The following is a 143,649-nucleotide window of genomic DNA, read 5'->3' as shown; positions in this document are numbered from 1 at the left end:
TGCATTTCTATGATGATTAGTAATATTGAGCATTTTTTCATATACTTGATGGCCTTTGTACGTCTTCTTTTGAGAAATGTCTGTTCAGATCCTTTGCCCACTTTTAAAAATGGAATTGTTTTCGCTGTTGAGTTGTTTGAGTTCCATGTATATTCTAGATATTAATCCCTTGTTAGATGAATGGTTTGCAAATATTTTATACCATTCAACAGGTTGTCTCTTCATTCTGTTGTTTCCTTTGCTGTGCAGAAACTTTTTAGTTTAGTATAGTCCCATTTGTCTATTTTGTTTTTGTTGCCTGTGCTTTTGAGGTCTTAGTCATAAAGTCTTTGCCTAAACCAATATCCTAGAGTGTTTCCCCATGTTTTCTTCTAGTAGTTCTATAGTTTGGGGTACATTTAATTTTTAATGCATTTTTGAAGGGAGCCTGCCCCTCCACACCTGTGGGTATTTCTCGCAAGGTGGAGATGAGAGACTGAGAAAAAAATAAGACACGGAGACAAAGTATAGAGGAAGAAAAGTGGGCCCAGGGGACCGGCACTCAGCAAGTGAGGACCTGCACTGGCACTGGTCTCTGGTTCCCTCCATATTTATTGATCACTATCTTTACTATCTTGGCGAGGGGAGTGTGGTGGGGCTATAGGGTGAAGGTGGGGAGAGGGTCAGCAGAAGAACATGTGAGCAAAGACTCTGTGTCATAAATAAGTTTAAGAAAAGGTGCTGTGCTTGGATGTGCACAATCACTAGATTTATGTTTAAGCTTACATAAGCACCTCAGTGCAGTATAAAGAGTAACAGAGCAGTATTGCCACCATGATGTCTCACCTCCAGCCATAAGGTGGTTTTCTCCTATCTCAGAATAGAATGTATGGTCGGTTTTACACTGAGACATCCAATCCCAGGGACGTGCAGGAGACAGATGCCATCCTCTTATCTCAACTGCATAGAGGCCTTCCTCTTTCACTAACCCTCCTTAGCACAGACCCTTTACGGGTGTCGGGCTGGGGGGATGTAAGGTCTTTCCCTTCCCACGAGGCCATATCTCAGGCTGTCTCAGTGTGGGGAAACCTGGACAATACCCAGGCTTTCTTGGGAAGGGGTCCCTGCGGCCTTCCACAGTGCATTGTGTCCCTGGTTAATAGAGAATGGAGAATGGCGATGACTTTCACAAAGCATATTGCCTGCAAAAACATTTTTAACAAAGCACATCCTGCACAGCCCTCCCTTAAACCTTGAGTCAATACAGCACATGTTTTTGTGAGCACAGGGTTGGGACAAGAGTTACAGACTAACAGCATCTCAAAGCAGAACAATTTTTCTTAGTACAGATCAAAATAGAGTTTCTTTTGTCTTCCTTTTTCTAGATAGACACAGTAACAACCTGATCTCTTTTTCTTTTCTTCACACTTCCCCCTTTTCTTTTGACAAAACCGCCATCATCATGGCCTGTTCTTGATGGTCACTGTCTCTTCAGAGCTGCTGGGTACACCTGTAGACTAACAACAGACAGAATAGGCACACAAGGATTAATACAAAATTTTCAACAGTGGAACTTCTGAGGGTTTTAACCCAAGTGACAGGGTTAAGATTTGTGAAGCCATCAGCAGCTCCTGCGATTGCCTAAGTTCCTGGTAAGAAATGTAAATTGGCTTTTGATACTTTGAAAATTTGCTCTTTTAATTTTGAAATGTCTAAAGTAAGATTATCGTCCCTTCCCTGTAGATGGCATCTAACCATGTCCCAGTGATGCTCAGACTCATTATAGGCTCGGGGTGTAATACAAAAATCTGATGTATTCCAGTCACAGTGTAACTGAAAATGATTTCCAAGCTCATGAGCTTATCTCCCATCCAAATGACAGTTTGTCTAAGATCATTAATTGGGTTTGCCAATTTTTGATCAATACCAGATTGTGAATTCCACAATCTTGTAGAATTTTTTTGCCAATTGTTAACAAAGCATACTGTCTGAACAGAAGAGTGCAACGCAACTCCTGCCACAGCAGCCATAGCTGTGACTGCAATTAATCCCATAATCACTGCAATCAAAGTAAAAATGAATCTTTTGGATCTATTTAGAACTCCTTTTAATACTTCAGTCAAAATATGGACGGATGGCAAAGCCTCCCACGGTCGGTCCATGGACACAGGGATCCACATGCCCTCTCTTGCTCTCACTAGTAGAATACGGTGCTGCCAATTAAAAGTAGAATCAATGCAAGTAAACAATCTACAATTTTCACAGGTTATAGTTTGGGAATCTGGTTTAATACCTATGTTTCCTACAATTAGCTTATAAGGGGGTTTTACACAACTTTGCAAAGGAATTGTCAGACTGGAATTTAGGTCAACAGTATAAGATGGCTTATGGTCTTTTGTTCCTATAACTTGATTTCCAGACCAAATTCCAATGTGGTGAGAGGCCACAGTAAGCCTCCGTAATTCTAGATGTTCAGGACCAATGACAGGACTTATTATCTTTGGTCTTGGAGCAGAGATTCCTTTTTCTCTCCATTCCCAAGGGTAGGGAGATTCTAACCTTTTGTACTTATTTTTATCTAAACCTTCTCTGAAGTCACTGTTCACAGCCGGACTCACATGTGCACTGGAACAAGATTGAGTTTGTCCTGTGCCACTGCGGTAGAACTGACCTCGAGATGCCCAATCTATAATAGTTCCGAATTCATTGTTTTGTAGTATCACTGCACTATCAGCCATACATTCTTCCCAAACTAAAACTTCTGGGCTTTTTGATCCTTTGGGAATTTCCTTGGGGCAAGGCTTCCCCTTAGACCTAGATTATAATGATCTTTGATGAGAAGGGTCCTGTAAATAATTTACCTGTGGCCTGAGTGACATTGCACTTACCACGTGATAAGTAAATCTACTGGTGGTACTGACAGTAGGTACTTCTACCAACCAATTTTGGGTTTCAGGCATTAAGCATCCTTGTGCCCTCCCTAGGCAAATAGGAGGATAATGATACCCAGTTGAAACATTCATCATCATTCCTTCTTCCTCGAGTTGGGCAGGGCAACGATCCTCTATGGGGCCAGGTACCCATGCACTATTATTAACATCTACTTCAATAGGATTATCCATCCATGTGACTGCCCGAATTAAGGGTGGGAAAGGCACATAGGCCCAGTAGGTACAATTAGCTGCAGCTGCTCCTGCAGACATGGGGAGACTTACCACCATTGATACAATCATCAAAGCTGCAAGCAGCATACTCTCTGGAGTTTGTGTCACCCTTGTGTTCTCTAGGCTTTCTTCAGAGAACTGTGTCAGCTTTTTCAGTTGTGCCCAAGTTGGTGGCTCCGCTTTCTTGGTGGATGGCAACTTCATCTGTTCTTCCGATATCACCATTTTGTTCATCTGGCGAGTCGATGGTGCTCGACTGTGGTGTCTCCGTCTCTGCAGAGGTGATTTTCTTTGCATCTCTGATGGGTTCATTGTAGAATTTCAAATGTCTAGTTGGTATCTAAACAGGAAGCTGATTTACCCCTGGTGAAACACAAACAAAACCTCTCCCCCATGTTACCACCTTCCCTATTTCCCATGTTTTATTTTTGTTGTCTTTCCACCAAATTAGTTTTCCTTCATGTGGGCTGTTCTTTTTACCAGTAAGATGTTGTTTTGCAGAGGTAGTAGTCTAATTTCCATAAATGTTAAAAAAATTTAAAGTACAGAGTGCTACATTAAGTTGCATCTGAGGAGTGGTACACTCCTTACTGTCTCCCCCTTCTTTTTTGTTTAACCAATTGGGTTTTGAGTGTTCTATTAGTTCTTTCAACTATGGCCTATCCTTGGGAATTATAGGGAATTCCTGTTGTATGTGTAATTTTCCACTGATTTAAGAATTTTTGGAATGTTTTACTACAGTATCCTGGCCCATTGTCAGTTTTCATTTTTTCCGGAACTTCCATGAGAGCAAAAGAATATAATAAATGTTTTTTAACATGGGAAGTACTTTCTCCTGTCTCGCAAGTTGCCCATATGAAATGTGAATAAGTATCAACTGTCACATGGACAAATGATAATTTTCCAAATGAAGATACATGTGTGACATCCATTTGCCATAACGCATTAGGACATAGACCTCTGGGATTAACTGCTGCCTCTTGAGTGGGCAGGTGTAGGACTTGACTCTGGATGCAATGTTATACAATATTTTTTGCCTGTTTCCATGAGATATCAAATTTATTTTTTAATCCTGCTGCATTTACATGAGTCAAAGCATGAAGTTCTTCTGCTTTTATGAATGCAGATGATACCAGTAAGTCAGCTTGTTCATTTGCTTTAGTTAAAGACCCTGGTAAATTAGTGTGTGCTCGAATGTGAGTAATATAAAATGGGAAATTACTTTTTCTTACAGTTTGTTGTAATAAATTGAACAGCTGGTTTAACTGATCATCCATACTATATTTGATTAGGGCTGTCTCAACATCCCTTGTAGCCTGTATTACATATGCAGAATCTGATACAATATTAATAGGCTGATTAAAATCTTGTAACACTGTAATGACTGTAACCAACTCTGCTCTTTGAGCCCAGTGATATTGAGTTTCGATGACTTGTTCTTTTGGCCCAATGTAAGTCACTTTTTCATTGCTGGAACCATCAGTAAACACCGTCAGAGCATTTTCTAAAGGTTTATGTCTGGTAATTTTAGGTAAAATCCAAGTAGTCAATTTTAAAAACTGGAAGGTTTTTGTTTTTGTGTAATGATTGTCAATAATTCCCACAAAATCAGCAAGACCAGTCTGCCATGTACAAGAATTGATAAAGGCTTGTCTAGCCTGTTCCTTGTTTAAAGGAACAATGATTTTGTCTGGGTCACTGCCACACAATTTTATTATTCATAACCTTGCCTGACCAATTAATGTAGCTATTTGATGCAATGTAAAAGTCTTAATTGTACTGTGAGGAAGGAATGACCACTCCACAAGATCAGTATTTTGAACAACGATGCCTGTCAGAGAATGTGCAATAGCAAAAATCAAAAGTTGGAGTGGGGCCAAGGGATCTATTCTATTTACTTGTGCTGGCCAAATTTTTTCTTCAACTAATTCAATTTCTTTTGCTGCCTCTGGGGTTAATATTCTTTTACTATTTAAGTCCAGGTCCCCTCTTAAGATAGAGAACAAATTTGACATGGCATAAGTAGGAATGCCTAAAATTGGCCGAATCCAATTAATATCTCCTAGCAATTTTTGAAAGTCATTTAATGTTTTTAATGTGTCTTCTTATTTCTATTTTTTGTGGTTTAATTTTTCTATTTTTTACCTGCATCTATGTTAACTGGGATTGGTGGCCCTATTTTTTGGATCTGTTGTTGTACCCCATCAATCCACCAGGTCTTAAATTGTAAAAATTGAGAAGGTGAGAGTGATGATTTGGCCAAAATTTCCCAGTCATGAGGAATAAGTCTATTTCCATGAGCAATGGAATCTAATAATGTTCTCATATAAGGAGAATTGGGTCCATACTGTTTTACTCCCTCTTTCATGTCTTTTAGCATTTTTATAGAAAAGGCCTCATATCTGGCATCAGCTTGGGGAGGCCCCTTCTCCAGGTAGTATGGGCTTTAATATTTCTTGAAATTGAAACCCCTCAGTATCTCTCCTTGTTTTCTTGCCTTCTCAATAATTTCATGTAATGCACCATCCTGTCCACTATGTGGTGGTGTAGGATTAAGTCTCATAATGAGCAGCTGAGGCTATAGCGCCCTGCATGCCCTGTGGTGCTGGAAACATTCCTGGCTGTCCATACAGATTTTCTGGGGGCGGCTGATACTGAAGTTTGGCTGGCGGCCAGTATTGATAGGGTACCAGCCGTTGGGTCTTACTTTCTACCAGCTGATATTGTGAATACTGTATCTGGATTGGCATTGCTGTGATAGAGACTCTATCCTCTTCTATCTGATATTCTCTTGGGGTTTGTACTTGACTAACCTGCATTTTAGGTTGTAATGTTACGGGCATCTGAACTGTGGGAGGAGGAGTTGGCCATCGTGGTTTAGACTCTGATGGCCCCAATAGTTCTAGACCTTTCCCCCCAATTTTGATGGTTCATAATATATTACCTCCTGTAATTGGTTGTAGTCACCATTTTCCATTGACTGAGCCATTACAGACTCTTCTACCCTTTTTTTTTTTTTTTTTTTGAGACAGAGTCTCGCTCTGTTGCCAAGGCTGGAGTGCAGTGGCGCCATCTTGGTTCACTGCAAGCTCTGCCTCCCGGGTTCACACCATTCTCCTGCCTCAGCCTCCCGAGTAGCTGGGATTACAGACACCTGCCATGACGCCTGGCTAATTTTTTGTATTTTTTTAAGTAGAGACAGGGTTTCACTGTGTTAGCCAGGACGGTCTCGATCTCCTGACCTTGTGATCCATCCGCCTCAGCCTCCCAAAGTGCTGGGATTACAGGTGTGAGCCACTGCACCCAGCCAGACTCTTCTACCTTTTTATACTGTGAACTTTCCGTTACTTTCTCGAATTTTGTCCCTGCCTCTTCTTCACAATCTATTACACAGCTTTCAGGGGCATCAGAAACTGAAACGCTATCTTCTTCTGTTTGAAACGATTCTAAAGCTATTTTAATAATGGCCCAATCATTCCATACTGTAAGTGAGATGATTTTATCCTCCCTATTTGCTTGTTTTAATTCTTTGCCATTTTTTTCCCAATCTTTTAGATCTAATGTTCCCTGTTCTGGAAACCATGGGCAGAATTGTTCTATTGTTTGAAATAGTGTGATTAGATTTCTGTAGAGGCTCTAACTCCCCCTCTTCTTAAAATAACTTTAATGAAGCTGAGATAAGAGGCATATTTGCTTTCAGTTTGACCCATTCTTACCCTGGGTTTCTCTGAGTGCACAAGCTTACCACAAGGCTGACCGTGGAAGTCTTCAGGAATCTCTCGTCGATTTGTCTTCAATGATCACGCTCTAGCGTATCTTCACCGTAGAGAAAGGAACCCACACTGGGCACCAGATGAAGAGTGCCTGCCCCTCCACACCTGTGGGTATTTCTCACAAGGCGGAGATGAGAGACTGAGAAAAGGAAATAAGACATAGAGACAAAGTATAGCGGAAGAAAAGTGGGCCCAGGGGACCGGCACTCAGCAAGTGAGGACCTGCACTGGCGCTGGTCTCTGAGTTCCCTCAGTATTTATTGATCACTACCTTTACTATCTCGGCAAGGGGAATGTGGTGGGGCTATAGGGTGAAGGTGGGGAGAGGGTCAGCGGAAGAACAAGTGAGCAAAGACTCTGTGTCATAAATAAGTTTAAGAAAAGGTGCTGTGCCTGGATGTGCACAATCATTAGATTTATGTTTAAGCGTACATAAACACCTCAGTGCAGTAAAGAGTAACACAGCAGTATTGCCACCAGCATGTCTCATCTCCAGCCATAAGGAGGTTTTCTCCTATCTCAGTAAGTAGAATGTACGGTCGGGTTTTACACTAAGACATTCCATTCCCAGGGACGTGCAGGAGACAGATGCCTTCCTCTTATTTCAACCACATAGAGGCCTTCCTCTTTCACTAACCCTCCTTAGCACAGACCCTTTACGGGTGTCAGGCTGGGGGGCTCTAAGGTCTTTCCCTTCCCACGAGGCCATATCTCAGGCTGTCTCAGTCGGGGGAAACCTGGACAATACCCAGGCTTTCTTGGGCAGGGGTCCCTGTGGCCTTCTACAGTGCATTGTGTCCCTGGTTAATAGAGAATGGAGAATGGCGATGACTTCCACAAAGCATACTGCCTGCAAACACTTTTTTTTTTTTTTTTTTTTTGAGAAGGAGTCTCGCTCTGTCGCCCAGGCTGGAGTGCAGTGCAGTGGCACGATCTCGGCTCACTGCAAGCTCTGCCTCCTGGGTTCATGCCATTCTCCTGCCTCAGCCTCCCGAGTAGCTGGGACTACAGGCGCCCACCACTACGCCCGGCTAATTTATTGTATTTTTAGTAGAGATGCGATTTCACCGTGTTGGCCAGGATGATCTCGATCTCCAGACCTCATGATCTGCCCACCTCAGCCTCCCAAAGTGCTGGGATTACAGGTGTGATTTTTTTTTTTTTTTTTTTTTTTGAGACAGAGTCTTGCTCTGTCACCCAGGCTGGAGTGCAGTGGCTCGATCTCGGCTAACTGCAAGCTCCGCCTCCCAGGTTCATGCCATTCTCCCGCGTCAGCCTCCCGAGTAGGTGGGACTACAGGCGCCCGCCACCACGCCTGGTTAATCTTTTGTATTTTTAGTACAGATGGGGTTTCACCATATTAGCCAAGATGATCTCGATCTCCTGGCCTCATGATCTGCCCGCCTCGGCCTCCTAAAGTGCTGGGATTACAGGCATGAGCCACTGCGCCTGGCTGCAAAAACATTTTTAACAAAGCACATCTTGCACAGCCCTAAATCCCTTAAACCTGGAGTCAATACAGCACATGTTTTTGTGAGCACAGGGTTGGGACAAGAGTTACAGATTAACAGCATCTCAAAGCAGAACAATTTTTCTTAGTACAGATCAAAATGGAGTTTCTTTTGTCTTCCTTTTTCTAGATAGACACAGAAACAATCCGATCTCTCTTTCTTTTCCCTATACATTTTGAGTTGATTTTTTGCAACTCAAAATGTATAGAGACATTTTGAGTCTCTATACATTTTGATATGTATAGAGACTCAAAATGGTGAGAGACAGGAGTTTAGTTTCATTCTTCTGGATATGGATAGCCAGTTTTCCCAACAACATTTTTCCCCAAGGTATGTGCTTGGTACCTTTGTCAAAAATCAATTGGCTGTACGTGGATTTATTTCTGGGTTCTCTTTTTGTTCTCTTGGTCTGTGTTTTTATATCAATACCATGCTGTTTTGGTTATTAGAGCCTTGCAGTATATTTTAAATTCAGGCAGTGTGATGCCTCTAGCTTTGTTCTTTTTGCTTAGGATTGCTTTGACTATTTGGACTTTTTGTTCCATACAAATTTTAGGATTTTTTTTTTCTGTCTTTCTTGTTTTACTAGAGCATATCCTCCAGTGGTTTCCTAAGAAAAGTTATGTGGGGATGAGGGGTAAATTTCTGATCCTTGCAGGCCTAAAAATATACTTATTTATTCCTCATACTTGACTGATAATATGGCTTAGTATAGGAGTTCTAGAATGAAAACGTATTTTGTCTCAGAATTTTGAAAGCCTCCCTATATCGTCTTCTAGCCACTAATGTTACTACTGACAAATATGCTATTCCTATTACCTGCTCTTTCATAAGTAACCTGTTGCCCTTTCCCTGCCCCCTCCTCACCTCCTATCACCAAGATTTTTGATTTTCTCTTTATCCTTTGTGTTAAAAAATTTCATGATGATGTGCCATAATGTTTTTCCTTTGTTTTGTCTTCTTTCATTATGCTGGGCACTCAGCAGGCTCTGCCACTCTGGAAACTCAGTTTCTTTGATAATTTTCTTCCATTTCTTCTGTATTTCCAGAACTCCTGTTAATCTAATGGTCAACCTTATGGATTCATCCTCTAATTATCTTTTCTTTTTTATTTTTCCATTTGTATTTCTGTTCTACTTTCTGAGAGATTTCCTCAACTTTATATATTAAGACTTATATAAATTATTTATTTTTCTATTATTATTATTTGAGAACAGGTCTTGCTCTATTGCCCAGGCTGGAGTGCAGTGGCATGATCATAGCTCACTGCAGCCTCCAGCTCCTGGGCTTGAGCAACCCTCCTGACTCAGCCTCCTAAGTAGCTGGGACCACATGCATGAGCCACCACAGCTGGCTAATTTTTTTCTTTTTTTATTATTTATTTATTTATTATTTTTTTGAGATGGAGCCTCACTCTGTTGCCCAGGCTGGAGTACAGTGGTGTGATCTCCGCTCACTGCAAGCTCTGCCTCCTGGGTTCATGTCATTCTCCCGCCTCAGCCTCCCTAGTAGCTGGGACTACACGTGTCCGCCATCATGCCCGGCTAATTTTTTGTATTTTTAGTAATGATGGGGTTTCACCATGTTAGCCAGGATGGTCTCGATCTCCTGACCTCGTGATCCGCCCGCCTCGGCCTCCCAAAGTCCTGGGATTAGAGGCGTGAGCCACTGCACCAAGCTTAATTTTTCTTTTTAAAAAAATGTTTAGCAGAGAAGAGGTCTATCTATATTGCCCAGGTTGGTCTTGAACTTCTGGCTTTAAACAATCCTTCTGCCGGGCACGGTGGCTCACGCCTGTAATCCCAGCACTTTGGGAGGCTGAGGAGGGTGGATCACAAGGTCAGGAGATTGAGACCATCCTGGCTAAGATGGTGAAACCCCGTCTCTACTAAAAATACAAAAAATTAGCCGGGCGTGGTGGCGGGCAACTGTAGTCCCAGCTACTCGGGAGGCTGAGGCAGGAGATTGACGTGAACCCACGAGGCAGAGCTTGCAGCGAGCCAAGATCGCGCCACTGCACTCCAGCCTGGGTGACAGAGCGAGACTCCGTCTCAAAAAAAAAAAAAAAAAAAAAAAAATCCTTCTACCTTGGCTTCTCAAAGTGCTGGGATTACAGGCATGAGCCATAATGCCCAGCCAATTTTTCTATTATATTTTTAATTCCCCAGAGCTGTTACTTATTCTGGTTTTTTTTTTTTTTTGAGCATTTCATCTTTGTTTTATGGATGCGGTATTTTCTACTATCTCTCACAGACTGCTTATTGTTTTTTAAAAATATTTTTCTGTTCTCTTCAGTTTCTGTTCCCTTTGAGTTTTTTTTTTTTTCTATTTGATGCTGTCTTTCCTGGTGAAGATTTATCTTAAATATCTGGTGACCCTTTGTTGTCTCTTCATATTTAAGAGTGAGTCACTAAGTATTTGGAAGCTCTGTGTTAACAGGAAGTTTATCTGTAGGATGATAAAGTGGGTACCTAGGTGTTTTGTTGGGGGACCTCAAATATCAGTATGTATAGATCTTTCCTCTGGGGTTAATTAATTAAAATTAATTCCCTGATATCTTGCCTGGAGAATACAAGCCTTGCTGTCAGCATTGCTGGACTAAATTTCAGCAGGAGGACTGAGTGCGCTTCACCATTCAGCATGTAGACAATTCATTTAATCTGTGTTTTCAGTCTGAAATCCTCCTACCTGCTAATAGCCTCCCTGCTATTATCTTTAACTGTGCCTGGTATCTCAGCATCTGGAACTTCTCTACCTCAGTTTTGTCCCAGGGGCTGCTAGGGAGATGAATGGAGAAAAAGCCCTGGCAGTTTCACTTCCTATAAAGGCTTTCAGCCAAACCCTCTCTTTTCTACCTCTCACATCACCTCTGATCTGCTCTGTCCCAGTCCTGACATTCTAGTGTTCTGCAGTACGAATCTGTTTGTCCCTTGTTAGTATAACCCTCAGCAAACATTTAGAATTGTTTTCTCAGCTCAACTATGGTTTTCCATCTTCCAAAAATGTGTTGATATCCTTAATCTGCTATTTCTTTCTTATTCTCTTTGTCTGTAGACTGGTAACCCTAAAAATATTAACTCACTGTCACTTCAGTGATTTGGGGAGTGAACAGGGATAAACATATGTGTTTAATCTGTCCAAACATAAACAGAAGTGCAAGACTGTCAAGATGCCCACTCTTTGCTCCTATTAAAAAAAGTTAGAACCAGAAAATTCATAGATATGGCTGGGCGAGGTGGCTCACGCCTGTAATCCAGCACTTTGGGAGGTCAAGGTGAGTGGATCATGAGGTCAGGAGTTCAAGATCAGCCTGACCAAGATGGTGTAACCCCATTTCTACTAAAAATACAAAAATTAGCCGGGCACAGTGGCAGGCGCTTGTAATCCCTCCCAGCTACCTGGGAGGCTGAGGCAGGAGAATCGAAGTTGGGGGACAAAGGTTGCAGTGAGTCGAGATTGCACCACTGCACTCCAGCCTGGGTGACAGAGTAAGACTCCGTCTCAAAAAAAAGAAAAGAAAATTCATAGGTAAAATATAGATAAAATTCTACTCTCATACGCCAGTGTGGAAAAAGCAGGAGTCTGAGAGTTGCGGTACATGTGTCCAAGCCCTGTTATTATCATTTACTGGTCTGAAGCTAGGTAAGTTAAATTTTCTGACCATCTGTTTCCTCACCTGTAAAGTGGTGATAATCATCCCTAGATAGTCTTACTTGTAATGATGAAGTAAAATAATTGATATAAATATATAAACATCAAATATATATCATTTATCATAAACTCTATTACAAGTAGGCATAGTTAAATATATTTTCAGAGGCACTGTAACATAGTAGAAAGAATATGGGCTTCAGATTCACACAGACTTGGGCTCGAATTCCATCTCTGTTACTCACTGTGTTATGTTGGGTAAGTGACTTACACTCTCTGAGCCTTCGTTAACCTGTTTATAAAATGGGTATAATATTTTTAACCTGACAAGGCTGTTCTTGAGTATTAAATGAGATAATGCATGTAACATCAATAGGGCCTGACACTTGGTAAGTACTCAACAGATATTAATTCTTCCATGTTGGCCCCTAATTTGAGACCAGCTTTTTTTTTTTTTTCCAGGCTTAATTCAGTTTGTTTTTCTTGTATAAAAACCCTATGTTGTAGCCACAGCTGGAGCCTGGGTCCTCTGCATGGAGACTCTGGTGTGGGTCTTGATGAGGTGGTCAGTGAATTCCTGATAGGGAGACTTGGTGAATATAGTCTCCTTCCAGAGGTCGAGGGTCAGGTAGCTGTAGGTCTTAGAGATGGTGTCAAAAGTGGCCTTGGCAAAGTTGCCAGGGTGGCAGTGCAGCCCCTGGCTGAGGTGTAGCAGTCATCAATATCAGCCATCATGAGGAGCTTCTTGGGCACAGGTGCGGAGACGATGCCAGTGCCCCTGGGTGCAGGGATGAGGCGCACCAGCACAGAGCCGCAGCAGCCTGTCACCTTGCAAGGAACGGTGTAGGCTTGCCCATCTTGTTCCCCCAGTAGCCTCTGCGCACGGGGACAATGGAGTGCTTGGTCAGGATGACGGCCCCGCGGATGGCAGTAGCCACCTCCTTGGAGCCCTTAACGCCCAGACTGACGTGGCCATTATAGTCCCCGATGGCAACAAACGCCTTGAACCTGGTGCGCTGGCCGGCGCGGGTCTGCTTCTGCACAGGCATAATCTTCAAACCCTCTTCCTTGAGAGAGGACCCCAGGAAAAAGTCAATGGTCTCAGATTCCTTGATGGGCAGGGAGAAGAGACATCCTCCAGGTACTTGATCTTCATGTCCTCGACCAGGTGGCCCAGCTTGGTGACGGGCATCTACTCCTTATCCTCGGCCCTGCCTCTGCGAGCTCCACGGCCTCGGCTCCGGCCCAGTCCACGGCCGTGACCCCGGCTCCGGATGCCACTGCCGAAACCTCCGCGGAAGCGACTGCGGTTCCCCATCCCTCCCAGGGCTGCGGGGGCGTCCGCCCCGCCTCCGCCCCGCCTCCGCCCCGCCTCCGCCCCGCCTCCGCCCCGCCTCCGCCCCGCCTCCGCCCCACCTCCGCACCCCCCGCCCTGCCGCCCCCTGCACCGGCGTCATCCGCCGTTTGGGGATTTGTTGAAGAAGAGCTTTTTTATACTAACATGAAAATCCTGAGCTTGTATTTCATTAGTTCATGCTAAACTACATTGATAATTAGCATCTTAGATCATCAATAGTCCTCATAAAAGTTTATTTATTTGCTGTTTTCCCAGGACCAAATTATAAGGTGAATAGCCCAAATTAAAAGGATTCCTCATACAAGACCTTTGAAGTCAACTGGCTATTGCTGAGGCATCTTTAGCATTTCATTATGAAATAAGATGTGAAACTTGTAACAAATATAAAGAGATCAGAGGCTCTGGAATACTGGGAATAACTACAACTCAAAAAATTATTTTAAACGTTTTTTTTTTTTTTGGTTTTTATTTGATTCTCATACAAATCTAGACTCCACAGTCTTTTTTATCCTGTTTAAAAATGAATTAACAGAAGCAATGAGTAAAGAAGCTTCCTTTACTCAACTTCCTTGGGTACTTCCTTGAGTTTCAAGGAAGTCTCAAATTCCTTGAGACTCATCTATCTGTGGAAAACAACCAAGAACTCCAACCTTGGTCTTTTGTCTCCCAGTTTAGTGCTCTCTTTTTAAAAAACATGGTAAAATACAAATACCATAAAATTTATCATTTCAACCATTTTTAAGTACATTCACATTGTTGTACAACCAATTTCCAGAACTCTTTCCATCTTGCAAAACTGGAACTCTGTACCCATTAGACAACAACTCTCTCTTCCCCCCTCTCTCCCTAGCCCCTAGCAACCGCCATTCTACTTTCTGTTTCTATGAATTTGACTATTCTAGGTACCTCAAATAAATGGGATAACACAGTATTTGTCTTTTTGTGGCTAGCTTATTTCACTAAGCATAATGTTCTTATGGTTCATCCATATTGTGGCATGTATCAGAATTTCCTTCCTTTTTAAGGCTGAATGATATTCTACTGCATGTACACACCATATTTTGATTACCCATTCATCCACTGATGGACACCCGGGGTGCTTCCCAGGTATGAATAATGCTGCTGTGAACATGGACATAAAAATATCTCTTTGAGACACTGCTTTCAGTTTTTGTTTTTGTTTTTGTTTTTCTGAGACGGAGCTTCGCTCTTGTTGCCCAGGCTGGAGTGTGATGGCACGATCTCGGCTCACTGCAACCTCTGCCTCCTGGGCTCAAGTGTTTCTCCTGCCTCAGCCTCCTGAGTAGCTGGGATTACAGGCGCCCGCCACCATGTCTGGCTAATTTTTTGTATTTTCAGTAGAGATGGGGTTTTACCATGTTGACCATGGCTGGTCTCGAACTCCTGACCTCAGGTGATCCACCCGCGTCAGCCTCCCAAAGTGCTGGGATTACAGGTGTAAGCTACCACGCCCAGCCCTTTCAGGTTTTTTTTTTTTTTGTTTTTTTTATTATTTTTTTAAATACATAGTAATTGAATTGTTAGATTATATGGTAATTCTGTTTAAAAATGTTTGAGGAACCACCATACTCTTTTCCATAGGGGCTGCATCATTTTACAGTCCTGCCAACGTACACAAGGGTTCCAGTTTTTCCACGTCTTGATAATATGTGTCATTTTCTGGAGGGTTTTTTTTTAAATTAATAGCAATTCTACTGGGTGTAAGGTAGTATCTCATTGTGGTTTTCTTAAGAGTTCTGAAGTCTTCTGTACAGATGGCAAGATACTAAGTAACCTTGGATAACATCATCAAAAAACATTCATATTCTTTTTTTTTTAATTGATTTTTTTTAAGAGACAGGGTCTTGCTCTGTCACCCAGGGTGGAGTGCAGTGGTGTGATCGTAACTCACTGCAGCCTCGAACTCCTGAGCTCAAGGGATCCTCTTGCCTCAGCCTCTTGATTAGCTGGGGCCACTGGCACATGCCTCCATGCCCGGCTAATTTTTTTAAAATTATTTTTTTGTAGAGACAGGGTCTCACTATGCCGTCCAGGCTGGTCTCAAACTCCTCGCCTCAAGCAATCCTCCTACTGTGGCCTCCCAAAGTCTTGGGATTACAGACATGAGCCACTGCACCCAGCCTCAACAAATGTTTGCTGAACTCCTAATAGGTGCTATGCACTGTGCTGGGTACTGGGGTTATAAGTCTCTTAAGAGCAAGGGAGAAAGATGGGCGATGAATAGTGACCAAGGTGCTGAGTGTATACAAGGTACACTTAATTACTCCTTACTGAAAGCCTGCTAATCTTTCAAGAAGACTACCAGGTGCTTTTATGGCTCACGCCTGTAATCCCAGCACACTGGGAGGCCGAGGTGGAAGAATCACTTGAGGTCAGGACTTTGAGACCAGCTGGGGCAACATAGTGAGACCCCATCTCTACAACTTTTTTTTTTTTAATTAGCTGGGTGTGGAGGTACTTGCCTGTAGTCCTACCTACTTGAGAGGATGAGGCAGGAGGACTGCCTGAGCCCAGAAGTTTGAGGCTGCAGTGAGCCATGATCATGCCACTGCACTCCAGCCTAGGTGACAAAGTGAGACCCTGTCTCAAAAAAGCAAAAACAAAAACTGATCACCTCCTTTTATAGTGAATCATAAAAGGAGTACGTAAAACATATTTATTTCCTATGCTCACATCCAATTATTCCAAACAGAATACAGCTGGGAGGTCTCCCATCCTCTCTTGGGAAGGAGGCGACATTCAAGAAGTGAAGACTGGTGCAAGTTAGTAATTAGCAGTTATACCTATCACCCCATATGGGTGCCTGCATTCACAAACATGTGCTAGGTTTTGGGAAAGCAAAGAAATATGAGTAAGGTACAGACCCTGCCCTCCAGGATCTCAAAGACAGCTACAACATAATATAAGGGCTGTAATAGAAAAAAGACAAGTAGAGAGAAAGGAATCATTTTTTTCCCTCATAGAGAAATCAAAGGCTTCTTTAAAAAAGTAAAGTCTAGATCTGGATCTTAAAGGATGACAGGAGTTCATCAGATTCCTGGAACAGGAGGGAAGGACATTCTAGAGAGGGAACAGCATGGAAAAAATGAAATGGCACAGCATGTTTATGAAATATTAAATAATTTAGTATGACTGAAACAGCATACACAATGGAGAATGGTAAGAAGGGTAGACAGGAGCATGGTGAGGGGGGTTTGGAGGCAGACTGTGGAAATCTATTCTTCTGAAGGTAACAGAGAATTAACTGATTTTTAGGCAAGGGAGCAGCTTGATTAGTTTTTTTCCCCCGCCCCAGGAAACTCGGTGGGCTAGATGGAGGATGAACTGGAGTTATAAGAGAACCAAGAAAAAGGTATGGGAGAAGGAGGTCAGGGACTAACCAAATAAGATCTCAAAGACCCTTGTTTTGTTCCACAGCAGTCATGAGGATGACTTGTTGTGAAAAATACCCAGAGCTTTTTATTTGTTAGAGACAGGGTCTCACTATACTGCCCAGGCTGCTCTCAAACTCCTGAGTTCAAGTGATTCTCCTGTCTCAGCCTCCCAAAGTGCTGGGATTACAGGCATGAGCCACCATGCGCAGCCATTCAAAGACTCTTGGAGTAGAGCACCAGAGCTCAGGAACTCACGTATTTGGCCTCCAAAACCAGAAATCTGATTTTCCTAAAGCATGTACCATGGAACAGATACTTAAGGATTGATTCACAATAACCAAATTCATAAGAGATTGTGGTATAAAGGATAATTCTAATTTACTAATGTACATTCATTCATTCATCAAATACTTGTAAAGAACCTACTTTGTGCGAAGCATTATTCTAAGGAACTAGGGACACAGCTGTCATTAACAATTTCCTATCCTCACAGTTACAGTCTCTGTGGAATATAACACAGAATGTATGTTTCCAGTGAGTAAAATATTTGTTTGCTGTCCAGAGCATTTCCTTCCCAGTGCAAAGGAACCAAGAATTTTAAGTCAGTAATGAAACTGTTATTTGGCAAATGATCTTCTGATCATTTGAAAAAAGAGATGGTATTAAGACCCATCTCATTCAGGCCACAGGTAAGGCCTGAGCTTATCTTCACTCTAGAATAAGTATACCTCTCTAATGACTAGCTTTTAACCATGTTCTTTGGATTCATAATTTCTCTATCCTGAACATTGCTGAATGGAATAAGCCATCCTGGCTTATTCTTCTCCTTCTGGGTTCCAAGTAAACCATTTCAATTCTAACATATTCTTTCAGACATATTATAATACAATTGAGCTTAATTATGTTAGCTTCGGTCATTTTTACTATATATGATGAAATAAAGGCTCCAACCTCAACTATTTCATTGTAAGCAATGTAATTTTGGGGACTAATGGGTTTTCAACCATTAATTCAACAAATATTTATCAAATATTTATTTATTATTTTTTTGAGATGGAGTCTCGCTCTGTTGCCCAGGCTGGAGTACAGTGGCTCGATCTCTGCTCACTGCAACCTCCACCTCCTGGATTTAAGCAATTCTCCTGCCTCAGCCTCCCGAGTAGCTGTGATTACAGGTGCCCACCACCATGCCCGGCTAATTTTTGTATTTTTAGTAGAGACAGGGTTTCACCATGTTGGCCAGGCTGGTCACGAACTCCTGAACTCAGGTGATCCGCGCACCTCGGCCTCCCAAAGTGCTGGGATTACAGGCATAAACCGCCGCACCCGGCCACCAAATATTAAGTGCCTATGATGAGCCAGGCACTCTGCTAGGTGCTGGGAATATCAGAGTTAACAAGACAGATTTTTGTACTATGTTCAATAAATTTGCATACACTCTAGTAGTGAAGTGAGATTAAGAAAACTACAAGTATACAACAGACAAATTAAACAAATTGTGGCGAGTGTTATGAAGGAACAAGAGAAAAGTTGCAGTATCCCAAAACTGATGACAATCACCTGGACCAGGCTAGTGGCAGTGGCGAGAGAAGAGATTGTATTTGAGATCTATTTTGGACATTGAATCAACAAGACAATAGTGAATTGAATGAAGAAGGTGAGGGAAAGGAAGAAATCAAGGCTAACTCCTGGGTTTTGACTTAAGCAACTGGGTAAAGAGCAGATCTCTTAACTGAGATGAGGATGACTTGCTGTGGAAAATACCCAGATTTTCTATGTGGAAAATCTTGCATTTCCACAGAAAATCTGGCTATAATCCACACAGAAAATACCAATTTCTACGTGGATTATAATTTTTATCTTAATCACGTTTTCTGTAAGTTAAATATTACCCATGAGGATGTGTGAGCTTGCTTACTAAATAAAAAGAGTATTGCACTAAGAATCTTGAGATCTGGGTTCTAGTTCAAGTACTGTCACTATTTAACTTTAAGTCACATTCTCTACAGGCCTGCTATTTTATGGGTCAAGTGGAGACTGTGGAATAGTTCAAAGCCAATGAAAACATATAATTAAGCATACAATTGAAGGACTATCATCATTAGCTTACTGTTGGGCAGTTGGAGATCTGGGGTGGTATTGAGCATGGCCCAGAGTGAAGAGTCCAATAGTCTGTTTCTGTATCTCTGCTTTGTTTGTGTGTGTATGTGTGTGTGTGTGTGAGTGTGTATTCCATAACTTGGCTTCTGTATTTATAAAACAAAATTACAGTGATTTCTCTCACAGGTATTGAGAAGAAAATCCATAAGTGTCTATATGCATTGCAGATTCCTGGAAGAAAGAAGTTATGAAAATATAAATTATTTGTGTTGTTAGTAGGATCAATCTCTTGGAAAGCCAGGAAAAGTTCAGCTATCGTTGCTTTGTGACTTTTGCCAGGGAATCTTGGCTTTTCCTAGAAAAGAAATTGTTACCTTGGAGGAAGCCTGAAATCTCTGAAGGAAGTCTTCTTGCACATAGCCAGTTCAGGGAGATTACATCTGGTACAAGGGAAAATAATTTTTTTCATAAAAGTGGTCAAGAGTATTTGCTAAACACAGCAGCATTTCCCAAACAGGGAGTGAAGGTACAATGAGGTCTCATTAAGACTTTCTTGGCTGGGTGTGGTGGCTCACACCTATAATCCCAGCACTTTGGGAGGCTGAGGCGGGCAGATCACGAGGTCAGGAGATCGAGACCATCCTGGCTAACACAGTGAAACCCCATCTCTACTAAAAATACAAAAACAATTAGCTGGGCGTGGTGGCGGGCGCCTGTAGTTCCAGCTACTCAGGAGCTGAGGCAGGAGAATGGCGTGAACCCAGGGGGTGGAGCTTGCAGTGAGCCGAGATCGAGCCACTGCACTCCAGCCTGGGCGACAGAGCAAGACTCTGTCTCAAAAAGAAAAAAAAAAAAAGACTTTCTTAGTTTTCTTAGTGTCTTCGTTAGTGTGAACTAACAAACTAACTTCCTTGGTGTGATCTGAGTAACTTAAGTTAGTGTGAACTAACTTCTTTAGTGTGATCTGAGTAATTTATTTTTTAATTAAAAAAATTTTTTTTTTGTGGAGATGGATCTATGTTGCCCAGGCTGGTCTCAAACTCCTGAGCTCGAGCGATCCTCCCACCTCAGCCTCCCAAAGTGCTGGGATTACAGGTGTGAGCTACCATGTCTGGCCCACAGATCATTTCATAAGCTCCTTTTCTTCACCTCTATCACTTGTCTTCTTTCATTTTTCCATTTCATTTATTTTTCATTTATCTGTCATTTTTGTAGTTGAACAGGCTTTTCCAAAACTTAGGCCACACTGTTTCCCTCTCTTCTCTTCAAGGCCTCCCACTTAAAATGATTTTATTTGGGGACTGTCATGTACCAAATGTTTCTCTCTCAAAGATCCAAAAAATGATGTACACCAGTGGTTCTCAAACAGGGGTGATTCTGTCTCTCCCAGGGGATATTTGGGAGTGTCTGGAGACATTTTTGGTTGTCACAACTAGGGGGAGGGTGCCACTGGCATTTATTATATAGAGGCTGCGATGCTGCTAAACATCTTACAATGCACAGAACAACATCCCACAACAAAGAATTATCTGGCCTGACAAACAATTGTCTGCCAATATGTCAATAATGCTGCCATTGAGTAACTCTGGTATGCACAAATATCAGTAGCTGAAAATGACTGAGGTTTGGTGGCACCAGTCCAGGCTCCTTAGGGATTCAGATTCTCAAGGTGGTAAAGTGGCAGCCACTGGCATCAGATTGTCTGGACTTGGATTCCCAGGTTACCTGCTTTGCTGGCTATATATGGCTTCTGACTAATTATTCAGTGCCACAAAAGCAGTTTCCTCATCTGGAAAAAGGGGCTAATAAACCATCCATCTCATTAAGATGTAAGCTCCTTGGAGGCAAGGAACTGCCATGCTTAGATTAGGGACTAATATCCAGTAGAGAGTACTAGGTGTCTGTAGATTATCTCACACAGTTGTGTTGAGACCTAAAGCAACAAATATGATTAAGTAATGTGGAACACAGTGAAAAGAGATGCAGCCCGTGACAGCAGGAAGGCGGCTGGCACTATTAACTAGGATGTGCTGCCCTGTTGAACACTAACAATTTCAGAACACCAACATCAGACAAGGCCGTTCTGTGACCACGGTGGGTCCAAACAAAAACAAAACCACTCCACAATGATGTCTGAATATAAACAAACAAAAATAAACATTGTATCAACCACGGTGGCTCACGCCTGTAATCCCAGCACTTTGGGAGGCCAAGGTGGGCGGATCACCTGAGGTCGGGAGTTTGAGACCAGCCTGATCAACATGGAGAAACCCCATCTCTACTAAAAACACAAAATTAGCTGGGCATGGTGGTGCATGCCTGTAATCCCAGCTACTTGGGAGACTGAGGCAGGAGAATCGCTTGAACCCAGGAGGTGAGGTTGTGGTGAGTCGAGATCATGCCATTGTACTCCAGCCTGGGCAACAAGAGCAAAATTCCGTCTCAAAAAACAAAACAAAACAAAACAAAACAAAAAAACCAGATATGCTCCTATCTCCGATCTCTATCCCTTTTTTTTTTTTTTTTTTTGAGACAGAGTCTCGCTCTGTCGCCCAGGCTGGAGTGCAGTGGTGCGATCTCGGCTCACTGCAATCTCTGCCTCCCGAGTTCACGTGATTCTCCTGTCTCAGCCACCTGAGTAGCTGGGATTACAGGAGCACGCCACCATGCCCCGCTAATTTTTGTATTTTTAGTACAGATGGGGTTTCACCATGTTGGTCAGGCTGGTCTTGAACTCCTGATCTCGTGATCTGCCCACCTCGCCTCCCAAAGTGCTGGGATTACAGGTGTGAGACACCGTGCCCAGCCTTTTCTTATTATTACCATTATTTTGAGATGGAGTCTAGCTCTGTCGCCAGGCTGGAGTGCAATGGCTTGATCTTGGCTCACTGCCACCTCCGCCTCCCGGGTTCAAGTGACTCTCCTGCCTCAGCCTCCTGAGTAGCTGGGACTACAGGCGCGCATCACCACGCCTAGCTAATTTTTGTATTTTTAGTAGAGATGAGCGTTCACCATGTTGGCGAGGATGGTCTCGATCTCTTGACCTCGCGATTCGCCCGCCTTGGCTTCTCAAAGTGCTGGAATTACAGGCGTGAGCCACCGCGCCCAGCCAGTTCTACTTTCCTATTAGGTAAGAATTATAGGCCGGGCACGGTGGCTCACGCCTGTAATTCCAGCTACTCGGGAGGCTGAGGCAGGAGAGTCGCTTGAATTCGGGAGGCAGAGCTTTTCTTTTCTTTTTTTTTTTTTAACCAATTGCAGCTTTAGCCTCGCTTGGTTCTACCTTCCCACCTTCCCTCCTTCCCTCCTTCCTTCCCTCCCTCCCTCCTGCTTTCTTTCTTTCTCTTCTTTTTGAGACGGAGTCTCACTCTGTCGCCCAGGCTGGAGTGCAGTGGCTCAAACTTGGTTCACTGCAACCTCTGCCTCCCGAATTCAAGAGACTCTCCTGCCTCAGTCTCCAGAGTAGCTGGGATTATGTGCGCCTACCGCCACACGCGGCAAATTTCTGTATTTTTAGTAGGGACAAGGTTTCGCCATATTGGCCAGGTTGGTCTTGAACTCCTGACCTCAGGTGGTCCGCCCATCTTGGCTTCCCAAAGTGCTGGGATTACAGGCGTGAGCCACCACGCCCAGCCAGTTCTACTTTCTTATTATGTAAGAACTATAGGCCAGGCGAGGTGGCTCACGCCTGTAATTCCGGCTACTCGGGAGGCTGAGGCAGGAGAATCGCTTGAATTCGGGAGGCAGAGCTTGCAGTGAACCGAGATCGCGCCACTGCACTCCAGCCTGGGCAACAGAGCGAGTCTCAAAAAAAAAAAAAAAAAAAAAAATTATTAAATTACCCAATCATAGAATTACCCCCACCTCCTGAGTGCATCTAATCCAGAGAGAAGCTCTGCTTCCTTAAACTCTGCCCAAACCCTGTAAATTCTTTCCAACACCCTCTTCCCAAGACGTCCCGGTGTTTCCCACGGCGTACTGCCCTACTTGCAAGACCATAAACCCCACTTTGTCCAACTACAGGAGTGTTCTCGATGGTCTTTGGCTGGAGGGCACTGCCGCAGTGAGAGCTCCTTAAAGGGTCGCTGCTGTTATTAGGTCTCAAGGGAAATTGCGTGGTGCACCCAGAGCGTTCAATCAGATTTCATAAACAAGTATTTTTGAGGCTTCCCGACAGCTGCCTCTTGCGTGGTTGTTTCTCCTCAGGAGACGTTATCTCTCCTGGGGGAAGACCGGGAAGATACTTTGGTTTCTGACCTCCCAAGCAGAAAACCAGCCGTCAAATTTCTTAACGAAGTAAAAACCTTTAGGGAGGTGGGCGCCTCTAGCTCCAACTCAGAACTTCTCAAACACCATGACGCCCGGGGGTCATGTGGGAAACTAAAGCTCCAGCGGGTTCATACGACTCAGTGTCTAACCCACTACCCTAACCTAGGAGGAAGGGACCCCAATTCACTCTACAAGCAGCGCAAAAGAATGCTCCAAAAGGCTGAGGCGGTGTCAACAGCCGAACCTTCTTCCGGCTGCAGCTCTCTCAGACGCCGCGCACAGGTCGCTAGGCGGCTACAGCGCAAGCGCAACCCTCTTATAAGTGGACTACAAATCCCGGCATGCCTGGCGACGCCGCGTCGCCTGGTAACTCGCGCCACACGAAGCGCGCTAGGTTGGCTCTTGTGCGCGCCTGCGCCTTGGCGAGCTCTGCGCAGGCGCATTTCCAACGCTTGGAGAAGAGGGCGGGGTGTCGTTCCCTTTCGCTGATGCAAGAGCCTAGTGCGGTGGTGGGAAGAGGTATCGGCAGGAGCAGCGCTGCCGCCGGGGCCTGGGGCTGACCCGTCTGACTTCCCGTCCGTGCCGAGCCCACTCGAGCCGCAGCCATGTCTGGGGACGAGGTGAGGATCTGAGCCCGGCGTAAGGGCTAAGGATTGAGGCGAGAAGCCGAACCCGCTCCAGTGTGGGAGAACGGGCCTGCGGCCTAGCAGCCGGCCGCCGCCATGTGGGGCAGCCGCGCCTAGGCGGCCCGGAGCGGCAGAGCCGGCGAGGACTCCGGAGCCGCAGGCTTGGCCGCAGCCCGCTTTCCTCAGGGCGGCAGCGCCGAGGCGGACCTCCTGCGGTGGTTGGCGTTTCCGGAATGGAGAGCACACGTTGAGTCGCCCTCCCGGAAGGGGCTCGAATGCCCAGTTAATAACCCCGAACGAGACTGGGGCTGGCGATCCCTGCATTCCTTTCTGCTGGGCACTGCCGCCCCAGCTCGCCTCACTGGGTGCCGGGGGTGCCAGGGGTGCCGCGAGGAGCCTCTCTTGGCTTGGTATAACGCCCTCGTTAAAACTTTCTAGGCTGTCTTGTCGGGGCCGGTATCCCGCCCTTGTTTGTCTTCCTAGCATTGTTTTTTAAAAAGACGAGGGGGTGATGGGGTTAGAACGAGAGAAAAAGATTCTGCAGCCTCAGGAAGTGACTGACCTTCCCGGAAAGTTTCCGGGCGAGCCCCTGAGCTTCCCTTAACAGAGGGCTACCAGCGACGCGAGCGGGAAGTCTGGCCTGTGAAACTGGCTGGATCTTTTTCTACCGTGGTACTTGGATCTCAGTGAATTTCCTCAAATCCCTTTCCCTCAAATTTATCCTAGTTGATATAACATCTAACGACTTAAAATGAAGTTGATGTTAAGTACTCCCAGTAGGTATTGCTTAACATTGGGGGAGGCCCTGTAAGGTGTTGAGAATTTCCTCAGGCAATAGGAAGCCTTGATCACAAGGGCAAAGAAATGGTCGAGAAAGGCCAGTAAATGTGCTCACAGGAAATAGAATAATCTCCAGTTTGGTTAGAGTTAAGGGGTGAACACTTGCCAAGCAGGTAATGACTAGTTCATGGAGGGCTGTGAAGACGAAGTTAAGGAATTTGGAATGTATTCTGGACGGGATTCCAGTGTCTTACTTGGTTCTCACAACAGTCCTGTAAAATAGGTCTATTGTTGTGCCCATTTTAGAGATGAAAAATTTTGAGTGTTACAGAGTTGTATAATGCCCATGATCAAATACTAAGTGGCTGAACCAGTAGAATTCCAGATTGACTAGGATCTTAATGGCTTAGAGAAACTGTAAGTTTGTATATGGTCCTTGGCGGTTATAGACATTGCTCTAGGCTGCTGTATTTCAAAAGTTCTGAGAGTGGCAGTGTTTCACACTTGTTTTGTTTCTACTCATTTTTCAAACTTCTCATAACCTTTGGCAAATACAGTACTTACATGTGCAAGATCCCATGGGGTGTTATTCTGTGTATGGGTCAACTAGTTGACACACAAGGTAGAAATAGGACCATCAACATAGTGACTTGGAGGGCTAGAGGGATCATTTTTAGCAGTGGGATTAGGTTTTGAAAGAAGTGGAATATGAATGCATTACTGCTGGATGAACAGAATTTTGTGAAGCAAAGATGGCAGAACCAGCATTTCGGCATAGGACTTTGGAAGCCAATAAAGTATTAGTTTGGCCACTTAGGGGTGCCGGTCCAACTGCATTTTACAGGAAACCAGGGCCAAGGGAGATTAACTTGTCCAAGATCATGCAGAAAGTTAGTAGGACTAGAACCCTGGTCTTTGGCTTCCATTCTGCCAGGTAGAAGTTAGGAGTAGCGAGGGGTATGAAGAATAGGGTATAGGGCCTGGTTCCTGTAGTGCTGTTGACTAGGTAAGTATTTTTAGGCCATTCCGTTAACATCTGGCTACTGTACAGACTTGTGAGGATCAGATAAAACTCTGTACTTGAAAATGATTTATAAACTGCCAAGGACTTTCCCAGAGTGGAAGTAATTCTGCCTGGTGGTCAGGCTAGACAATTAAAGAGGCTACTATTAAAAAGTAATTTTCTGTTTTATTCATATTTCTGTTTTTTTCTTTCTTTCTTTTTTTTTTTGTGATGGAATTTCGCACTGTCGCTGGGCTGGAGTGCAGTGGCGTGATCTCGGCTCACTGCAACCGCCTCCTGGGTTCAAGCAGTTCTCCTGCCTCAGCCTCCCGAGTAGCTGGGATTACAGGCGCCTGCCACCATGCCCAGCTAATTTTTCTTTTTGTTGTATTTTTAGTAGAGATGGGGTTTCACTATGTTGGTCTTGAACTCCTGACCTTCTGATTCGCCTACCTCAGCCTCCTGAAGTGCTGGGATTACAGGCGTGAACCACCATGCCCAGCCTTCTGTTTTTTTTGTTTTTTTTTTGTTTTTTTTTGATATATAATTGAAATAAATTTATTTCACAAATGTGTGAAATAAACTACACACATTTATTTTTAAACCTGGTAATTAAGCCAAAAACTCGCCAAAACATAACCATTTTCAACCTAGTAGAACTATGATTTGTTTTTGTTTTTTTGTTTTTGTTTTTTTAGAGACAGGGTCTCGCTCTTGTTTCCCAGGCTGGAGTGCGGTGGCACAATCATAGCTCACTGTGGCCTCTGTCACCTGGGCTCAGGGGATCCTCCTGCCTCAGCCTCGCAAGTAGCTGGGACTACATGCGCATGCTCTGGCACCCGCTAATTTTTTAATTTTTGTAGAAACGAGGTCTTGCTTTATTGGCCAAGCTTGTCTTGAACTCCTGGCCTCAAACAGTCTTCCTGCCTCAGCCTCCCAACATGGAACCATGATCTTTAAAAAGCAGAATCTTAGAAATATGGCTGCTACCTGGTAAGGGAAAAGAAAAATCCCCTACTCAATAGGCATTCAGTAATTTTCAGACTATTTGTTAAAAGCAGCATCAATATTTAATACTTGCCTGCTTGCTACTAGGTCCCATTCACAAGGAGTCAGAACATTGGGTTTTCATAAAATATGGTAAGGTGTTTTTGCAAAAAGCAGCTTTAAATTAAAAAAAAAAAGTTTTTGATTCAAAATGGGATGTGTGTTGTGTGAAGTTTATGAAACACAAAAGAATACAAAGAAAAACAGAATCTAAGCCAGGCATGGTGGCATTCACATCTGTCGTCTCAGCTACTCAGGACGCTGAGGCCAGGAGTTTGAGGCTGCAGTGCGCTATAATTACAATTGAGAGTAGTCACTACATTTCAGCCTGGGCAACATAGTGAGACTCCCGTCCCTAAAAAAAAAAAAAAAATCCCACAATCATATCACACAGAGATGGCAACAATTAGCATTTGTTCTGGTCACCTTTGGAAGGAACTTTTAGATCAATGTCTTGCTTCTCTGTGGGTTCTTTTGTGACTCACACCTGCTTCTGGGTATAGTATGGCTATAAAGTTGATTTCTTGGGTAAGGTATGATCTATGAGAGGAAGCTTCTGATTTGATGAGTATTTCAGGGTAATTTTAGCTGGTACACCTTTTCTTTGCCCTCTCCAATCAAACTTGAGAAGTTGAAAATAGAAAATTTATGCTTTTGAAGGCTGTGTTGTGAACCTAAAATATAACTCAAGTGATGTGTAGTTTTCCATAAGTGCACTGTCAACAGCTATTTGCTTTTCAAATCCAAACTAGTTTCATAAAAGAAAACCAGTTTGGAGTGTAGTCAGCTTATAATTTGGAAGCTAGAGATGAAATTCTTAAAAAGCCATGATTTTAGTCAAGACTAACATGGCCTCATTCTTTGGGGAGGTCTGCTTTGGGTGCTGCTTCGGGATCCCTGGTCCTTATTTGTAAACTGTACTTTGCAGGATGGTATGAATAAAATAAGGCAATGAGTATGTATGTTAAGTATCCAGACAGTAATTGAGAGAGATGTTAATTATTTCAGTTTATGATTCCTGCATGTTTATTATCCTTTACAAGGCTACAACCAAACTGTTTAGCTGTAGACCATCAGGTTTTTCAAGGGACAAGAAGGCACTTGTGAGGCTGTCTTCTGGTGATATCAGGATCCTTTCCATCTTTAGTCTGTCTTGATGAATAATGGTTAAAAGGCAATTACTATTCTAGGGAACTTGATGCTTGAAAAAATGCAATAAATGGATTGTAATCCCTTCCAGAACCAAATTTATAGTGTCTAGAGTTTTGTCTGTCCTTTTGCCAAGTCTCCCTATTTCTAGAATGAAGATGAAATGTAGCTACTTCCCTGTATTATTGCAGTACTCCTTGCAGTGGGGGACTCTTTCCTCTTTGCTCGTCTATCTTGGTAGGGACACTTCTTTAAGTTGGCCAGATAATGTTCTTCAGACTGACTGCATTTCAGATTTAATTATTTATACAGTTGGATCCTTGTTAAGGGAGAAAAGACTAACTTTGAAAATGCTTTGCAAATACCATACTTCTCTACTGGGCAAGGACAGTAACTGTATTACCTTATTACAGACTGTAGCTTGGTTTCAGTCTAGTTTCATTAATGATCTTGGGACATAAATAAGTTTATGTTAGAATCAATTTTGGGAAGCTTTTGAGAGTTTTATATGTTTGGGAAGTTAGAGCACCTGAGTTGATGAAATTTCAGTGATAGGAATCAAGAGAAAACCATGCTTTGTGAATGGTAAAGTATTATATAAATTACAATTGCTAATATTTATCGAGTACTTATGTGCCAGGCACTATGGCAAGTGTTTTACATTTACATACTTCTTTAACCCTCCCAGTAACCTTATGTGGTTTGTTGTCATTCTGCTACTTGTCTCCATTTTACAGATGAGCCGTGGAATAACACAGGTACAAGCCAGAGTCAGAATTTGAATCGAGTCAGATGGGCTCCAGACTTGTGCTTTTAAACACTTTACTATTACGCTGTCCACAGCAGATCACTGGGCAGAATGCTGAATTTAAGCATAATATTAATAGAATATGGAGAGAGATTGGTAAGGGGTTCAGGAAAAAAATACTTGGGATTTGAATCAGGTTCTATTTGACTTCAAAGACCCTGCACTTTCTTTTTTTTTTTTTTTTTTCCAAGACTGAGTCTTGCTCTTGTCACCCAGGCTGGAGGGCAGTGGCATGATCTCGGCTCACTGCAAGCTCCACTGCCTGGGTTCACACCATTCTCCTGCCTCAGCCTCCCGAGTAGCTAGGACTACAGGCACCCGCCACCTTCTGCTAATTTTTTGTATTTTTAGTAGAGACGGGGTTTTACCATGTTAGCCAGGATGGTCTTGATCTCCTGACCTCATGATCTGCCCGCCTTGGCCTCTCAAAGTACTGGGATTACAGGCGTGAACCACCGCGCCTGGCCTCCTGCACTTTCTACTCCATCAGGTGTCTGCCCTGTATGTTGTTTAAACTATTATGTCTAGATAACTTTTCTTTCTTCAAGTGATCAGTGCAAGCAGATAGTCTACAAATTATAAATTAGTTTTTCACCTATTCTATAGTGGACATTTAGATAAAAATAAGAGAATTTTGGGGCAAGGCATGGTCCTCACACCTGTAATCCTAACACTGGGAGGCTGAAGCTGGTGGATCATTTGAGCCCAGGAGTTCAAGACCAGCTTGGGGAGCATGGTGAAACCCCATCAATACTAAAAATACAAAAGATAGCTGGGTGTGGTGGTGCACGCCTGTAATTCCAGCTGCTCAGGAAATTGAGGTGGGAGGATGGTGTGAGTCTGGGAGGTCAAGGTTGGATTCAGCTGAGATCACGCCACTGCACTCCAACCTGGGCAGCAGAGCCAGACCCTGTTTCATTTAAAAAAAAAAAAAAGAACCTTTAGCGTTAAACAAAAAGCAGAGTGAAATGTTGTATAGAGGTTTCTCTTACTCAGAGATTTGCTATATGAAGAGTTGCTGATGGATTTCCTTGAAGATTTGTAGTTAAAAAAATTTTTGTTTTTTTAATCAGGTCAAAAGTCTTTCAAGTCTCTGTGTAGCAGCCCCAAGTTACCAACCTTGAATAAAACATTGATACCCCTGGCCAGGTGCAGTGGCTTACACCTGTAATTCCATTGCTTTGTGTGGCCGAGGTGGGAGGATTGTTTGTGCCTGGCAGTTTGTGACCACCTGGGACAACAGAGGGAGACCCCGTCTCTACAAAATAAAAAAATTAGCTGGGCATGGTAGCACATGCTTGTGGTCCCAGCTACTTGGGGAGCTAAGATGGTAGGATCACTTGAGTCCAGGAGGTTGAGGTTGCAGTGAGCTGTGATCATGCCACTGCACTCTATCCTGGGTGACAGTGAGACCCTGTCTCAAAGAAAAAACAATACAAAAAAATTTACACCCCGCTTAGGTATTGTTTTCCTATATCTATAAAGTGAGGGGCATAGCATAGGTTGTTGCCAAAGTCCCTTCCCTAAATTCCATGATTCATTCAAACGTCCAAATTTGCTCATGAAACTGAAAGTGAAGTATCTGTGATACTTTACAAATTGAAAGATGTGTACATGTTTCAATTCACCTGATGTTTAATAGTAACAAGAAGGTTGGGTGGACAATTTATTTTTTTTTTTGGTAAACTCCCCTTTGGTGTTTTAATGTCTCACATACTCTTTTTAAGAGTATGCCTTTTGAGGATAAAGCATATTTGGAATGTGAGCATCATTAAAAACAATCATTTGGTCCCTTTTTGTTTTTTGTCGTTTAAACAGATGATTTTTGATCCTACTATGAGCAAGAAGAAAAAGAAGAAGAAGAAGCCTTTTATGTTAGATGAGGAAGGGGATACCCAAACAGAGGAAACCCAGCCTTCAGAAACAAAAGAAGTGGAGCCAGAGCCAACTGAGGACAAAGATTTGGAAGCTGATGAAGAGGATACTAGGAAAAAAGGTGAGTGGTTGATGTGAGAGAGTTACTGTTGTCCTAGAAGCCCTGGTTCTATGAGTGTTTTGGCTTTTGTATATGCAGCGACCTCTCAGCCTGACAAGGCTGTTCCAGTGAAGTCAAGGCCATCAGTAGTCTGTATGCAGCGGACCTTTTTAGATTTCTGATAGGCTTGTTGCAGGGATGTTCCCATTTAATTCACAAGTTGCAAAGATGATGAAACCTTGCTGTTCCAGAGCTGGTTTTCCAGTTTAACCCATCAGGTTTCTTCTCTGACTTTTTAATGGTGGTTGTATTTGAGTGTGGGCAGAAAGAAATAGTACTAAGATAGGCAGTTTTGTGTCTTAGCAAGTCTGAAAATGTATGTGAGAGATTAAAATTATAGCCTAAAGTATTTGGGGTTAGACACCAGCTTTAGTTACTTACCCCTGTGCTGTAACATAGACATAATTTGACTATTAGAGAGAAATGATTCTATAAACATTATTTGTGTCTGTTGAATATAACACTGTGCCAGGATAGAGACAACTGACATTCAGTGAGCATCTGCCCTGTGCTAAGTGTCTTCTACATGTTTAAAACAAACTAGGAAAGTAACTCATTCCTGTTGTAATAAGATAAAATGGATTTGTAAATAGTTTCTTGAAAAACGTTCTAGCAGAGGGATCCTAAAATATTTCTAGTTTATAACATGGCAGGTCAAATGGAAAACTTGTTGAACAGAACCTATTATTACTCATTAATGGTAGGTGAAATTTCACTGATAACTTGTATTTACTGCACAGCCTTATTTTAATGAATGTGAAATAATTTGTTAGGCCTTTTGATGATTAGTTGATTCAATAAAATGTTGAGCTAGACAGTAGAATTTAGGTGAACAAGGCATAGACTCTTAGTATTGAGTAGGGAGATAGATAAGCAAGCTGGTAATAAGTACCTTAGTTGGGGTAAGCAGAAGATAACTATCCAAGCACTCTGGGGATACCTAACCCAGTTGTGGGGAAAGATGGATAAGCTTAGAGAAGGCTTTGGTGGAAGTAATTTAACCAAGATTCTGTGAGATGGAGGTAAGAGGGCCCACGGGAAGGTTTGGAGGTGAGAGACCTCACGTATATTAGACTAGGAACTGAAAGTAGTTCAGTAGGGTTAGAACCAGGGATTGAAGTGAGGAAGTGAGGAAGGCAAGAAGCAGAAGTGGAAGATAAAGTTGGAGAGTTGGAAATTGTGTTAGAGCTCTGACTTTGTCTTGGGAACAATGAAGAGTGATATGGTCAGATTACTAAATAAATATTCTCAACATGGTCCCCTAACCAGATTTTTCCTATAGATCTTTGAGATGACCTACCATTTTGTTTTTCATAACCATAACTTTTGTGGCTGGGCGCAGTGGCTCACGCTTGTAATCCCAGCACTTTGGGAGGCTGAGGCAGGCAGATCATGAAGTCAGGAGAGCGAGACAATCCTGGCTAACGTGGTGAAACCCTGTCTCTACTTAAAAAAATACAAAAAATTAGCTGGGCGTGGTGGCACATGCGTGTAGTCCTAGCTACTCAGGAGGCTGAGGCAGGAGAACCGCTTGAACCCAGGAGGCAGAGGTTGCAGTGAGCCGAGATTGCGCCACTGCACTCCAGCCTAGGTGACAGAGCAAGACTCCATCTCAAAAAAAAAAAAAAAACCATAACTTTTGTGATTGTGGAGGGACTAATTAATACTCAGTCAATCTTTTCTGGTGACTTGATTAATTGCTGAACTATGTTTGTGTAACTCATAATTTGATGCTTTGCCTTTTAGTTGTTAATAATTATGCTTGGTCTTTTTAGATGCTTCTGATGATCTAGATGACTTGAACTTCTTTAATCAAAAGAAAAAGAAGAAAAAAACTAAAAAGATATTTGATATTGATGAAGCTGAAGAAGGTGTAAAGGTAGTATTGCTTTCTTGTTGAAGGTAAAATTTGACCTCTTTCAAGGTTGCTAATGGCTGATGTTTCCCTCTCTTTGACTCATCTCTTACTAGCTTTGCTTTTGTTATTAGCACTTAATTGCCACTGGTAGCGTCATTTTCTTGGGAGTGTGTCTGACTAGGTATCTTAAAGGGATTGTGGTTCAAGGAATTTAAATTTAGGTCTTACATATTGTATTGTGTGCCATTAAGATGATCACAAAATGTCCCTTGTCCTTAACTATACTGAGATTTTTGGCTGTGGAGAACTATTTCTATGAGTGAGAAATCCTTTTGAGCAAATATTCCTTTGGTTTCTTAAACTTTTGGTAACATATTGAATATACACAAATTCATACGTGTACCTCTAAGCAGCAAAGAATGAACCACAGTGGTGGTTGGTAGCTGATGACAATGTGGCCTGTAGGCAAACCAGAGCACTCAGGCTAGTTTTATGGAGTTCTCTGATCTTGTGGATACTTGAGACCCTGTAAGTCTTATTACTGAATTGATTGCTAATACAAATATCTCAAAATTCTTTTGGACAGGGAGTAAGTAACAGGTGGGCAGGAAGGTGAATAGGAGGGAGGGGGTAGGTGGATGGATGAAAGGGGAAGGAGCTGAAGATCTGTTTTCCTCCCTAGAGTTACCATTTTAAAGACCCTGCCTAGGAATCACTTTAGCAGAATCCACACATCTATTTATAAAACCCAAGATAATAGCAGTATACACACTCACTCACATAGAGAGAGCGTGCATACACACAACAGCAAACATACACCAAATATCTCATGCCCTCTACTCAAAATTTTCTTTGATAAGTAGTTTATTTGTTCAAACTCAAGTGAATAAAGTATATCCCACATGTAGCAGGAAATGTATACAGTAATTCATTGGGTTTTAGAAATAATGTCATAATTTTATGACAGTTAATTCAGTAAATAAGTATGAGTGATTACAGCAAGTCAAGCATTTGAAGCATTGTGTGGTAATTGCTAGAGTACTGAAATGAGTAAGATATTTTTCCTGTTTGTAGAGATATTTTGGTTCAATGATAATTTAGAATCCTTGAGAACAAGCTGGTTTTATCTGGATTCATCTTGTTCTCTCCCTGTTTGGGGATTCTCTTTTCCTTCTACTATAGGGAAATTGAGAAAAATGCTCAGATTATAATGATAAATGGCATTTAAATATCCTGGGTAACAGGGTGACACATAGAGATGTGCTACAGAAAGTTTTGGTTAACAAGGCTTTGTTGGTTGATTCCTCCAGTAGCTTTTATTGGAAGATTAGCTCTAAATAAGTGGTTGAATACTGTTTTTGAAGTCATAACGTAAGAGGATGTTAGAGGTATCCTGGTCATCAGGCAAGGCACGGACATTCACTTGAAGGGTTTTTGAGATCTTGGGCTACTCTCCCACCTGAATTTTCAGACCATCCGAGGGCTTTTGAAAAGCCTTGAAAAATACTTTTTGCAGACTGGGCGTGCTGTCTCACGCCTGTAATCCCAGCACTTTGGGAGGCCGAGGTGGGCAGATACCTGAGGTCAGGAGTTGAAGACCAATCTGGCCAACGTGGTGAAACCCCATCTCTACTAAAAATACAAAAATTAGCTGGGTGTGGTGGTGCACACCTGTAGTCCCAGCTACTTAGGAGGCTGAGGCAGGAGAATTGCTTGAACCCAGCAGCAGGTAGAGGTTGCAGTAAGCTGAGATAGCGCCACTGCACTCCAGCCTGGGCGACAGAGCGAGACTCTGTCTCCAAAAAAAAAAAAAGAAAAAAAAAAAAAGAAAAATACTTTTTGCCATTTTCCACCTTCTGTTGTGTCTTGGTGTCAGTATGGAAGTAGATCTTACTGGGATAAAATAATAATAGTATAGCACTGGAAGTTGGCTAGTATATGCTAACTTATATTCAGCATTTCTAAGTTCTTATTTATTGACTTAGAGACTAGGTGAGTATCTGGTGTCCTGTTTGTATGGTATGTAGCTAATACCATGGGCAGATTTATTTATTTATTTGAGACAAAGTCTCACTCTGTCACCCAAGCTGGAGTGCAGTGGCGCGATCTCGGTTCACTGCAACCTCCGTCTCCTGGGCTCAAGCGTCCCTCAGCCTCCCGAATAGCTGGGTTTACAGGCACCAGCCACCACGCCGGGCTATTTTTGTATTTTTAGTAGAGAGGGGGTTTCACCATGTTGGCCAGGCTGGTCTCAAACTCCTGACCTCAGGTGATCTGCCTGCCTTGGCCTCCCAAAGTGCTGGGATGACAGGTGTGAGCCACTGCGCCCAGCTGGCAGATTGGTCTTGATAGCCACATGTGGCACTAAGACTACACAGCTGGATTTGGGATCCCAAATCTGAGCTTTATTTACTCCCAGCTATTCCAACTTCTCTGCTGGTAAGATTTCTGAAATGATGGTAGCCATTGTCCCAGTTCAGGATGTAGGCACACACAAAATAGATATTAATTAATGAGTAAGGTTGACGGCACAGTTCAGGATAGGGAGCTGGATAAGCTGGTAGAAGGAAGGAGAAATCAGAAAGCTGGAAACTGAGACTGGCCTTTTCTGGCCTTCTGGGATGTTTATGACTCATTTCTAGGTTTTAATATGCCCTGTTTACATCCATGCCTCTGGCAACTAATCTTGGGCTTAAGCTTTACTTTGTTTCCATTCCATTCCATCACTTGATCCTAATTCCCCATGGCTTCTGCCTTTCCCTCTTTGATAATGTCATCTATTGGAGTGATGCCCAAAGACCACGCCACGGACTGGTGCCAGGCTGACTGTGGTATAATAAAAAATAAATATTTGTTCTTTACGTTCTTGGCTTACAACTGCTAAAATCCTTGGAATCTCCAAAGTGATAACAGGGTCTTTGGTATGCTAATGAGATTTCTGAAATGACTATAGCCATTGTCCCAGTTCAGGATGTAGGCACACACAAAACAGATACTAATTAATGAGTAAGGGATCCCTAGATAGCTTTAGGATGGGGGCTGGTCACCAGAAGGACAAAGCTATGATTTTAGAGGGTTGGAACTTTCAATGGTCCCCCTGCCACCTCCAGAGAGGGAAGGTCTGGAGATTGAGCTCAGTCACCAGTGGTTAATAATGTAATCAGTTGGCCAGGCGCAGTGGCTCACACCTATAATCCCAACACTTTGGGAGGCCTGGGCAGGTGGATCACTTGAGGTCAGGAGTTTGAGACCAGCCTGGCCAATATGGTAAAACCCCGTTTCTACTAAAAATACAAAAATTAGCAAGGTGTGGTGGCGTGCGCCTCTAGTCCCAGCTACTCAGGAGGCTGAGGTAGAAGAACCATTTGAACCCGAGAGGCGGAGGTTGCAGTGAGCCGAGATCACGCCACTGCACTCCAGCCTGGGTTACAGAGTGAGACTCCATCTCAAAATAATAATAATAAGTAAATAATGTAATCAGTTGGTCATGCCTTTGTAATGAAACCTCTAGACATGGGTTCCGAGAACTAACATGCTGGTGAGCACAGCAAGGTGCTAGGAGGGTGGTGTTCCTGGCGTGGCAGCTCCACGCCTGCCTTCCTTGCCACCCCTCAGCTCCCACCCCCATAACTTGTCTTATGCATTGCTTATGTTTGGCTGTTTGTGAGTTGTATCCTTTATAATAAATTGGCAGTAGTAAGTACTTTCCTAAGTTCTATGAGTCGTTTTGGCAAATTATTGACTCTTGGTGGTGAATGTGGGAACTCCGAGTTTATAGCCATGTTGGACAGAAGCAGGCAGCATGGGGACCCAATACGTGGTGACTGGCATGTGAAGTGAAGGCAGTCTTGAGGAACTGAGCCCTTAAACCTGTGAAATCTGATGATAACTCTGGATAGTGTGTGTCTGAATTAAACTGGAGGACACCTAATTGGCATTGGAGGGTTGGTGTGGAAAAACACATACTTGGTGTCACCCGGAAAAATCTTTCCCAATGACTATATCAAAATCACTTAGAAATTTCTTTAAAATACTCCTGAACCCTGTTCCTGCTGAAGATCGTCAATCCGATTTTTCTCAAGTGATTCTTTTTTTTTGAGACAGAGTTTCCCTCTTGTTGCCTAGGCTGGAGTGCAGTGGCACAATCTCGACTCACTGCAACCTCTGCTTCCTGGGTTCAAGCGATTCCTCTCAAGTAGCTGGGATTACAGGTGCCCGCCACCACACCCAGCTAATTTTTGTATCTTTAGTAGAGATGGGGTTTTACCATGTTGGCCAGGCTGGTCTTGAACTCCTGACCTCAGGGATCCACCTGCCTCGACGTCCCAAAGTGCTGGGATTACAGGTGTGAGCCAAGGCGCCTGGCCTCTGCCGTGATTCTGACAGTAGCCTGGTTTGGAAACAAGGACAATAATTATAAGATCCTAAGGCTGAAGAATAAAGAGATGAATGAGGGGGAAAGATCCCACAAGTGTCTTGAAGAATTCACAGTTCAAATGGCAAGAGTCTCTGTGAGCCAGTTTGGTCCATCTCTGACAGGTGTTTCTTATCTGTAACTTCAATTTTGAATATATGATTTTTTTCCCCTGCCAAAATAATGTCAGCCCACGTCATTTTTAAAAAAGAACAGGCTGGGTGTGGTGGCTCATGCCTGTAATCCCAGCATTTTGGGAGGCCAGGGCAGGAGGATCTCTTGAGGCCAGGAGTTTGAGACTAGCCTGAGCAACAAAGCAAGACCTCCTCATCTCAACAGAAAATGTAATAAAATAAATAAAAAAGAATAGTCCCAGTATCAAATGTTCAGACTCATCTCACTTTCTTAGGATCTTAAGATTGAAAGTGATGTTCAAGAACCAACTGAACCAGAGGATGACCTTGACATTATGCTTGGCAATAAAAAGAAGAAAAAGAAGAATGTTAAGTTCCCAGATGAGGATGAAATACTAGAGAAAGATGAAGGTAATGCTGAGGACTCAGCAGCACATTTAGAGGTTACTCAAGCCTTTGGCTTGATGGGGGTAGAGGGTGCTTTTAAAATTTTTTTCTTGCCCCTTATTTCTACTGCCTGATAATGGAAGCTGAAAGGAAACAGTGTTTGGCTTGATAATGGCAGTTAAAGAATTTGTCAACTGTGATTACATTAAAAACATACTGATTCAGGCTTGGGAAAATTACTATAAACCGAATTTTTTTTTTTTTTTGAGACGGAGTCTCACTCTTGTCGCCCAGGCTGGAGTGCAATGGCACAATCTTGGCTCACCACAACCTCCGCCTACCGGGTTCAAGCGATTCTCCTGCCTCGGCCTCCCGAGTAGCTGGGATTACAGGCATGCGCCACCACTCTCGGCTAATTTTGTATTTTTAGTAGAGATGGGGGTTTCTCCATGTTGGTCAGGCAGGTCTCGAACTCCCAACCTCAGGTGGATCTGCCCGCCTCAGCCTCCCAAAGTGCTGGGATTACAGGCGTGAGCCACAGTGCCTGGCCCCGATTTTTTAATTAAAAAAATTTTTTTAAACTTGTGTTCACAGTTTTATTAGTTTCTAAATGCTATAGGGTCTTTAGAGAACTTTTGTCAGTAGATGAGTTTTATGGATGTTGATGTTTCTTAAGTGCTCAAAACAGTTGGACTCTTTTTCCTCTAATTATTCCAATGCATTATTTTATCTTTGGTTTGTTAAATTAAGAAACATTTCAGTATGTTATCAACTCCTAATTAGAGAGGTCTCTATTAAGGGCCTTTTTTGAAAGTGATAACATCCCTGTTTCTAAGGAAAAGGGTTGTGAGCTTTGGTTTCTTTATGCTTAAGGCTGTTGTGAATGCAGCTGTGGAAGGGAAGACAAATGTCTTTGAAACTTTTCATTTCTCTAGACCCATCCCCACTTTTGTATTGTAGTAGGGCCCACCCCTCATTCTTAAAATCTTTTTTATCTGTAGCTCTAGAAGATGAAGACAACAAAAAAGATGATGGTATCTCATTCAGTAATCAGACAGGCCCTGCTTGGGCAGGCTCAGAAAGAGACTACACATACGAGGAGGTAAGACAAAATCTGTTGTGAAAAGGGGCTAAGTTATTCACTAGTGTTCAAAGAAGAGCAAGATAAATCTTATTGGAAGGGCCATTGAAGTAATGACTGATGGTGGAACAGACGCAGAGAGGTCACACAGCCAGTGCACAGCAATTCCTGGTGCGCACCTGTGGGGCAGCCTGCCCAGAGTGCAGCAGTCATTGTAGTACTACTCACTGTCCCCACCTGAATTTGTGGACTGCTGAGGGCATGCAGCCCTCTAGGAATTAGGAGGGCAGTGGTGACAGTAGCTAATTTAGGGCCAGGGTAGTCTGGAGTTTGCTAGTTTGGGCTTTCGTGAATCTTACCTTTCCATGTATCATGTACTTTGCCATAGAAACAACAGAATGAGTAGTTGTTCATTCATTTCACTTTGGACAAGGAGTTGCTGAGCATCTATAATGAACCAAATGCTGGTTGGGGATGAACCTCTGTCCTCAGGGAGCTCCCAGACTTGTAGTAATGCATGTGTATTTTTAATCAGAAGTGAAGTATTTGCTGTTAAGCAACATGACTCAAAGGGGAACTTTATACCCCTGCAGTTACTAAGTGTATTCATGAATACCACTTTATTTTTATAGCTGCTGAATCGAGTGTTCAACATCATGAGGGAAAAGAATCCAGATATGGTTGCTGGGGAGAAAAGGAAATTTGTCATGAAACCTCCACAGGTCGTCCGAGTAGGAACCAAGAAAACTTCTTTTGTCAACTTTACAGATATCTGTAAACTGTAAGTTGGTTAATGGAGTACCTTCATCCCAAATACCAGATTCTCATTGCACTTTTAAGAATGTTAAATGTCCTTATTGTCGACTTTATTACAGATGGAAAGAACACACAGGTGTAGGGGTTGAGGGAGTTCACAGTTCAAGCCTGTCATTTTCTTCAATTCATAAGTCTCAGGGCTATTTTATTTTATTAAAGATATGGTCTTGCTTTGTCGCCCAGGCTGGAATGCAGTGGAGTGGTCATGGCTCACTGCAGCCTTAATCTCCTGGGCTTCAGCAGTTCTCCTGCCTCAGCCTCCTACGTAGCTGAGACTACAGGTGCACACGACCATGCCCAACCAATTAAAAAAAATTTTTTTTTTTTTTTGTGGAAACGTGGGTCTTGCTGTGTTGCCCAGGAGGGCTCGTTTTATTAGTGCATTCAGAGGTGAGAGAAATCAACTCATGCTGACCCACTGAGGATGGATCCTAACTAGATGTAGTGAAGAGTGAGGAGGCTCAATGTAGTCCTCAGACAGGAGCCGTGGGAGCCCAGGGAGTGGAAAGGCTCATCAGTCGCTCTAGGATAGGCCTGCCAAGCAAGCAGTGAGCTCAGGGAAAGTGCCTGAATTTGGGTGCCTCTTCCTTGGATGATCATTGCCAGGACACAATTGATGAGATTGTATCTTTCTTAATTACCATCACATTCTATGCCAGAGTCAGCCCTAGGTTACTGTCTGGGAATGGCTTTTCTCTGAGCTCCTCAGCTGCATGTTTTCTGGCAGGTTCCTTAGGATGACTGAGCTTATGTACTCTTTGTTCTTTAATTTCCTGAGTGCTACATGCTTGTTGTAGAAAATATGGTAAACACAAAAGAGATAATATTCACTCAAAATTTTACCACCCAGAGATAACCATTTGTTTTCATTACTTACATACATTTAAATAGTTTAGATTTTTTTGGCTAATGACAATAGTAGTATATACTCATTGTAGAAAAATTAGAAGATAAAGACATGCTAAAGAAAATGGAAAATCATCTGCAAAGTCCACCATTAACAGGTAGATAACTGCTGGGCGCGGTGGCTCACGCCTGTAATCCCACCACTTTGGGAGGCCGAGGTGGGCGGATCACAAGGTCAGGAGTTCGAGACCAGGCTGGCCAACATAGTGAAACCCCGTCTCTACTAAAAAATACAAAAAATAAGCCAGGCGTGGTGGCACATGCCTGTAATCCCAGCTACTCGGGAGGCTGAGGCAGGAGAATCGCTTGAACCCGGGAGGCAGAGGTTGCAGTGAGCTGAGATTGTGCCATTGCACTACAGCCTGGGCAATAGTGTGAGACTCTGTCTCAAAAAAAAAAAAAAGAGGTAGATAACTTATCATAGTTTAATATTTTTATGTTTAGCCAGTTTTATGTACATATTTTAAAAATAAATTGCTATCATACTGGTTTTTAACCTATTTTCTCAATATATTGTGAAAGTTTTACTCATGTCATTAGTCTGAATAAGTGTTTTAAATAGCTACACAACATATTTTAACAGTTCCATAAGTTGGACGTGGCTGCTGCCAGGTTTTTATTATCAGAGGCAAAACTTCACCGAACATCTTTATACATGTATCTTTGCAGTAGCTCAGAATAGAATCTTAAGGCAAGATGAAATTGCTGAGTTAAAAGGAATGGATATTTTTATGGCAAACATTAGCACATTGCTTTCTAGCAAGGTCGTGCCAGTTCATACTCCCGCTAGCAATGTAGGAGCTTATCTATTTTATTATATTTTTACCAGTTCTCACTCATTGCCTTTTGGGGAAAAATAGCTTACAAATTGTTGTAGTTAGCACCTGCTCGTTGGAACAAGTTCAAACAGTGTCACAGTATAGATTTAAAAAATGAAATGAAAATATTGAATGGCATTGCTCTATATTTGTGTTTTTTATTTTATATGTGTGTGTACATCTTTTTTTTTTTTTTTTGTATGTTGAGATATTTCTAAAAGTAGAATACACCCTTGAATGGATTTATTTAACTACTACTCTAGTTGGTGAATATTTAAGATGTTTCCATTTTTCTGTTGTGCTACCATGGAACCCTTCTAGACATACACTTTCTTTTAATGAAAATTTTACACAGGAAATATATGTGGATTAACATATATATTTATTAGCCTGTTTGGTAACATCCAAGTATCCATCACCTAGGTTTGGTATATGTTGAACTTTTGACACATTAGCTTCAGATTTTTTTACTTCTTTAAAAAGAAGGTTTTATGCTATTTTATGATAGTCTCAAAAACAAAAGAAAAAAGGTGGTTTTATAGTTACAATTAAGGCCACCTTTGTATCTTTTCTGGCCCCTTTTTCCTTCCCAGAGGAAGTTGGTATTCTCTAAAGTCGGTGTTTATGTTTTCCATCCTTGTTTCTAGACGCTTACTCATATGTATATAGTCATAAAATGTAATATGGTCTTATGGGCATTGAAGTGTAAACAAGTGGTATCTGGCTCAGTTCATACCTGTAATCCTGGCACTTTGGGAAGCTGAGACAGGAGGATCATTTGAGGCCATGAGTTCCATACCAGTCTGGGCAACATAGTGAGACCCCATCTCTACACAAAAACTAAAGAATTAGACAGGCATGGTGGCACACACCTGTAGTCCTAGCTACTTGGGAGGCTGAGATGGGAGGATGGCTTGAGCTCAGGAGTTTGAGGTTACAGTGAGCTATGATCATCACTGCACTCCAGCCTGGGCAATATAACAAGACCTTGTCTCTTAACAATAAACAAAGTGGTGTCATATACTGTATCTTTATTTCAAAGTTTAAATAAACGATGCAGTGAAATTCACCTAATAGCTAAATAATCACAGATCAAAACAATGAACAGATTTTTTAGAAGTTTGGTGAGATTTCCATGAGATAAGGTTTATATATTTTGATTTTCTTTTTAGATTACATCGTCAGCCCAAACATCTCCTTGCATTTTTGTTGGCTGAATTGGGTACAAGGTAAGAAACTATATACATTTACATACAGTACTGCTGGACATTTCATAAGAACCTTTCTTGAAAAGGATATGTAACACACTTAGAGAAAATGTTCACCTGATTATTAGAGAAACTTGTAGGCCAGTGGAGGAGTGAAATCACTTCATTTCTGTGTGAGAGCTTGGCTGCTTAGGAATAGGGCACAGAGTTGACATCTGAACAGGTCTGCTGGTATACCAACGAGAGGACCACAGAACTGCCATGTTTAGACTTTCCTGTTACTAATTGAAACTCGAGTCTTTTTATGGAGCAAATATTAGATTTTTAGAGGAATCGGTTTTCTTAAAGTCAGACTTTTTTTTCCTAAATTGGTAACAGGCTGTTGAAGAAATACAGCTAGTAAGTTGATGAGTGGCACTGGAGAAACCATTGAAACAGGGATCTGTGATGAAATAGGTACTTACCTGTCTTCAGGGCTCATCTTTTGAAGGCACTGAGCAAGTCATTCCCATTCAGGAAGGCCAAGATCTCATGGGCCCCATGCCAATGAGTTTGACTACTATCTGGAAGCCTAATGTCCCTTTAAAAATAAGTAATGTAGAGTAGGTCATGATAATGATGACTAATGCATGTTGAGCACCTCTTGTGTGCCACGTGCTTTTTTGGGTGCCATCTCAATTAATCTTCACAATAGTTCTATGAAGTAGAAAGTAATATTCCTATCTTCACGCTTGGAAACAGGTTCAGTAAAGTGAAGCTGTAGTTGGTCATATAGCTAGTTAGTGGCACGGTCAAGATAGATACAATGAGGTCTATCTGTCCCTGCAGCTTGATCACCTAACAGGCTTGACACCTGTGCCTCACTGGCAGTACAGAGATAATTAAGGTGTTCTCTTCCTACTCTCTTTAAACTGTTGGGATTTGCTACACTTGGTGTGAGGTTAAGGAGTAATTTACTTGACCGTGGTGGATACGTAGGCTCTGTTGTAGAAGAACTGTGGGTTTTTTTGTTTTGTTTTGTTTTTGAGATGGAGTCTCGCTCTGTCGCCCAGGCTGGAGTGCAGTGGCGCAATCTCGGCTCACTGCAAGCTCCGCCTCCCGGGTTCACGCCATTCTCCTGCCTCAGCCTCCCCAGCAGCTGGGACTACAGGCGCCCGCCACCACGCCTGGCTAATTTTTTGTATTTTTAGTAGAGATGGGGTTTCACTGTGTTAGCCAGGATGGTCTCGATTTCCTGACCTTGTGATCCGCCCGCCTCGGCCTCCCAAAGTGCTGGGATTACAGGCGTGAGCCACCGCGCCTGGCGTGTTTTAAATATAAATTTGTTACCATCGTTATTTGTAACTTGTACAAACTAATGAAGGAGCAAAAGCTAGCATTGTTTTTTCTATTGTTAGAATAATCTAGAGGTTTTGTAGAGGTGGGATAAACCATTATAACAAGTTGTGGCCAGTAAACTTATGGTCAATGGGTTAAATGGGTTTTTGAGAAAATTCCATTTCTTTTGAGAGTGAATGAAAAAGAATTTCTACATCAAGCATTGGAATCACTGTAGCCTGGAGATTAAGGGTTACAATCTGTGGAGGAGGAAATTTAACCCCGCTTGACTGAATTTTGTTGTTTCACTTTATGATTTATAATTTTGAATGAATGAGAATATCTAGCCTAGAGCTTTGCTTTCTCAAAAGTGCCTGTCAACAGTTTCCTGTTAAACAGTTTATCATTAAGTACCATTGACAGTTTGTGGCTTGTGATTCAACTATCCTTTTTTTTTCTTGAAACAGCTTTATTGAGATAACAGCTTACAAATTTAAAGTATATAATCCAGGAGAGTCCCACTCGGATGTCCATCTCTCTCGCAAGAGAGAGCGCTATTCTTTCTCTTTCTTTTGCCTATTAAACCTCCACCCTTGGACCCCCCCCCAAATATATATATATATATATATATATATATATATATAAAATATACAATCCAATGGGTTTTTTTGGTTTGTTTGTTTGTTTTGAGATGGAGTCGTGCTCTGTCGCCCAGGCTGGAGTGCAGTGGCGCGGATCTTGGCTCACTGCAACCTCTGCCTCCCAGGTTCAAGCAATTCTCCTGTCTCAGCCTCCCCAGTAGCTGGGACTATAGGCGCCCACCACCACGCCTGGCTAATTTTTTTGTATTTGTAGTAGAGATGGGGTTTCACCATATTGGTCAGGCTGGTCTCGAACTCCTGACCTCAGGTGATCAACTCGCCTCAGCCTCCCGAAGTGCTGGGATTACAGGCGTGAGCCACCACACCTGGCCCCAATGGTTTTTAATATGATCACATATTAAACTTAATATGTATAACTGCTACCACAATCAATTTTAGTATATTTTTATCAACTATACTTTTAACCATGCCTGAATCAAAATATTTGGTGCTTAGAATTTTAAAAAACAAATGTAGCCCCTTTCATGTTTTTATATTTCTGGCTCTCTCCTTTGCCTTGCTTTTTGTACATGGTATGATGCAGTAAAAGATTTTTTCCTTTGTTGGATGGACTGTCATACACAATGAAGGAATCAGTTTGTTTTAGACTTAAAATCAATTATAAATCTGATTGTTATCACTGGAGATTTAATTGGATTTGATGTTAGTATGGGTACATCATTAGACGCAAACTATTTAATTAAAAATAAATTTTGAGGCTGGGTGTGGTGGCCTACACCTGTAATCCCAGCAGTTTGGGAGGCCATAGTGGGAGGATCACTTGAGTCCAGTAGTTTGAGACTGGCCTGGGCAACATAGGGAGACTCCTCCGTCTCTACCAGAAAAAAAAAAAAAAAAAAAAAATTAGCAGGGCACAGTGGGGAGTGCCTGTAGTCCTAGCTACTTGGTAGGCTTAGGTGGGACGATTGCTTGAGCCTGGGAGATTGAAGGTGCAGTGAGCCATGATCGCGCCACTGCACTCCTGTCTGGGCGACAGAGTGAGACCCCTGTCTCATAAATAAATAATAAATTTTGGGAAACCAAGTAGTATAGCACCAGTCCTAGAGTTTATCCTATGCTACTGAATATATTTTAAATTCATTAAGTTTAAAGGTGCTGGAATTTGGTTACTTTAGGAAAAAACAATAATAATGGAGATTTTTTTTCTTTCATAGTGGTTCTATAGATGGTAATAACCAACTTGTAATCAAAGGAAGATTCCAACAGAAACAGATAGAAAATGTCTTGAGAAGATATATCAGTAAGTGTGTAATTAATTTCATTAGATCACCCTGAAATGTTCTCATCAGGCTGCAGTGTTGGAGGAAGAGCCATTTGATTGCAGTGAGCTGGGAAAAGCTGGCCTTAAAAAAATCAGAGACAAAATGATACTGAAAGGGAGGTGGCTCTTGACTACTAACTAGGGGTATAGATAGAAAAGGATTTGGATTTTTAAAGAAAGCCCAGCTGATTGAAGCTGCTGGTTGATTGTAGGGCTAAAGGCCAAGTCAGAGAAACTTGCCTGTGATTCAGGCCTGGCCTTGGCCCCCTTTTGTTCCTAGTTATTTAAAACTGGCATGTCTGTTAACATGTTTGAGTGGCTCTCCTCTAGACAGAAATGAGAATAAGCAAGCTGGCAGGCTTCCTTGCATCCTGGGGCATTGAGTATCAGCCCATGTTTAGTGCCAGAAGCGCCACAACAGACAGCTTGTGTTTATCTTACCCCTTGAATAGCTGAGCTTCCCTGGTCTGGGTGCCCAGCTAAATTCTCAGCCTGGGCTTGTGGAGTTCTTTGTAGGAGATGTATTTAAGAAGGCAGAAACTTCTCTACCTCACAGCAGCCACCAGGTAATTCTGTGTGTTGCTTTATTTGCAGAGGAATATGTCACTTGTCACACATGCCGATCACCGGACACAATCCTGCAGAAGGACACGCGACTCTATTTCCTACAGTGCGAAACTTGTCATTCTAGATGTTCTGTTGCCAGTATCAAAACCGGCTTCCAGGCTGTCACGGGCAAGCGAGCACAGCTCCGTGCCAAAGCTAACTAATTTGCTAATCACTGATTTTGCAAAGCTTGTTATGGAGATGTGGCTGGACAGGTTTGCCATCAGAGTGGATATACCGTTGTATTAAAAACAAGATTAAAAAGCTGCCAAGATTTTTGGCGAGTGGTTGGTTGGTCTGAAGTCCTTGCAAGACGCTGATGCTCAAGCTGTTGACATACTCATTGCCTACTTTAACACCTGTCAGAGAAACGTGATATGGGGTAAGGAGGTGCTTTTTTAAAATCGTTCATAGACTTCTGTAAAATGCAAGATAAATTAAAGTTATTATAACAGTGATTCTTTCAATTTGGTTTGTCCTTCAGTTTTCTTTTCTATAAATGTGCTTGGTGAAATGAGCAAGAAACCAACCATATAAAACAGTGTGTGCCGGGCTCTGACTGAGAAACTGGACAATGGCAGGTGCTTCATCTGGGCAGCCATTTCTCTTCTCTGCTTCTCTTGAGGTACATAGTTAAAGTAGACACGGCCTCCCACGCGAGTGTGGTGGGACCTTGATACTTAGGAGGATTGCCAGTTTTCAGTGTCCAGGGAATGACTCCGTAGATTTGAATTCTTTTCCGTATGTGAGGATGGTTGCCAAGTCCTCCCCCCAGCTGTTACCACATGAAGGAATACAAGGTGCTAGGTATCCTCCTTCCTCGTTGGCCACTAAGAGGTCTTAGAAACATAGCCTGTAAATGTGTCTTGTAACTGGCACACTAAGAAAGATCCTAGTTGAGCATCTCTCTTGGTGAGGAAGCGATGTGTGTGCGGTTCAGGAAACTCCTCCAAGAGGGGGAGTCCAAACGGATGCCAGAGGAAGCTTTCCGTTTTCCTAGCCAACTTGTGTTCTGGGTTTGAAAAAGACCCACCACAAATGCTTTTCTATTTTCTGATTTAAAAGTCGCTTTTGAATATGACCATGAGAAACCAAGAAATGCTGCTTGTGTGGTGCTCTGCTTCCTGAGGATTTGGCTGGAAGGGGATTCTCCACTGGCATATGGGAGAAGGCCATCTTCTGTGTCTGTGCTGTGATCTGCCTTGTTCTTACTTGCTGAGGATAAGGGCATACACGCTGCTCCTCGCTTTCTTGTTGCCAGACTTCGTACTAAGCAGCCCAGGAGCAGTCACTCAGACCCAAATGTGTTGACTGTTGTTTTTAATCACTGTGACCCTTAAAGTACAGGCCAAGTGTTGTCAAACACCTTGGCTAAAACAGTGGAGGGTGATGGGTAAAGCAAGAGGGCCCTCAACCTACACACTGGCTGAAACTGCCACCAACTGCCACGATGAACCCAACTGCTGTTTATGCCCCCATTTTCCTTTTTTTGTATCTACACCCACGATTCCCAATGTTGGATATTTCTACATGAATAAAGCAAGGATCGGTGCCTCTTGTGTAATTAACGCTCCACTGCTTTTGTGTATGTATGTGTGTCTGGTTTATTTCTTTACTTAGTGGGACCCTTTAGGAGAAGGAATGATACTCTTCAGTTTGGTGACAGGTTGACAAATAGACTGGTGATTTCAACCCGTTTTTAACTTCATTCTTGAAGCAGATTCTCAGGACTGATGCAGCCCCTGTAAGAGTCCAGTTGAGATAACTGACTAAATTGGATTGAAAACTCATGAAAAATAATGGGTTGCCCTATGTTACTCAGACACAGTAGCATCAACCTCTTCTGTCTCTACTGTCTCTCACCAAACACAGCTCAGCTGAAGGAACCTTGCAATGTGGTGACAAAGCAAAGGCAATCAAGAGCCACTGTCTAGTTTTGGAAGGGAACCAGACCATCATTTCCAAAGTGTCTTAGGAAACAATGTTGAGGAGTGTTCCTAATCATGAAAAGGAAAAGGAGGGGGGTTCCATGGTAAAGAAAAGTCAGAGTAGGCTGGGCGTGGTGGCGAGGCCAAGGTGGGCGGATCACAAGGTCAGCAGTTCACGACCAGCCTGGCCAACATGGTGAAACCCTGTCTCTACTAAAAAAAAAAAAAAAAAAATTAGCTGGGGATGGTGGCTGGCGCCTATAATCTCAGCTACTTGGGAGGGAGGCTGAGGCAGGAGAATCGCTTGAACCCAGGAGGCGGAGGTTGCAGTGAGGCGAGACCCTGCCACTGCCCTCCAGCCTGGGCAACAGAGCAAGTCTGTCTCAAAGAAAAAAAAGAAAGAGTAAGTAAGTGGGTTTCATAACTGCCTGACAAGTCTTTAATATGGTGATGTGAATTTTCTTTTGTTTTTTGAGATGGAGTCTCACTCTGTTACCCAGGTTGGAGTGCAGTGGCAAGATCCCAGGTCACTGCAACCTCTGCCTCCTGGGTTCAAGTGATTTTCCTGCCTCAGCCTCCCAAGTAGCCAGGATTACAGGCACCCGCCACCTTACCAGCTAATTTTTGTGTTTTTAATGGAGATGGGGTTTCACCATGTTGGCTGGGCTGGTCTCAAACTCCTGACCTCAAGCAATTTGCTCACCTTGGCATCCCAAAGTGCTGGGATTACAGGTGTGAGCCACCGTGCCTGGCCAGTGCTGTGCATTTTCATCAGCATATAGAAAACATGCAGTTGTAGCTCTAACTTTTTAGAAAACCTTGATTCCATGCCCCTCACTCCCACCTACAGGAAAGTTTGAAAAGCTTTTCCCGAGGTGTCTACCTGGCTCACTCGCACACTTCCTTGGGTCCCTGCCCGCTATAAAGATGGTTTCTCCAGCACACCATAATGTTAAGTGTTGAGAGCAGACACTTTTGTTTTGTTCACTCATGAATCCCCAATACTGAGAGCAGGCAATGCCTAGAAAGTTGTAGGTGATACGTATTTGAATGCGTTTCTTTAAAGGGAGTATAAAATATGCAGAATTTTGCACACCTCTCCCCCCACCTGACAAACATAGGATAGGTTCTGCAGAAAAAGTGCTGGGCCAGACAGTCTGGAAGAAGTGCTGCTGTGGTATGTGAGGTCCCAGCTCTGCACCTGGGCTCCCCCTTCCAGATCTTTGCCCTGACAATACTGAGGCTTCACAATTGAACAGAACGTTAAATTTTGCAATGTGTTCTTAGAAGCTGGGCTTTGTAGCAGGTGAGGTGGTCTTTTTTAATTGGGAAGATGAGATTATAATTTAAAATGTTAAATTCCCATAATCCTACCACCATATAACTTTTTAGTATCCAGACCACTTTTCCAAGTTATTACAGGCTTCATAATTTTAAAAGACTACGTAAGAGTCCATCCATATTATGCCATAGTTTGTTAAGTCAGTACCCTAATGGCAAGTGCTTGCTAATTCTTGATAATGCTGAGCATGGGCTTTGAACAGTCCACAGTGGCAGTCCCCAAATGCCACTGATTATTATCCTGTATTCTCAGCTATAAAGTGGGAAAATGTCCACTTTAAAGAGGTAATGGTAAGACAGTATGTTTAACCCAGGCCTGTCTGGCACATAGAACTATTTTCCTTTTATTGGGCTGAATTTCCAGGATGGAATTTCAGGATCAGGATTTCCTGAGCTCAGGAATTCAAGACCAGCCTGGGCAACATGGTGAAACCCCATCTGTACCAAAAATACAAAAAAATTAGGCAGGTGTGGTGGCACATGCCTGTTGTCTCAGCTACTCAGGAGGCTGGGGTGGAAGGATTGCTTGAGCCTGGGAGACAGAGGTTGCAGTGAGCCGAGAGATTGTGCCACTGCACTCCAACCTGGGTAAGACCCTGATCTCAAAATACATTTATATATATATATGTGTGTGTGTGTGTGTATGTATGTAATAATATAATAGATGGTAAGATCTGTGATGGAAGTAGCATGTGGGAGGGCAGTTCTAATTCAGGCCAGGAAGGTGTCTTTGAGCAGGCAACTTCTGAGCTGTTATAAAGGGTAACAAGGGTTAGCCAGTGGGGGAAGACAGCATTCGAGGTAGAGATAACAGCATGTGTAAAGGCACAAGCTAGACAGCACAGGTCTTTCCACAATTTATTCCACGTGGCTTGAGACGTGGAGGAGGCAGATTGCGGAAGGGGAGGTGTTGAGAAGGGGTCAGTCATATCTCGGATGTCTTTGTCATGCTAAGGGGTGTGGATCTCACTCAATGGGATGGTGATAAAGCGGATAGCCGAGTAGGAAGAGCAGCAGGGAGCCTAGTTAGAGGTTACTGCAGAAGTCCAAGTAAGACACAGAAAGGACCTAAGATAACCAGGGAAAAATTAACACAGAGGGAAAAATTAATGGAGCAGTGGAGGAGGTTGACACGGGCAAGTGGGGGCTGGACAGGTCCTTGTGGACATTGAAGTACAGTTATTAGATGGGCATCTGTACCTACTCCCCTGGTGTTCTTGGGAGGAAAATGAGTTAGAGGTGAAGATTATGGAGCCATGAGTGGAGTCTGAAGCCACGGATGAAGTCATCCAGGGAGCGAGTATACAGAAAAGAGGGTAGAGAGATGCAGGCATATGGGGAAGAGTCAGCAAGAGACGGAGTCTTGCTCTGTCGCCCAGGCTGGAGTGCAGTGGTGCGAACTCGGCTCACTGCAAGCTCCACCTCCCAGCTTCACACCATTCTCCTGCCTCAGCCTCCCAAGTAGCTGGGACTACAGGCGCCCGCCACCACGCCTGGCTAATTTTTTTGTATTTTTAGCAGAGACGGGGTTTCGCCGTGTTAGCCAGGATGGTCTCGATCTCCTGACCTCGTGATCTGCCCGCCTTGGCCTCCCAAAGTGTTGGGGATTACAGGCGTGAGCCACCGCGCCTGGCAACAAAACCTATACACTTAACCTAGCCCCCTGAGAAGCACAGTAAGCTACTGAACCTCTGTGGGCCTGTGTCCTGGTTATCTGCTGATATAACAAATCACTCCAAAAGTTAGCATCTTCAAACAACATTTTATTATCTCTCATGGTGCTGGGCTTTGAATGGGATCAGTGAGGCAGTTCTTACTTTGTTCTCAGACGGTGGCTGGGCTGGAATCATCTTGAAGCCTTCCTCACTCGTGTCTGACATTTGATACTGCTGTCAGCTGAACATGTACACGTGGCCTCTCTGTGGGGCCTGGGCTGCTTCACAGCATGGTGGTTGGGTCCCAAGAGCTAGAGTCCCAAGAGATAATAAGTGGAAGCTGCTAGTGCTTCAGTCTGGGACTGGGAGACTGGCAGAGCACCACCACCATCATATGCTATTGATCGGCCACAGAGTTTAGATAAAGGTGAGGATAGGATAGAGATGCCACCTTTACGTGGGGCCATGCTTTTGAACCTCATCTACAAAATCTATAGAATAGGCATAACCACACAGTGGATGCCTGCCGTTTTTGTTAGCCAAGCCTTGTCCTCCTTTTGGGGATTCTCCCCTCTGTCCCTCTACCCTCAAAGGCCCTATGGCCATGCTCTACCACTTCTTGGAACCTGCCTGAAAACCAGATTTTTTCCCCTTGAGTTGGGGTCTCGCTTTGTCACCCAGGCTGGAGTGCAGTGGCAGGATCATGGCTCACTGCGGCATTAACCTCCTAGGTGCAAATGATTCTCCCACTGTAGTCCCCCAAGTAGCGGGGACTACAGGCACGTGTCAGCATGCCTGGCTAACTGGATTCTCGATGGCAGCTTTTGAACCCAAGTCCCCATGTCTGAAGATCCCTGGACTTTACAATTTGTGAGCCAATAAACTTCCTCCCACTAAGCAGGACTGAATTCAGTTTCTGTAACTTGTAACCAAAAGTCCTTACTACACCTACTGAGGGTGGTTGTGGAGATTAAGTAAATGTAAAATGTGCTTTTTTAACAGCAGTTATTCAGGAAATGGTTTACTGTTATGGAGGAAGTTTATTATGAAGAATCTGGCTACTGGTGGAGGGATTTTGATTTGCCTAAAACCTCAATGAATCAATGATCTGGTTGGGATGAAAACCAAGGATGCCTGGCTCAGAATCTTTGCTCTGCTTTGCCTTCTCTATTTCTGTGGTCTTGTCAGACAGGCCTACTGCATATAACACCCTATGGGGCAGGTTATGACCTTACAGGTCAACCTGGCCAGGGATGGCAAATACCTGACACTCACATGCCCACAACTTGAATTCCATGCCCATAAGAGAAACTGACAAACTATCATGTCAGTATTTCCAAACAGTCTAAAAATTGCTGCAGATCCTCAAAAGGCACTCCAGGCAGCCGCTACTAAAAGTTCTGAGTTGGCAAGTGAAATGACACCTGAGGTAGATTTTTAAAATACGGCTGTATTTTGAAGCTCCTCCTGTTAAGAAGAATTTGGGCTTAGCCATGTGACTTACTTTGGCCAAAAGATACGACATAGCAATATCCTCAAGGGCACTCGCATACTGGGCTTGTCTTCTCTTGGGGCTTTTGGAACTCAGCCATGATGTCTAGAATCCTGGGTCAGCCTGCTAGATGCTGGAACATGTGGCCCAGTTGCCCAGCCAACCACCCGACAGGCGGGTGAGGCCATCTGAGACCAGCCAGTCCCCAGCTGATCTGCCAGCTCACTTCAGCCACATGAGGGCCCAGATGAGATAAGAACTGCCACACTGAACACAGCCCAAACTGCCAAGCCACTCACTCAGGAGCTAATAAATGTATATTAAAGCTACTAAATTTGGGGGTGGTTTGTTATACAACAGTCAGTAACAGAACAAAGGCCCATTTACTATCCCTGATCTAGACCAGCCTCTCATTTTACAGCTGAGGAAACTGAGACCTAGAAAGGAAAAAGCCTTGCCCAGGGTCATCAACCTGGCTGGCAGCAACAGGCGGAAAGTCCCAGGCCTCTTAGCTCACAATCCAGTATACCCACTGGTTGCTCTGTTCTTTCAAGATGGCTGTGAGGATCACAAATGAGGCTTCCAATCTGAAAACATCTAAAGACTGGTCCTTTAGGCAGAATCCGGTACCACATTTATCACCATCTCCTTCTGGAGTTTTCAGATGTTAGAAAAATGACAACTGTTGTGCAGTGGAATGGATGTTTTTGCTGCCCCGACTCAGAGGAAGGGCACGTGTATGCACTGTGTTAGAAGCTAACCTCCCACCCGAGGGCCTGGCTGTGTGCTTTCCCAGGGGCTGGAGCATCCAGGGGCTTTTCTGGAGTTCCAGGATGGGACTCTCATTCTCCCTGTCCAGCATATGACCCGGTGCCAGCATGACTAGGCAAGGCCTTATGGGCCGAGGTGAGTAGAGCTGATGCCTGCAACCCTTGAAGGTATCTTCCCTGCTTTTCTCACGGTCCTCCAAGCCTGGCATACTAAGGAAGGCTATGGTCACATGCCCATGATCAACCTGGCCCTCAAGCTCTGAAACGCGGAGTTCCTCAGTAAAGCACGCTTGGGTAGGACCTGCAGCAGGCATACAGCACTAGGCTCTGGGGGCAGTGCCTAGTGCTATTATGCCCTCAGTGTGAGGTTCATTCAGCTCTAAATCCCATTCTTTGGACTTTGCCCAAGTTCCAATCCAGGCTAGCAGCTGTCCCCCATGTTTCACAGATGGGGACACCAAGAGCTAAGGGCAGTAATGACTTTCCAGGGTATTGAAATGGGTCTGTTATAGCTGGCTCTCGCCTTCTGGGCAAGGAAAGATGTGGGTGCATGGATGGGTGAAGTATGTTCCACTGAGGGCTTCAGGGAGATGAGGCACTCCTTGCAGACCTAACCCCTTCCTCTGTACACCCTCTTCAGCTCTCCAAATAGAAGCCTTTTGATTTGACTAAGCTGGGCCAAGGCCCAGCCCATTTACAAGGGGCCTGTTTCTCACTCCATGCCTGGATCTCATGGCCTTAGGGCCTCAGCCTCCACCATGGGCTCTTGACAAATCTCTACTCTCTCCCTGCTGCCCAGGGTCCATGGCAGGCAAATATATGGGGACTGTGATCCCCCTGGACAGCTAATACTCAGGCAATGGCCAAGCAGCAATTGGGGCTTTTGGCTCAGGTATGAGGCCAGAACTCTGGCCACCTTGGGGCTGGCCTAGTCAGGCCTCAGCAGAGCTTGGGAGTATCAAAGCACAGAGCTACACTGGGGCCTCAGCGTGCTCGCCTGCCCAGGATGACAGGCAGGAGGGCTGCTCAGTGAGAGAGACATGGGACAACAAAGACTTCCTGGTGGAGTTTGAACACTGCCCAAAGCCTCCACCCTCTACCAAAACCTGGAGCCAAAGCCCAGGGAGAAGCTTCTGTGGAGGCTGTAGACCGGGTTGGTTTGAAACGGGGAGTTTTCAATAAGGATTCCAGCAGATCTGCAAACTTTGAGCAACACGTAAAGATGGAGGGAAAACCTAAAGCCCTTTTTGATGATGGGATTCCATTTTTCTGTGTTGGGGGAAGGCTTCCAGAGGAGAGAACAAGCAATTAAAGAGCAGTCGGAGGGTCTGGGAGACTTCTCAGACGTGGCGACACCACAACAGCAGCTTCGTCCTGAGCAGCTATTTCCCAGGTAGAGAAAGCAGGAGCAGGAGGAGTACGTGCCAGTCCTGGAACAAAGCCTATTTCTGGGTGCTGCCCTCCCACAGCTCCATACCAACGAGACCAACCTAAGTGGCCACATATGAATCCCGCAGCTCACTGGACCAGGGTGGGTACTTGTAACCTATGAGTGATTAGGAAAAAAAATTGCAGTGGCAGTCGATTCTCTCTTGGGAACTTAAACACGGGGAAAATGGATCCATTCATTGTGGGGAATGAAGGGGGAAGGAGGTGACATTAGCAGTACACAATGAGCACGTATAAGCAGCACATGTTTGAAGGAACCCGGCTGATTGTTAGAGAACAAATGTCTAGACGGGTGGCCCAAGACAGGGGCAGACAGGCTGCGTGTCTCCTGATGCAAACTTCCTACTGATTGCTGTCACTGGAGTACAGCTCTATTCCTTGCTACCAAACCTGCCCGGAGTGTGAAGAACTTGTGTGTTTTGTGAGACTGAGATGTAGGGTTTTTGTCAGGGGCAGGAAAGGGGTGGTGACAAGAAACAGGAGAGGCTGCAGTAAGCAGGATCTTATACCCCACATTCAGGAAGTAGGGTTTTGTCCTGATGATGAAGAGTCAGTAAAGGGATTTTAGGCAGGGAAGGGATACGTTTCAGAAAGACTGCGTGGCTGCTGGGAGATGGTATAGGGCAGAAGCAGGAGACTGGGAAGCTGGTGGGAGGACAACGTCCAAATGAAAAAATTATAGTGTCCTAAGCCAGAAGAGAGAAGGTACAGACTGGCAGACTCTGGAATCCTTTTAAGAGCTGGGAAAGACCAGACTTAGAAGCTGGGGAGAGATAAGGTCTTGACGTACTATGGGGTAAACCAAGTGGGTCACAACTGCTTGACACTTCAGCCAGCAAGATGCTCATGGGCCAGCATATCCAACCCTCCCCAGTGGCCCCACTGGCCATTTTAATCACCACCGAGGACACTAAGGTCCAGATGGATCAGTATTAGGCAACCTAGACCAGCTTTTTGGTTGGCAGAGGGGCCGGGATATCTTCATGAGAAAACACAAACCATCCCATCTCAGAACAGGTTGGGATCCAATCTCTTTATTGTCAGGGTCCCCTCCCTGTGGCCCCCCGCCAAACCTATAGAAAAAACCCAAGCCTGGGAGTGTCCTGGGGAGGGGAGGCAGTGTGGGAAACCCCTGTGCTCTACCCTCTGGCCTGGGCAGTGCAGACAGGGAAGGCTCATGGGGAAGGAGTAGGCCAGTAACTCCACCTGCAGAGGACATGGCACTGGCTGGGATGCGTTGGGGGAGGAGGCGCCTGCTGCCAGCTTTCCTCTGGTACCCGCTGGGGGGTGGCATCCAGGGTTGGGTGCCCGGCTTGAGGCCTGGGGCAGCGATGCCCTTCACCTGCTGGTGGCCATTGCTCCTGTCAGGCTGAGAAAGAGAGAGAGACAAAGAAGAGACTAAGGCTGAGAGGAAGAGACCCTGTTGCTGATAAAAGGGGTAGGGAAGAAAGGGTGGAATGATGTCTGGAGACAGAGATATTCTTGCACTCTGGCTGTGGCCTCATAATCTCCTGGCCAGGTAACCTTGGGCAAGTCTCACCCGCTCTCTGAACCTCCATTTCCTCACCTGAGCCCATGTAACTCACCTCTGAACTATTTTAACAAGATTTGGAAAGCACCAGGCACAAAGGGGTGCAGCAGGATGGCTGGATATGGAGGTTTGTTTGCATCCCAGGCAAAACAAACCAAGAAGTTCCAAAAGAAGACTGCATATGTAGAATTTTCTAAAGCTCTTCTGGAAGCCTTTGCTGGTGGGATATCTTACTACAGCATAAATGTGTCATCTATCCAGACACCTCCCTGGAAACACTAGTGTTTGAGACCTTCCTCCACCCAAGCCACCCCAAGGGAATGGGTCAGAGAGTAGTAGGCAGAGCTAGGTGTGGCCTGGCTTTCCTTTAAGGTAGGGCAGAGTAGATGGTAAACAGTGGCCAGAGAGTGGGCTTTGAAGCCACACACCACTGGGCTGAAATCCAGGCTCCACCAACGACTACCTTATCTCCCTGCACCCTTTAGTGTCTGTTTCCACATCTATTATATTGGTACAATCATCAGCTTGTGGGATTGAAGATGAACTCGGAGAAAGCAGGTGCAGCTCCTGTCACACAGGGCATTTCCTCCCCATCAAAGAATCAAATCCCAGCCCCTAAGCCTGACACATACGGCCCTTCACAATCATCACCCTCTGACAACAAGCAGAGTCCTTTACCAACTAGGGGGGTACTGCAGCCACAGGAGGCTCTTGGCCTTACCACATACCAAGGACTGTCACAGCTCTGTATGGCTAAGGCCATTCCCCTGGTGTGGAACATTGCTCCCTCAATCACTAGCAGGTTCAGCTACACATCATCTCTTCCATGACCTGGCCTCGCTCTATTGTTATCCTGCTCACACTACGTGGTAATGGCTTATGTCTTCCTCTACCAGACTAGGAGCTCCTCAAGGGCAGAGACAGGCAACATGGCTGAGTGTGCTGAGGGAAGGAACCCTTGCTAGGTGGGCCCGGCTGGCCAATCTATGGCACCTGATTCCTCAGCATGGCAAGCCCCAGGCATGAAGGGGTGTGATGGGATGGCTAGATATGGAGGGGACTTCATTCTTGGGTATAGTCAGTGCTACTTGGCCAGATATGCTTCGTGACACTTCCTGCCCAATCCAGGGAAAAGGCACAACCTCCACTTCACTGCTTCCCCACCCTCTGCCCATCAGGACAGGACCCCTGTACCTGCTTACTGCAAGGCCCCATCATCCGCGTCTGTGTCCTGGCTGTGTTCCTGATAGGGAGGAGGTAAGAGAGACCACACATCACTCATTGCCAGCTCTGAGTCCTGCCCTGAGCCATTTGTCCAGAAAAACTTCAGGGTCCAGAGAGCATCTAGAGGACACAGTCAGAAGAGGCAGGAACAGCCAAGAGGAATGACTACGGGACCAGCCAACAAAGCTGGCTTGGGAACTTGGGAGGGTGGTCTGAGGACCCCACACAGGCCAGTGAAGGGTGTTCTGGGAGTGGCAGGAGCCCCATTTCTGTGCAGAGAGCCTGCATTGCAGAAGGCTGAAAGCCTTATAGACTGGTGAGCTCCCCATCTCTGGGGGCAACCAAGTCTTTGTTAGGGCCTTTATGGACACTGCTATGCCTGAGAAAATAAGACGAAGGATCAGGCTATGCTCAAAGGAGAAATGAGCTAGCATAAGGCAGACCTCCTAACTGTCATGGCCATGAGCCCATCTGTTCTCATCATAGAACCCAGCAGTGCTGAAAAGGAGAAATCTGCAGATCCAGCAAGTCAGTCTGGACTCCAACCCTGGCTCAGTCCCTAGGAGCTGATGCCCTGAGCATGCCACTCAGCCTTTCTGAGCCTCGGTTTCTTCACAGGGTAAAATGTGGGAACAGAATACTCTGCATAGTACAGGGCTCTTGTTAAGGTTATGTGAAGTTAGAGAGTATGGTCTGGGTCTTGGTGCTCAATCAGAGCTCATTAAGTAAATGAGCAGCAAGTGTACAACCCATATCCCACAAACTCAGAGTTTGGTCTACCCTCCCACTCAACATAAGCTCCTTGTCAAATGGCCTGCCGGCCTCAGCCTGAATAGTTCTAGTAATAGGTGGGGAGCTCACCCCCTTATGAGACAGCTTTTGCTTCATGCTTAAGCAGCAATGGCCTTTAGAGAAACCCACCTCCTGGCTGTGGCCTCCACAAGCCACCCCAGCCCTGCTCTGAAGCTCTGCAGGCCGTGTGTGCTCCCTTATGTCCAAACCTCCCCTTCTCCAACTCATGTGGAAACCGGAGGCCAGAATGTGCCTGCATTTGGGGGAGGTCTGCCCTAGGCCTCAGTGGGACTTCTGATGGTGTCTGAGATAGGCAAGTGCCCCCTGCTCATTCTTCCCTCTTTCCCCCAGGACCAGAACCCCCGGGAAGGTGAGAACAGGAAGTTCACAGTGGGGGCAACCAGCTCAGGCTGCCCGTTCCCCTGTTGGCCTCCTGAGAGTAGGAGCGCAGTCGAGTCCCAGTCGTGCCCCTGGCCAGGCCCTCACCAGCTCTTCCTCGCTGTGTGTCAGCAGCCCCTCCTCATCGCCGTCGTCTCGGGTCCGTGCTTCTCCCTGGGGCAGGCCTGCCTCAGAAGTCGTGTTCTCTTGGGGGGCTGGTGGCCGGCTGCTGCCACTGCCACCACCACTGCCACCGCCACCGCCGCCACCACCACCACCGCCGCCGCTGGCGCCACCTCCATCACCCTTCTTCTTGCCATCTTGAGGGGAAGGGGTGGAGGAGGGGAGAATAAAACTCAGCCTGGGGCAGCTGTCTAGGGCAGCACCTTAGCGGAAGCTGGCCTCAGCATGGTGAGTGCAGGTGGTCCGGGATCTGCAGGGCCACCCTAGCTCCTCTATCCCATGTACTATTTCCCCATGCTCTGCCCTGTGCCCTGGTCATGGAGGTGGGTGAGAATCCTCAGAGGCTGACCTGGATTGGCCTTTTGCTCTGCAGCGATCTGCTCCAAGCGGCTCAGCAGGGCATCGATATTGGACTTGATCTGTGTCAGCTCCGTCTTGATGGCCTGCAGCTCACTGCTCTTTACTGGGAGTGGAGGGGGGACAGGGCTGTCACCTAGGGGGCTGGAGGCTTCACACTAGCACAAAACCTCAGCCCTGTTCTTTCAACCAGGAAAGCAGTTATTTTTTATTTTGTTTTGTTTTTTCCCTGCTCAGGAAAAAGGTCTCCTCCTTAGACTACCTGGCGTCCATCCCTACAGTGACAGCGCACACTTCTGAACCTGGCTATCTTTTCTCCTGATCTCTCAACTCTGAAAGGGACCAAAGACAGACAGGAGCACAGGTGTGTATGTGTGGTGTGCTCTTCTGTGTGCACCTGAGCAAGAACATGTGTCTTTTGCAATCTGAACTCCTTAGTTAAGCAGCATGTGTGTACCAGAGTGAATGTGGAGTAATGGGCCTGTGTAGACTTGTCCTTATCCTCACTAGAGGAAAGATGGCACCATTTCTTCACTGGGCAGCATATCCAGCACTGGACTCTCTGTGCCCAACCCAACCCCTCCTCCTAAAACATCAGCTGTTTCCTCTTAGAAATGCATGAAAATACCTGGCTGTGTTAGAGCGGCAGAACTGTGGAAGATTTGTTCTTTTATCTATTTTCCAATGTAAAAAAATGTGATTCTATTATTTTGCTAATGATAAAAATGCAAATTACTTAGGAATATGATACAGTCACTCACACTTGATCTTGGCTGAGCTGGTGGTGATGGCTGTGGAGCGGGCAAAGAGCTTGACAGGTACGTTAGTTTTGACACGCCGGACCAAAGGGACTGTGACCCGGGGTCGCTTCACAGGGACCGCCCTGGGCACTGGCACGGGCGACAGACGGCCCCGGTAGTCGAAGAGCCTGTGAGGGCAGATGGGCCAGAGGCTGCAGCATGGCTTGTGGCCACAGGGGGGTATTGCAGCTCCAGCTACAAACGTGTGTGGCTGGTTGAGGGGCTGGGAGGCCTGCACTACACACCTCTGCTGGCTCCTAGCAAGCCCTGGAGTGAAGAGGAAGGGCTTTCCAGACCCTGATGGCTGTTGGGATCCTCACTACCTCACTACAACCTCTCCAACCATCCAGGCCCAGTAACGGCAGGCAAGGCAGCAGGTGGTAGTAGTTACACCCCATTCAAAAGAGGAGACATCCCTAGGTCCCCTGGCACCCAGGCCTGCTCTATTACATGACCTGGCTTCTGCTTGGTCAACTGCCACCCCAACCTCTGCTCAGAGTTTGCAAATCTCAAAGCAGCACAAATCCCCAGCTAGGAATAGAGAGGTATGGGAGTGGGGGTCAACTGAGCCTACCTGAGCCTCAGTTTCCCCATATGCCAAATGAGGATGGCTATTCACATTCAGTGTCCACCCAAGGGCACAGCATGAAATAATTCGGTTAAAAACACACTTTAGAACGTGTAATAGATGAAAGGTCAGGGTACTGAGACCCTCAACTCACGAACCCATGACCTCAGAGGCATAAGACTGAACTCTAAGCCCTTTCCTTACTTGACCTCCTTAATCACCACACCCTTCATGCTCCATTCCAGAGACAAAGGCCAGGGGCTTGGTAGAGTATCAAGGTTGGGCAACTCAATCAGACCCCCCCAGGGCTCCCAGGCTATGCACTGCCCCCAACCAAAGTCATCTCCAAGCCCTCTCCAGGAGGGCTTCCTTTCCAGCTGACCAGGCAGAAACTCAGTGGGCTGAGAAGTGGTCTCTCTGACATCTGTTGCTACCACCTTTTTCAGGGAATCGCAGCCCAGAGGGTAAACTTTGGGTCAATTTTCCTGACAATGGCCAGGAAACCTGCCATCACGGGGCAAAAGCCCCATTCCTTGGGGCTCCTTTGTTCAGGGAGCCCCTCCCTGGAGGTGGTGATGGCTGCAGATGGAGAGTCTCTGGGAATGGATCCGATCCCAGACCCTGCATTTCTGCCCCCAAGGGGAGGGGACGGCTCTGGCCTTGGTCAGAATCACTGAACCACAGAATCCCAGAGCTGGAGGAGCCTGGAGAGATCACTTGGTGCAAGCCCATTTCACAAACTGGGAAGGGAATTTGCCTAAGATCACATAATCCATTCAGTGGCAGAGCTGAGATTAGCATCTAAATCTTCTGACCCCCAGGCTAAGACACTTTCCACTACACCACACTGTCTCCTGAAACCACTCACAGGGGTGGGGTGGGGATGGGGGTGGACGACTGATGCTCAGAGAGGCACTGTTCTTCTCAGGCTGCCTGGGGTGGGCTAAGCTGGACAGAGGGAGAGAAGCAGGGAGGAGGAGAGATTTGAGTTAGTATCTACCATGATTTCTACTCAAGAATGTGGCTAGTGCTGTTGTAGTGGGAGCCCACAGCCTCTGGGCTGGAGTCTGGGTAGGGCTTGGGAGTGCAGGGTAGGCCACAGCCTGCCAGGGACTAATTAGACTTCCAAATGGCTGCTGGCCTCTTGTCTCTAAATATAAACCCAAGAGGCTTAGACTGAGCTCTGGGGTTCCTACCAGCTGCTTAGGCACCTCACAGAGGGAAGGGCTCAAACTCCCTGCAACCAGCACTGTACACCCTGTTGTGTATTCCAACTGGCCACATTTATATAGCTCTTGGCTGTACGGTCTCCTTGAGCCTCACCCAAGGACAAGAAGGAAAAAGGGCAGTTAGCATGGTAGACAGTGTTGTATGGTGGTAGGAGCTCTGGCCTGAGCACGTGCAGAACAGGACCCCAGTCTCAGCTCTGCCACTGACTGGTGGAGCAACCCCAGGCAAACCTCTGGGCTTTGGTTCTCATTTGGAGAACTCAGTGGGCTGCACCAACAATCTCTCAGGACCCTTCCAGCTTGGCTGTTTCACGCCTGGGCACGCCCCTCCCCTGCTCACCTGTCGTAGAAGTCGTCCCGGTAGTAATCATAGTCAAAGATGTAGCCACTGGGGAAACAAAGGGGAGAGGGCTGGAGCTTAGGGACGGCCACTCAGCCCACTTTCCACAGGCCCTCATCTCCAGACACCTCCCCAAGTTCTAGATTCAGCACACTGTCACATCAGCATTTACTCCCTCTGTGGAAAGAGAGTCATCCCACCCAGACAGTCAGACAGTCAGACAGCCCCACCTGTATATGGCAGATGCTGCTCTCTTTAGCCCCTTGGGTCTGTCAGGCTTAGGCTCTCCAGCCATGTTGATGTCTGTGTGGAGGGAGAAGGCAGAGTTGGAATGCTAACATGACAGCAGTGTGCCCACACACATCACCCTCATGCACACACACAGCAATTCATGTGCTTACATGGTATACACATGGATTCTGCTCACTGATGGTGCCACAAGGTCTTCATACATCTAATCTTCAAACATTAGATTCATATCCAGGTATCACATGGATATGCCTGTTTACATGTCCATACACTTTCAGATCCATCCATGCATGCTCATAAACATGTCCTCCCCCCCACCCCACCACACACAACACGTCGAGTATTCCTATATGCATTCTCAAATACACTCATGTAAATGCGTAACACATCAGGTACATGGGAACACATACATAGAGCCACCCTCACACACACATTCACATATCCAGGTAAGAAACTCACACACAGGTAACGTGTACTCTCAAGTACACTCAGTATAGACAACTACCCACATGCAAATGAGCCAATGCACATTCACATGGATGTTCTACCAAATACCTTCATGCCTAGAATAGTCCTTACTACATGAAAAGGTCTCAATAAATACCTGGTAAATGAATATATGCATATCTGCTGACACATTCAAATATGTTCTCTCTCTCTCACACACACACACACACACACACGCACACACTACACCTATACATACAAGGGTATGCGTCCACATATCTCCACATGTTCAGTCAATCCATATACTTCTTGTTGAAAAAACACATATAGATACCTCTTTTCAAACATACACATATACACAGGAATAAAAGCACATGCATGAACACTGTACATACTTCAAGAGAGACCACTAGCATAGTCATATCACATGGACATGACACCAAAGCCAAGCGTATTCGCACTGTCCTTGTGCTCTCAGGCCCTCCTGCTCGCTCTCAGAAAGGGTTCTAACCTAAGTCATCTGTACCCGATGTAACAGGCTGTTCTAGGCCACTCTGCTCTCTTTCTCTGGAGAATCTGCATTTTAACTGGAACTGTAAAGCCTGTCACTAAGAAGCTCTGAGAAAGCAGAGACAGGTCAGAAGTGTTTTCCACAGGCTTCTAAAATTCTTCCCTATAGGGATTAATTTTATAACTACTTAAAACTTAAACATAGCTTATAAATTTATAAAATCTCAGAGCAGTGGTAGCGGTGAGAGAAAGAGAGAAGGGGGTTGAGAACTGGACAGTGGTAACAGCTACTCTAGAGAATACTAGGAGAATACAGTGAAGAGAGGCTTACCCAGGGTCTGCCCAGCCAGCACCCGCCCATTCTCTCCCAGCACAGCTGCCCGGGCATGGCGCTCATTGGAGTACTGAACAAAGGCATAGCCCTTGTGCACAGAACAGCCGGCCACACGGCCATACTTAGAGAAGATGGTCTCCACATCTGATTTCTTCACCAGAGCTGTGTTGAGGTTTCCAATGAAGACTCGAGAGTTGATGGACTTGGGGTCATTCTTGTTGGTTACATTGCTTGCCTGAATCTTCAAGGACATGGTGCCCACCTGAAGAAAAAGAGCCTCTGTGAAGCTGGGTCCCTGGGCTGGGCTCAAGGACTGCCCACAGCCCATATCCTGGATAAATGAATTGCCTCTTACCTTCCTTAACCCTTATAGCATCCAGCCTACCTGTTCCTGCATCTTGTTTTCTTGTCATATTACCAAGAGTTGCCACATATTGGCTGCTGATCTCATACCAGGTGCTTTACACACATTCCCTCATTTGGTACTCACATGATATGCAGAACCACAACATTTTACAAGGCAGAAATCTCACATTCAGAGAGGCCACAATGTTAGTGAATGGCAGGGCTGGGATCTGACCCCCTGATCTGCTTGACTCTAATTCTTTTGAGTCTACTCCTTTAATGCTCATCTCAAATGTTATCCCATTCAGGATCTAAATTTGAAGATCTTCAATATAGAACCATGGTCACATGGTATTTGCAAGTGATGTTTACTCTAGACCCCCACCATATGATGAAAATTGCAGGGGCCGGGCATGGTGGCTCACAACTGTAATCCCAGAACTTTGGAGGCCGAGACGGGTGCATCACCTGCGGTCAGGAGTTCGAAATCAGCCTGGCCAACATGGCGAAACCCCGTCTCTACTAAAAATACAAAAAATTAGCCAGGCGTGGTGGCGGGTACCTGTAATCCCAGCTACTCGGGAGGCTGAGGCAGGAAAATTGCTTGAACCCGGGAAGCGGAGGTTGCAGTAAGCCACTGCACTCCAGCCTGGGCGACAGAGCGAGACTCTGTCCAGAAAAAAAAAAAAGAAAAGAAAATTGCTTAGTCTGATCCAGACACAGACCTGTCTGAATTGCTACCAGCCATTTTGAAAACGGTATGCTAGCTAAGCCTGATATGGTTTGAATTTGTGTCCCCGCCCAAAGCTCATGTCTAATTGTAATCCCCAGTGTTGGAGGTGGGGCCTGGTGGGAGGTGACTGGATCATGGTGACTGAAATCATGCATTTCCCCCTTGGTGCTGCTCTCATGATAGTGAGTGAGTGCTCATGAGATCTGGTTGTTTAGACGTGTGTGGCACCTCCCACTGTCTCTTTTCCTCCTGCTCTGGCCATATGAAGACGTGTCTACTTCCCCTTCGCCTTCCACTATGATTGTAAATTTCCTGAGGCCTCCTGAGAAGCAGAAGCCTGTACGGCCTGCAGAACTGTGAACCAATTAAACTTTTCCTTATAAATTACCCAGTCTCAGGTATTTCTTTATAACAGTGCAAGAATGGACTAATACAAAGCCTCACCAGGCACTCGCTGTGGGCTAAGGGTGGCATACAATACTGAATAATCCCAAGATCCCACAAGTTAATGTCATGATTACTCATATTTTACCAGAAACTGATTGACAAGTTCATTAACTTACTAATAATGAGCATTCGAACCCAGGTCAGTCTGTCCCTAAAGTCTATTTCTTTCAACTTTATCATTTTGCTTCCCAGAGCTAAAGCCAATTTAGATACCACAGAAAGTCAGCACATTCACCTGAGAATTATTTTTAATAAATTTATTTTTTAGTTACCCATATTAATACTAACTCGTTCAAATTTTGTTCTGTTTGGCTTAGAGATGAGACTGCACCTACCCTTTGCTCTCTATATTCTGGCCAGGTCTTTTACCCCAAAGGGCTGTACAAATTTTTCCCATACAGTTTACGGCTGGGCATAGGCTCCAAGAGGAAAGGGGAAAGGAGAGAAGCTCAATTTCAGTAGGAAAAGCCTCAAGTTAAGCCTTGGCATTTGCAGTTCCCGGCCCAGTCTTCTGCTCATTGGTACGGGTTGATGCCACTCCCTTTTGGAACCCCTCCTATCTCAATAACCTAACCTTATAGCATATATAAAAACTTTCATCAGTCTGCCAGCCAATTTACCTAATATTTTGGGGGGACTTCTTTTCAGTGAACTGGAAAAAAGACATCTGTATCTCTTATCCCACTAGGGGATAAGAGACTCTTTTTTTCTTAAATTCTCCCAGCCTGGAAGCTGGCATGTTCTGACCAGCAGGTGGTACTGTTTACAAGGAAATCACAGGCTGGACCTGAGCCCAACTTGGGAAGAAACTGCTCCCAGGGTTAGACTTAAAGTGAATCCAATGGATATAATGGAGTCAGGAGTGCATTATCTCAGATAAAGGAAAGGGGCTGAGAGGGTCCCATCACTGCTACTGATGAAGGGGCTGGTGCCAGCTTTGGAACTGACTTGGAAAGAGACAGACTCTTGTTACTCAGTTTACCTTTGGTTCCACTCATCTACACTTATCAGGCAGTGAGGGACACAAAGGTAGTAACACTGTGCACACGAGGCAGGAAACGCTCAATGCATGTTGTTCCCATGGGCTTGCCATTCCTCACAGTTCTCGCTGACAGTCCCTCTCCTACATGGATGACAAGCCATTCAAGGGTTAATTCCTTGTCTATCCACGGGAATACAAGAAGTTAATAGGGCCCCTGTGTGGGCATCAGATGATTCTCTCCTAGGTGGTTCAGCTCAAAGTGCTATAGTTTTGGCTTAGGGAGAAGCCACCTGCTTTGGCTAGAGGGAGTCAACCAAGCCTGTGGTGTGGATGGAGATACAAAGAGTGACCTCTACTGGGAGCCACAAGCACCACTGAGCAGGAAGCATTTGCTGAACAGCTGTTCGTGGTATTGTGACGAGATCAGTACTCACCTTGACTGGTGAGCCAAGTTTTTAAGGTTTGGCCCTGCCAGTCTTTTCTCTCATTCCTTGGGGTTTGGAATGATATACATAAAAGGACTTTGCAAACCCTAAAGCCCTTCACAAGATCTTGTAATTACACTGGCTTGCACCTCTTTATTCCAATACTGCCATCTGCGAACCCCATTCTGGATGAGGGTAAAGGTCAGAGTGGAACACATTCTGTATAATGCCAAGGAGGGGCAGCCAGAAGCCATGGCATATGAAGATCAGTTTTCTGATCTGTAGAGGACAGACTTGGGAAGTGTATGTATGTGGTTGCCAGTGCTGCTCTGGGTGAGAAATCTGCAGTTAAAAGGAGAAATGCTCACCTATGGCATGCGCTAGGTACCCAACCTCTGAGCTCCTCGTCCAAACAGCCCCCTATCCACTTTCATGCCCTGCACACTCCTTTGGAAGGCAGGATGTGCTACTGTTGTGTGGACTCCCTCGGCCCAACGAGACAGGTATCTGTGGGGGTGTGCAAAGGCTTGAGTGACCACACACATGTTGAAGAGGCTCCTCTAAGTGAGGGATAGAGGTGGGAAAGGGAATGAAAAGGAGGTTAGAGCCAGGCTAGGTCTCCCTGAACTGCCAGGTTCAGGTACAGAATCCTAATGAGTCCAAGAATTCTAAATTCAGACATGGTATTCCAGGTTGTTAGGAACATCACAATTTATTAGCTTCACTCAGAACCTTCAAATGTTTAAACATATGGTGGTACATGGGTCTCTATTTGTACTCTTATTACTCTGCCCTGCAAATGTTATAGGGCAGGCCTGACAAAACTCGGGACACAGTAAGTGTTCAATCAATGTTACGGAGGGAGTGGTTAAACATATGTCCCAGGAGGTGGTGAGAAGGTCTAGCTGTGGGCTGCCTTAAGTGGTTAGGACCACTGGGGCAGAGGTCCCAGATACCATTTTCTAATCTTTCACCCAAACACCCACTTCCACAGACCAACTCAATCCCTCACACCCAATTCTTGCTATGCTTTTCAAGGTTCCCCCCTAGCTTGGAGTTGCAGCCCTAGAAAATATTGACATCCATTCAGCAGGAGCTACTTGACTTGGTAAGCTATTTCCTGCCCTGGGCCAAGCTCTGCCTCACAGATTAGCTGTGTAATTGAGAGCAAGGTGTCTGCAGCCCCCAGGGGTCCTAGGTTTAGCAATGAGCTGAGGAGAGGTGGGTAGAAGGATTGTTCTTGGCGGCTGGGGGAAGGGAGAGAAGCAAAGTTGTTCCTAGAGACTTCTGCAATGTCAGATGAGCAGAGACCTGTGTGCACATGGAGCTTATAAATGCTCTTACTCGGAAGAACAGAAGTTTTACCCACAGTAAAAACTTGGCCAGGATGCTACAGCTAGTGAGTAGCAGAGACAAGATTACCCCATGGGTCCTCTGACGCTAAGTCTAGGGTCCTTATATTCCATTTTTCGTTTGGGGCTGGTAAGAGACAGGCCCCCAGGACACTGAGGAGCTGGGAGAGAGCACAGTGTCTCAAAAAAAAAAAAAGAAAAAAGCTATGTTGGAGAAAACTGGGGACTGGCTCCCCAATAAGTGCCTTCACCTTTACCTGCAGGAGAAACAATTGCTGCATAAAAGCTGGGCCTTTTAAACTAATTAAAATCCACTAGGGAAACAGGCTTTGAAATGCAATTTACGGCTCAAAGGGATGGGCCTGCTTCTCCAGGCTAGTAAGAGCAGAAGAAATGTGGCAAAAACAAATTCATTTTTTTCCAGTTGAAACATTTCAGCTGGAAATTGTTTTTGAACACAGGAGAGCCAAGCCTGAACATGGAGAAAAGTGGCAGGGGTTTGCAAAGGTAGAAAAGCCCTAAAAGTTACCTCTGAACTTTGGGTAAATGAGACACCCAGAGAGCTGTCACAGTAACAACATCCACTGGCTGGGCACAGTGGCTCACGCCCATAATCCCAGCACTTTGGGAGGCCAAGGCGGGTGGATCACTTGAGGTCAGGAGTTCAGGACCAGCCTAGCTAACATGGTGAAACCCCGTCTCTACTTAAAAAAAAAAAAAATTAGCCGGGCATGGTGGCGCATGTCTGTAATCCCAGCTACTTGGGAGGCTGAGGCAGAACTGTTTGATCACGCCACTGCACTCCAGCCTAGGCGACAGAGTGAGACTTTCTGTCAAAAATAAAAAATAAATAAATAAATAAAAGGACAGCCACTAATTACTGAATGCTGCACAGTATTACAGTATTTAATCCTCACAACAGCCCTGTGAGGAGGTGTTTGACATAGGGAAACTGAGATAGGTTCAGAGAAGCAAGGTAATTGGTTAATAGAACAAAGCCAGAACTGGAAGCAGGACCTCAAAAACAGGCACCTGCAGGGGCAAGATTATGTTACCTTGAGTCAGCCACACATGCTCTCCTTGGTCCTCACCCTTTCCCTTTTCTTCTACAATTCCTCATAGTTGCATAGAATTTTAGTGAACAAAGCCAGTTGCTATCTCTTATGGTATGAATGTGCCTCCTCCACCAAATCTGTGTGTTGAAACCTAATCCCTAATGTGATGGTATTAGGAAGTGGGGCTTTGGGAGTGATTAGGTCCCAAAGGGAAGGGAAAGACCTCAAGAATGAGTTTAATGCCTTCAAAAAAAAAAAAAAAAAAGAGCCCCAGGCCAGGAAGTGGCTCACTCACGCAAGTAATCCCAGCACTTTGGGAAGCCAAGGTGGGAGGATTCTTTGAGGCCTGGAGTTGGAGACCAGCCCAGGCTACATCACGAGACCCCATCTCTACAAAATAAACAAATAAGAGGCCCAGAGAGCTACTTTGTGTCTTCTATCATGTGCAAGCACAGTGAAAAGATGGTTGTTCATGAAACTGTAAGAGGGCTCTCACCAGACATCTGTTGCCCAGGCTGGAGTACAATGGCACAATCTTGGCTCACTGCAACCTCCGCCTCCCGGGTTCAAGCAATTCTTCTGCCTCAGCCTCCTGAGTAGCTGGTACTACAGGTGCCCACCACCACAGCCAGCTAATTTTTGTATTTTTAGTAGAGATGGGGTTTCACCATGCTAGTCAGGCTGGTCTCGAACTCCTGATCCACCATCCTTGGCTTCCCAAACTGCTGGGATTACAGGCATGAGTCACTGCACCCATCCCACCCCATTTTATAAATGAAAAAAAAAAAAAAGGATCAGCAAAGATAAGTGACTTACTTAAGGTCAACCAGCTGGTGAGGGGAGTGTAGCTAGGGGTCCTGAATCAAGGCTTCTTACTCGACACTCTCCATTCCACTGTCTCAATGGCTGTCTTAACACTCTAACTCTGCCATGTCACCCCTCATGTGCTCCAAATCCTGCCTATCAGATCAAGTCTAGTCTCAGGCACTCAGAGAACTCTGTAAATCCTCCCCAGGACTGAATCTCTTCCTCCTGAAATGCTCATGTCAAGGGAGGAGCTGCTGCTTTAGGTCTTGATGCCCTCAATGCTATTTATAGTCTCTGTCTTGGTTCAGTCCTGCTGGACCTCTCTGGCCTTATTCTCCTGCATGGGGATAAGGGTCACAGCAGCCTGTGGCCAGCTCTCTGCCCTTAGATAACCCTGGGGACATCCGGGTGGTTCAGAAGGAAAATAGCTACTAGTGATGGGAAGACTATTTCTGGAGAAAGTCAAGCAATTAGACTCATCAGTGTCCAGGGCCTCCTTCTCCTGCTTTTACCAGGTGGCCAGGGATGACAGAACATCTATTAATCTCATTAAACTGGCCAAGCCCTGGTTCATTAGCAGTGCCCAAATGATTATTACTGGCCAGACAGGACTAATTTCCCAAAGAATGCTCTTTAGTTCCTGACCATTCCCACTCTCATGAGTCAGCTCCCTGCATGTCAAACAGCAAAAGCTCCTGGATGGGGTAAAGTGTAAGCAATGCAGGCTACAGGTCCAGAAGGCTTGGCCTTGGCTCTGCTGTTCTTAGTCATGTGACCTGCAACAAGTCATGTAACTTCCCTAGGCCTTCTTGTCTTTAATCTGAAAACAGAAATAATCTCTTCCCTGATTACCTTTCAGGTCTGATACAACAATCAAATAGGCTAATTGATGTGAAAGTGCTCTGTTGCATCTGTAATGTACTATCAAAGGGTATGGATTATGCCAATTTCTATTATTACCCACTTCCTATCTCCTTCACTCACTTAACAAACATTTCTTGAGTGTCCTCCTCTGTGCTGGCACTGTGGAGATGCTGGGAAACACTGTGCTCACCAGTCTTCTGCTCTACTTGCTTTTCAAGAAGCCCTCTCTCTGGGAACCTGTTTTTTAAAAACGATTTCTTAGTAACAAAGGACAAATGCACATGAAATAGCAAAAATAGCTCAGGCTCTAGAGTCAGACAGGACTGAGTTCCAATCCGAGACCTATCACTTGAAACAGTAACTGTGGCCATATCCTTTCACTTGCTGGGCCTCAGAGTCCTCAACTGCAAAATGGAAATTATACCAACCTCCCAGAATTAGGATAAGAACTGGAGATAATATGAGTAAAGTGCCAGCATAATGGGTGGGACTAGCAGGTATTAAGAAAATGGATAACCCAAATGCTCTATGAAAACAGATGAACCTAGCCTGGCACTCTAGCTCCTCCACATCCCAGCCCTAAGATGATATGTTCTTTACTATGTCATCTCCCTGTGTACCACACTTTGCCTGAGAGTAAGGGAGTTGGGGGTAGGGAGTAGGGAGCCTATGCATGCTCTCCCTTGTCCTAGTATCTGTAACCAAACCTAGAAACTTCATAAAGGTGTCCCCGCCCCATTCCTGTCAAACCACTACTGTATTGGGCTGGGAGAGGACAGAACACCTGCCAGGAGGGGTTCCAGCTTTGCTGAGTCATTGTCACCCCCTCAACCGTACTGTGCAGTCCTATACTACTGACGTTGGTATCCATATCTAATGGGCCCTGAGAGGATACCCCAAAGCAGAAACAGAAGGCAGGCCTGAGTTATCTCCCCATAGCATGCTCTGGGTATATAATCCCACCCTCCCTGCATCTTGAACACTAACTCTGCTCTTGTCTGTGGCCTCAGGCTGAGGCTTACCATCTGTGATAAGCTCCCCTTCATAGTTCCAGGAAGGGGACAAGTTAAGGAGGGATGGGTAGGTAACTTATGCCTATAATCCCCGATACTGAGTTAGAATTAAGGACCTAGAAATGATTATCAACCTCTTTATATTTTGCCAAACAAGTCACCCAAACACAGATTTATCCATCTGATTGTAATTATGAATATCCAAACACGGAGCTAATTATGGGCCGGGTATTATGAAATAACTAACTGACCAATCATTTATTTATTTATTTATCCAGCAGTTGGTCTGGGACCTCAAGCAAATCCCAATCCAGCAGGGGACATCTACCATGGCCGCAAGGCACATGTGCCCTGAGACGGTCTACTGCCCAAGCAAAGTAGTCTGAGAGATCAGAGAAGGGGTAGGAGCAGCATGGAAGGCTCTACCAAAAGCGAGAGTGTTTAAGAGGAATTCCCATTGGGTAGTGACACCAGAAGAGGCCTGGCAGGAGGGAGGAACAACATACAAAATGTATCCCTTTCTCCTCTTTGATCCCCTTATTCTTCTCTTCCTCCTGTACATAGAGCTGGAAATAGAAGTTTGAAATACAAGAATGTCTTCACTGCTGTCTCCTGCTTCCCTGGATAGATGCATACTTATTCTTGCCTTGAGGGAGAACAAAAAGGGAACACACAATTTAATATGTAGAACTTTATACCAGGCACTGAGTTCAAAGCTTTACAGGCATAATCTCTTGTAATCCTGATCACAATCTAATGAGATATGTAGTATCATCTGCACTCTACAGATACAACTGAGACTCAGAAACAGCTTAATTTGTCTACAGTCACATTAAGTTGCATGCTTTGGACGGAAAGACCCAAGAGCTTGTCTGATTCTAAAGCCTGTGTTATTCCCATTCCACTAGATTGCTCCCGAGCCCCCATCCACAGGACGAATGGTCCTGGCTTTGCTGACATGCCATATGACCTAGGTTTTAAACCATGTGACCACAAAAGGTACTCCAGGCCCAAACATGTGATCATGATAATCATCATCAAGACTTGTGGAGTACTTACATCCCAGGAACTGCACTAAGCCTTCTGCTATGAGACAGTGATGATACACGTTGTGACCATTTCACATATGATGAAACCAAAGCTTGGTGTCTGGTCTCGCTCAAGCCAGGAAATGGCAGAGGTAGGATGAATATGTGCGAGACCGGAGCTGGTCTCATAAGCTTGGCCCAGAATGGCTTCAAAACTGGGCATGCCCTGTATCTGCCCGGAGGTCAGTTTCTTCCTCTACCTCCTAACACTGATCCTTTGAGCATAAACTCACAGGGCCTAGCTGAAGGCATACTCTCAAGTCCAAGAGCCAATCAGCACTTGCTGTGAGCTTTGGGGATGGCCCCCGCCCCCTTCCTATGCCTTAAGAGTTGGCTCCTCACACTGATAATGTGGCAAGATTAGTCACTGCTTGCTGTTGGGTGATTATAACTATTCTTTTCTGTATATGAAGTTTAAAAGTCATCAAAGGGTTTGTCAGCTGTGACTTATGAGCCTCTTTCCCACAGGGAAGTCAGGCAGTGACAAATGCCCCTCTTGTTTTGCCATCCATTACAAGTTGGAAGGTGCCATGTTCCAATTACTGGAAACCCCGATGGAGCTCAAGGAAAACCCTGCTCCAGGCTATGGCCATTACTCAGGCCTGGCAGGGCTGCCATAGGCCCAGGCCCAACTGGGTAGGAATGGAATAAGAGTGTTCTTCTGATTTTGTGAGCAGGCCCCTTCTACCCCTTAACTTGTGTTATCCCTGGTGGTTTATCCTAGATACATTTCACAGACAAATAAAAACATGGGTACCATGTGGGCTGTCTGAAAGTATGCAGGATCAAGACTGCTTACGACAGGCAGACATAAGGAAATAAGTTCTATGAATAAGGAAATGTCCTATGAACTAGGTAGGAAATATGATGTTGAGGAAGGGTGGGGAAGGCAGAGAATAAAGTATGTAGGATGTTCAGAGAAAGAAGAGAGTAAAAGGAGCCTTACAGATCCTCTAGAGTAACCAATGGCCTCAGTACTGAATACTCATTATATGCCAGGCCTATCTAGCTAGATGCTGTGGAACCAGAGATGAATAAAATCCCTGGTTCCTAGGATCTGCCACATGATCTAGGGAATAAAAACCTACGTCATGTGGCATATCCTTGAGGGTAACTAAGAAAAATTAAGTCTCAGAGAAAGGGACTTGCCCAAGGTAACAAAGTAAGTTAGGGTCAGTGATAGAAAAAGAAAGCAGATCTCTACCATCAGTGATACAGAGAAAGTACAGTGACAAGGGAGCCCTCATGTGGAACACGCTCCTTACACAGAACATGCCACATAACTCCCATTCAAATCCTACCTACTTGCTTACTTACCACACCTTTGACCTCTGGCAAGTCCTATAACCTATCCAAAGTTTCAGAAAACTTACTACAGAATTGTGGAGAAGATTAAATAATACGCATACAGTGCACAGCAGTAGGCAAACCTTAAGTACTCAAAATATTATTTACCATCAAATAATCCCCAAAACAGTACTTTGAGGCAGGTATTATTAATCTCATAATCAAAAGACTTAGGTTATTTTTCACACTGTCACACTAACTAAATAAGTCAGTACTTCTCAAAACTATTTGTGAAGAACCAGTTTTTTTCTTTTGTTTTGCTTTTTAAACTTCACTTTGAGTAACACAGCTCTAAGCCACTCTTGCCCAACTGTGAACTTCTATGAAACCAAAGCAAAGAAAACATGAAGTTTACTTCATTTCTTTCCAAGTCCTTGAGCCTGATTGTTTTTAGACATTGGTGTCAGACTAATTTACAAAAAACTATCCAATTTTTTTCCTTTTCTTGTCTCTCTCTTAAGAGAGAAGGGGATAGGCAGACTAAGGACTTGCCACCAAACACTTCTAATGGTGATTTATCTTGGTCTCTGCCCTACGTCATGCTACATCCTGCAAGGGAAGACAATCTAGGCTTAATGGGGGACTGGAACCACTTTCCTGGAGACTGAGGGTATATTCCTGAAGAGTCTGGTATTCCAGACCCTCTCTCCATACTTTGACGAACACCAGGAAACCAGCCAGGAAGGTGAAAGGGAGAAGAAAAGGTTTTCTCATTTTCTGTCTTGTATCATAGCTGTTTACAAACCAGTCTTCTCTCTCCATCTAGGGAGCTGAGAGGAATGGACACCAGATTCATTCCTGAATGCTACTGTACTTCCCTAAGACTATGACTGGGCAAATTGAGTAGCTCTTAACCAGTGCTCGAAGGCACAACAGTGCACCTTCAATCTTCCATGTGCGTAGTCAAATTTTCATCAGTGTACAAAACTGCTTTTTGCTTTGAACTTATGTAGTGTTATCTTTCAGCATAACTCAGGGCTGAGTGGGTCATATGACACAGTGTAGAGAGAGGTAAAGCTTGCTGTGTGTAGGAGTTAAATACATGGCTTGATATCAAGCAGGAGCCAAAGCCTGAACCCTTACTCCTGTGTGATAGGACATGGAATGTCGTCAGGAGAGAACTGAAACCAAATGCCTTCACTCTGTTACTGAACTGGCTATGACATGACCTTTGGGAAGTGTCTATCTTACCTGTAAGATGGAGATAGCAATACATATCTCTAGGGTTGTTAGAGGATAAAATAATTCATGTAAGCATTAATAGTAGTGTCCAGCACATCAGAAAGGAGGCGAATATATTAGCTCCTGCTGCTACAGGCTGAGTATTCCTTATCCAAATGCTTGGGACAAGAAGCGTTTCAGATTATAGATTTTGGAATATCTGCAGATACTTAACTGGCTGAGCATCCCTAATCTGAAATGCTCCAATGAGCATTTCCTTTGAATGTGATGTTGGCACTCAGAAAGTTTCCAATTTTGGAGAATTTTGGATTTTCAACTTACAGATGCTCAACCTCAATTATTATTGTTGTTGTTGGAACCTGCAATAACTTTTCCATGTGAGTATAAAAGAGAAGGTGGTCAGTTCTAATGAAATATTAACCTAGAGCTGAACTGTGATCAAGGAAAAAAATACTATCATGGTGGATGCAATAAAGTCTCTTCAAGTGTGTCACCAAAACTCAAGTATTTGGAAATGTGCCTTGAACATAAAAGGAAAGACAAGAGTAGGTACTTATTAAGTGCTGAATGAATAAATAAATGAGCATCTGGAACAATGCAGCTGCAAGAGCTCATAAGGAACACAACTTGAGAAATTAGGTGGAAGAGGACGCTAAGCAAAGCTTCCCACCAAGGCCTCCTTGTGCTGAGGACCCTCTAGAGCAGATTGGGCTCCCCTGCTGGGCAACAGGGCCCCAGGGGCTGATATTTCAAGAAGCCCCCAGTTGCTCACTATTCGGTATCTCTGATGGAACTCCTACATTCTGTGTCTGCTGTATTCTGAGTAAGGGGGCAGAAGGCTGTGCCGTGGTAGTGCATCCTGTTCTCATCTCCCAACCTGTATGAGAGGGAGGCTTAACTCCTACAACAGGCATAGCTCTAAGTTAAAATAGTAATGGGGGCTTATTAGCTTTGGATTCCTCCTTGCCTGTAGAGCGCTGGGGCCTGAATCCCGTGTCTACTAGCTGTATGACCTGGAAAGGCACTTGACTTTTCTGAGGTTCACAGTTCCCCACCTGTAAAATGGGGATAAAAATCCCTGTAACACAGGTTGTTGTGAGGGTCAAAGGAGATAACATGCTCTGTTACCTGTCATGTGCTACATAAGCATAGACAGGAATATTCCCAGGATGGATAGCTGCTGCAGGTCTTCCTAGACAGAGGCACCCAAGCAGGAAGCCAGTAGGCTGGAAGCAAGGGCTGGATAGTACACAACTCAGCACTCCAGCCAAGTGCTGTGTCCCTCAGGTATCAGGGCAGTTGATTAAAATCCTTTCATGCGGAATCAGTATTTTCCTCATTACAACAATCCTTCTCCTTGAACACACTGAGTGGCACCCCTCACAGCCCCAAAGGCTTGACCCTATAAGACAGCATATGCATCAACATATATTTTAAATTTCCCACATTCAGACAGGGGAAGGAAGGAAGGGGTGACCTCTCTCCAGGGTGCTGATCCAAACATAACTTAGGGCTCTAAGCATCATCTCCCACAGTGCCACATGTTTGGTCTAAAGGGGACCACTGAGAATGATGCCACAGTCGCAGCCACTCTGCCTTTGTCTCCCTGGTAACAACATTAACTCCACAAACATTACTAAGCATCTGCCTCCTGTGCGATCAATCAAGTGTGCCCCTGCCACCTCCTGTTTAAAATCCTTCAAGGGCTTCCCACCATAAAGAATCAAGTTCAAATCCTTTAATGTGGCTTACAAGCCTCTTCATGAGTTAAGGCTACCAAATCTATACACAACAATCCTCTGAGTGGTTATATGTCATTCACTTTATAAATGAGTAAACCCTAGTGGGTTTAAATCCAGGATCAGCACTTATTAGCTGTGTGACCTTGGACATCTCATTAAACTCCTCGAGCCAATGTTCTCTATTAGGCAAACCCTAATGCAGAGAGTAAACCCTGGCGCAGAGAACATGCCCAAGGTCAGAGAGTGAACATGTCAATGTGAAATGGGTTCTTCCGAAGGGATGAGTATCATACTCCAAAGGATAGACTCAAGTTCAAAATCACCTTTTCTTGGATTAGTCACTGAGAGGTAAGTATGGGGATAGGGCATTGTATGGTTCAGGTGAACCCTTCCTTTCAGAAAGCAGATTAGACACTGTCCCTTGTTTGAGGCTGCCACCCTGACCCCTCTCTCACTCCCACAGCAGCAGCATCATTAATAAACTTGGTGTAATGAACAAAATGTTCATTAGCATGTAATACGGTATACACATGCATGCTTATGTCCAAGAGGCCCTGCTACCATAAGCTAAGCATCAAACAAAAGCCAACCAATGAGCCACTGCAACTTCACAAAAAACAGCCCTCAAAACGACAGGTATAACACACCCAATGCCTAGTGAACTTCTAAACTAATCAATTCAACTGATCATGATAGAAGCAGCTTTGGTATCTATGGTCTTTCCCTCTTGTCATTGTCTTAGAAATAATTAACCCTTCCTGGCCCCCTTCCCCTCAAAAAGGAGGCTACACTAAACAAGCTTCTACACTGCAACTGGTTAAAAGAAAAAAAAAAGTTTCTCCAAAACTGTAATAGGTGTCTCAGCTGCAGGAGAAAGGGCATGGCTTTGGACAGAGACAAAACAAGGTTTAAATCCAGGATCAGCCACTTACTAGCTGTGTGACCTTGGACATCTCATTAAACTCCATAAGCCAATGTTCTCTATTAGGCATATACGTTTCCCCCACATACTGTTATTCACCACGCCCTCCTCATTTGGCCTCAATATTTTTAGAATGTAGCCCCCCTCTCTCCATTCTTATTACCATTCTTTAAATAATCCTCTACTGTCACCAGAGTAATATTACCATATCATTTCTTTGTTTAAAATGGGTAAGATCAGAGGTTTTTTTTTTGAGACAGAGTCTCGCTCTGTCGCCATCTGGCACCATCTTGGTTCACTGCAAACTCTGCCTCCCGGGTTCACGCCATTCTCCTGCCTCAGCCTCCCGAGTAGCTGGGACTACAGGCGCCCGCCACCATGCCCAGCTAATTTTTGTATTTTCAGTAGAGACAGGGTTTCACCATGTTAGCCAGGATGGTCTCGATCTCCTGACCTCGTGATCTGCCCGCCTCGGCCTCCCAAAGTGCTGGGATTACAGGCATGAGCCACCACATCTGGCTGGTTTATTATTTTAAAATTCTAAACCAATAATTTGGGTAAGAATTTGTGTTATTATATTGAGTATGTTTATTATTTGAAATTACCATATGAAATCATCTAACCCCCACCCCTCTATGGGACGTAACTGTTAGCATGTTTGTGTATTTCCTTCCAGTGTTTTTCTTGCGCACTATGTTTGGATTACATGGTTAGATAACTCATTCAACTCTGTAGCCTAATTTTTTCAATTAGCATTATAACACATTTATTATATATATAATAGCATATTTGTCCTTACTGCCGCATAGTTTTCGGTAAGCATCATTTTTTACACTACTGCTTTAAAAGCTCGTGGTTTTCCCTGAGTAGATTTATCATAGTTTAGATTGGTGGTCTTTTAGGCTTTTTCCAATTTCTCACTATTATAAACAATAGCATCTGAGGGAAAGCTTATTGTATAAACTAGACTATTTCCTTAGGACAGACTCCCAGAAGTGGAATGACTGGTCAAATATATGAACATTTTATTGGCTCTGGCAACACATTGCTTAACTGCTTTCCAAAAGAGTTATACCAATCTACACTGTTATCTCCAATGAATGCCACTTTCATGGCAACCTCGCAGCATCATGTATTACCATATTGGGCAGGTGGTGGGTAGGCAGAGTAGAGTTGAATTAGTAGGGAAAATCAAATCCTCATTATTGTTTTCATGTACATGTGAAGATGTACAGTCTACTGTGTTTACTAGTTTTTGAGTCTACAAAGCTTTGAGTGCCATGAAGTTACTGTAGGTTCCTAGGTAGAGGAATAACATGCTAAAAAGATTTACTCATTTATCAAAAAATCATCTATTGTCCACCTATTACTGCCAGACACTGTATAAAAGTACAGAGGTTAATAAAGTACAATCTCCCCCCTGGAAGAATTTATAGTCCAGTCAGCGGTGGAGACCTCAAGAAAACCAGAACCTATGTTTCATCTTGATGAGGTCTATGACAGGAGCAACTACGAACTTGGAGGCATGTCAATTACCTAAGCGACAGAAAGAAAGGGAGAAGACTCAGACAAGAAGAGTCATCAACAAGTTCCAATCTTGTCCTGAAGGATGAGTTGAAGTTAACCCACACACAGGTTAGAGAGTACATTTAAGAGGAAACAGCATAAGGAAAGTTACAGAAGTTTGACAAAGATCCCACATTTAATGAATAATACGATGTATTGTGGTTTGCCCAGAGTCTAGGATGTAAGAAGAAATGATGCCGATGATACTAGAGCGCCTAGCCGAGATCAGATCAGAAAGGGCTTTGTGGACACTGAAGAGTGAGCCATCACCCTTCTGATGTCATATGCGGCCCAGTGCTCAGTAAGGAGGCACTCGTAAGTCCCTATAGCTTCTGAGCATCTGAACCACCAATCCAATCCGAGCAGAGCATCCCATCTTATGCCAAACCCTTTTTGTCTCATGTATTAGTCGTCTCTCCTCAAGCAACATAGAGATTTTTGGGCACATTGCTAGACATGTGGTGGAAGCACCAATAGTGCCCATGGATCCATTAATTGGAGGTAATATATGCAATAAGACATATACTCCACGAAGCCCTAGCTGCCCTGGCAATAGCCCCTGCCAATCTCAGCAGACACTCAGTCACTGCCTCTCCCGGCAGTGACTTTCTGCCTCAGAAAGCTACCTCCCCCATTCTTGCTCATTCTGCCAAATAAAAAAATGTGCCTGGGTACAAGAAGCTATAAAGTATGTGATAACTACGGAGCACATCGGGTGGCCAGGAGGGAGGCTGGGTGGACATAAATCCTTCCCCACAGTATAGTCCTCAAGCCAAGGACTCCCTTAGCCCTACCTGCACTTTTGGAACACCCCCTACCCATAAAAATAAAATAGGTTTTTCCAATTGAGCATGTTAAAAGTCTCTTTTGAGTAGCTGCTGACCTTCTCTAAGATATTACTACTTTCTACATTAGTAACAGCGACTTTAATGAGTCAAAGATATTAACAGGATTATTATTTTAACAATCAATATAACAGCAAGGCATTCTTGCCCTGCTAGTTGTGGTATGAGCCGTGGGCAGTGGGGTCTGATGGGCTGGCTAAGATCCACCTGAGGAGACTGTATTAAAATAATCTGTTTCAGTGTCATCTCTCCTCCCAGACTGACTGTGAATTCCTGGACAGCAGGGACCACAATCTATTTCATCTTGGCATCCCCACTGCCATCAGAACAGGCTCTAGCCCAGAGTGGGTGCTTAGGGAGTATCTGCTCAATTGAACTCCAGCAGAGCCACATACCACAGCCCCATGCCCTACCCCTGCTTCCTTCCTTATCTATGCTGTTTAAGATACAAAGCGGCAGGCTGCACAGATGCTAAAGCCAGGAAAAGTTGGAGAGAGACAAGAAGGCAATATCTTTGCAACAGCCCAATCCACCCCAGCATTTAGGAAAGAATGTTTTGTAATATAAATGATCGTTATATTAATTGCTTATTACATGGAAGATACATTGCTAAGTATTTAAACTCTCATCCTTAAAACTCTTTGAGGTAAGAATTATATCAAGGTCACAATGGCTCTTTTTGGGGTTGTTTTAGGAAAATGACTCTGGAATCAGACTACCTGGGGTTCAAATCCCAGCTCTGCTATATGTTGGCTGTATGATCCTGGGTAAATGATTTAACCTCTCTGTGCCTGGTTTTCTCATTTGTAAAATGGGAATAATATTACAGTACTTTCTCCATAAGGCTGTTGTGAGAATTCAGTGAGATAATGTTAAGATAATGCAAGTGCTCTGGAATTTTCTAAATGAAAATGGTATTACTATTGCCCCCATTTAACAGATAGCTCAAAATATCATACTCAACATTGAGTAAGGTTAAGAGGGAGACAGCTTCATCAATAAAGTACGACTGGAACCAATTTCTTTCTTTCTTTTTTTGAGACAGTCTCATTCTGTCGCCCAGGCTGGAGTGCGACCTCGGCTCACTGCAACCTCCACCTCCCAGGTTCAAGCGATTCTTGTGCCTCAGCCCCCCAAGTAGCTGGGACTACAGGCATGCACCACCACGCCTGGCTAATTTTTGTATTTTTAGTAGAGACAAGGTTTCACCACGCTGGTCAGGCTGCTCTCAAACTCCTGACCTCAAGTGATCCACCTGCCTCAGCCTCCCGAAGTGCTGGGATTACAGGCTTGAGCCACCATGCCCGGCCTGGAACCAATTTCTGATCTGGTGGTGGTGGCTGGGGCCAGGAGTTTTCTGAGTACAAACCCACTGATGTGACGTCCCTGTAGAAAACTCTTTGGGAAAGCTTTTGTATCCCACCCCGTAGGCAGATCCAGCCACTCCCTCCTCTGGACCCAGATACTCTCTGCTGACCTCTACTGCAACATCTGCTGCACTTTTGTATTTACACATCTGTCTCCCTCCATTAAATTCTGAACTCCTTGAAGGCAGAGACTATTTTATTAATCTTTGCAATCCCAGCCTCCAGCACTACACTAGCAACCAGTGAAATTTCTGCTAGCGAACAGGTGAAAGAATCCTAGGTGGGCGTTTTTCAGTAAATGGTTTCCCAAGGTATGTGACACAACAACTCCTTAACAGTGAACCGTGTAGCTGATGTTTGTGAGATGAGCTCAAATTCCTCATCCATCAGCAGAATAGAAGGAGACGCAAGACACTGATGAGAAAGAAAATAAAGGAGAAGGCAGAGTGAGAAGCTGGGGGTCACTGGTGTCATTGTTCAGTATACTACAGGGAGCAAAGGCAACAAAAGCTTGAGTCTGCAGCCCAGAGACTATTGAATCTGGGCTTTCTGTAGTGGGGAGTATGTATAAGGACAGCAGCAAAGGCCAGAAAATGCCATCCTTGTCAGCAATATCAATAGTGACAGAGATCCAGCCCTCCCTCTCTTTATTATCTGGTCACCCTGAGATGAAGCCCAACCACTAGCCCCACCAAGCTATCTTAATGGAAAGAATACTGGGCAAAGAGTTAGGAGACCATAAGTTGATCCCTGAGAATGTATTAAAATTTTCAACTAATAAATATTTCTTTGGCTAGGCATGGTGGCTCACGCCTGTAATTCTAATACTTTGGGAGGCCAAAGCAGGAGGACTGCTTGAGCTCAGGAGTTGAAGACCAGTCTGGGCAATATAGTGAGACCCTGTCTCTAAAAACAATTTTAAAATTAGCCAGGCATGGTGGTACATGTTTGTAGTCCCAGTTACTTGGGAGGCTGAGGTGGGAGGATTGCTTGAGCCCAGGAGGTTGGACCTGCAGTGAGCCATGACTGTGCCATTGCACTATAGTCTGGGTGACACAGTGAGGCGTCTGAAAAAAAAAAAAAAAAAAAAAATTATTGAACATATACTAAATGTCGGCCTTGCACTAGGCACTTGTGAAAAGGATCTATCACTAATTTGCTGTCAAACCCTGGACAAGTCACCATCTCTTTTCTGAACCTTAACGTCCTCATATGATACATGGAAAAGAATTGTGTTGTGATCAGATGTGCTTTGAACAATCTACTGTATAAACTTGCAGATTTAAAGGTGGTATTTTTGGGCTGGATGTGGTGGCTCACACCTGTAATCCCAGCACTTTGGGAGGCCGAGGCGGGCGGATCACCTGAGGTCAGGAGTTCGAGATCAGCCTGGCCAACATGGCAAAACCCCATCTCTACTAAAAATACAAAAAAATTAGCCAGGTGTGGTGGTGCATGCCTGTAGCCCCAGCTACTCGGGAGGCTAAGGCACAAGAATCGCTTGAACCAGGGAGGGGGAGGTTGCAGTGAGTCGCGATCACACCACTGCCCTCCAGCCTGGGCAACAGAGTGGGGAAAAAAAAAAGTTTCTTTTTAAACTTGATTTGATCTTAACTAGAGGGCTTAGTAAAATGCAAGGATAGCCCCACCAAATGCCAAAGCCAACTTCCTCTGCCACTGTCTGGATAGAAATCCAGCAGAACATTCCTACTCACTCAATTTTGTGATGGAGATGGTGACAGAGGAGCAGAAACTTGACACATTCTCTTCAAACCCCTCTCGGGATCTTTTTTTATTACTGGTGTCAGAGCTTAGTTCTTAGTAGGAGCTGGACTGTGGGCCTACTGGATGAGTTCCCCAGATATAACTCAAATTTCTTACAGCAGGAAGAACAGAGTTCGACTTTGCAGGGTAAGGGCACCTTTCCAGTTCCTGAGATAATTACTTGACCCCTGGTCCTTCAACTGTTTGGAAACATCTGATGGCCATTAAGCCTGTTGTTTCCTCATTTTCCTGCCTACTGGGATAAACACATCAAAACACAAAGCTTGATGCTCTAACAATGCTCTCTGATTAGTGGTTTGCAGGATCCTCTGTAATTTTAGGATTTGCTGGCTAGAAAAGGAACAACAGTGGAGTACAAATTATGGTGTGGCCTAGGAAAGAGGCACCCTGAGATTTAGACTTGGTTCTGCCATGGACTGTAGACCTTGGTTACAGACCTTAAGCTTCCCTCATCTTAAAAATTAAAGAAATGGACTGAGTCAGTTACATGAAACCTTCCACGGAAAACCAGGGTTCCTCAAGACGTTAATGAGAGTTCCTCAAAAAAGGGGCTCCAAGGTTAAATAAGAAGAGGAAATTTGGCATATTCCACTCTCAACTCGTTCCCAAGAGACACACACAATAAAGGTCTGCAAAGTCAGCAGTAAAGACATTTACTTATTAGCATTATTCAATCTGATGTTTCCCAAATTATTAACATCTCTTCTGAGGAAGACACAATTTGAGGAAGACACACTGGGACAGATCTCTAGGGTCCCTGTCAGCTCTAACCTACTGTGATTTGCATCAGGAGTACTTAGCCAGTGCCTGGAGCACCCTGCCTCCATTCTTATCCAGTTCTCTTAACCTAGTGAGGCACTTAAAAGATACTCTGGTTAATGAGAATTTATTATATGTAGTCCATTTTACTGTAGTGAAAGTATTAGGCTGGGCGCAGTGGCTCACGCCTGTAATCCCAGCACTTTGGGAGGCCAAGGCGGCTGGATCACAAGATCTCCAGGAGATGGAGACCATCCTGGCTAACACAGTGAAACCCCGTCTCTACTAAAAAAAAAAAAAAAAAAAAAAATTAGCCGGGCGTGGTGGCGGGCACCTGTAGCCCCAGCTACTCGGGAGGCTGAGGCAGGAAAATGGCATGAACCCAGGGGGCGGAGCTTGCAGTGAGCGGAGATCGCGCCACTGCACTCCAGCCTGGGCAACAGAGCAAGACTCTGTCTCAAAAAAAAAGTATCAAATTTCAAAGACTCAGAATGCAATATACTGAAAATGCTATCCTATGAGATAGGATACCTGCAGTTACTAAGCTCCTAACACGTGTTCTGTACTGTGCTAGCATTTTCCATTAATTATATCATTAAATCCATACACAACCACAAGGAGTAGACATTGTTATCCTCGTATTACAGAGAAGGAAACTGAGCTCAGAGAGGCCAAGTAACTTGCCCAAGGTCACACAACTAGAAAGTGGCGAGCACCAGATTTCAAACCCAGGAGTGCTCATTTTCCAAATCTTGGTTCTGTTTTGGGCTCTGCCACCATGACTATCAGATGGTCCCTAACTCTCTTTAAAGCTTCCTGGGCCTTAGTTTCCTCAACTGTCAAGTGGGAATAGTAATCCTTACACTGCTTCCCTCACAGAGTTGCTCTAAGGTTCAAAAGCAGTAACACATATGAAAGGGGTCTGTAATACATAAAGATGTGAATATTAGGGGCATTTGAAACATCATGAATAAACGTTGCTATTTCTGCTCATGAATTTTAAGCTGTTTGTTCTTGCAAGGTTCCCAGTCATCCCTTCCCAAATAGTGCTCCTTAAAATTTTCATTAGGATTTTGAATAAACAGGAAATATGCCCATTTCTCTCAATATTGATTACTCTCTAGGCTGTCTGACAGACTCACATTAAATTGCCAATCTGCTTCTTAGGAGTCAGGAGTGAAAACATCAGAGTGGGTGAGAGCCTGGTGGGAGGCCTGTGAGCTGGGAGTTATCTGAATAGAGATAGCACACTGGCTGTGGGGCTAGACTCCTTACCATCATCTTGGAACATGGCTGGGAAATAGGTCCAAAGGGTCACTTGGACAGCAGATCCCAGCAGCCTCTGTATGAGATCTGTCCAGGAGACTAACCCCATTATATGGGATGGCAAGAGGGGGAGGTGACTGGAAATGAGAAATGGGACCAGGCTGACCAGCTACACTCTCCTTTGAGATAGAGACTACCCTGACAAGGGCCTAGGCACAGACAGAGAAGTAGTTGGGTGCAGGGCTCTCAATTCATCCTTTAACCCTGCCTGAGATCACATCCTCATAACCCACATTGCTGTGGCCATCTGCTCCCTCTAGTTTCTGGCAGATTAAGGCCAAAAACAACAGCAAAGCATTTTTGGATCAAGGTCCTGCCTGGGGACAGAGAAGTAAATAATACAAGTCCCTGTTCTTAAGTAAGGCACTGGACCAAGATGGTTTGAGCCTAACTAGAGGCTCTCTTGCATAGCAAAATCTCTGGCACATGGGTCATATTCAAGAATTGTTTGAACTGAACTGAATCAAAGGAACCTACATTCTGCAAGTTAAGAGCACCTGTTTGGTGTCAGGAGCCCAAGACTTCTAGATTCAATCCTGGTTCTGGCATGTACAATTCAGGGACTCTGGACCTCAGTTTGCCCATCTGTAAAGCGCACTTTGTCTGCTCCACAAGTTGCTATGAGTAGCCAATGAAGTAGTGGCTCAGTAAATGGCACTCTGTAAACGGCATGAGATGGAACAGCAGGAGCTGATGGGAGCATGGGAGCACATGATCTTAAAAGTTTAGAGTCCAGCCTGAAGAAGACCTGAAATAAGCTCCTTTCTCCCCAGTCAGCTTAGATCTGCTTTTCAAACACAGTAGACATTCTCTGCATTTCTGGTGACTGTGAAAAGGGGAAGAAGGGGATAATTTACCACTAAGTAGGGGATAGAAAGAAAGGTTGCCATCTTTATACTTTTCAAAATAAGAGCACGGGATTTGGATTTATAATCCTAACTTTTGTTAATCAAAAGCTGTGAAACTATGAACAAGCCTCAACCTCTCTCAGTTTCCTCATCTGTACATTGTGGGGAAATTTCCTAAGTCATAAGATTGCAGTTCAGGTTCAATGAATTAATAATGTCAAAAGTGTTTTGAAATCCACAAAATGCCAAACAAACGCCAATCATTACAAAGTTGTCTGTCTTCTCATCAGTTTACGAGCTACATAGGACAGTGGTTATTTACCATTTGACAGGTGAGATCATCAAAGCCCAGAGAAAGTGCTTGAAGTAACACACAGCTCAATTCTGACTTCCTACAGCAAAGGTAACTGTTCCTTTACTACAGGGGTTCTTAATTAGCCTGCTTGCCTCATTAAACTGACAGATCTCTGAGGGAGGGGACTACATACATCCTACACATTTTTGTACCCCAGTGCCCATCATGGTACACCTAAAAGATGTGAAGTGTTACTAGAATGATGACTAACATATTGGTAGCAGAAACATATCTAGAACTCAGGACTCCTAATCCCAGGTCCAGGGTTCTTTACAACCATACAGTGGCCCAAACCTCATAGACTCGACTTGCTTGAACATCTCATCTCTTCCTCAATTCTCCACTCTAGCAAGATTCAACTTTCCCTTCAGAGCCTGGCTTTCATAGATGCCAGTTCCTCAGCCTTAACCTTCCTCATCTCTCCTTGCTGAGCTAATTCCTATCCATCTCTCAGACTTGGAGGCCTTTCTAATCTCTCCTAATACTGGGTCAGGTATTTACTTTCCTCCATAGCTGTTTTGTTTATCACAGAATCCTGGCATACAGAATGTGTTAAAAGTATCTGTTGAAGGCTGAATGAATGAAACACTGGGTGTAGAAATCCAAAGGTGATGCAGAGAAAATATTTTTTTTTTTTTTGAGACGGAATCTCGTTGTCTCCCAGGCTGGAGTGCAGTGGCACGATCTCGGCTCACTGCAAGCTCCGCCTCCAGGGTTCATGCCATTCTCCTGCCTCAGCTTCCCGAATAGCTGGGACTACAGGCACCCGCCACCATGCCTGGCTAATTTTTTGTATTTTTAGTGGAGATGGAGTTTCACCATGTTAGCCAGGATGATCTTGATCTCCTGACCTCGTGATCCACCTGCCTCGGCCTCCCAAAGTGCTGGGATTACAGGCGTGAGCCACCATGCCCGGCCGCAGAGAAAATATTCTTGACCTGGAAGTCATGCAGCCTGACTGATTCTAATTCTAACTCTACTACTAATGCGTTTCGTGATCTTGAGCAAGTCCCGGTTCTTCTTTGGACCATCTATAAATGAGTTACACTGTATGATCTCAGAAGGTCCCTCCATTGTTAAAAGCATATGAGACTTAGACTCATGTGAAGTCCTACAGATGAGGAGATTCCAAAGCCAGCTATATGCTCCATAGCATAGGAGACCCAACAACTCTCATCCCCCCAGGAGCAGGAGAGACACACGACTCTGCTGTCAGGAGCCTCCCAGCCCGTTGGTTTACTTAATTCCTCTTGATGAAGTGCCAAGAATAAATCGTAGGTGAGCAGTAGAGCATTTTAATGAGTCCAGAGCCTAATGAATCTTTTCCTTCCTGTGTCAATTAGAATTTCAAAGCTAGGATCCCCAAGGACCAATTTATTGGGAACAGAGAGAAGAAGCCTTTTGTTCATCAGCAGCTGCCTGAGCTACCTGCTCTGCTCCTGTATCTCTGCCGTGTAACAATCCTGCTTACTCAGATATAACATCTGGCACAATAAAGCCTGGCCTGGGAGGCTCCTTCTTGCCCAACATTTCTGGGGTCTGAATTTGAGGAAGGAAACAAGGGGTCCAGGGTATTTCTGAGGGCAAAGGTGGGGTTGGGGGTTGGTCAGGGAATCAGAGCAGTGCTGACGTTACTGCTATCTCCTAGGGATACTGGCCTTCAAAGAGCTGACAGCCACAGATCACCAGGCTACTCACCCAACTAAGTATCTGGTATTGTGTGGCACCTATTTACCTGTTATTTTAAATCCTCACAACCTCAAAAGCAGGTATCAACCACACCATTTTACAGAAAAGGAAAAAGAGGATCTGAGAGCTAAAGGATAAGCCTAAGGAACACAATTATTATAGTAAATGGCAGACAAGGATTTGAACTCAGGTCTGTGCGACTCCGAAGACTAAAGCTCTATCAAACCAATACAACCCTGCCAGGAGCTGATGTCTTGAATGGCAGAGATGGCCCATGGTCAGCCATAGACACATTAGGCATTTGCCACCAACACACTGTCTTTTGCCCAGGCACATGCAAGAGTGGCTGTGCATCACCAGTCCTTCCACTCAATGGAGCTGGCAATCCTCCATCCCTAGAAGATAATCCAAGCAGAGTCACCATCAAACACTGCCCCCTGCTCCTACCCCAGAAATCTTTTATTTGTGAGGAATTTCCAATTCTTGATCTAATGGCTCCCATGCACCCAGTTCTCCACCTCCCATATTGTCCGCTCTAAGTCACACAGGGCCAGCCCAGGTGCTACTGCTCTGTACTCAACAAAGACACATTTTCCAAGGTGAGCAGATTAGCAAGTCAGGTTTCCAAATGTAACTAGTGTTGAATTTTAGGGCTCTAGTGTGAAAAACACATTAAGAGCAGAGGTCAAGGCCGGGCACAGTGGCTCACACCTGTAATCCCCCCACTTTGGGAGGCCAAGGCGGGAGGATCACCTGAGGTCAGTAGTTCGAGACCAGCCTGACCAACATGGAGAAACCCCATCTCTACTAAAAATACAAAATTAGTCAGGCATGGTGGTACATGCCTATAATCCCAGCTACTCAGGAGGCTGAGGCAGGAGAATTGCTTCAACCCGAGAGGTGGAGGCTGCAGTGAGCCGAGATCACACCACTGCACTCCAGCCTGGGCAACAAGAGTGAAACTCCATCTCAAAAAAAAAAAAAAAAAAAAAAAAAAAGAGTGGAGGTCAAGTGGCTTGTCCAAGTTTACATAGCTAGAAAATCACAGAGCAACAACTGGAACACAGGTATATACTGAATCCTAACCTGGCCTCTATCTACATACGACAAGAATAACAAATATATAAAAAATGAGATCAGTGCTTTTTAAAAATTAACTTTTTATTTGGAGACAACTATGGAATCACTTGCAGTGTTAAGTCCTTTTAAAAGCACTGGACACTTAGCAAAGTGCCAGTCACACAGAAACCCTCCCAAGAAATGTTACCTATTAAGTATTAGGAAAAAGGCAAAGGGCATTCATTCAGAAGGCACCTTTGAGGAGGAGTGAATAACAGTTTCTCTTTACCCAATGCTTAAAGTATGTACACGTACAATACCTTAAATAATCCTTCCAATGACCCCATGAAGCAGGTGTTAATACCCTCATTTACAAACAGGAAAACCACTCTCAGAAGTCAAGTTACTTGTCTAAGATTTCTTTGGTCCCAGTATGTGCCAAAGCTGGGATTCAAATCCAACTATATCCAACTCCAAATTTTATCCTCTTTCCACATTGCTTCTTTGGAGATAAGACTGGGGCTGGGCTTCAAAGACAAGCCTCCTGGATATAGACCGGTGGTTAAGAGCAGGCTGCCAGTTCAGGTGTGGAAACAATAGCATGAGCAAGGATGCAGAGTTAGCAACATGTCTTTGCAGAGGGTAGTAGTTCAAAGACACTGGCCTGAATCAAACAGTAAATTCACATGACAAAGACCAAATAAAAAGCTAAAGTGAGGGCAGGTGGCACAGGGTCCTGGAATGCTGCTAGCTGCTTGTGTCGATTACATGGGTCACAACTTGATTCCCTTCCGCTGGAAACTGTAAAAGGGGAACAGCACACAGAAAATGAAGAGCCAGACACCAGACAGCAAGAGAACTGAGGAAAAGAAATCAAGTTCTACTCCTAACTAGGTAAGTAGCCTTGAGCAGGCCAATTTCCCTCTCTGGATTTCTAATACCAGGGATTTAACTAAAAGATGTCCAAGGACCACTCTAGCCATGACCTTCCAGAAATCACTCTATTACCAAATCACGTGAGCAAATGTAGGTCTGAGAAATGGGAGAGAGCTACATGAGGGAGAAGAAAATGAAGGTATTAAATGGGATTCAAATTAATATTGGCCAAAAGACAGAAGATAGCAGGGAGCAAAGGAAGGGAGGCTGAACCAGAACGGTCCCAATCCTGGCCTGGCTCATAACTTGCTGTGTGATCCTCGCTACATGCCAGCTTCACTTCCTCATCAGCCCAGTGGACCTCGGGGCCCTATGTTCTGGCCTCAGCTGCCCACTCTCCAACCTTATCTCCTGCCTCTTTCCTCTTTACTGCTGCTACTCTAGCCACACTGGCTGCCTTCTAATTATTCTACAAACATGCTCTTGCATCAGGGCCTTTTCACTGGCCCTTCTCTAGGCTGGTAATGATCTTCCTCCTTAGAGAGGTCTGCTCTGGAAACTTTTTAACATTTTACTACTGCTTATCTTTCTTCATAATGCATATAGAATTACATAATTGATTTACTAATTTTTTATTGTCTCCCCCATTAAAACAAGTTCTATGCTGGGCACAGTGGCTCACACCTGTAATCCCAACACTTTGGGAGGCCTCCGAGGCGGGAGGATCGCTTAAGCCCAAGATGTTGAGACCATCCTAGGCAACGTAGGGAGACCCTGGCTCTACAAAAAAAATTTAAAATTAGCTAGGTGTGGTGGTGCATGCCTGTAGTCCCAGCTACTCAGGAAGCTGAGCTGGGAGGATTGCTTAAGCTCAGGTCAAGGCTGCAGTGAGCCATGATCACGCCACTGCACTCCAGCCTGGGTGACAGAGTGAAACCCTGTCTCAATAAATAAATAAATAACAAGTTCCATGAAGGCAGTCCTTGTTTTGTTCACTACTGTATCCCAGTTCTATGGGCAGTATCAGACATCTGTTGAATGGATAACGGAATGTATGTAAGTATAAACACTGTCCCTAAGGTCCCTTCCAATGCTGGCTTTCTGTGACTAACTTATGGGCTTGTGGGACTGGGGAACATCTCAGGAGCTCCAAGCCTAGGTAAGCTTAGGTCCAAGCTGTCCTTCTGGCTTCAATTTTTGATATTTGCTTGGCCTCAATGGTTCTTCAAATGTTAACACACAAGTCAGGTGCAGTGGCTCACGCCTTGTAATCCCAGCACTTCGGGAGGCTGAGGCGGGCGGATCACCTGAGGTCGGCAGATCACCTAAGGTCGGGAGTTCAAGACCAGCCTGACCAACACGGAGAAACCCCGCCTCTACCAAAAATACGAAATTAGCCAGGTGTGGTGATGCATGCCTGTAATCCCAGCTACTAGGGAGGCTGAGGCAGAAGAATCACTTGAACCCAGGAAGTTGCAGTGAGCTGAAATCACACCATTGCCATTCCAGTCTGGGCAACAAGAGAAAAACCCCATCTCGAAAAAAAAAAAAAAGTAACGCACAGCTACATACTCGTACAAATAGACAAATATATATCACCTAATTAATGAATTATTGTTGCATGCTATGTGTAAAACACAGTACATACACAATAGCCTCCAATATTAGGTCCTTCAGAGTTTGACCCTAACTTACTTTGATAACTTTAACCCTAACCACAGTCCTATTCCTGAACTCTTATACTCTGGCTACAATGGACTGTTTTCCCTTCTCTGAAACACCCACATAAGCTTCTGTGCCTCTGTCCTCACTGGTCTTTCTGCTTGGAAGTTACAGTCTCCCCTTCATAATTACCAAATGCCTCACTTTGAAGTCCAACTCAAATATTACCTCTTCTTGGAGGTATTCCTTCATCTCTCAGGTAGTGGTCCCCTCCAAGCTCCTAAAGCACTCTCTCCGTGTTTCCATTCAGAGTGATTATCGCTCTAGCCTACTTACTTTACTTTCCTGTCCTTCTTCATCAACTACAGGCTCCAAAAGCCTTAAACATGTGTTTGGCTACTCCTTATTCCTAAGACTTACTTCTGTGCCGAGCACAAAGTTTTATCAAATTAAATCTTAACATGGCCCCACAACAAAGAATGCTTCCTAACCTTCATACAGTCCTAAAGATGGTTTCTCTAATATTCCTACCCACTAGTATGAATCCCCATGGAACAGGGTATGAGGAGACGATTGGAGAAAGGACTGGAAAGAAAAGGGAGAAAGTCTTTGCAGAACCTCAAATATCATGCTAGAAGATTAGATTTTAGAGGTTTCATGAGCAAGGAAGTCACAGGAATAAGATCTGTGTCTTAAAAGCTATGGAGAGAGAAAAGGTTATATTTCAGGGTAAAGACTGGACATGGAGTGGCAAGTGAGTTGATAATTAAAACGCTGCCAGAGACAGATTATTAAGATCTGGCCTTGGGTGGCAGCAGTGGGGATGGAAAGATGGACAAAACATGTTCAGAGACAAAACCACATAATGAAAGCAGCTGCCTATTCTGAGTAGAACTGGCTCTGCACATAAAATAAACTTCCTCCAAATGGAACTCTGTAACCTCTTTGCATCCAAGATGGTCCTAAGGATGAGACCACAAGCAAGAAAAGAGCCTCCTTGAGCAGGGGAAGAAAAAGAAGCAAGTCTAGGATTAGCAAAGGCCAAATCCCAGGCCACTGAGCAGGGCTGCAAGGAGAGCGAGCTCAAGATCTTGTTGATGGCTGCTGACTGCAGAAACCTTAGTAAAGAGGTCATGTCTGTTCCCTGAGCAGAAAGCTGCCTTCCTGGGTTGGGATGGCTCTAGCTGGCTTTAACACAAGAGGTTTTGATCATTTTCAGTGATTGTATGTTAAGGAAAATTATCCAAAATTTGGAAGGCAAAAAGATGATTGTGTGACCACTTAAAGTCATGTTAGACACATTGTTTATTATGAACTAAGTCATCTGACACTCTTGGGAAATGGAATTTTGTTATTCTTCACAAATGATTAGGGCCCAAATGTTTTAAAACTCTGCAGTCAGAGGTTAATGTGTAAAAAACTAAGAAGGTATACCTTTTATATACAGACAAAATAATTCCAAAGGTTATATTTTCATTAGGGTACTAACCAAAACAATCTTATTTCAGCAATCCTTCTTTCATTAACAATCTAAATCCGGTTTCTCAGCTATTCTACTTCTGCTGGTTTCCACATTAATCAGTTAAACAAAACTTGACACATGCTCACTCTATGTATGAAAATTATGCCCTGACGAGGTACACACATTCACAAGCCTGCCCACCTCACAGGAACCAGACGTCATGAGGCAAGAGAAGCCTGACACCCAGGCACAGGATGCCAGTCAAGTGTTAGAAGTGGTCACTTAACGAAATGACATAATGACATAAAGCTCAGGGTAGTAAAAAGGACACCAGGCAGAGAGTCAGGGCACCTGCCACTAATTCACTCTGTGACCTTGGCACATTACTCTCCTTTGCTGGGCTTCAATTTAACAATGATAAAATGGGAAAGTTGGTTCAGGTCAGTGTCGTTTTACAAACTGTGATCCTGGGAACCCTGGAAGTTTAAGGCAGCTGACTGGCGGGAGGGGGGATCGTCTTTGTTTGGTAAGGGTAGTGGGGAGGCTGAGCTACTAGGCCTCTTGCTGCTGCTTCAGCCAAAGCAGCTCTGTTTGGTTGTTTTTATTTGTTTGTTTTTTGAGACGGCATCTCACTCTGTTGCCCAGGCTGGACTGCAGTGGCTTGATCTCCCCTCATGGCAACTTCCACCCGCTGGGATGGCAATCCCGCGCTCAAGCAATCCTCCCATCTCAGCCTCCTGAATAGCTGGGATTACAGACCCATGCCACCATGCCTAGCTAATTTTTGTATTTTAGTAGAGACAGGGTTTCATCATGTTGGCCAGGCTGGTCTTGAACTCCTCACCTCAAATGATCCACCCGCCTCAGCCTCCCACAGTGCTGGCATTACAGGCATGAGCCACTGCACCCAGCCAGAAGCTCTGTTCTGGATGTTACATGTTTAAAAAAGGGGTTACTATGTAAACTTGATGATTGGCAATTAAGGTCCCTTCCCACTCTGATATCCTAAAATTCCATGATTTTATGGCAATCGATCCTGGGGAAAATACAGAAAGAAAAAATATCTCCTATCACCCTGTGCCTAAAAATAACACCCTATAAGGGGTTGAAATAAGTGCCTAGCAATTGAGTATGAATGAGTGAGGAAGGGGACAAGAGAGCAGAGGAAGGCTGAGAAAAAGACAGACTAAGGGCCTGCTCCTTTTGCAAGTGGAGACTGGGTAGGCCCGATGCCAGGGAGAAAACCCTCTCAGGGAAGACTTAGCCTCACTGGCATTATCAAGACTAAAGATTTGGACTCTAGCCCCTGGCTCTGTCACATAAAGGCAGATTCCTTCAGTTTCTTCACAGTACGGTTTCTTGAAGGTAAACTGCTTTGCAAACTGTTGAGTACAGATTTGAGAACCTATCAGAACAATCTTAGTCCTAAAATCTTTTGTGTGTGCATGTCTCCGCTCCTGCCAGGTCGCTGGAGGAGACTTATCACAGTTGAGGAGTACAGACCCTTTCCCTTTCCTTCCCTGTACTTCGGAGTTGGGCATACAAGTAGGGGTTATTGCTTGAAATACTCCCTCCATTCAACTTCGAAAAGGACAAATATACTTTTCACTAGGGACTCTGTTCCATGATCACGATGGAAACATAGCCTCTCACTCAGTGCTTGGATCTCTGGGCTCTATACCTGGGTTCTAGAGAAGTTGGTTTGAGGCACAGAGTGCAGAAACTCTTGGGAAAATACACTGAAGGCATGGAAGACATTCCTATTACACTCAGGGCACCAAACGCCTCTTCCTGGGTACTCCCAAACACTCTACCCTCCTGGAAGGGCCGTGGCCAGAGGGCAGGGAGGCAGTATGATACTCAGGAAACAGCTTACCTTACAGCTTAGTCAATGGGGTCAGGACTCAGTTCAAACTCTAGCTCTTTCAGAGACTAGATATGTGGCTTCAGTAAATTCATTCACTTCACTGAGCCTCAGCTTTCCCCTTTGGAGCTATTAATAGCTTAATGAGTTATAAAGATTAAGGGAGATAATCTATTTAAAGTACCTGTCACAATACCTGGCACACAGTATGCACACAATAAATGTTACTTCTACTCAAGAGGGAAAGGGCAAACAACTAGCAAAAGTCTGAATGTGATTCACATGATAGGTAGGGAAGACTCGGGGATGAACCCCAGCCAGCAGCAGATCAGAGCTGTGAGTGCCTCAGAATGGGAATAGGCTGATTTGGAGAGTCTGTTGTGCTATTCTAAGAGCATCTGGATCCTGTACCAGCCAAAGCAAATCAAACAGGAGTGCTTATGGAGCGCTTGTTTCTAAAACAAGTACGGGCTGTGTTATTGACACATGCCACAGGGGAATTGAGAGGGCTGTTGGCGGAGATGTTAAAAAAGTTGACATGCTTTCAGTTCCAATCTTTGCTACCATACCCATATGGGCACAACTGACCTTGGCTCTAGAGGGGAAAAAAACTCTGGAATGAGACACAAGAGATCTGGATTCAGGTGTGAACCTGAACCTGAACAGGTGACTTCACCTCTTGGGCCTCAGTTTTTTCTTTCCTCTTCTAAATAATTCTCTGTGTGCTGAATCTATTGTCATTACTGCACTTTTTTTTTTTTTTTTTTTTTTTTTTTTGGAGATGGGGCAGGATCTCTGCTCACTGCAACCTCTGCCTCCTGGGTTCAAGCGATTCTCCTGCCTCAGCCTCCCAAGTAGCTAGGATTACTGGCACACGCCACCACGCCCAGCTAATTTTTGTATTTTTAGTAGAGACGGGGTTTCACCATGTTGGCCAGAATGGTCTCAATCTCTTGATCTCGTGATCCTTCCTCCTTGGCTTCCCAAAGTGCTGGGATTACAGGCATGAGCCACCGCGCCCAGCCCATTATTGCACTTTTAAATGATGGTGACATGGTTCAGAAAGATTAAGCTAGTACTGGCAGGAATTTGAATTGGGGGTCAGTTGTCAAACCTGTAGTCTTTCTTCTCTGTTGCATTATCTCTCAATGTTAAATGAGGGAGTAGGATCAGGTGAACCAAGGCATTTCTAGATGAAAATTGAATGGCCTGAAATTATAGTTTCAAGAGCATTCTAAATATTCTAGGGCTAGACAAAGCATGGCTGGTTAAAAAGCCTTCTCATAAATGAAATCCTCAGTACCAAAGGCAAAAGCTAGAGTACAAACACAAGAGCCAGAAAAAAGGGGCCAATGAAATTTCAGAAAGCCCTGAAGAGGCACTTGGAGAATACAATGCCTAACTCATTTTTACAGATGGGGATATGGAGGATGCAAACAGAAAAGCTTGACTGGGAACACCCAGTGAGTGGGTGATAGAGCACAATCTGGGTCCTATGCCTCATGGTCCCTCTCTCACACTTGCTAGCTACTCAGTTTCCAACCTTCTAGGCCATTATGATCTTCTCTTTGACATTTATTTTCCAAATGCTGGGTGACGGGCAGGTCACTGCCCCTGCAGCAGACTCCCAGCCACTTCTAACACCTTACTATATAGATAGCGGCTCTTTGTTTTTAACTGTTCCTGCTGCAGGCTTAAGCAGGACCGAAGTTGAGACTTCTCAACTTCCCTGTTGACTCTTTAATCTCCTTGGACCACAGACCAATCAATGTGCCTTTGGAGACACAGAACAGGAAGAAACATCAGCAATTATGGACCAACTTTCTACCTCATTCCCTGTTTGTAGAACTGAGGAAAAGAGGCCCAGGTATAAAATGCTTTCCCAGGTTTGAGTCAGTAGAACAAGGTTAAGAGCCTGGGTCGCCACACTCTCCTACTTCAATCTGACACTCAACACATGGTATCCGAATTTATTCCAATCACTAGTGACTGAACACCAAGCCAGGCCAGGTATTTTCTTCATCATCTACTACTAGCAACACAATCACTATATAAAGTAGGCATTATTATTACCATTTTGTATATGAGCAAACTATACAGCTCAGAGAAGTTAGTCACAGAGAAAATAAATGTCAGATCAAGGACCCAAATATTGGTATTAAGAATACACACAATGGTGGGAAAGATGCAGTTACTTAATCTTCCTAAAGACCAGTTATACCACAGATATCTTTTATCTTTTACCTCTTGCCCTATGTACTCAGAAGTCTTGACTCTTGACAGATTATGTTAATTGGGGATATAGGCGGTGGCAATGAGGGGAAGGATGGATAGTGGAGACTCTAATAATACAATGACAGATAATTCCAAAGCAATTTCTGCTTTGTGTTAATGGGGTAAAGCAGGTTTTGAGCACCCCCCAATCTGTCCCATTCAATAAGTCCCCTTTATTCATCTCTTACTCATCTCAAAGTTCTAGAACCACCAACGCTCACAGACCTTGGTTTCTTGAGCTGTTGTTATCCAGCTTAGATTTTGCTCTCTTGGCCATGTTCTCAGGCTTAGGACCCTGTCTCACTGCCACAGCCAAAATCCCTAGAACTGCCCTCCAGTTAATCTAACCTACAGGTCCCTCTCCTGTTTGGCTGTTCTTCTGCTCTGGCCTGCTGCTCCAAAGGGACAAAAGGATCTTGTTTAGTTTTAATGAAAACTGGGGAAGGAAGCAGGGGAACCCGGGACCTCATAGAGCCCAGAGCCCTTTGCATGCGATTCCTTTCCCCCAAGCAAGCTGGAGATTATTGCTTTGCTATGACAGCAATCCTCAAGCAAGCCAGCTGTTTCTGGAACCAAAGTAATAAAATACGGCCAAAATCCTTGGGTGGAGAGTGAATAGGAACAGCTGTTTCTTATATGAGCTGCTCTGGCAGCCTCCCCCACAGATACCTGCTCCTGCACAGAATTCTCTAGGAGCCATCTGATGATTACACTGGCAGACAATGAGTCTCCTGCCCTTTCTAAGCTATCAGGTCCACTTTGGTCAAACATTCATCCCCATACCTTGAAGGACAATGATGCACTGCTACTGCTCCTAGACGTTCTCAGACTCTATCCCAGGTCCCTATCACTGTAATTACTAACATTAATAGTCTTGTACATTTGTACACTATCCAATGGTTTTTTATATAGCATTTATCTGAAATGTGCTTTACACAGTAGGCTGGGTAGAAACTATTATTTCTTGTTTATAGATGAGGAAACTAAAGGCCACAAGTAAGTCCCCAGCAAGCCAGGCATTGCTCAGAGCCCCTCCCATCTCAATGTTACCTATGGCACCTGCACTGTAAGCCTTATTTAATGGAATCAAATCTCTGCTTAGAATTTCAGCTGTAACAGGCAAAAGAGGTGTTCAGAATGGTCCCCCAAAAGCCACTGTGAAGCCTCTGAAGTCCATGAGGTGGGAAGCGGTCTCTTCTAGCTCTGTATCAGGCAACCTTCCGCAGAAGCCTGGGAGGCCCTGGCTTGCCATGTGTCACCTGACTTCCTGCTACACCACCCCCATATGTCTTACTCGAAGCTCAGCCTGCCTCACTGCCTGCCCAGTGCTGATTTGGGGCAGGAAGGATCCAGGCTGCCGAGCGCTATGGGTCTAGCCCTAGCACCCTCTCTGCTGGTAACACATATATATTGTAGGCCACTTGTCTTCCCTATTGTTTTTGAATCAGGCCCCCTCTGAAGTTTGATACTTCTCCAGAGACTACTGTATCAGAAGGAGCAAACTGATAGTCCACTGGTATAGTCAAGCCTGAAGAATTGTTTGGTTTGGGATGTATCCTGCCTCAAAAATCAATAAACGAATCCTTAAGAAACTAGAAAAGAGCAAACTAGACCCAAAGCAGCAGAAATTAGAAAATAATAAAAACAATGAATAAAATAAATAAAACAGAAAATAATAAAAAATCAATGGAAAAGAAAAACAATGAAACCAAAAGTTGGTTCTTTGAAAACACCAGCAAAATGAACAAACATGTATCTAGACTGACCAAGAAAAAAAAAGACACAAATTACCAACAAATTAGACAACTTGGGTGAAATGGAAACATTCCTAAAAATACACAAATTATCAAAAGTGACTCAAAAAGAAAGAGAAAATCTAAGTAGATTTAACAAGTAAGACATTTGAATTAGTAATTTTAAACTCTTCCAACAAAGACAAGCCCAGGCCCATGTGGCTTCACTGATGAATTCTATCAAACAATTAAAGAAGAAATAATACCAATCCTTTACAACCTCTTTGAGAAATCAGAGGAGGAGGGAACACATCAATTCATTCCATGAGGCCACCCTAATGCCAAAAGCAGATAAAGACCTAAGAAAACTACAGAACAATATTCCCCAGCAAATCAAATCTAACTCCATATAAAAAGGATTATACACTACAACCATGTGGGATTTATTCTAGGAATGTGAAGTTGATTCAATATCTGAAAATCAATTAATGTAATGTCAATGTAGAATAAAGAACAAAGACCATAAAATCAACAAAATCCAACAGTCATCCATAATGGAACCTCTCAATAAACTAGGAATAAAAGGGAACTTCCTTAGCCTGAAAGATGGAATACTTTCCTCCTAAAATTGGGAACAAGGTAGGGAAGGCTGTCTGCTCTTATCAATTCTATCCAACGCTGTACTAGAGATCCCACCTGGTGCAATTAGGCAGGGGAATTTTTTTTTTTTTAATGGATGTCAGATTATGTCATTCCTCTATTCAAAACTCTCCAATGTCTTCCTATTTCACTCAGAATAAAGCTCTCCATGATCTGGTCCCTGTCTACCCTTGTGACTTCTCCATGTTCCTGTCTCCCCCTTCGTTTACTCCATCTGTAGCCACACTGGCCTCCTTTCGTTCCTCAGACACAAGCAGCACGCTCTATGCCTAGAAAGTTATTCCCCAAAGATACACATATAGCTCACTACTACAGTTCTTGCATATTTCTGCACAAATTTTGTTTTCTGAGAGGCCTTCTTTAATAATCCAGTGTCTCCCTATTCCCTTACCCTGCTTTATTTTTCTTCAGATTTATTCATTTATCTGCTTTCCTCTACTAGAACATAAACTGCAGAGAGAAAACTATTTTATTCACTGCTACACCTCAAACACTTGAAACTGTGCCTGGTATATGACAGACACTCCAATACTCACTGAATGAATGAATAAATGTATATCTTCAAAAAGAAAAACGTATATAGGAGAATGAACAAAAAGGAGGAGTGGGGGACTACTAGCTCAAGAGGCTGAGAAGGACCAGGGTTTTAGGTCGTGGGGAAAGAGCCAATGTAGGATATCATAGAAAAAACTTGGTTTTCTGAAGCCAGATTCTTCTGGGTTCTAAGCTTAACTCTTCTGATCATTGCCTACACATCCCTCTCTAACTCTCAAGTAATTTATAAAATAAGAATATCACCACCTACCTGCCAAGTTGCTATGAAAATGAAATATATATATGTAGAGCATTCAATATAGTGCCTGATAATATATAGTAGATACTATAAATAATTAACATTTTCTGATAACTCTGGCCTTCAAGAGGAAACCAAAACCACCACAGAAATTACCCAGCCCCACCCTCATCTTACTGAGGGACACAGATATTTGTGGAGGTGCTGCTCCTAAATTAAGTGGCCTCCAGACGGTTTTTTTTTTTTTTTTTTTTTTTGAGATGGAGTCTCGCTCTGTCGCCCAGGCTGGAGTAGAGTGGCGTGATCTCGGCTCACTGCGAGCTCCACCTCCCGGGTTCACACCATTCTCCTGCCTCAGCCTCCCAAGTAGTTGAGACTACAGACACCCGCCACCACGCCTGGCTACCTTTTTGTATTTTTCAGTAGAGACAGGGTTTCACCATGTTAGCCAGGATGGTCTCGATCTCCTGACCTTGTGATCCACCCGACTTGGCCTCCCAAAGTGCTGGGATTACAGGTGTGAGCCACCGCGCCCGGCCCAGACTGTTGTTTTAACTTATTCTTCTTTCACCTCTCCCCTTTCAGTCAGCTTTCAGCTCTCACCCCTAGATGGTAGTAATATAGCAGCTCTTCTCCCTTTTTTGATATTCTTCTTTTAATCTTATGGGGTTTTAGAAACCAAATGCTAAACTTTTTACAACAACACGTAAAAATAATAAATTAGCACTGTGCAAATACTTAAGGATGACAATGCTTTACTTCCCTCTTGTTTTTCAGTTGGACTCTGGAAAAATGAGGCTGTTAGATAAATAAGCAATTATATGGGTAGCTTATCATATATAAATGTATATATTACACACTTATTTACATGGAATCATTCATATTTTAAAAGTTAATAGTGGAGCTTTTTCACAGGGCAGTTGTTACAGGAAGCATATAAGATCCAAGCTTGACACCCAGGCCAGGGAAAGGCCAGAAGCTGTAAAACTTTAGATTAACAAGGCAAAAAGAAGTGGCAGCAAGAGCCTGGATATTCAGAGTAGGAGGGAAGGTAGGGGTCAAAACCCTCTGTGCACTCTCAGGCAGAGAGAAGAACAGAATGTCCATTGTTAAAACACAGTGCGAAGAGAATGGCCTCCATCGTTGGTGAAGGGGGAGAACAAGATGGTAGAAAAACTGGAATGACCATGGCCTCCATAAAATGTGAGGCCACAGCACAAGAGCCTTTTTCACTAGCAGTAAGCAGGGGCAGGCAGGGAACCTAGGGCCAAAAGAGGAATAGCCTTCTTCAAGAGATGACAGCAGGGAACAAGGCAACATCTCAGTGGAGTGCTGACTCCTGTTGGGATGGGCTCTTGGGAACTGCTGTAGTATCTTATGCCACAGTTCATGAGCGCACTTAAACCTGCACTCTGCAGCCCACACATTGCAAATCATGGCTGCCTGTGCTACCTGGCTTTGTCATCTGTGCCCTGGAATCCTTTTCCTTATGGAAAGAGTAAGCTATGGGTAGGGCCCACAAAAGAAAGGAGAGGAGGAGAAGGGCATAGGAGAAGATTTACAGTGAAAATTTCCAAAGGAAAATCCTCCCGTTTACTTTTGGGAAATGGGGCAGCAAACAGGTCAGGGACTGGGATGCTACAGATACTGTTATATTTTGGATGGTGGACTCCTCCAAACCTCTTGCTGAAATCTGATCCCCAATGTTTAAGGCGGGACCTAATGGGAGGTTTGGATCATTGTGGGCAGGTCCCTCACAAATAGAATAATCCCCTCCCTGGAAGGGGGGTAGGGGAAGTGAGTGATTTCTCACTCTCTTTGTTCCTGTAAGAGATGGTTGTTAAGAAGAGCCTGGCATCTCCCCTCTCCCTTTCTTACCATCTGATTTCTACCCACAGCAGTTCCCTTTCCAACACAGTAGAAGCAGCCTAAGGCCCTCACTGGGTGCAGACACCCAATCTTGAACTTTTTCAGACACCCGAATTGTGAGACACATAAACCTTTTTTCTTTATAAATTACTCAGCCTCAGATAATTTATAACTCCTTTATAACAACATAAAACAAGCTAAGACAGACACTTAAAATGCTTTCTTCTCACTTTCTTGTTTCATTCATGCTGCTTTACAATTCACAAAGCTTTCCAACTTGCATTTCTCATTTGATTCTCTGTAACATACCTGCATGGTAGGTGTACACACAAGAGACGTGAGGGGACAGGGAGGCACTCCAACTTTACAAATAGGGAAATGAAGACTGTCCAAGGGCACACGTTGAGAGAGAAGATAAAAACCCAGGTTTCTCAACTTCAAGCCAGCACTCAGGTCCTTACCCTGTACCAGCCCAAGTGTTTATGAGATCCCATGTGTTACAGACGTATTCTTCTTCTTGTGGTCACTTTTAGCCTGGGCCTCTGCCTGCTTGAAGATTCTTCCTATCTTTCAGTCTAGTAGCCCCCCTCACTAGAAATACCACTGCTCAGAGGGACCCCTAACTCCTACCTGCCCTGTTCAGCCCCTCAACTGAATCTCCTTTCTGAATCCCTAAGTAAGTATGCCTTCTTGAACTTTATAAGAAAAATCAAAATTAGAGAGGGAGATTAACAGCCCAAGGAAAGTCAGGTCTGGAAGAACAATGGTATTTATGGTCAGACTGACCTGGGTTCTAACATCAGCTTTATGGATTCCCAGGTGTGAACCCTGGGCAAATTATTTCAGTTCCTGAGCCTCAATTTCCTCATCTATAAAATGAGGTTTCAGAGCAGGCTGTGGCGGTACACACCTGTAATCCCAGCTACTCGGGAGGCTGAGGCAGGAGGATCACTTGAATCACATGAGCCTAGGAGTTTGAGACCAGCCTGGGCAACACAGTGAGACCTGTCTCCCAAAAACAAAAATAAAACCCCACACACACAAAAAAAGGGATTTTGTCTAGATTGAGATCAGTAACATAGTAAGTTCTTAATGCGTTGATTTTCCTTCCTTCTCACCATCTGTCAGCTTCCCCTGACATCCACTTCATAAAACCCTAATCACTCCACTCTCACCATTATTCATACGACATTTTGCAGAATTGAAGAAACTACAGGATTTTCTGGAGCTGACCTATGAGCTTGGCAGATCACAGTAAAAACTAAAGCTAAGAAAGTCTCTAAGGGGCCGGGCGCGGTGGCTCACGCTTATAATCCCAACACTTTGGAAGGCCGAGGCAGGCAGATCACCTGAGGTCGGGAGTTTGAGACCAGTCTGACCAACGTGGAGAAACCCCGTCTCTACTAAAAAATACAAAATTAGCCAGGCATGGTGGTGCAGGCCTGTAATCCTAGCTACTCAGGAGGCTGAGGCAGGAGAATTGCTTGAATCCGGGAGGCGGAGGTTGCGTTGAGCCGAGATCACGCCATTGCACCGCAGCTTGGGCAACAAGAGCGAAACTCCATCTCAAAAAAAAAAAAGTCTCTAAGGGCTGTGAGGTCATGTTAAAGAGCTTGTGAGAGGACAGGTATAGCTGCCAGGTCCCAGGATAGCCCCCCACCTGCCACATCCCAGCAGAAAGCAGCTAGCAGAAGCAAGAAGGAAGCAGACCTCCTCTGCCTTATTCATGGCAAATGATCCCAGACATTCTTGTGGCAATTCTAGGAGAGCAGTCTCAACCCACCCAGTTCAGAAGGTTACCTGTGCAACATCCAATCTCTTAGACATGGAGTAGGAAGATAATCACTTGTAAGTTATCTGTACTAAAGGTAAAAACAATCCCCAAACTAGTTACCCTCCATGTTGGCCCAAGCTTGCCCAGAGCTTTCCCAGGCAACCTCACTCACCAGTAACAATGCTGAGCTTAGCCAGCTGTTTCCTCCTTTGGGTTACAGGGTCAGCACCACCTGCCCCTGGGAATAGGGCTCACCTATAATAGAGAGAGAAGTTCATTAGGGGTGCTGCTCAGAACAGGCAGCAGGCATTCAAAATTCCTGCCCTCACACACTTTGCATCCTAGCAAAAGACAGGTCAATTATTTACAGTATATAATTTCAAGCAGTGCTAAGTGCCATAAAGAAAAATAAAGCAGGCCTGGCGCGGTGGCTCACACCTATAAGCCCAGCACTTTGGGAGGCCGAGGGGGGTGGATCACCTGAAGTCAGGAGTTCAAGACCAGCCTGGCCAACATGGTGAAACCCTGTCTCTACTAAAAATACAAAAAAAAATTAGCCAGGCGTGGTGGTAGGCTACGTAACCCCAGCTACTTGGGAGGCTGAAGCAGGAGAATTGCTTGAACCTGGGAGGCGGAGGTTCCAGTGAGCTGGGATCGTGCCACTGCACTACAGCCTGGGTGACAAAAGCGAGACTCCATCTCAAAAAAAAGGGGGAGGAAGGGGAGGGAAGGGGAGGGAAAGGGAGGGAAATGGAGGGGGAGGGAAGGGAAGCAAAGCAAGGTAAGGAAATAAAGAATGACAAAAGGTAAGGGTGAAGTCTATTTTAGATAAAATGGTCAGGGAGGGGCCTCTACAAAGGGTCACATCCAGAGAGATTTGAATGAAGTCAGGGGGTAAGACATGCAAAGATCTGAGGGAAGAGTGTTCCAGGGAGAGAATAGCAAGTACAAAGGCCCTGAGGCCTTGGTATGTTTAAGGAACAAGAAGACTAATAATATAGCTAGAGTGGAGTCATAAGGAGAATGAGGTACATACCAGAGGCACAAGAAGGAATTTGTTCTGTATTTTACATATGAGAAAACTAAGGCTCAGAGACTAGGTTACCTGCCCAAGATCAAAATAAGTCAACTGGTGAAACTGGGAGTCAAACTCAGGTCTTCTGGACAACTCTAACTCTGTCTCACTTGTGGCCCAGGCTCCTCCAGGCTTAGATCACCTGGATTCTAGCTGAGACAAACTTTCAAGGACTCTGAGATTTATTTCAGGTTTCTGTGCTCAGCTCCCTCCTCTGCTGGGTGAGGATGGTGAAGAAGAGAAATCCCTATATATTCATTCCCAGGAATGTGGAATGGAATAGAGCAGACTCTAGAATAAGAATAGCAGCACATACCAGGCACTGATGTAAACCTTTTATTTGCATTAACTCATTTTATCTTCACAACAATCTTGTAAGGTTGGTATGTTATTTTACTAATGGGGAAATTGAGGCACAGAGCAATTAAGTACATTTGCCCATTGCACAGCTAACAAGGTGGTGGAGCTGGGATTTGAACCCAGAAGTCCAACTCCAGGGCTTGCCCTCTTAACCTCACATTATATATAACAATTCTCAAAAACAGAAGGCAGGAAACATGTTCTCTTGTTCTAGTTCACATGGCTCAGAGTCCCCTACCCATCTACACCCAAGCCTGACATCCTCTCCATATACTTGCAGTCCAGGCTTTTTACTGAATACAAGTTGAATGACTCCTGAGTCCTTCAGCCAGGTGGTTCCAGAGGCTTCTCTAATCTCTAGCTACTGTAATCTCAAAGCTATAATAACAACGGCCATTTAATAGGCATTTACTGCACAGTTGGAAACAGACTAGGTACTGGCCTAAGCACTATTTTATTTCAGAGGGAGTGGAAGTTGCTCCAAGTCATGAGTGGAGGGATTGAGGGTGCAGGGGGCCTCCAGGTCTGGAACAAAGCAGCAAGCACAAGGAACCAAAGGATCTCTGTAGCTCTGGATCAAAAGACAAAGGCAGAGGCACCAGGGAGTCGAGACTGGACACCTCCAATCAACAAGTCAAACAACTCAATTCATCTTCTATTTCCCAGCCTCCATGATTCAGAGAACGGCATAACCATTCTCGAGGTACTTAGACTCCAAATATTCATGCTCTCAATCCCTCTTTCTCTCTCTTCCCCATTCCCACAACTGCCAAATCCTTGTGGGTTTTTTTTTCCTCCCCCTCTAAGAGTTCTACATCCAAATTATCTCCCTCCTTCCCTCCCTTCCCCTCCCCTCCCTCCCTTCCCTCCCTCCCTCCTTTCTTCCTTTCTTTCTTTCTGTTTTGCAACAGAGTCTCGCTCTGTCACCCAGGCTGGAATATCCTGGTGCGATCTTGGCTCACTGCAACCTCCCGCCCCCCCCCCCCCGGTTCAAGTGATTCTCCTCCCTCAGTCTCCTGAGTAGCTGGGATTACAGGCGCCGACCACCACACCCAGCTAATTTTGTATTTTTAGTAAAGACGGGGTTTCTTCATGTTAGTCAGGCCAGTCTCAAGCTCCTGACCTCAGGTGATCCACCTGCGTTGGTCTCTCAAAGTATTCTTTATTCCCTACTATGTCAACTTCCTCTTGGTTCAGGATCACATTATCTCTTGCTTGCACTGCTGGCATATTTCTTGAAACTTACTGACATTACAAAGGCAGACTTACAGGAGTCTCTTCCCTGGTCTCTGTTTCACTAGTCTCCCCTACCCCTCCTACTCCAATCCATTAGACCCACACAGCCAGACTAATGGTCCTAATGCCACTTCCCTGCTCAAAAAAAGTCATGGCTCCCAGTCACCTCAGCCTTGCTCTTAGGTATGCCAGTATCTGGTCATCATCCGCCTTACTTCTACCGTGGGCTTCCCAGCTCCCATATTTTTGGTCCACACTGTTGTCTCACTGGAATTGCCCTTCTTCATTTATACACATTCAAACCCTTCTTAATTTTCAAGGCTTAGTGAATCTATGACATAATCCTGAACTCTTTTCTCACTACTCTCTCTGCCATGTTCTTTTTCTTTTTTTTTTTTTTTTTTTTTTGAGATGGAGTCTTGCTCTGTCACCCAGGCTGGAGTGCAGTGACACGATCTAGGCTCACTGCAAGCTCCGCCTCCAAGGTTCACACCATTCTCCTGCCTCAGCCTCCTGAGTAGCTGGGACTACAGGCGCCCGCCACCACCCTCGGCTAATTTTTTTTATTTTTAGTAGAGATGGGGTTTCACCGTGTTAGCCAGGATGGTCTCGATCTCCTGACCTCGTGATCCGCCCGCCTCGGCCTCCCAAATCTGCCATGTTCTTGAAACATCTCTGGCTTGTGGGTATATTCATTTCTGCACTCACCATCAGCTAAGGCCTCAGGAATACAATACCCCTGTTCCCCTTCTTCTTTGTAGAAATTCCTACTTCTTCTGAAGAATGGAGATCTAGTCAGTTATAAGATTTCTTTTTTTTTTTTTTAAGATAGGGTCTTGCTCTGTTGCCCAGGCTGGAGTGCAGTAGTGCAATCTCAGCTCACTGCAACCTCTGCCTCCTGGTTTCAAGCGATTCTCCTGTCTCAGCCACTCAAGTAGCTAGGATTACAGGCACGTGCCACCACATCTGGCTAATTTTTGTGTTTTTAGTGGAGACGGAGTTTCACCATGTTGGCCAGGCTAGTCTCCCGACCTCAAGTTATCTGCTTGCCTCGGCCTCCCAAAGTGCTGGGATCACAGGCGTGAGCCACCACACCCAGCCAGTTATAAGATTTCTGTTTCTATTCCTCCTACTTAGTCTGGATCTACCTCCCAATAAGAGACCTGAGTTCTAATCTGCATCTCAGATTCCCCATCTGCAAAATGGGAATTCCTATACTGCCAACACAGGATTTTATGATCACATGTTTTTATCAAAGTGGTAACAGGTGAGGAAAAGGGCAGAGTTAGGATGGGAGAGTCCCAGCCAGGTCTTTTATAGTTCTTCTTGTAAGCTGAAAAACAGGGTACACACATGAACCTTCTATCTAGTTAGTCAAAAAATATTTCCTGATACTAGCTGTACTGGTTGGCTTTGCTGTGTACACAGCTCTGAATAAGGGGTTATGGAGGATGCACAGATGATTGAGAACAGTCCTTATCCTTAGGCACCTGGCATTCAGAATGGGATTATGATGTCCCACAAAAAATTACTAAGAATATTAGGCAAGATCTAACCGTTCAAAGAATGTTATGTATTGTGGAAGTGAAGAAACAAGTCAGTCTGACCTGGGGTTGATGCAGAAGCTTCACAGAAGAAGCAAAGATTTAAGCCAGGCCTTGATGCAAGTTGACAGAAAGACATGGGCTGCTACTATGCCTCAGGCACAAGGCTGGGTGTTAAACTGTTAATCCTTTTGATACCCTGTGATGTAGGTGATGACATGCCCATTTTACAACCAAGGTAACTGAAGACAGGTGAGGCTAAGTGTGCCATTCAAGGTCAAACAGCTAGTAAGCAACAAGGCTAGCATTTGAACCCAGGTCTGCTTTACTTTACTCCAGAGCCTATGTACTCTCATGATCTGCCTTACTTATTACACAGCAACATGAAAGAAGACCAGAAAAACTAAAGTTCTTTCTAACCTCAAAATTCAATGATTGAACAGGGGATGTGGTGGGAGTGGGGGTTGTGTGCTCACTGCTGCTATGTCTTCTCTGTAAGATTGTGACCTTATGGCACGATTAGGGTCTTATGAACTGTCATATGGGTCTTGGGTCATGTAGGATTAGGGTCTTATGAACTACCTGCCAGGCTCTGTGTCAGCCTAAGTATCTGTGAGTAAATAAAGGAACAAACAAAACCTGCCCAGCAACTCTTATTCTGAGGACTAGAAGTAAAGTCCAAAATCTCAAGCTCCATATTCAGAGTCTCAGTCCCAGTATCTATATCAACCGAATATCTACTAATCTGTTGGCTTAAGGTGTCCTTTTCCCATTCTTGTTTTCACAAGTCAAAGGAGATGTGAGGAGTGCAAAGGCAGGGAGCAGAGAAAAGAGGATGGGAAAGGGGTGAAGGGAGAACAGGTAAGGAAGGAGACACTTCAGCAGGTTTAAAATGTCTGAGGTTTAGAGGCCAAGGCGGGCGGATCACGAGATCAGGAGATAGAGACCATCCTGGCTAACACGGTGAAACCCCGTCTCTACTAAAAATACAAAAAAAAAAAAAAATTAGCCGGGCATGGCTGGCGGGTGCCTGTAGTCCCAGCTACTCGGGAGGCTGAGGCAGGAGAATGGCGTGAACCCGGGAGGCGGAGCTCGCAGTGAGCCGAGAACACGCCAATGCACTCCAGCATGGGCGACAGAGTGAGACTCCGTCTCAATCAATCAATCAATCAATAAAATGTCTGAGGTCTAGACTTTGGAAAAGATCTTTTTCCTTCTGGTACCAGAACCAAGGACTTTTATTTAAAAGAGAAGCAGCAGGAATTCCTCTTTGTAAATGTTAAATGAAGGGAGTTTGCTTGTCCAAACTCCAAAGTAAATCTGTCAACAGGAGGTAAAGTGAAACACTTATCAACAAGTTGCTCAGGGCTCCAACCCTCAGTCCTCACTATTGCCCTGCCCCAGCCCAACCTCTGCCTGGTTTAAGCTGAATCCTGCAGAGGTCAGAAGAGAAGCAGGTTCTTCCTCTTGTCACAGCTTCCTCCTCTACCAGCATTACTCCAGGCTAACAAGCCTTGGGAGTATATCGTTCCTTGTGGCTAAGGGGTTACTGACATCCTCTGGACCTTTCCCCAATAGCTCCCCATCATGAAAGCTTTGTTGAAAAACCTTCCTTATCCCCACCTCCCCACCCCTCCCCCCTCCCCCCCCCAAAAAAAAACAAAACCCAGGAATCTACTGCTGGAGGCTAGGGAAAGGAGCCAGGAAGTGAATGAAGAGTGAAAATTATGGGAAGCCTGGGTCTGGACATCAAAGGGTGGGGAATCAAGCAAAAGGTCTGGGACAAGAGAAAGGGAGCATTCCCTGGGGACCGAAGACGATTTTTGACAGAGGAAATAATCTCCTACATTTGTAAAAACAATTTTTTTTTTTTTTTAAATAGCATGTCCCTACAGAACTCTTGCTGTTTAGAATAAGCAAGCTCCAGGGCCTGCAGGAAGACTGACTGAAAGGTGTTGGGCCAGGTGAGGTGGCTCACGCCTGTTATCCTAGCACTTTGGGAAGCTGAGGTGGGCGGATCACCTGAGGTCAGGAGTTCGACACCAGCCTAGCTAACACAGCGAAACTCCGTCTCTACTAAAAATACAAAAATTAGCTGGGTGTGGTGTGGTGGCGCATGCCTGTAGTCCCAGCTACTCCAGAGGCTGAGGCAGAAAAGCTTGAACCCGGGCGGCGGAGAATGCAGTGAGTTGTGTTCGCACTACTGCACTCCAGCCTGGGCAACAGTGAGAATGTCTTTAAAAAAAAAGAGAGAGAGACGTGTTGCTGAAGGGTTATCTTCCTCAGGAGAGACGAAGAGAAAGGGAAGCTGGGTTTTCTAGGCCTCTGGGGTGGCAACCAAGGCACAAGTGAGCAGCCACAGGAGATAATCTCAGCCTAATGGCTCCAGGCTCCCTCAGGCAGGGTTCCCCTGAAGGCAGCCTCCAACGCATTTCTGCTACAGTCAGCACTCCAGGGCTCACAACTGACCACACACAGGGAGTAAAAAAGACTGGCACAGGGCAAAGGCACAGGGCAAACAGCCCTCGTCCCACAAGCCAACTTGCCAATCTATTTGACAGTTGGGTTCCAGCTCCCCCTAACCTCTCAGCCTCAAAACTGCCTCAACCCTTCTGTAAGGCTTGCTTATCCCAGCCTTTACTAAACCCCGTGGTCTTGCAGTTCTCCCTGACTCCTCCCCTCACAAGGATACCTGACCTTGACTCTTGTGACTGGCTCTACTGTACGGCTGCCTATGCCCAGGCATAATAAAACTACTGGCTGTGCTGCTGTGGGGGCAAAAAAAATGACCTCACAACATAATAAAAAATGCAGCCAGGACACAAAATGGCTCAGTAAAACCCTCCCATACTCCCAAACAAAGACAGGTGTCAGGATGCCCAGTGTATCAAAAAGTAGGCCCTAGAGGACAGCTGGTTTCTTAACGACAGGTGACATTAGGGGTCTTGAGCCCAACCCATGTTCATGTATGAGAACATAATGCATGCCATGAATAGATGAAACTCAATCTAGGCAGTCTCCAAGCTGCCTGGAGGAACATCCACAGAATACAACAGATGTGCAAGACAATCATTCTTGCCTCTGCATTTTCTGGGCAGCTAACAGCATTTCTCCTTTCTCAGCTGAAGCTATCTCTAGTTTTCCCCTCCTCCTTCCCTAGAAGATCCAACCCTGCAGGAATTATCAAGGGAGGCACAAGTAATTACTGTTTTCTTTTCTCCATGCTAATGAGACAGTTGGATGGTTCCCCTTCCCCCTCTTGAGCTGGAAGTGAGAATCTAAAGCTTTATAATCAGTAACCAACACACCAAAGCTCCAACCAGACACTGCTCTGTGCAACTGAGACTGTGTAGAAAATGGCTTTCATGCCCCTGATGAGACCAGAGCTGGAAGGGCTCAACCATTTTACGAAAAGGGAGGTAAGACCAGAGCAGGGAGGGGAATCTGTCCAAAGTCACAGAGGGAAGTCAGTGGCAGGGCCAGAACCAGTCTCCTTATTCCCAATCAGGCCACCTCTCACCTCACTCAGACCATGTTGGCCAGGCTGGTCTCGAACTCCTGATAATCTCAGGTGATCCACCCGCCTTGGCCTCCCAAAGTGCTGGGATTACAAGCATGAGCCACCACACCCAGCCTGTCATTGGTTTTTGAATACCTATTCAAAAACTGATATGTAAGCTTGAAATTTGCAGTTCCAGCCTCCACACTGAGGTCCCCTCTGAAGTTATTCTATACTGTGTTAAGTCTGAGTGAGGTGAGAGGTGGCCTGATTGGGAATAAGGAGACTGATTCTGGCCCTATCATACCATAGACTGACTGTGGGGCTCTTGTGATACTCCAGCATATGATCAGTGCTGACCATAAGGCTTCACTTTCTAGAGTGCACAAAATTAGGTGCTTTATTCTATAAATGGGGTTAGCTCCACATGAGAGCCCCTGCCTTAGTCACCCACCTAAGACTTCAGACGCCCACCCCCCTCGAACTAAAGCCCAACTCGACATCCAAGGACAGGCCTCTCCACCAATGGCCATTGCCCAGAGACTGCTTGCCAGCCTGGATGTCCACTTGGGTTTGCTGCTCTCTCCACCCCTCTGTAAGGAAGGCAGCATAGAGTAGAAACAACTAGCAGACAGACCTAGGTTTAAACCATGGCTCTGCCACCAAAACTGGGTATCCTTGGTGCTTTGACCACCGTTCACTTGCCTGTCTCTTCTACCACTCTTCCCTACTTGGGAACAAGAAATATTCAGTTGTTTTCCTGTATCCGCAATGAGTCAGTCATTGTCTACCAAATGATACTCTCTGAAACTTAAGTCCTCACATTTGTAAAATGGTGATTAAATCACCTACCTCAGAATAGTGAAGATAAATGAGGGAAAAAAATTATGTAAATTGCCTAGACTAGTGCCTGGCCCTTCTTCCTCTACTGTATCTTGGATTCCCAGGGCCAAAAGTTTGTCTGTACTGAACTACACCACCCATCCTGGAGACATCATGCCTTGCTGACAGGGTCTGTTCCACTCTAGCAGTCAGACTGACTGCCAGTTCCTGGAACCCTACCAATAAAAACAGATATGACTACTCTCCTCACAGGTGAAGGCAGTGAATTTCAAGCAAATGATCTTTGAGCATATACTAATATTCTAGATTGAAAAGAGAGGGGAACTTTGGGGAAAAAAATGCTATGTTATGAAGCTGGAGCCTTAGAGAAGAAATCCCAAGTCCCAAAAAGTGGCTGAAGATAATCTGTACTGGAGCCTGCAGAAGGGCCAGAGACATTAAGTGAATCGCCTTAGGTCACATAGGAAGCTGAAGGCAGAAATGGCTTAAAACCCACCACTGTGGTCTCCCTAGATGGTACTTTTTCCGTCCTTCAGGGCAGATGCACAGTGCTGAAGGAAAAAGGAAGTGAGGCATAGGAGGCTCAGTAGAGTGGCAGGGAGAGGCACATAGGGACGTCAAGTGGCACTTACACAGTTTGTTTGGTAAAGGTGAATGAGGGACAAAGCCAGCCTTTAGTTTCGTAGGGGCCTTATGTGCTCTGGCAGTTGAGGGGCAGAAACAAGTTCAAACTGGCCAGAACAAGTGTCAACAGTTATGGAGGGAAAAGGTATAGGGTGTCTCAAAGTATCATAAGCACCCCCAACCCAAAACATCAACTGCTTTGAGTGATCAAAACCTTCTGCCTACCCATCCCCAACTTCTCAACTCATACTATGTTCTAGATTTTCTATGGTATCTGTCTTTTCCACTGGAGGGCCCTCAAACTTAAAAACTAGGGGTGAGGTATAAGGTATAGAGAAGAGAATAAGAGCTTTGTCCAGGCTGTGCGTGGCAGCTCCCGTCTATAATCCCAGCAGTTTGGGAGGCCGAGACAGGAGATCACTTGAGCCGAGTTCGAGACCAGCATGGGCAGCCAAGTGAGACATTGTCTTTATTTAAAAAAAAAAAAAAGAAAAGAAAGAAAGAAAAAACAAAAGAAAGAGAAGGCTGAGTGTGGTGGCTCACGCCTGTAATCCCAGCACTTTGGGAGGCCAAGGTGGAAGGATCACTTTGGGAGGCCAGGAGTTGAGGACCAGCCTGGGCAACAGAGCAAGACCCATTTCTATTTAAAAAAAATTTTTTTTTAATAATAAAAAAAATTAAAAGAACAAATTTTTTAAAAAGAGTTCCGTCTCCTGAGGAAGATCTGACTGATGAGTCTTTTCTTTATTCTACTCACCATATTCTACTCATTATATTCACCCGAACTTCTGAGTTAAGGGACTGGCCCAAGGTCACGCAGCTAATAAAGGCAAATCAGGACTTGCCTGTGTATCAAGTATCCTTTTATGGCCATGACTGCTATGGTATGAATATGTCTCCTAAAGCTCATGTGTTGGAAACTTAATCCCCAAAGCAACAATGTTGAGACAGGGGACTCTGAGAGGCAAAATTAGTGCATGAGGGCTCTGCCTTCATGAATAGACTGATGTCATTACTGCAGGAAAGCGTCTGCTATCTTGAGAGTGGGTTTATTATAAAAGTGAGTTCAGCCCTCCTGCTCTCTTTCACCATGTGATACCTTCTGCCAGGTTTTTATGCAGCAAGGTGGCCCTCACCAAATGCGGCCCCTTGATCTTGGACTTCCCAGCCTCCAGAAGCATGAGCCAAACAAACTTCTATTGTTTGTAAATTACTCAGTCTATGGTATTCTGTTACAGCAGCACAAAATGGACTAAGACGGTGACTTTTGGCCTGGCACAGTGGCTCATGCCTGTAAATCCCAGCACTTTGGGAGGTCCAGGCAGGTAGATCACTTGAGGTCAGGAGTTCAAGACCAGCCTGGCCAACATGGCAAAACCCCATCTCTACTAACAATACAAAAATTAGCCAGGTGTGGTGGTGTACGCCTGTAATCCCAGCTACTTGGGAAGCTGAGGCACAAGAATCGCTTGAACCCAGGAGGCGGAGGTTGCAGTGAGCCAAGATTGCACCACTGCACTCCAGCCTGGGTGACAGAGTGAGACTCTGCCTCAAAAAAAAAAAATAAATAAACTAATTAAAAAAAGAAAAAGAAAAAGTGACTTTCAGCAAATTTGATTTTTATAGTTTTGAGCGGTAGGTAGGACAGGTGTTCTCTGCTAAATCATGTCCCTTCTTCAAACACCTACAATCCATTTCAGGCCTAGTTCTGACATTTATCTTCTCTTACAGAACTTGCATAACTACCTTCTTTCTTACAGGTCAGCAAACTTTTTCTGTATAGGATCAGATAGTAATTAGGCTTTGTGGGCTACCATAGTCTGCGTGGTATTCAACTCTGCCATTGTAGTGCAAAAGCAATCATGGATGAACAAATGAGCATGGCTGTGTTCCAGTAAAACTTTACAAAAGAGGCAATGGGCTAGATTTGGCCCACTAGTTTGCTGACATGTTCTAACTAATCTGTCTCCAATCACCTGTTGCCTAATCCATTATTCCTATCACAGTCCTGCAACCTCAGTGGATCCCCTTTGCCTACAGGATGGTTTAAACTCTACCCTTATTCATCCTCTACCACATCCTTTTCCTGCACACTGCACTCCAATCACACTGAGTTGTAATCTGGCAGCTTCTACCATTCCTCATGCTGTTCCCTATCATCCTCAATGACTTTCTCCATCCCTTTGCCAATATTATCTACTCAGAGACAAGTACAAATGCCAACGCCTGGGAGAAGTCTTTGCCAGTGATTCCTCCCCTCACCCCCATGGGAGTTAATCCTTCCTCACATTCCCTGACTAGCCTCCTTCCCAGGTAATCTGTCCAGCACATCCTCCACTTATATGTGTTATGGTGAACCTTCACATGCCTATCTAATTTACTGGGAGTTCTTAAAAAACAGGAACTGTGTTTCATATGTCTATACACTATTTTCAGAACCTGGTACACAGTGGGCACTCAAGCTTCCTATCTACCGAATAAAGCTTGCTCTGTCTTACATAATTTGTATGTATATGGTTGTCGCTCACCCACCACTACCTCCCCACTCCCCCAGAATTCTAAGTTTCTCAAGGGCAGGGACTGTGACTTACTCAACTCTGTGTCCCTTGCAGTACCTAACAGAGCACCCAGTATCTGCCTACTGAACAGGCTTCTAGGCTGAGTAGATTACTAGAACATGGGGATCTTCGGTTCTAGCAGAAACATGAGACAACCCACAGCATCAAAGAATTCTTCAGCCTGCTTTATGGGCTTGCCCCTACCTCCCATCCCATCATGTTTTTGGGTCTGGCCAGGTAACCACTTAAAGCAGAGGCCAAGACCAGGCATCTCACTAGGTTGCTCTCACCTCTGCTGAGTTAAAGGAACTGGAGCTATGTGAAGAGCAGAAGGATCCTTTTTTTTTTTTTTTTTTGAGACAGAGTCTCGCTGTGTCGCCCAGGCTGGAGTGGAAGAGGCATCATCTCGACTCACTGCAACCTCCACCTCTCGGGTTCAAGCGATTCTCCTGCCTCAGTCTCCCGAGTAGTCAGGATTACAGGTGCCCGCCACCATGCCTGGCTAATTTTTTAAAATATTTTTAGTAGAGACACGGTTTCACCAACTTGGCCAGGCTGCTCTTGAACTCCTGACCTCAAGTGATCTGCCCACCTCGGCCTCCCAAAGTGGTGGGATTACAGGCGTGAGCCACTGCGCCCGGCCGAGGGATCCTATTTTCAGACCTCCTTGTCCCTGGGCTCAAACTGTATCCTAAGTACCAGCCCTAAACTGACCCCCAATCCGTATTTAGCCCTAGACCAGAAGACAGCCTTCTAACAAGTACAGATCCTTGGTTCCCCAAGGCAGGTGATTTCACTGAGGGAAAGGCTGCAGTTCAACCTCAAATAAAGAAAAAACTCAAAGGTATGTAGTAAGAATCATTAGGAGCTCCACCTCCAGATGCAAAGGAACGTCTATTGAGATTAGGGGTCCTGGGCAAGCCTGTAGTCCACAAGTACAGCTATCCTACCTTGGGGAATTTGTGGGGTCGAAGACTAAATTGCTAATGGAAAAAACAAAACAAACACCAAAAGAAATTTTCTTCTAAACCCAGAACAGAACAACATTCCATCTGGGTAAGTGAGCTTGTCACAGGCAAGGGGTACTTAGCATATCTTCCATTCCAGGATTACGGCTGTCAAGTTTTAATTAGGGTAATTAGAGTTAAAAATGTAATTTAATTTCAGGGGTATTTTGAACAGATTCCATTAATTTCTTTCTTTAAAAGAACACAGAAAGGAGGGGCAGGCTGTGTGAAGCAGAGGATTTTGCCATGAGAGAAGCAAAGTTATTCGCCTGGGCCAGACGAACTTTCAAACCAATGCCAAGAACCACAACACCTCTGCAGGTCTGGCCCAGAGGACAGAGGACTGCTGCTCTTCAGGCTTCCTCCCTTCTCCCCCACAGAAGTCTAGAAATAAGTTTCAGTTGGCACTTGCTAATAAATCGATCTCCTCCTCCCTACCTGCTGCACCTGCATTACTGCCATCCAGTGGCTACTACTACGACCTTAAATCTGGCAAAGGATGTGGGCTCAGAGCAGTCCATCTGTTTTGCTACACGTTAGGTACTGCTCTAATGCCCACCCCTTTATCAGTAATTCCTGGACACATCTTTATGCTTTTGTTTGTGCTGGTTCCCTGGTCTGGAGTGCCCTTCCTGGCTTAACTCTTACTCTTCATTCTTCCTTCAAAACACAAATCATAATTACATCCCCTAGGAGAACCCCCATTCATGCCTTTGGAATCTCAGAATCCCTTATAAACTCTTCTATTAAGGAACATACATTATACTGTGGTTTGTATCTTTGTCTGACTCTGATGCTAGATTGTGAGGTCATCTAAGAATCCCTAGCACTAGCACAAGCCCCGACACACAGGAGACACTCAACAAGTATCTGTTGAATGACCAACTATAGGAGGAATTTGGTCTGACCACACTGGCTGCTGAGCATGTTAAGCCTGCAGGTTCTCCAATGCATCCAGTTACGAATCCCTTCCCCCTCCTTGCACAAGGCCAGTTCAGAAACCTGACTCTGCACTCCGTAGAGGAGAAAACCTTCTCATTGTTCCCAAATGATGATTGATCTCTCCCATTAGAGCCTGCTCACTCCTTAGGGACCTTGGAAAGGAGATGAGAAAGCAAAAGCAAGCACAGCATTCCTCCCCACCCCCTGCACCTGCCTTACCACAGGTTTTAAAGAATTTCCTCCAGTCTTTGAACAGCTCCAGGGAGACAGCCTGAGCTCCAGTTCAGTCTGTAGAAGGGTAAGTAAGGGAGGGCCCTGGTAGAAAACAGTTCATCAGATTGCAATCGGTGTTGCAAATGCTCAGAAATGTATTAATAGCATAGTACAATAGAGATTATGCTATATGACAGTGGGCGGCCAAGTCACTTCACTTTGACTTTTCTGAGCTTCAGTTTCCTTTCCTTCCTATGCCAGTAGGTTGCAAGGAGAAATAAACACAATGAGGCTCAGTATTTAACACTTAGTAGGTATTCAATAAGTGATTTTTCCATCTAAGAGGGGGCCTATACTATGTACCTAGCATCACATTATAAACTAGAGTTTATAAAGGTGAGGAAAACACATCAAATAGGGATACAAGTTAACCATTTCCCCGTTTGTTCAGGGTAGCCCTGCCTGCTGGTCCCCAGGAGAGGTGGGCTACACCAGCAGAACTGTTGTATTGACAAGTGTAACCAGATCCATTTCAACGTAATCATTCTCCCTACCTAGGAGCACTGCTCCAGCCTCCTCCCAGGCTCCCCAGGCCTGGCTGCAGGCCCATATTGATCCATTTCTAATTAGGAGCTGTGTCAGTGCTTCTGGCAGAAGGTCAGGGCCTGGGCTGCCTCACTGGCCTCTGGCCAAATGCCCCAAAATGCCCCGCCCCAGGCAGACCCAGAGAACGGACACTATGAGGTAGAAAAAGATCCCAGACTAAACTCATCATAAAGCAGCATGAAATTTTAGAACTGAAAAGGTCCTTTATGAGTATAGGTTTTTAATATTTCAGTGGAGAAAGCTGACGTCCAGAAAAGAAACTTGTCCAAGGTGGTATCAGAAGATAATGCATATCTTTTTACTTCTAGTTCTTTCTCTAGGTAAGTGTTTCCCAACCTGGCTACACAACAGAAGGACTCAGGGAATTCATTAAAAACATCAGTTTCTATGCCTGACCCGAGAGATTCTGATTTGGAACACATGCAGTAGCTTTGGCTCTCTTGTGCTAAGTATGGGGATCACCTTCCAATAGTAGTGAACTCAGGTTCAAACTCACCTTGGGTCATAAATAGTAACATTCAGAGGTAGCCCACTATTGTCTGATCCAGTCCTCCCCTACCCCCATCATTATACTAGGGGCCTGAATCCAAAGGATCTATCATAAATGGTTCCAACTTCCTAACGGTCTGCTAGCTTGGCTGTCAGCAAACATCTCCTTTCCAAACTAGTCTGAGACTAAAATGTCTGTTATGAAGATATAGAAACCTAAGGGGTGGTGGTAATAGCACCTAGGTATAAAGAAATGTGGAGGATGCTGTGGTACTCGGTGTGTGGCATCTGGCATGGGCAGAGATGTCTGAGTATATGTGGGCATGTGTGGAGGGGAGGACTGTGCAGATGTAAGGGAGTGAACAGTGTGGTGTCTGAGTTAGGCTTACAGATACTCTGGTAGCACACACAATTCTGGGTATCTGGGTAGAAGGCAGTGGGACAGGGGTGTAAGAGGGTAAATGTGTGCACATACGGAAGGAGGAGGAATAGATGGCTTGAAAGTGTAAGGGAGATACTTTGAATGTGTATAGAAGAGAGGACATATATGCGCCATCATGACTCAATTGTGTGTGTGTGTGTGTGTGCGTGTGCACGTTGCAAAGCATTGAGCCTGTAGGGATGGGGAAAACTGGGTGTCTGTCTCTGTGTGGCCTATACACCTGTATGCATGAGAAACCAGATCCATGAACATTCCTGACTCATCTACCCCTGGCTTTGCCTGAAGGCTCCTACCACTCAAGGGCAAACGTATCTGCAGAAATTTCTCATTAAAATTGACATTTTGACAACTACGAAAAATAAAATGATAATGACACCCCCAGCATTGTGGGAGGTTAAAAAAAAAAAAGTCTATGCCAATAAAACACAAGAGACAGATGAGAAGCAATTATGCCTCAATTACTTCTCAGCTTCACAAGGGGAGGTGTTATTTGGAGTTAAACATTGTATGGCTGATCCATATCTCCACCCAAAGACTTGGATTTCTTGGGTTACCTAGGAAAAGTGCAAAAAAGAAGTAGGTAGAGAAAGGTAAATAAAGTTTTTTGCTTTTTTTTTTTTTTTTTAAAGGACTGGAGAAATGGGGAGATTAAAAAAAGGGGGGAAATATTGAAAAGAAACAAAAAATAAAAGGCAAAAAGGACAAAAGAGGTAGGAAGAAGGGAAAGAAAGAATAGGAAGAAAAGTAAATATCCTTTAGGCTGGCCCACAGAGATTTAGCACACATTTGGCAGAAATTCTGAATAAGGGGGACAGGTGGATTAGTAGGTAAGGCCTGACTTCCGTACTTCCTCCTTACTTTTACTCCTACCATTCCTTCCATCTAGAATGTTCTTCCCACCATCTCTGCCAACTGAACTTCTGAATCTTTAAGGACAAGCTCAAATGCTACCAGCTTCTAGAAGCTTCCAAGATTTCTTCCAGTTAGTTCTCTCTCAAGAATTCCAGTAAATTTCCAGAGCACTTTGTCACATTTCTTTTTTTGACTTTGAAAAAATCTGATTTTATTTTCTGAATCATAAAGAAGTATTTCATGTTAAATTTAGACTGTTTAGCTTTCCACTGATATCTCAAGATACTTTCCAGATATTAACAGTACTCAGAACTGTGTAAAAGTTAACAACCAATACCATGTTTTAAAGAAAAAAGTTTAAATGTAAGACTAATGTCTTGGGGACATTACTAAATGTATTTCTAAGAAACCCTTCTCAAAGGTCAAAGTATTGGCAACTCTAATTTAAAAATTTTTAGTTTTTAATTATTGGAAATTTAAGTAACAATAGTTTCAAGAGCTAAGAATCAGATTGCTTTTTAAAACAGAATTTTTTTTCCCTGAGGGATTCATACTTGACAACAACTTCAGTTAAACATAATACTCCACCCAAATCCCAAATTTAAATGCATTATTTCACCTTGGAATAGTAAAATTATAAAATGGAATTTCTAAATTATAATACATATACATAATCCACCATTTTAACTGTCACGTTTACCAGCAGAATTATGAAATCAAAAACAAACTCTACATTCAAGAGACAAATGATAAATGCTCTTTCATTGTTTTAAGAGTCCATTCCATTCTTTGTTGTTTTCTACTCCCATATTTTAAAATTATGACCAAATGACCAAAGGCCAAGTCAATTCCATTTCCCTGAAACCAACTGCCAGTAGGTACTGGCCCTACATACGTGTCCTTTAACAAGCCCTGTTCTCAAAAGGCTGGGGGTATTTATATAAGAACTTATTCCAAAGTGACTCTAAGATCCACGTTCCCAAGATCTAGTAGGGGCTATTCATGTGTTCTGAGGGATGTCCAGCATGCACGCAAACTTAATCTGTTCAAATTGAGGTAAAACAGACAAAAAACACTTAACAGAAGCTACATAATTAAAACTAACCTTTTGCTGCTTATTTAAGCTAATTATGTATTCTTGCAAAACAGAGACCCTCAAGTCAGTAATTTTTTATTTTAGTCACCCCCAAATTAAGCCTCTTCTTTAAAGCGCAGTCATATTTCATCTGTAGCACTTAACACCAAACTATAAGTATCAATGCATACACATTTCCATCATTCATTTTGCAAGTAGTATTTGTGCCAAGCCTATTTCAGAGACACAAGGGAAACAGAGATAAGTAGCACACTATCCCCTGGCCTATACTGTCTTGATCCAATGAATGAGAGAGATTTGGGTGGGACACAGCACTAGAGTACAACTACAGCAGTCCTAGAAGTCAAAGGGCCTGCTATAAATCCTGTATTTTATTTGATCAAAATTAATTCTGCTCTGTAGCGATCAGGGAAAGCTTCCCTGAGGAAGTGGCATTGGAATTGATACGAAAGATAAATAGGAGTCTGTCAGGTAAAGGGGATAAGAAGATAAGGGGATTTCTACTTAGGGGAAATACAGATGCTGCTCAATTTACAACAGGGTTACGTCCCAATAAGCCCATTGTAAGCTGAAAATATTAAGTCAAAATGCCTTTTTTTTATTTTTATTTTTTTGAGACAAGGTCTCGTTCTGATGCCTAGGCTGGAGTATAGTGACACAATCAAGGCTTACTACAGCCTCAACCTCCCAGGCTCAAGTGATCTTCCCACCCCAGCCTCCCAAGTAGCTGCTGAGACTACAGGAATGCCCCATTACGCGAGCTAATTGCTTTTTTTTTTTTTTTTTTTTTTTTAAAAGAGATGAAGTCTATGTTGCCCAGGCTGGGAAAATGCATTTAATACACCTAACTTACCAAACACCCTAGTTCAGTTTAGCCTACCTTGAATACGCGCAGAACATTAACACTAGCCTTCAGGTGAGCAAAATCAACTAACACAAAGCCTATTTTATAATACAGTGTTGAATATCTCACATAATTTATTGAATACTGAAAGTGAAAACAGACTAGTTGTATGAGTAGTCCAAGTACGGTTTCTACTGAATGCATATCACTTTCGTAACCAACATAAATAAAAAAATCAGTAAGTCAAACTGTAAACCAGGGACTATCTGTAGTCAAAACAAAGTCATGATACAGCCTGGCACATCCAGGGAACCTTCTACTGGGCAGAAACACAGGGAAACAGTGGGTATTAAGCACTATGCTGCTGACAAAAGGCAACAAAGTGATATGGCACCAGACTGCATGAGCCTTGTGGCCAAGGCCAGAGTTTAGATTTTATCCTTTATTACTTGGGGTGGGAATGGAGAAGAAGAGGGGACAGTTTCAAGATGTCTAGTCTCCCTATTTTAGATGCCCTACTTTTTACTGCAAGTCCCCTTTAAAAACACAGAAAACAGGTCCAATCCCAAGCTCTGCGCACTGCAGTAGCATTACAAGAATTTCTCAAGAAGGGCAACAGTGAGGAAAAAAACAAAGGATGGCGGGTGGGGGAGGATGCAGAAGAAAGGGTAAGTAGGGCTCAAAAAGAAACGTGGAGGAAAGGAAAAAGAAGAGGAAGAGAAGAGGCAAGGAAGGCACAAGGAGGGATAAATCTATCTCGGCCCTGAGGCTTCTTTTTGCTGAGCCTGTCTTCTACATCTTTCTAGGCAAAAAAATAAAATAAGGTCAATCTGATGCTAGTGACAGAAATAGACCCTTTGCACCAAGAAGAGGCTCAGCACATTACTACCCGCCACCTCAACCTTCCGCCACCTCATGATGATAGGGCTGCACCAAAAAACCTTAGCCCAGCTCTCCCAACCACCTCAGGTTATGGCAGAAGCCACTGCCCCATGGCCCAAGAGTGTGTGAGGCAGGAAAACCAAACAAAGGTCAGGAGTTTGAAGTAGGGCCTGCCCAGGACCCATGGCTGCTTCTTTTCTTTTTCTTTTTCTTTTTTTTTTGAGACAGGGTCTCACTCTGTCGCCCAGGCTGAAGTGCAGTGGCTCAAGCTCGGCTCACTGCAGCCTCCACCTCCTGGGTTCAAACAATTCTCGTGCCTAAGCCTCCCAAGTAGCTGGGACTACAGGCATGCGCCACTACACCCGGCTAATTTTTGTATTTTTGGTAGAGATGGGGTTTCATCATGTTGGCAAGGCCAGTCTTGAACTCCTGACCTCAAGCGATCTGCCTGCCTCGGCCTCCCAAAGTGCTGGGATTACAGGCGTGAACCACTGTGTCTGGCCCCATGGCTGCTTCTTAAGGGTCCTACGAGAAAGCTCTGGTTCCTTCTCTGGACCTTAGTTTCATCTGCAAAACAAGGGGAGTCAACGAGAAGGGATATGGTAGTCTGTGAGTTATAGAAGCTGTTTCCTACAGAGGATGTTTAATGTGGGAATTTGTTCTAATCAAGTCTCTAGCTTTATTCTTTCCACTCCTGCTTATGGTTAGTTTGAAGTCTGAAGGAGCCAGACTCAGAATAGGAGCTATCCCTGACACCACCACCTATCTTGGCCCCATCCAAAGTCTAGTTACTGCTCAGACCTGTATTTTATCTCATAGATCACAAGCAGATGTTTAGGCCCAAGGATATGTTTTTGTCTGATATGTAAAATTTACTTAAAAACCTCTGAGTTAATTGCCAACATTCAAAATCAGATCTCACTTTTAAAAAAATTAGATTTCTAGCTGCTCTTAAAAATGTCAGAGGTCTGGCGATGCCAGACCCACCCTGGGGTAGAAGTCAAAGGGCCTGCTATAATCCTGTAACTTATTTGATGCTTTCTCACTTTATCTCAAGAATTCATGCTAATTTATCATTCGTTCCATAAAAATATTTAAAGTTAAAAGCAAACTTTAAATTACCAGTTATAATATTTAATCCAACTCCGAAAAAATCTAAGTATACTGACACTTCAGGAAGACGTATGTTTTATCCTGTGATTTCATGTATCATCTACTATGCAGCCATGTGTTCCAGTTTGAGAACCACCACCCCCCCACCACCGCCAGTTTATTCATTCACTCAAAAAATACTTAGATCCTATGCCAGGCTCTGGGAAAACACTCATCAACAAGACAGACATGGTTTCTGCCTTCATAGAGCTTGCAGTTCAGCCGAGATATAATGAAAAAAGTCATGCAGAATAGGAGGCACAGAGAGATACTAAGCTGAGGATCCAGAGTTTATTCCACAAACATAGCAATCCCTTAGGCAAGTTGCTTAACCTCTCCAGACCTATAAGAGGAAGAGGTTTAATCAGGCAGTTGCTGCTGAAGCAGGTCCTTTCAGCTAAAAATTCTACTTAGCATCACAAGAACTTAGCCTACTACCCTTTTTGAGTTCCTAACACTTAATAGCTTCCTCTCTTTATCTGGAAAATCAGGATCAGTTGTCATGGAAATTACCACGGTACTCCACATACTGGATGATGTTTCAGTAATCACAAGAAGTCAAAGGGAACCAGCAGGTGACTTTCTGGGTGATTCTTCTGCCTACTTTCAGGCCTGGTGCAGTGGCTCAGGCCTGTAATCCCAGCACTTTGGGAGGCCAAGGCGGGAGGATGGCTTGAGCCCAGCAGTTCAAGACCAGCCTGGTTTGTAAAAGAGCAAAACCCTATCTCTACAAAATAAAAAAATAAAAACAACAGGACATGGTGGTGCGTGCCTGTAGTCCCAGCTACTCAGGAGACTGAGGTGGGAGAACCACTTGAGCCCGGGAGGTAGAGGGTGCAGTGAGCTGAGATTACGTCACTGCATTCCAGTTTGGGCAACAGAGTGCCACTGGAAGAAAAAAAGACCAGGTACCAACTCATAAGTAAAACGGTTTTGGTTTTGAATTAATGTCCATGGTTTCCTTCATGATGCATCAGACTCACTTCCACTCTACCTTACAAATATATAATAGGGATTGCAAAAAATGCCAAATTGACAAGGACATGATCCACTGAGCCTTGACTAGTTTGCTGTCCATATGAAGTACTAAGACAGGCCAGGAGACAGATTTACCAGCCAATAAGGGCACCAAAAGTTCCCAGTAAAATGAAGATAATTCACTTAGTTGCAGGGGATTCACCAGCACCTTAACTGGGTAAAGTCTCTTCAATATTAGAGTTCCTTCTAGAGCTGGGTTGGACCTTGGTGGCAAGCAGGTAGCAAAAATGAGTTGACCAAGTGTTTCCCAAAAAAAGTGCTACTCTGGTGATAAATGGCAACTGACACTGGGCTTGAGTATCAAAGAAACAACAGGAAATGGTGTGGCTTTGACAAACTTGGAACAAATATGTTGTCTAAAGAAGCCAGTCAATAAGGAAGCAGAATGTGAAAAAAAGTAGAGAAATGAAAAGCATGAAGTTGTAAACTCAAAGCTTCTGCCAAATTTGGCCGATGCTCCAAAGGGTTGCCCAAAGATCCAAGCCAGGTCTCTCTGCTTCAGGTTACAAGCTTCTAAAGCATGGACTAGCCAGTGTACAAGGAGTCACAATATAACAACCCTGGTAGAGGCTGGGGCGTGGTGGCTCACACCTGTAATCCTGGCACTTTGGGAGGCTGAGGTGGGCAGATCACAAGGTCAGGAGTTCGAGATCAGCCTGGCCAAATTGGTGAAACCCTGTCTCTACCAAAAATACAAAATTAGCCAGGCATGGTGGCACGCACCTGTAGTCCCAGCTAGTTGGGAGACTAAGACAGAAGAATTGCTTGAACCCGGGAGGCAGAGGTTGCAGTGAGCTGAGATCATGCCACTGACTCCAGCCTGGGTGACAGAGCGAGACTCCATCTCAAAAACAAAACAAAATCAAAAAACAAAACAAAACACACACACACACACACCAAAACAAAACAAAACAAATCCCTGGTAGAGGACTCAAGGAGTGAAGACAGGCCTACCCCCACTCTTATAAATGGAAAAATTGCTCATGGTCAGCGTCAGACTCTAGCCTCTGCTACTTTCTCAAAAATCTTCCTCCTTTTTCATGAGAAATCAGTCACCTTCATAACCCCATGCCAGGACCTCTCATCTCACACATACATACTATTTCCAATGAAAGGCAGTCCCAATCTCCCCAGGCTTTTATTCCACTCAAAATAAATAGAGGCTAGGTGCCAATGGCTCACACATAATCCCAGCACTTTGGGAGGCCAAGGTAGCAGAACTGCTTGAGCCAGGAGTGTGAGACCAGCCTGGGTAACAAAGTAATATCTCATCCCTACAAAAAAATTTAAGAAACACTTGGGTGTAGTGGCATGTCTCTGTCATTCCAGCTACTCAGGAGACTGAGGCGTGAGGACAGCTTAAGCCTAAGAGTTCGAGGCTGCAGTGAGCTATGATTGTGCCACTGCACTCCAGCCTGGGTAACAGAGCAAGACCCTGTCTCAATTTAAAAAACAATGACACCACCACTGCAGGCCAAACAAAATATGTACACAGGCCAGACACAGCCCAAGGGGCTACCAGTATGTGACCTCTGATCAAGAGGATAAGACTGAACAGATGTGGAACAGAAAGGATTTAAGAGTGCCCCAAGGACTCCCCAATGAGGATGAAAGTTCAGCAGCTTGGTTCCCCTAAATGGAATACCTTTAAAATTCTGCTCCCTGAACATCACAACTAAAAGTTCCTTGTCTTTGCAAAAGAGCAAAATTACCCCATTATAGTCAGATGCCCTTGGGAGTGAACAGTACAACGCTAAATATACGTTCTCCCCTGATGCAGGATGGCATTCCCCATGCTTCATTCCATCATTATTCTATCTTCCCCAGATTCCTTCAGCATCTCCATAAAAGCAATAACACCTCTGCCAAACACAAGAGAAAAAAAAGAGTAGCTGCCCTTGAAATAGTAACTCAATCCAAAGAAAAGTTTATTGCCGGAAAAACTTTTGTTTATTTACCAAAACTTCCATACTAGACTTACAGCAGGGAGAATACAACGAAAATGGTTTGTAGGAAAAGGTACCAGGCAGCAGTGAATAGCATGGCACAGAAAACAGCAAGACAGGATGACAGGGAGGCAGGAAACTCTTAAGGGAGATTAAGGATCCCATAGCCCCACAATGACTTTGTCTGAAATAGCATATGGTCTTGCAGTCCCTGATTTGACTATATGCTCCTTGAAGACAGTTTTACTCATATGGGTATTATCCACACCATCTAGTACCACACCATAACATGGTAGGCATTCAAATGGTCACAAAGAAGCTAAGGCCCAGGGAACTTTTGTTTTTTTTTTTTTAGACGGAGTTTCGCTCTTATTGCCCAGGTTGGAGTGCAATGGTGCGATCTTGGCTCACTGCAACCTCTGCCTCCTGGGTTCAAGCGATTCTCCTGCCTCAGCCTCCCAAGTAGCTACAGGCGCCCACCACCACGCCCAGCTAATTTTTTGTATTTTAGTAGAGATGGGGTTTCACCATATTGGTCAGGCTGGTCTCGAACTCCTGACCTCAGGTGATCCACCCTCCTTGGCCTCCCAAAGTGCTGGGATTACAGGCGTGAGCCACTGCACCTGGCTTTTGTTTTGTTTTGTTTTTTTGGGATGGAGTCTCGCTCTGTCACCGAGGCTGGAGTGCAGTGGCATGATCTCGGCTCACTGCAACCTCTGCCTCCCGGGTTCAAGCGATTCTCCTGCCTCAGCCTCCTGAGTAGCTGGGACTACAGGCGCCCATCACCACGCCCAGCTAATTTTTTGTATTTTTAGTAGAGACGGACTTTCACCATGTTGGCCAGGATGGTCTTGATCTCTTGACCTCGTGATCTGCCTGCCTTGGCCTCCCAAAGTGCTGGGATTACAGGTGTGCCTGGCTGACTCAGAGAACTTAAAATGATTTGCCTAAGCTCACAGAGTGGTTTAGTGATGAAGGAACAAAAGCTTTGCAGACAAGTAGGCCTGTGTTCAAATCCAGGTGTGGCCTTGGACAAGCCATCCAACCTCTCTCAGTCTGTTTTCTTACCTACAAAATAAGAACAATACCTATTTTTGTAGGGTTGTCATGAGGGTTAAGAGAAATTGTCCTTAACCAACAATTTACAGAAAATACAGAGGACAAAGAGACACAGAAAACACACCATAGGAATGCAATGAGCAAATTCCAGAACATGGAAAAATCTACAGAAAAAAAATCCAGCTTCTTCAACAAATAATGGGGGGATAACTACAGTCATGCATCACTTAGCAACGGGGATACATTCTGAGAAGTGCATCATCAGGCGATTTCATCCCTGTGCAAACACCAGTGTGCACTTACACAGTCCTGGGTGGTATAGCCTGCTACACACCTAGACTACATAAGCATAGGCTGTATAGTTGCTCCTAGGCTACAAACCTATACAGCATGTTACTGTGTTGAATACTGTAGGCAACTGTAACACAATGGTAAGGATTTGTGCACCTAAACATACAATGGGTACAGTAAAAAAAAATGGTATTACAATCATATTAGACCACTGTCATATCTGTGGCCCATCACTGGCTGAAACATCTCTATGCAGCATGTGACTGTAGGAAGGACCATACAAATTAAATGAGACTTAAAAGACTTAAGAACCATGTGTGGACTTTATATGAATCCTGAATCAAACTATCAAAATAAGGTTGTGACATTTACAAAACAATCGAACATTTGAACACAATCATCTGGATTTTGATTTTATTAAGGAACTGTTACACTTTATAAAGATGGTAATGGCACTATAATTTTTAGAAGTCATCTTTTAGAGACACACTGTGAAATATTTAAGGACAAAATACGATAGCTGAGATTTTCTTCAAAGCACAAAATGAAGAAAAGTAGGTAGAGGTATAAATGAAACAAGACTGACGATGAATTGCTAACTTGAAGCCAAGTGATGGGTAAATCATATTTCATTAACCTATTCAACTTTGTGTATGTTTGAAATTTTCCATATTAAAAATAAAGAGGAATTGGTTAGGTTTCGATCCTAGCAACTCCATCTATCATATCGGCAGCGTGACCATGGTATATCTTTTTTGTTTTGTTTTGTTTATAGCATCTTTATTCAAAATTGACAAAATTTGGAAGCAACCAATGACTCCTTCAATAGGTGAACAGATAGATAAACTGTGGCACATCCAGACAATGAAATATTATTCAGCATTAAACAAAAATGAGCTATCAAAACATAAAAAGACATGGAAGAAACTTAAATGGATATTACTAAGTGAAAGAAGCAAATCTGAAAAGGCTATATATACTGTATGATTCCAACTATATGACGTTCTGGAAAGACATATCTGTGAAGACTATAAAAAGACCAGTGGTTGCCCACGGCATATCTCTTAACCTCCCTTTGTCTCAGTTTCCAACCTGTATGATTACGATCAACACAACCTACTTCTTAGGGTTGAGGTGAGAATGAAATAATATTTTATATGTATAAAAGGTTTCGCACATAGTAACCTTCAGTAAATATTAGCTCTATTAGTATAAACACAAGGTACCAAGTATGATATCTCAACACAGTGGACACTCAATTAATACCACTAATATGCAAGGCTGTGTTAACATTTAAAACCCAGGTCAGATTTTCTCAAAAAAAAAAAAAAAAAAAAAAAAAAAGAGTCTCACTCTGTCGCCAGGCTGGAGCACGGTGGCGCAATCTTGGCTCACTACAACCTCCAACTCCCTGGTTCAAGTGATTCTCCTGCCTCAGCCTCCCCAGTAGCTGGGATTACAGGCACGCGCCACCACGCCCAGCTAATTTTGGTATTTTTAGTAGAGACGGGGTTTCACTACTCCGTCAGGATGGTCTCGATCTCCTGACCTCATGATCTGCCTGCCTCGGCCTCCCAAAGTGTTAGGATTACAGGCCGTGAGCCACTGCACCCAGCCCATCAGATTTTTAAATCAACTACTTGACTAGTCTCCTCGAGAGGGGGCCTAGAAATTCTCTAGTGAATGTCCCTAGCGGCATCTCTAGCACCCTGTCTATCTTGACAAACACCCCATGACCTGACACAGGATCAGAAGCTGACTAATGTTTAACATGAAAGTGCTGCTCTCTGGAAGCAGGCAGGGCCACCCTATTTTCCCGAACCAGGTAATTTAAGGTACATTTTCTAATATTTGCTGACAGAACAAAGAGGAAAGGCTCTAAGACATGATCAATGTTCATGCCAACCTTCAAAGTGATTTGGTAAAACTACACAAAATAAATACCCAGCTAGGGTCCACCGGCAGGATAAAAGCTGACAAAGAAATGGCAATTTTTCCCTGAGTAAATATACAACTAATAGATGAGCTCTGAGAGACTAAGTTCTTTAGGTTTTAGTATTCCCTCCCCAACCATTTTAAGAAGAAAAACTCTCTTTTGATATACTTCAAGTATGATTGTTTACTGGATTAATTTCTTTCCTGAAATGATGTAAGTATAAGCAAAGAGATCATTCTCATCCTTTTATCCAGTTTAAATACAAATTGGCTTCATAACGACATGACCTTGCTCTGCTCTGAGAGGCTATGAGAAGATATCACCCATCTTCAAAGTGTGGGACACTTCCACCACCTGCTGATTAGCAGGAATATGGATGCTACTCAGTCTAGTCATTCATCTGTTCCCTACTCAAGTTGTTCCCATTGCACAGAATGTTCTCTATCTCTGCAGCCTAATCACCTGTGACCATTCTTTCTGGAAAAGGGGGGAAGGGAAGCACATCGGTTGAGAAAAGATACCTGGGTGTTGCTTCTGCATAGTATGGGAGATACAGTACAGACATGGCAATATTGGTATTTCATAATCTATAAGTACAACCAGACAGAATATTAGAAATTAAAATGGTCCTGGACAACAGATGGTCATCATCCTTATCCTACAAGGTCCAGCACAAATACTCACTGGTCCACAAATGTTCCTTGGGAACTCCCCCTCTGCCCCTCCTCCATGTACAAAGGAAGCAATCTCTTCCCCTTCTGAACTTCCCAATCATTGTACCCCTTTATAGTACTTGCTATGTGAGAATTCACAGTATGGTTCTTAAAATTCATATCTATAACTACTAGCCAGAATGGCTTCAAATGAAAAAGATAGACAATGCCAAGTATTTACAATGACACAGAACAACAGCAATTTTCTCATCGCTAACCATGTAAGCTGGTAGACCTTTTAAAACTGTTTGGCATATTTACCCAAGGTAAACATATGCCTAACCTAGGACTTACAGTATGAGGTTAGAGAACACTTACTCACTGTTCCCGCTAAACAGTTCACCTCCAGTCTTTTGCTCCATCATTGCCCCTGTCCAGATGCTTTCATCACACTTTTTCCCAATCACAGAGACCAGCTGAGATCACTCTCCCTGCTCCCTACAAAGAGATCGATCTCCTCTCTTATGGAAAATTCTGCCACTTACCTATTACCTCTGACAAATGACTGATGGATTCTTCACATATAAATTGTCTCATGTGATTTTACAACGTTCTAATTTGCTCCTCACAATACCATTGTGAGGAAGGCAAGATATGGAGTATTAGCCCCACTTCACAGATGAGAAAATGGAACTTCAAAGAGAGAGAGATGACATCTCCAGTTTACATGGCTTTATTATTCTAGACCCCACAGGCAATGCTAAATTGTTGGAAGAAATCGGGAGCACAACACAGCATCTCAAGTAATATTTCTCTCTGAAGGGTAGGAAAGAGGGAAGAGCCCTTCAAAACCAGGAGAGCCTCAATGTGCCCACCATTTCCATTTGCTAGGGCTCCTTGCTGCAAAGTGTTCAAAGGTGGCTGGCAGTGGCAATGGGCTTCACGAACTACAATATAATCACAATTATCAAATCACAGACTGATCAAATGCCAGAAACCACACCTCAGATAATTCCACTTGCATACAAAATAGAGCTATTTTATTTCAAAATAGAGCATAATAAAACTTAAAATAATTCAATATGAAACTTAATTTTCTTCATTTCTACATAAGAAGCGAGACAATACCAAATCTTCCTGAAGCCAGCCAGAGAATTGTGTGGGTGTCCAGCTATCTGCATCTGGACACCCAAACCTGAAGGGCAATGTTGTCCCCTACTCCAATATTCTTGACTTTACACACTGGGTGTTGGACACCTTAGCAACAGAGGATAAATATCTGTAAAAAACAGAAGGGAGAGAAGGGAATGCCAAAAAAATAAAGTCTACACACTGGAAGTCAGATTATCAAACTGGTCTCCTTGTCTACTGATACAACCATCAATTATGTTATTTTCCGTTTGAACCCTCAATCCAAATATATGAGCCAGGGTAGCAGGCTGGATTTGCTTTACTTATCTGTCTTCCTCTCAAGACTGAAAGTAATTTGTGGACAGGAATTATGTCTTGTTGGTTTTTATGTTCTCCATAAGGAGAACACATAGGAGGTACTCCAAATTCCTGGAACGAATGGTTGAGATTAGGGATGGAAGGCTGTTGGGACTCCCAAGCATAAATAATCATGCCACGGCAACTAAGTAACTTCCTCTGAACCCTAATTTTAGTAAGGGTTGATTTTAATTGGTGTAAGAATCAATTAGGGTGAATCTTTAAAGTCTGAAGAGAAGTTATTCTTGTGTTCAATTGATTCACGCACAGCCCTCATTATTACATTGGCAGCAGCAGCATTCCTCAGTACCACCTTACAGGTATCCGCAAAAACAAAATTCCAAAGCCTTAAATTAATGCTTCAGGTAAAAAGGAAACGACATGGCCAGGCGCGGCGGCTCACGCCTGTAATCCCAGCACTTTGAGAGGCCGAGGTGGGCAGATCACGAGGTCAGGAGATCGAGACCATCCTGGCGAACACTGTGAAACCCCGTCTCTACTAAAAATACAAAAAAATTAGCTGGGCGTGGTGATAGGCACCTGTAGTCCCCGTTACTCGGGAGGCTGAGGCAGGAGAATGGCATGAACCCGGGAGGCAGAGCTTGCAGTGAGCAGAGATCGCGCCACTGCACTCCAGCCTGGGCAACAGAGCGAGACTCCGTCTCAAAAAAAAAAAAAAAAAAAAAAGGAAACAACATTTGACTTCTCAGTATAGTGTGGTCACATCTCTTACAAAGAAAATCCAAATCTAGATAAATGAAGTTATGGAAATGACCCTTTTAAATCTACTGCTGGGCTTGCTTTCACTAACACAAAGAATTTCAAAGGAAACTAGACAAACAGATCAAGAGACACCATGTAAACAGCACCGTTAACTAAGCTTATTAAAATCCTTAATAAAATAAACAGGAGACAGCTAAATACCAGATAAATGCCTCTGGAATGAAGAAAATCTGGCCAATAACATTAAGCTTCTAAACCTGGCATTCTAAAAGAGACTATTTACTTGGAATAAAGCAATGAGTCTTACCTTGACAAATAAACAGAGGTATTCAGTCTCTACAGATGGCACTTCAAGGGCCAGGTAACCTCAGTAGACACATCTACTCCATAAGCTAAAGCTCTTAGGAAATGCAAGTTTCTGGTCTAGTGTTTTTCCATTACTACCATTGTGTGAAAATCTTAAAATGTTTCTTATTTTTCCTTTATTATGTGATTTTAAACAGTTTGCTATATATTTTAATGTAATTTTTTTATAGTCTTGGACTCCAAGTTTGTCCCATGAGGCTACAGCTCCAAGTTTATAATGGAACTCAGCATACAATTTGATAAATTCATCTCACAAGCAATTTTTCAGCAATCTGTCCACTCTAAAAAGCAATATCCATCTGTTTATATACTGAAAGGTATTTTTTGTGAACCCAGAATTTAACCCTCTGAGATACTCTCAATACTCTAGCAAAGCCCTTTCTCCTTCCAGAGATAAATTCTCAAGCCACTTCCACAAAACTGTAAAAAGGTAGAAATATCACTCAAGATTATCTAGTCCAATTCCCTTGTTTTACAGACAGGAAGACAGAGATCTCACAGAGTATTAGATAATTACAATTAACATGGGTTTGGCAAGCATCAAAAGCCCACTGACTGCTATTTTCCCCAGTCAAACTCATTGGTGTGTTGGGAAGATAGCCAGATTTGCACTTTAGTTAGTAGATCACTCCCTAGGAAACTCAAGTATGTACCCTCTAAGAAACCCAAGTATTCAGCCACAACCCCCTACCCCAACCCCAGAATAGAGAACAGGGGGCAGTGGATGTCTTAAATGGCTCTTCTGGAGATGGAGACTAGAGCCCAGGGACAATATCCCATCTTTCCTTCCTTCCTTCCTCCCAGGAGGTACAGGACATTGATTACCATGAAAGCCATTATGAAATGACAGAAGACACTAACACTGAGGAAATAAGGCAAGGCTGTGGAAACAAAAGATGACCAACATTAATACTTGGCCAGATACCTGCTTCTATTTATTCATTCGAAGAGAGGGGAGAAGTGAGAGAGAGAGGGACCTCCAACCCTTTTTCAGTCCCTACCTCCCCAGCCCCACTCTTTGGGCCTTTATAGAATTTCAGGGACTCCCCAGATGATTTTATGAGGAAACAAGGCTATAAAAAGAAAGGGCCTTAGTCCAGCCCAGACACTGACCAAACGATGCTCAGGCTAGTGACAAGACTTCCTATTTATTCCACTGCACTCTGTCTCTCTTCCTAAGGGTCTGTGAGCTGCACCCTGAGCACAGGTCTGAAACTTCCCTTACAGTACTCAGGGGGAAGTTGTAGGACAAGCAGGTTAACATTACGGCTGTCATTTTCTCCTTTCCAGCTATATATACATGAAGCCAAAATTGAATAAGACCAAGACACTCAAGTGAAAACCTTGCTGTCTCCACCCCTACTATCCCCCACCAATGCCAAACTAAGAAGGGGGAGAAGAAGAAAGAAAATACCTCTCCTAGAGATATATTATCTAAACTACCACCTAGAATCATAAAATGTAATTGCTAGAAGAGGCCTTATGGGTCATCTAGTCATTATTCAGATGAATAAACCCAGACACTTGCCATCTGAGAAAAAGACTGGAGCACACAGTGGGGTCTCCTGACTCCTATTCCTAATAAAAACCCTTCCAGGTCCCTCTCCATCCTGTCCTACCCGGCCCTGCCCCATCCACCCTCTCCCCAGGCCACCGCTGTATTCAAGCTACTGAGATTTCTGCCCTTCTGGATCATGAGCTCCTTAGGATATGTTTTACTCATCTTTGTTTTCCCAGTGCCTAGCAGAGAGTAAGCAGAGAAGTGGCTTCGGCTTAGAGAGGGACTTAAGAATACACTAGTACACGAAAAGACCAGTGCCAAAGGACGTAGCCTGGATAAAATGTAAACTTTTCTTGGCTTAACGTAAGCAGTTTCCAGGCTGTGCCACACCCGGATGTCTAGGATTGAATATCTCCTCTCTTCCTAAACTAATGTTCGCACCATCCAGTTTAGCCAGGCACATGACCAGTTGTGCCATACTCACTCTCTCCCTTTCAGACCTGACACAAAGAACTAGAATCCATAACCAGAGGTAAGTGAAAGCATATGTAAGGAGACCCTGCATAAGAAACCCTACCCCCTCCCTTACGTGCTCCTTCTCCTGTGTCCTCACCTCAATAAACAGCACCCATTTACAAAACTGCACCAGGTAGAAACCAGATGTCATCCCGATTCCTTCCTTACCCTCCACACCAATAATCTTTGTCTCATCACTCAATTCCATCTTTTTTCTTTCCTTTTTTTTTTTTTTTTTTTTGAGATAGTGTCTCACACCCAGGCTGGAGTGCAGTGGTTCGATCTCAGCTCACTGCAACCTCCACCTCCCAGGTTCAAGTGATTCTCCTGCCTTAGCCTCCCACATAGCTGGGATTACAGGCGCCTGCCACCACACCCGACTAATTTTTTTTGTATTTTTAGTAGAGACGGGGTTTCACCACGTTGGCCAGGCTAGTCTCAAACTCCTGACCTCAGGTGATCCACCCACCTCAGCCTCCCAAAGTGCTGGGACTACAAACGTGAGCCACCACGCCCAGCAATTCCATCTTTTTTCTACACACTCTTGCACACGCTCTCCCACAACCTTCATTTGAAACACCATCACCTCTTGCCAACCTCCTAACTGGTTTCTCTGCCCATAGTGTCCTAGCTCTCCAGTCCACTCCTGAACAGGCAGCCAGAGATATCCTTCCAAAATGCACATTGAATCATGGCCCCCTCACCTTGGGATGAAGTCCAAACTCCTCAACACAGGCAAGAAGGCCCTTTCCTGACTTGGCCTCTGCTCTGCCTACCTTGAAAGTCTCCTGTCTGGCCACATCCACCCACCTCAAGCATTATGCTCCACCCAAGAATCCTGAGAAATTTGTTTAGCTCTCTTGGCCCATTTATTCAACTACAGAATGGGAACAATAAGAGTACGTACTTTCAGGATGGTCTTAACCTATTATCACCATTTCTGAACTTGCTGTTCCTTCTACCTAGAACAGTCTTATCTCTGCCTCCTCCCTGACTCCCCAGATCTCTTCTTTTCCTGGCTTATGTCTGTTCTTCTCTTGAGGGCTAGGCTTAACCAACTTCTCCTCCTAAAAAGCCTTCCCTGACCTTCCAATGCTGGGTTAGGCATCATTTTTCTGCGCTCTCCTGGTGTCTGTCCCCGTGACAACACTTCTCACGCTGCCTGTTTCCTTGCCTATCTTTCCCACTAGGCTATACAAACCCAAATCCCTAAGCGTAGTACCAGGTCTGACAGAGGCTTACTAATTGTTCAGTGAATGAAAAACTTTCCAAAAATGAGGTATCCAAAGAAAGACATCTCAACAAGTAACCAACTCAAATGTCAGCCAGGTAGCTGGTCTAAATGACTGTAAGGTCCCTCAACTACAAGATTCTATCCAATAAATTCAACACACTGACCTCATGGGTCATATTTGTTTGAACTTTAATATGTAGGCAATGTTGGGGCCATCAGATTTTTAAGGAGAGTGTGACATGACCAGACACATGATCATGTGTTTGTTACCCTATTACCCATCTCTGAGACACCGCCTCTCCCAACCCCCAGTTGTTATCAGGACAATATTCCAACCATCTTCATAAACATAAAGAGCCCACTCCCCTAAATGGACCAACACAGAAAATGGTCAAAGGGCATTCTGAAAGGCTATATGTAGCATCTAACTCCATCTTAACCAACTGCAAGCAGTGAGGATCATAAACATCCTTCAAGAACCCAAAAGCTAATCCCTCCTGTGTGCCTCTATGGAAGGAGGGGAAAGAAAGAGGGAACATTTCATAAAGGTGATCTACTTAATCATCCTGAGTAGTTTTGATCCAAGCTGCTGTCGCTGCACTGTTATTCCTGATAACTGCAGCCCCATATCCCCAAACCCTGGACTGTCAGAAGGGCAGGTGCAAACAAGGTGAGGGTGGGGAGTTATCTCAGTTCTATTTTAAGGGTGTAATAGCCTGGCGTGGTGGCTCACGCCTGTAATCCCAGCACTTTGGAAGGCCAAGACAGGGGGATCACCTGAGGTTCAGGAGTTCAAAGCCAGCCTGGCCAACGTGGTGAAACCCCATCTCTACTAAAAATACAAAAATTACCCAGGCATGATGGTGCATGCCTGTAGTCCCAGCTACTCGGGAGGCTGAGGCAAGAGATCCCTTGAACCCAGGACGTTGAGGTTGCAGGGAGCCAAGATAGTGCCACTGCAATCCAGCCTGGGCGACACAGTGAGACTCCGTCTCCAAAAAAAACAGGGTATAAGGTCCCTTCTGCAGATACTGGGGAGCCAGCAGAGATTCAAAACAGGCTTCAGTGATAACGAACATCAACCTAAGGGGGAGAAAAGTAGGTCTTACTCAGAGAGGCCTGGGTTCCTGCTCTGGAGCTGCATGCCACATCTCTGCTGCAGGTGAGGACTAATAATTTTGCATTTACAATGCACTCTGAGACTAAAGAAGACACTAAGTGTGCCAGCTTTGCAGTCACAAAAGGACAAATATTGCATGATTCCACTTACATGAGGTTCCTAGAGTAGTCAAATTCACAGAAAGTAGAATGATAGTTTTCAGGGGCTGGAGGGAGGAGGGAATGGGGAGTTAGTTTAATGGGTACAGAATTTCAGTTGGGGAAGATAATGGACAGTGATGATGGTTGCATAACCATGCGAATGTACTTAATGTCACATAAATGTACACTTTGAAATGGTTAAATGGTAAATTTTATGTTATATATATTTCACCACGATTTTTTTTAAAAAAAAGCATGCCAGCTTTAAGGTCATACTGTCTGCAGGCTGAATACTGCCGTGGCCACTTACCAGTTACATGACCCTGAGGCAGGTAATGTAACCTCTCTAAGCCTGTTTCTTCTATAAAACAGGGGTAATAATAGTACTTAATTCATAGGTTGCTCTAAGAACTAGTAATATAGTCCATAAAGTCCTCAGTCCATTGACTGGTGGTACATGTTAGATACTTAATAAATTTAGCTATTATTACTACCACTATAAAGCACTTTCATAGCCATTTTCTTAACAATCCCCACAACAACCCTATGAGAGTTTACAGATAAGTAAACTGAGGCTCAGAGAGCCACAATGAGTGGCTCAGTTTATGATGCCAAATCAAATCCTCTGCTCCAGAGAGGTGTCTTGTCCTCACTACTTACTCATTCTGTCATCTAAGGCAAGTGCTATCCTGTGTCTCCACTCCCTCACAGTAAAAAAAAAGAGACATAAACCAAGCTCTGCAAACTACCTCACAGAAATGGATTAGAAATTAAATCAGATAATGGTTATGGAAGAGTATATAAGCCATAAACACATAAAACCGAAGTGGTGACTTACAAGAACTAGTACACCTGTGCTTAAACCTGGCCTCCTCTTAATACTAACCATAAGGCACAGAAAGTGGTGGGGACTATAAAACTTCCTTGGGATTTCCAATTACTCAGGATTTCTGACCTTAAGACCTGAATAAGTGGTTTCGTGCCCTTTTAAGAAGTGGCAAGGTATGGGAGAAATAAAAATATTACTGGATTAGGAGGAAGAAGACTGGGAATTTTAGTTCTCACTCTGACACTAAGGCAGTCTGAATTCAGACAACTTACTTCCCCTTTCCAAGGTTCAGTTAACAGGGAAGCGGGGAAAGACAGATACGAAAAAGTTGGACCAGATGGTCTGTAAGACCCCTTTCAGCTCCTACATAGGACTCCTAAATCCAGAATCCTGGCCAGGCACCACAGACTTACCAGACTCCAAAGAACTAATGTGAACATCAAGAGACTCCTCAAGACCTGGCCCAGAAACTCCGTTGCCTGATTTTTAGACACTCCCTCAAACGGGATCACATTGAAAAACTGGAACATTTGCCAAAGTTAATTTTAGTTCACTTTAACCACTCTGGGCCTTATCTGAAAATAGGAGTAATATTTGTTTGAAGGCAGATGACTTGAGCTATTCCCCCTAACCCCCATCAAACTAGGATCGATAAATCTAAACATAGAGAACCTGAAAGGTCTGGGAGGAGGAACACGCCACACACAAACTAAAGGGTGGATCCCACCGTTTACAGTCTCAAAGCTTCCTTGAGCCAAAACCCCAGGGAATTTGAGTTGTGTTCGAGACCTGGAGTCTGCATCCATCAACTTCTAACTGCCGCAACACTAGCAAGGAATTCATCCAAACCTTTCCCTTTAGAGCTATGGTAACCCCAGAATGGGATTTCATCCACAGTATAGTGGACAACGGCCCAGAAGTCAGGGAAAACCCAGAGTTATGCCCCTAATTAAATGGTGTGACCCAAGGCTAGGTAAAAATGCCCTCTGCACTAAGAGATGATACATGCTCACACCAGGAAATATTAATAAATAACAGGTACTGGCACCACTCCTTTGCACTTCTATGGCTACTGTGACTTGGAGAAAATTACTTGACCCCTCTGCGCCTTAATTTCTGCTTTTGTAAATAAGGATAAACCAGAAGGCCGTTGTGAACATCAAATGAAATAAGGCTTGGGAAGTTCCTGGGTGAAGTCTCACTAAATGTTCCCTGCTGGTGTTAAACACTTCTTTCACATATTAGTTCCCTCCCTGAATCCACGAACACCCCGCGAGGCGAGTTTCCTTCTTTCCCCCCACGTCACCGAGAGGCAAACTAAGCCTCGGCCGCCAAGGAGGCTGAGTGAAACGCGGATACGGCCCCAGTTCGAGGGCCCGTTGTTGTTTCTCTCCGAGCCCAAGGCGTGCAAAGAGCCCAGAAGAGGCGGGAGCCGAGGCAGGACAAGCTCTGCGAGCCTCCGGGAGCCCGTAGACCCAGCCCGGGTAGGAGAGCCGGAAGCAGCCGCGGCCGGGCCCGCCTGCGGCCTCCCCGGAGCAGCCTCCGTTCCCCTCCCTCCGCCCCTCGCCGGGCGGGGCGGGGCACGAGCACAAAAGACTCCAACTTCCGAGCGGGCGCGGGCCCACCCAGCCAACTACTGGCCCAGACTTGGCCCGCGGAGAGAGCAGGCAGGGAACGGCGGGAGCGGGCGCGGAGGGCTGGGGCCGGGGACCCAGGGCGGCGGGTCCGAGTAGGAGAAAGGAGCGGCGGAGGGGGCCTAGAGTTACTCGGGCTCCCGGGACTCCCCGAAGGGCAGAAATAAGTTTCTAAAAATAGGCAGCGGCCTGCCTGAAGAAGTGGGTGAACGGAAAGGCACAAAGCACACACCCTCCCCGCACCCCTAAGGAGACGCCCGCAGCCCCCACTCACCCGCGCCGAGAGGTCTGGAGGAAGCCGCGCGGCTGGGAAGAAGGCGGTACTGCCGCACTCGGGGACGTAAGGGAGGGAGGAAAAGGGCGGCTGCGGCGGGAAGAGGCTGGGCACAAGCGCGGGAGTCGTCGTCGCCGCCGTCGCCGCCGCCGCCGCTACCGCCCCCTCAGTTTCTCTGGGTTCCGCTGCCCCGCGCTGGCGCCGCTCGCGCGCCCCGCCGCACTGACAGCGGCGCGAGCCCCGCAGCCGCGAGCCCTGCCCTCGGCCGGCACCACTGAGGCGCGCGGGGGTGGGGGCACCCGGAGCGGCTCCCCGCAGCTCGGCTCCGCCCGCCGCTCCGGCCCTGGTCCCGGGCTCTCCTCCTTCTCTGTCTCCCGGGAAGGACACGGTGACACGAGCACGAGGCGTCTGCAGCCTCGCCCAGAAACAGCCCGGCTTCCCAGGCGCATGGGCTCTCCCCACCCTCTCAGCCTGGCTTTGGAAAGGTCCAGAGCTTCGGCGGGGACAGGAGGAAGGCGGGGCCGGGGTGGGGCCTGAAACGGAGCAGGGACTAAGACGCGGCTTGGGGAGGCGGGGCTGGGGCGGGAAGAGAGCCGCTTGCACAGGTTTGGAGCCGAAGTAGGGGCGGAGCTAAGATGGTGATGAGGCCCAGGGAAGAGGGTCGCCGGACAAGTAAGGAAGGCCGTGCAGGAGATGGAGAGCCGGAAGCCAGGACAGTGCTTGAAAGGAGATGCTGTGGGCGGGGCTAAATGGAGAATCGCCCAGAGGGCGGAGCCACGGGTGGAGGGAGGCGGGGCTGAAGAGAAGCTTAGAGTGGGAGGAAGATGGAAGCGGGCCTGAAGGAGGCGGGCCCGGAAGCAGGGAGGGGAGGAGGGGTCCCGGGGGTGGCTACTCTGGGCGGGTGCCGGAAGGAGGCGTGCCCCAAGGAAGGACTGAGGGGTGGTGCTTGAGGGGGCGGGGCCTGGAGATGGCGCTCAAACATGCAGGCTGCGGGCGGTGCATGAGGGATCCGGAAGAGACGAGGCAGGAAGAAACTCCTGGTCCTTTCGCTTTTAAGGAACGTGGCACCTAGACAGGGTGAGTGTCGCTCTTCGCTGCCTAATCTGGGACTGGGCGGAGAGGCCGCGCTAAGGGTGATCTCCGAAAAAGATGCAGGAGATGTTTTATAACTTGATCCAGGTGCTAGTCCTCTCTCCTACACATTTCTCCTGTCGGGATCTCTCACTTTCAGTGTTCCAGCCTCCGGTGAACCAGAGTCTTCCTAGTGAGAGCATGAGAGGCCCGTTGTCCTTCATTCCTCAGCTATGGACTTCCCTGAAAGTTGAGAACTGACTATATTCTCGATGCCTCCTCCGACCTGTATTTCATGACTCACATCGCTTCCCCAGAACCTGCTTAACAGACGGGATTCCTGAGAATGGAGCAGAGTTTGAATTCAGAGTCCTGGCTTTGCCATACCAGCAGTTATAATTGTCCTTCTGTTGTTTGATGACCTCCCTGCCCTGCTTCAAAAGGAAAAGAAATCAAATTAAAGAGTTGACGACCCTGAGCGCAAGGCCTGGGACGTTCTTCCCCAAAGTCTGCTTTAATATCACCTCCTCAAAAAAACTCTTCCCTGAACACCTTGTCTCAAGATGTTCTCTAGTTTGTCTTCTTGTTCTGTCATTTATTTGTCTGTTCATTGTTTGTGTGTTTTTTGAGGCGGAGTCTCGCTCTGTCGCCTAGGCTGGAGTGCAGTGGCAGGATCTCGGCTCTCTGCAACCTCTGCCTCCTGGGTTCAAAGCGATTCTTGTACCTCAGCCTCCCAAACAGCTGAGATTACAGGCGTGTACAACCATGCCCGGCTAATTTTTGTATTTTCAGTGGATACGGGGTTTCACCATGTTGGCCAAGCTGGGCTCTAACTCCTGACCTCAGGGGATCTGCATTTGAGGATAAACCCTGTCTTGGCTCCTCCCTGACGGGGGTGAGAAGTAGGCCTCCTGGAATTGCCTCAAAGCCCCCGGTTATCACCAGTGTTCTCGGTTGCAAATTACAAAACATAAATAAACTCAGAGTAACAGACGCAGCAAAGG

General features: G+C 44.6%; 3 protein-coding genes and 1 pseudogene across 9 annotated transcripts; 1 reads left to right on the top strand and 3 right to left on the bottom strand.

Annotated features, from left to right (window-relative positions):
* Positions 1-669: 669 nt before the first annotated feature.
* Positions 670-3,455, bottom strand: LOC129021700 (endogenous retrovirus group K member 19 Rec protein-like). The gene is made up of 2 exons (XM_054467506.2): positions 3,195-3,455; positions 670-1,496 (listed from the first exon to the last, which is right to left on the bottom strand). The coding sequence occupies exons 1-2, from the start codon at positions 3,453-3,455 to the stop codon at positions 1,440-1,442; spliced, it is 318 nt and encodes a 105-aa protein (XP_054323481.1). The 3' UTR covers positions 670-1,439.
* Positions 3,456-12,574: 9,119 nt separating this feature from the next.
* On the bottom strand, positions 12,575-13,285 carry LOC129021701 (small ribosomal subunit protein uS5-like; annotated as a pseudogene).
* A 10,281-nt stretch (positions 13,286-23,566) lies between these two features.
* Positions 23,567-46,582, top strand: EIF2S2 (eukaryotic translation initiation factor 2 subunit beta). Of its 5 annotated transcripts, none has more exons than XM_054467501.1 (9): positions 23,567-23,819; positions 30,431-30,608; positions 32,423-32,526; positions 37,329-37,464; positions 38,442-38,542; positions 39,154-39,302; positions 42,234-42,290; positions 45,403-45,488; positions 46,104-46,582. In XM_054467501.1, the coding sequence occupies exons 1-9, from the start codon at positions 23,805-23,807 to the stop codon at positions 46,277-46,279; spliced, it is 1,002 nt and encodes a 333-aa protein (XP_054323476.1). In that variant the 5' UTR covers positions 23,567-23,804; the 3' UTR covers positions 46,280-46,582. The 5 variants fall into 5 exon arrangements, with proteins under 5 accessions (XP_054323476.1, XP_054323477.1, XP_063515217.1 ...); XM_063659145.1 differs by having other exon boundaries at positions 23,667-23,879; positions 30,379-30,608; XM_063659146.1 differs by having other exon boundaries at positions 23,667-23,879; positions 30,355-30,608.
* A 9,186-nt stretch (positions 46,583-55,768) lies between these two features.
* Positions 55,769-141,831, bottom strand: RALY (RALY heterogeneous nuclear ribonucleoprotein). Of its 3 annotated transcripts, XM_054467497.2 has the most exons (10): positions 141,575-141,642; positions 104,735-104,817; positions 63,690-63,954; positions 62,383-62,455; positions 62,153-62,200; positions 59,977-60,143; positions 59,208-59,321; positions 58,784-58,995; positions 57,476-57,524; positions 55,769-56,119 (listed from the first exon to the last, which is right to left on the bottom strand). In XM_054467497.2, exons 3-9 carry the CDS (start codon positions 63,943-63,945, stop codon positions 57,480-57,482), a joined length of 915 nt encoding a protein of 304 aa, XP_054323472.1. In that variant the 5' UTR covers positions 63,946-63,954; positions 104,735-104,817; positions 141,575-141,642; the 3' UTR covers positions 55,769-56,119; positions 57,476-57,479. The 3 variants fall into 3 exon arrangements, with proteins under 3 accessions (XP_054323472.1, XP_054323473.1, XP_054323475.1); XM_054467498.2 differs by lacking the exon at positions 104,735-104,817 and having other exon boundaries at positions 141,575-141,831; XM_054467500.2 differs by lacking the exons at positions 62,153-62,200; positions 104,735-104,817 and having other exon boundaries at positions 141,575-141,792.
* Positions 141,832-143,649: the final 1,818 nt, after the last annotated feature.

Source organism: Pongo pygmaeus, chromosome 21 (genome assembly GCF_028885625.2).
Source record: "Pongo pygmaeus isolate AG05252 chromosome 21, NHGRI_mPonPyg2-v2.0_pri, whole genome shotgun sequence".
Taxonomy (NCBI): Eukaryota; Metazoa; Chordata; class Mammalia; order Primates; family Hominidae; genus Pongo; species Pongo pygmaeus.
The sequence above is the reverse complement of the archived record's forward strand: the minus strand, read 5'-3'. Positions and strand labels throughout refer to the sequence as shown.

Bases quoted from the DNA above. Each gene is read 5' to 3' on its own strand.
- LOC129021700 (XM_054467506.2), bottom strand. From the start codon at position 3,455: ATGAACCCATCAGAGATGCAAAGAAAATCACCTCTGCAGAGACGGAGA. The intron at 1,497-3,194 runs GTAAGTCTCCCC...GTCTGTTGTTAG, and splicing joins TGATGATTGTATCAATGGTG to TCTACAGGTGTACCCAGCAG.
- RALY (XM_054467498.2), bottom strand. From the start codon at position 63,945: ATGTCCTTGAAGATTCAGGCAAGCAATGTAACCAACAAGAATGACCCC. The intron at 62,201-62,382 runs GTGGGGCTGTCT...TTGTTTCCCCAG, and splicing joins GCAGCATCTGCCATATACAG to TGGCTACATCTTTGACTATG. The intron at 59,322-59,976 runs GTGAGTGACTGT...CTCCACTCCCAG, and splicing joins CAGCTCAGCCAAGATCAAGT to TAAAGAGCAGTGAGCTGCAG.
- EIF2S2 (XM_054467501.1), top strand. The intron at 30,609-32,422 runs GTGAGTGGTTGA...TGGTCTTTTTAG, and splicing joins AGAGGATACTAGGAAAAAAG to ATGCTTCTGATGATCTAGAT. The intron at 45,489-46,103 runs GTAAGTGTGTAA...CTTTATTTGCAG, and splicing joins TGTCTTGAGAAGATATATCA to AGGAATATGTCACTTGTCAC.